The 144,179-nt window shown below is 45.6% G+C and overlaps 2 long non-coding RNA genes across 3 annotated transcripts; one reads left to right on the top strand and one right to left on the bottom strand.

The window, feature by feature from the left end:
* Window positions 1-6,127: 6,127 nt before the first annotated feature.
* Window positions 6,128-14,111, bottom strand: LOC119400751 (uncharacterized). Its single transcript, XR_005185201.1, has 3 exons — window positions 14,079-14,111; window positions 8,006-8,091; window positions 6,128-6,275 (listed from the first exon to the last, which is right to left on the bottom strand). It is a non-coding gene; the product is annotated as an uncharacterized LOC119400751 (long non-coding RNA).
* A 22,333-nt stretch (window positions 14,112-36,444) lies between these two features.
* Window positions 36,445-127,172, top strand: LOC119400750 (uncharacterized). Of its 2 annotated transcripts, none has more exons than XR_007416884.1 (3): window positions 36,445-36,478; window positions 38,577-38,674; window positions 126,997-127,172. It is a non-coding gene; the product is annotated as an uncharacterized LOC119400750 (long non-coding RNA). The 2 variants fall into 2 exon arrangements; XR_005185200.2 differs by lacking the exon at window positions 126,997-127,172 and adding an exon at window positions 48,408-48,417.
* Window positions 127,173-144,179: the final 17,007 nt, after the last annotated feature.

Below are 144,179 nucleotides of genomic sequence, written 5' to 3'. Positions count from 1 at the left end.
TGTCGCAAACTTGCCAAGAACTTCACTAGACATGACCAAGAGCGACAGAGGATCATTAGAGCTGACAAAACTGCTTCTGAGCCCACGTTCCTCCTTCGAGCGCTCGTATGGCTCTCGATCCATACCACTGCAACAAGCCTCTCTTCAAAACTACTGCCCAAATACGAAGGCCCCTACCGTGTCGTCGAACGCACATCTCCTGTAAACTACCTGATCGAACCCATCGATCCATCCTCGGACACGCGCCGTCGAAGGCGCGACATTGTCAACATGCAGCGCCTCAAAGCCTACCATGACCCTCTCATAATGGCAAGTTGTTAGGTCGCCAGGCGGCTCCCTTTTCCTACCAGGGGCAGTTGTAGGGAAGAGTTGGAAATGTACAGTGGGTCGTCCTCTCCAGCACCTTCTAGTGGGCCGCCCTTTTCGGATCCTTTCGGAGAGAACGCAGCTCGTGCAGAGAGTCGGTACCCGCCTTGACTGTCGCTGTCATCCATCGTCGCCGAGTGCTCGCCAATAAACGTCATTACAATTTATATATTTTACAACGTCATGCCCGTCACGCAAGTACGTGAGTGGAGCCGTGGTGGACGCTGGCACAAAGCACTTTCGCGTTAAAATAATAAATGCTCTACACAATGTTGCTATTAACATACACGAAAAAAACTGAAACGAGGTACTGTTTCATTGCTCACGCCATGTGGTGAATCATTTTCTGGTTTTCGTGAGACACAGATGCACTTTTTTTTACAAGAAAAGGCTGCTGGCGCTCCAAATAGATGAACGCCCGGGATATAAACAATGCCTATATCAATCAGAAGTCCATTTAACTTCGCCAGTTCATCTGGCGTCACCTCTTTCGGTTGGTGTTGTAGAATCTGCATCCAAGCATATTTGTGTTCTTGGAGCCATTTTGATCGCCACAGCCGTGAAGAAAAAAAGGAAAACGAAATCGCGCGCGGTCGTAAAGCGTCTCGCATCGCTCCCTAGTCCGGGGCACAGATGTGCTCCAGGCGGCCGTCCTGGCTCTGCAGCCGGCGCCAGAACACTGCGTCCGAGCGAGGTGTAAACTTTGCACGAAAACAGAGTAGCTATAAGGTTGTGCAGGAAGGTGAGCAGTTAGGCAACCGCGGCGGAGCAAACCACGTGACGCCCTAAACGAAACCAACACCTGAACGGCTGCGGATGTACTAAGCTTATGTAAAACATCGTCGCTCTCAGAGCTTGATGCTGAGGTGCCCTCGTCGTCGGACTCAAAGCTCATTTGCTCGTCACTCAATTTAGGTGTGGCGCATGTTTCTCGAGGCACAGGTACGCACCCATTCGCGCGTGACGACGACGCCATGTGAGCGAGTAGCTTAACCGCATGCAGCCCTCTGTCGGATTTAATAGGAGAAGCAGTGCTGAAGCTGCTGGGAACTGTCTGAAAAGGCCACCTCCACGCGTTATACATGCGGCGGATCCTTGTAATGCAGCTTCGGTAGTCTAAATAATCCCCGACTCCAAACAACAGCTCTGTAGTGAATATTTTGGTATTAATTTCGGGCAGTTATCAAGCTGACACCTTAATTTGGTATTTGACTAGCACGAGTTTGTTTGATTACGGAACCTTTATGCTAATAAAGCATAAACACGAGCGGCACGCATTTCTGTCAAGTGCGTTAGCCAAGCGTATTTTCCCAATCACACACGCACACTGGTTCGCGCAAAGGTCCCGTGAAAAATCACTATGTTAAAGAAGCGAGTAATTTCATACTTACCCTGAAAGCGCATTGGCTCGACTAAGCACTACGGGTGCTAGGTGCGCGAGAAAGAAATCCAACGTGCCGATATTGACGATTTAAAGCATCCATCACCAATGGTATATTTGAATACGTGTGGTAAGGAAAGAGTACAGACAGGCAGGCGTATGGAAAAGAAAATTCAGCATATGGATAGATTAGCGTCTAAACGATGGTGAGCATTTTCCCAGTCACTAGACCCCCACAAGCCCCTTTGTCAGATCTAGAGAACGGTGCGTGGTTTGGATTGCCTTCCTTAACAGTGATCGCGCTTTTTCAAAAGTGGCAAGACATTGATGCCTCAGAAGAGAGCGAGCTGATCAACGACCAAGCGGTTCATACAAATCATCTGCCCAGATGTGACCTTCCACATTCTCTTGATTGCCGAATTGACATTCCTTTTGCGATGGAGGAGCTTGACGCAACACTGCCTCTATTGAGGCATCCTTCATCTCCGGGGCAAGATGGCTCATCATACCGAGCCTTGTGCAATCTTGGTGGGGCTGCGTGGAGAGAACTTCTACAACTCTAGAAGAAATCCTGGCAAGAAGGTAACGTTCCTGAGGAATGGAAGACAACCCGATTGGTGCTACTCCTGAAGCAAGGCAAGTCGCCACTTGAACTTGCCTCGCATTCACCTATTGCATTGGTCAGCTGCGTGGGAAAGATAACGAAACGAATGATTTATTGACGCCTGAAGTAGTATCTTGAAAACTACTATGTATATCTGAATTCCATGGCCGGTTTCCGACTTAACTGCTCATGCATAGACAATGTTCTTGATCTCCTTACGTATGCTAAACAGCAGAGATCACACAAGCGACTATCTGCAGCATTGTACTTGGATGGGAAATGCGCAAATGATAACAATAAATGCCTGCATTTGGAAGTATCTTTATAGAGAATAAACCAGCTTTGAGGATCTTCGTAAGAAATTATTGTCAAGTGTATTCAATATAAAGGCTCTTGAGAGTTGGTCTCCAACTGGGATAGTGTCTTCACCAGGTAAGTCTTCCAAAAGGCTTTTGGATTTCTTCCTCCAAGCAAAACGATGTAACCTTTCTTCAGTTCCTGGTGGCGATTTCTCTTCCAATCTTTCATTATATACTCCTTATTTCTTTCTTGCATTCCGTGCTTCATCCTTCCCCCCACACTTAAGTAACTTTTTTGCGAAGTCTCTACATTTGTTTAAGGTTGTTGTCCGATTGTCCTTTTATGCCGGCTCCAATCCATCACTTCACGCCACTCCGATCGGCTGGAGTCGAATGAGCTGGCGCGTCACCAAATCGAAGAGCCGCAAGGGTGAGCCGTGTATTCATATGATCAGAACATGGCAGCATGATGATGATTGGTCTTCTTCCTCTTATTATTTTTCGTCTCTCCGTCTTTCCCTTCCTGTTTGTACTGGCAGAGAGGTTCTTCAGCAAAGAAGGCCTCAAAACATCCCAGGAAACATCCCAAGAATATGCGCTTTAGTAGCGTTCACCCGCAAGCCTATGACACAATATGTCATTTCTGTTGATGGGTACAAGATTGCTTATGCCAGAACACACCGAAGTTTTTGGGCATAATCAATTATAGATACTTCAATCGGAGCCCGCACGTGACATAGTTAAGACAGTGCCTGACGGCAACAGCTCACCTGTGCAAGTTCTTGGGTAAGAAAACCTGGTATATATCGGTAGATCCAATTTACATTTGTACTGAGCACTCTTTCTTGGATTTCGGAGATGTAGTGTTCCTGTACAAACTAACACTTGCAAGAAATATGTTCTCTCTATAGAGGCTGCACAGGCTGAGGCACTCAGAGTTTTGCCTTGGTTTGCCAAAATGCGTCATCACAGGCAACTGTTACCACCGCCAATGACCGACCTATACAAATGTACATTGTGGTGGCAACTTGAGAGCTCACATTGCACTTTATATTGGAGCTCATTGCCGCCACCTTGCAACAGTGCCTTCAGACAAACGGTAGGCGTCATAGTGCCACAGAATCTGGAGCTATTCCGCCATGTTCCCGCATCAAAACAATGGATTCCAGCTTACTGCTTGATTCTTCCTGCAGTGCACATCAGTGTACGTGGAATCAGGGAAAAATCCGAGTTGTTATCACCTGTCCTGAATCAAGCCTATGTGCTTCGACTGCTCGAGAAGTACGCCGGCCACATACACATTTACCCCGACGGCTCTACGACTAGGCGGCGTTCGCCCAGAGCAGGCCTTGTCCCAGCGAGTGATTTAACCATTAGCTTGAAGACAGACCACTGAAAAACACTGATCAGGGCGGAACTTTCAGATGTTTCCGCTGCACATTGTGTTGTCAATCGCGAGCAACCGCTGCGATGGTGGATCATTATTGACTCCAAGGCAGCCCTGCAATTTCTATTACCAGCCTTGCGGCATGTACCGTACGAACAATTATTCTAAATCGGACACCGCATTCATACGTATTTTGGGAATGGACACTCAGTGACGTTTCAGTGCTTTCCATGACACTGCGGTGTAATAGGCAGCGAACATGCCGGTAATCCTGCTCCGTCAGCTTTGCAAGTCTAGAAGGAAGAGTCTAAACAATTCATGGTCTGATGCTGCTGCCATTCTTCGAATGATCGCAAGGGGTAGTCGCACTCCATAATGAAATGAGAGGTACCCAAAAGAATCGGCAACACACCTGAACGCTTTACTACGGTTTGAAATATCAAATGGACTCCGCGGAAGAGAGGTCTACTCCGCTGCCCAGTTACGGCTAAGAGTAGTTTTCACAAAGTCAGTTTCGTTTCGTATAAAGATGGACGACAACGTTCCATGAGGCATCTGTGGTCTGGTGGGTACGTTACAACAGATCTTATGTGCGTTTGTGCGCACTCCTTTCTTTTTCTCGTTTTCTTTATTCTTTTTTCAATCTGGTCGATCTCTTTTCACTGTGCACAGTAGCATACCAGTTTTGCTAAAGCGGTTAACATCCCTGCCTTTCCTCTCTCTTCTGTTTCCTTCCTTGCCGCGAGATCGCATCCAGAAGGGTTAGCTGCTATACTTACTTCGTATACCATTGCACTTTCTTAGTATTGCATTCACTGCTTCGCCCTGCGGCGAAACTAATTTTTTGTCACGCCGCCAGCACCGTCAAGGAGAATGCGTTAGGGGCGGATATTGGGAAGAGCTTCGTTGGACGTGTCATGTCGCGAGTGACAGCCGCACATGAAGGCACCAATTCGGCTTGAGAGCAGTTTTGGCGCAAGATCGCGTTTTGGGGCAGCATGGCGCAGTGGAAGCGGGTTTACGAAGTGAGGCACAAATGGCGCAGCATTTCTAGCCCACACCTTGTCGCTTACATTTTCTTGAATTACTAAACATTTTTCAACAAGCATGTGTAGCACTTGTGCTCCTCATTTCTTCAGAAATAAGGGATTTTTTCTTCTTTTCTCCTTTCCTTGCGAGGAAATAGTTGTAGATGCGGACTGACAGTTGATGCAAATTGACACTTGACGCACAACGCTTTACAATTAAACGATGCATCCCAGCTGTACCACGAAGCGTATAAAAAAGCTTACATGGGGTTGTAGGCTGGAACAAAGGATGTCATACCTATGCCATCTGCAACAAATATTCCAAATAGAATAGTCATGATCAAAGTCTATGAAGGTACTTTTTTGGAGGGGGGGGGGGCTCCGCAAGCTACTATATTAGTTGTACATATATGGTAAAGTGTGATACATATTATTTGTAGGGCGAAGTTCATTATACATCTGATGACACCACACTTTTCCTCACATTGACATTCTTGACGTTGTAGGCATGTGTACTGATACACAACGAAAATTAGCAATGTTTTCAAAGTAAAATGGCATGAAAATAACGAGAGAAAAAGGAAACTACGATTTAGCGAAAAAGAACAATGAACTGGCCCCCTATGTATATATAGTCTTGAGCGTAGGAATGGTGGAGTGGTGTTTGCCGCAAATATGACCGGTGATGGTGACGTATATGCACTAATCTGAAAGATTGCTCGCGTAAGAAGGATAGCTGGCCGCCTCAGGCACCTACTCTTCATACAGGCTACATAACGTATATGTTCGTTACCACAATCTTGACAGGTATTTTCGTGAGAAAGAAAAGATGGCGCCTGGCCTACACATTTTTCTTTACCATCAAAGATATTTCGTAAAGAATATATCTTCAGTGGTTTCTGTGCTTGCCGTGTTTCAAAAGCCACTCTTCTGCCTGACAATGGCTGTCCATTCTTATAGGCTGGCATACTTCACTGAGTAGTATGGGCTATAAGTAAAGGCTAACCGCAAAAATATTAACACGCAGCGCATTCTCGTTTATTCAACAAGCATTGCGCTGGGACTCGGCTGGACTGGTGCCGCTGCTGAGATTTTCCTCAGAGGTGAGGATTGTGGGCAGCCTTGTCTTCGCGCCCGAGGATACTACACACTGTGTTCATGGTTTGTTTAGCAATGTCGCACGCATCTCCTTCGCCCGCCAGGAAGGTCACTGAAATAAAGAGTAAAGCGAAAGACGTATTCTCATATCTCGCAATTTTCGCATGAAGAAGAGTCGCAAGCTTCGCTGCCTTAGATATCCGGCCATAGACAACCTTCATGAATTGTAATCTTATTAACGTATAAATTCTGAACAGGTTTATGAGATCGATCCTTTGCCAACTGTAGTATTTGTCTACATTTCTATACGGTATAAATTAATACTGAAGTTCTTCTTTAGTAAGTCGGCGATGACGCAAAATGTGTCTAAACATTGTATATAAAAAGTATATAGGGTATGTAAAAAGGTATATAAAAGGTGAGATGCATCTCTGTCTAGAAGAATGAAGGAAACCGTTTGCTTATTTGAATATTTGAATGGCAGCCAGGGAAGGCTCGCCAACTAGATTCGCTTATCTGAGGCAAAATACATCGTTCATTGTAGGGCTTGAAAGTAATCATCGGGGTTTAAATATTGCAGATCCATTCATACGGCTCCATCCAGTAGGGTTCAATACTGGCCAGAAATAAAGAACTTGTTTTATTGGGCTCTCTGAAGAGTTCGCCGATTGTGTCAGACCGGTCCACATAACTAGACGGTACAGTAATATAGCTCACGTGTCAAAGCTTACAATAAACAGGTACAGTTTGTCTAAAATAAATTGATCCAGTACTTTAATAATGAAAGGTGCGTCTATATCGATTTCTATAAAACGCACAATAATGACACTGCCTTATTGATATTCGGGCTATTTTATATTTTTCTCTGAATTACCTTGAACATTGTGCCCAAAGACCGACCTTCTTAGTTAGGGGCTGTAGACTCAAAATATGAACGTAGTGTTTTAGAGCACCTTCTGCTACGAACGAGTGAATCGATTGTTGTAGGATACACAAGACATAGTGCTTTGACAACTCCCCCCCCCCCCTTGGAAGTTTTCTGCTCCCAACAGCTTTGCACAAGAGCAAGGATGGGCGGTGACGTTGCAAGCTTTCTGCGCCTGATCTAACCTTGTACTGGCTCCAGTATTGGTCCGCATTTGACCAACTGATGATGTTATCGAATGGCGTCATCAAAAGACGTCACGTTATCCTACATCATAGTGATGCCGCAGCAACAGTTTTTCATATATATTTAGCAATCTCTCTCAATTGTTTGGCGAACGTTCTATATTGAACAGCTTGTCACACAAGAGCTAACACTTACTTCAACGAACTGCACGTCATTTTTTTATCATTAAATGCGTTTGCAGATGTTGTCACAATGGGATATGCTAGCTACTCGTTCCTTAGGCTTTCGGGACATAATAAAGAGCAAAAGTACAGACAGGCAAGATATTCAACAGAAAATAGTTTCAGGTTTCAGAACCGCAGAAACCAATTTTAAAAACTCTAATGGGAGCCTTCTCTGCGGCGAGGGCTAAATTTGCTGTAGAGAAGATTATGCGCATTTCTGACTTAACGCAGACGCTTTGCACAGTGACATTATTTCGTGCAGACTTGATTGAATAAGATATAACACATGTGCCCACTGGTCGTTTAGAGAGTGGACTTTACCTATTCTAATATTTCCCCGTTACAATCGTGTCCCAGCCAAAGATAAAGATGATTTTATTGATCACCTCTTTTCGTACTGGATGCTTCACAATGTGTTGCGACGAGCTTACAAGTTACATATAAAGCATTGATTCTTACATACTCTACACTAGAAGTTATAAAATTGTTTAGCGCACGCTAGCTTACCGATAAGAAGCACGAAAGTGAAAAATCCATAGACGGGAGACATTTTTATATGGCCCACAAGGAGGTGGCACTACCGGGTAGAATATCTGGAACAATGGGTGAAAAGGAGGTCAAAAATGCCGGAAGATGTTTGATTATTCCGTGCAAAACAATTGTTTATACTGCTAGACCAAACGTTGCATTTTGAAAGTTATCGCCATGCAGTCGTTATATTTCTTGGCGCGAAACATCCGCATCAATAGCCAAAGAGCAGGAGAGGTCCTAACGACATTTGTTCCCGCGTAAACGTACCGGTATACTGGAACCCCCTTAGAATACTACAAATGGGCCCAAGGTAACATACCATAGTGATGTGTACATTTCTTACGAAAATTATAGGATTCGACAGGCTACACTTGTGCGGCGAGTCTTCGAAACCACAACGGGGCCTCTCACGAAAAGGAGCATTGAGTCATTGCCCGTCAATGTTCGCAGTCATTCTATCTACAATCTGAAAAATATAAAAAAATCGTGCAGATTCAACACAATGAATGGCTAGAGTATTTCGGACACAAATGAATTTTTCTTCACGTGGGAGCGTTCCGAATTTCGCACCGTGTCGTCCCAGTGATGTTTCGTAGAAAATTGATTATCATTGTATCAGTTTTTGTTTCAAAACCCGATTTGGCTTACATATTAGAGAGTTTAAGAATTGGAGACCCAAGACGCTGGGCCCCCAGGCTGCGGTGGGCAGCCTACGCTTGCGTTCGGATGATCAGCAGCGTTTGAGAATTGGGCCAACCAGGTTGCATTAGGTCAAGCGCACGGAGTGCCACGCGTGACGAGATGCTGGCCATGCTGCGCCGTGGCCCGCGCTGCATCTGTGTCTTCTCGCTGGTGGCCCAATACGCCTTGGGGACCCACGCTAGTTTTGAATTTTCGCGTCTCAAGTGAGCGCGAGCGCAAGAGCCCAAGAGTGGCTTGGGTTCTGCGCATGCGCCCTGGCGGCTCGCAAGATTCTTGGGTCCCCAAGCTCCTTGGGGCCCCAATTCTCAAACTCTAATAAGCAAAACTCTATAAGGTGTTTGAAGCTCAATATTACTGAAATATTTCTGTCACAAACGCCTTCATGAACTTCGCTAATTTTCTACATTTACCTGCTCTCGCATATGATGCGACGCTATGGAAAGCAGGAGCCATGTGACATAAAATTAAGGATTGTCTGTCATATGGCGATGTAATTGCTCAACTCCCACATGGTCAAAAACGTCAGCTTTCCTGAGCTATTATTAATGCCGGACGTTAGTGTCTAGAACTTGTAGATGAGGAACGATGAGATGTAACACCATATTCCAATAAGGTGGCCTTTCGCACATGAAGTTAGTGCGCTTTTGCAGTGACATGCTCCTTGTGATTATTAAACGCAATATGAATGATGTCACTGTCTACCACATCTACTGAAGCCTTCATGTTGAGTATTCCAGCACGTGCACGCAGTTGCGTGCACGTGCTGAACCCCCTTTAGTTTCATCGTAAAATTTGACCCCCGAACTCTGGGTTGGAATGGAGGTGATCATGTGCACCCAGACCTTGAAGCGTGGCTTACCACACAAGCGGCAATCCGAATACACAGAAGGGGCTTATCACACAAGACGTGGGTATACTGTGCAAGTTTCTAGACAGACGGCATACTACGCGTGGCGATTTAAAAAAAAATGTTTTCGAGACGGTCACTCGGCGTAAGAGTGTTATGATGTCTTTGAAGTATTTGGTTCACATTTAGTACTTAAGTAGAACGCGTCAATATTAGGTTAGTAGATGGCCACTGTTGAGCACGGTTGTTGGAGTTAAGAAACTCGCTCGTGCCTAATGCACTTGTGGGTTTAATGGTAGCATGAATTAGCTGACGCGGGTATTTTTGTTTTCAGAGCGCAGAACTAAGCTTGTCGCAATCATCTTGGAAGGTAAAAGATGTGAAGCATAATTTTCTAAAGCGGACCACCTGGCTGTATAGCATTATCGTCTTTTGCCTCACGTGGCAAATTTCAAAGTGAAGGTAGCGGTGTTTGGCAGTCGGATTTCGTGAAAGTTTCGTCGTTAGTCCACTACCTGACAAGCATACCATGACGTCAAAAAAGTTATGTTGACGGGCGAGAAAGAGATTGGTGAATGAAAGCAGCTAAGTTTCCCCATGGAAGACCGAAGTTTCCTCGTGTGTCATATGAGAAAGATTGTCTACGAAGCGCTTATTGTAAAATGATTTTAATGCGCACGTGGCTGAAAACTGGCTTCCAACATGCCCATCAATGTATTAGCATAATTTGGTCCTACATTATTGCCCATAGCTGTACCTTTCCTTTGTACTTAGTGGGTTCCATTAAATTCAAAGTTGCTCATTTGCAGCGCAAGCTTTAAAAGGGGGCCGCAGTCGAGTTCCCAATAGGTTTGTCTAATGAAGATTCGTCATGTGCATGTAGTATCGATTGAACGCCGTCGTCATGCGGAATATTCCTGCACATGGAAGCAATGGCAAGCAGTGCTTTGTCAGGGACGTCAAGATCGACAATGTCCCTAATGAAATGGTTAGTGTCCCTGAGAAACAAGAAAAAAGAGCATGAAATATTACGATAAGGAAGTCAACGTCGCTGGAAAGAGGTTCAGTAACAGTGCCAATAGCAGAAACCATTGCACGACTGGGGTTATTCAGTTCGTGTATAAAACCTTCCTGAAGGTGACTAAAATGCACATCAATTCCTTTGTCTTAGCACTGACGCAACCATTTTGAAAAAGTTCTCCGAGTGTATCGGCAACGATGCGTTTAAGGTCGGATCGTGGAGGGGCTGTTTATAGTATGCAGTGCCACTTAACTAACTTAAAACTTCGGTGATGTAGTCATATATGTTAATTAAGCACTATCTTACTCGTAGGGCTTAATAACAACCTCTAAGCTGTTCTGCAGTGTCTCAATGACTTCGCTTTCACTTGCGGTCATGTTTTGTTTGAAAGAATCATTCTGATTAGAAGCATCAAGAATATCGCGTTTGACAGTCGAAAGGTGTATATCAACTTATAAGGGTATCTGCTTGAGCCAGTTGGTATCTATTACCAGCTGTTCGTACCTTGGGCCAGTTGGTATCTATCACCAGTTGCTCGTACCAAGGGCCAGTTGGTACTGACCAACTCGGGCCTAATTAATCTCAATAGCGTCTAATTAGCTGCAACAACACTTAACTGGAAATATTAGGCGCAACACGGTCAGTGGTTATTAGTACTTTCGTCATCTTGGCCTCACCAGCTTCAATGGCAATTCGACTTGGATAATTTGAATGATATGGAATATTTAAACTGAAATATTATCAGAATATTTAGGTGATACCATTATGAACTATGCTTAACCAGATTTTTGGATACTTACGTTGACTGCTCTTAATTTGCATATTTAGGTGTAATTAGCATAATTATGCAGCATATCGGGTCTCTGTGCATCGTGTCGGTTTCGATCGAATATGTGGGTGCGTTTGGATCGATATTGGGCTACATGATTAGACCTAATTGATATTAGTCTGAATTAACCTTATATAGAGCTATCTGACCTTAAATAAAATTGACTTGGTCAGCAGTAATTAGTGTTTTCCTGAGCTTGGCTCCTCTAAGCTCATAGGAAATTCGACTTGAATAATTGGAAGTAATTAAGTTCGGTTTACTTCGACCTTATTACGCTCGGCTTGTTTTGGCGATACCATGCTCAGTTGTGCTTAATTAAACTTGGCTATACTTGCCTTGACTAAACTGGGCTCATCTAAGCAACTTGGCCTAACATGACAATAGCAAGCTGAAGGGCTAGGTATAATTAGGTCAGCTTAATTACTTTACTTATGTTTGTCTTTATTCAGTGATACCATGATTAAGTGAGCCTAATTATGTTCGGCTATAGCTACATTGGCTTAAAGCAGGCAAAAGCAAGCTGAGCTGTTTTCTGGAGATGCCGTGGGGCGTCAGCAGAAAACATATTTGATTATCCTCGGCGTTATTGCGTTGCACGATGCTAGCCATGCTTAGTTAGGCGAACTATGCTTAGTTAGGCTAATTGATCGGAGTAAAAAGTGATACCCGCCAGGCGCTCGAGCCGGTCCCGCCGAGGCCGCTACGTAACACACCGGCACATATGCGATGGAGCAAAGCAAGCGACACCCACTTGACGTTTTGTCTAGGAGCGCATAACCACATCCAAAAAAGTGACATGAAAGGCCACCTGATATGACAAGACGCGCATGCGCACCGCTCCGTCAGTGGTGTGCATGCGCGCTGTCTACCGACGGCAGGCACCGCGTCGGTCGATGCAATCTGCCACGCGATCTCATGGTCCGTATACACACGCTCACGCCTGTACAGTGAACTAAAATAGGCGTAGATGACTCACTGGCGTCGAACGCGTAATGCTGCCAATCTCTTCTTGTCCACTAAGCAATACACCAAGGCACGCGAATGGGAATGGATGTGTGCCATTACGAGAAACCTGATTCAAGCATTAGGGTCTCCCCTTAACATTTTTTTTACGGTGAAGCTTCCGATACTAGTCTGCACATCAGCGACGTACGAAGAAATCTCGTCGCAGGTATGTGCCAGAGCCCCTTCTACTCACCACAGCCCCTTCTACTCACCACTGGCCCACTAAAAATGAAGAAGTCCTTCGTGGGCCAATATATATGCGCCAGAGAAATTGCGCCAACCCCACTAGTGTCTATTGCTCCAATAAATTGAGAAATGTTTGAACGATTCGGCAGGATCAATCCAGTGATTAATACCGGAAAGCTAAGAGGGGCTCGGCGTAAAGGGTGTGCTGAATTCGATGCGCAAGTAAACGCTAACTAGAAATCTTTAACAAAATGAGCTTTCTGGATCGATCATTTTTACGGAGTGAAGGACCGATGACGTTTCGTTTTGTATTTCGTTGGCACTTGTATTAAACATAAAAACGCTTACACCTAACCGATGGGAAGGTACAAACATGTACTGATATTCGCATACAGTTCTACGACTTTTAATTCGAAGCTTTTTTTAATTAAATGGTTTCAGAAGTTTGTTAATAATTCTTCCTTATTTAGGCAATTAGGCATACCCCAGATGTGGCCGACTTATTCCATGAAACTGGCTGTAACATGAACTTGGTGCCATGGTCTTAAACTGCGTTGGCATATTTTTACTTCTTGCTAAATTTAGCGCTGACAATCACTATATGTGCGGCGGTAGAGTAGAATTTAGATACCAAATTATATTTCGCCCTTCACTTTGTTGTGCAGACTGTGTACAAGTACGACAAAAGATAATGTGCGTCGAATCACGAAATTTCTGCAGAAATGGTGGCTATAAGCTCGAATAGGGTTTGATATTTAAATTTGCTTGTGGATCGCACAAATAATACAGTCACATATGATTCGAACACACTTATCTTGATATGATGACCGAGCCAATTTTTGAATCTATAGTATGCCGTAACGTTGCTGCCCTCACGAACACCGGGCGCCTTGTGAAAACATAGGCTCCATCGACATTCTCGCTTTGGCACTTTCACATCATTTCAAGTCTGCTCTACCTAAAACATTCTTTCCTGTTTAAATCGGTACGATTTATATATAAATGTGTGCCATGTTCTATACGTGGTGCGATTGTGTTTATCGAAGTTGCGCGTGTTCTTAGGAGAATATTAAATAGGAAAATCGTTGCAAAAGAGAAAACGGTGATAAACATTAATGACTTGCATAAACAAGCTTAGCAATACCTCGCGGCTGGCAAAGTACAGATATTGGCTGCGAAAATTTCCTGAATATAACACAGGGTTGCAGGATGTTTCTTTCCTAGAAATATTTAGAATGAAACAAAATGGGAAATTGGTAAAATGGCGCGGAATGCAAAATTTCGAGAATAATGAAGCGAGAAGATATCAAATGGCTTCGGTATGCGCAATAATAGCAGATATTCTTTGCTATTAGCGTAATAGCGTTGACTAAAGTTAACAAAATGGTGCCTATTTTCCCGCTAGCAGAAGTCCTCAGAGTGGAAACTGATGGGCAAGATATGAAAAAAATATACCAACGTCCTCACGAAGGAACCTCTGCAGCCGCCCAGGCAATGTGCAGTTATCCCGCCATTATCCAACACGCGCTCTTATACTGTATGCGCCATGGCCACTGCATGAGCAAAGAAAGAAAACAAAGCCAGATGAATGTAAAGTGTTTGGTGTTATCTTTTGACGTTGCGCTAAAAACCCATATACAATTCAACAGGTTTCGTGCCAGTAAATTAAATCGACAAAAGAGAATATATAAAAAGAACCAACTCGCTTTGCAGCATGGCATGCAATTATAGCGAATGTCACCCAGTTATCTCTGACGTCGACTTGTTTTGAAACCTCCAGAGCCTTTTAGTTGGTGTTATAAAGGCAATGTTTAAAGTGATCAATTTGGATATACAAAAATGCCCGCCCTTCTGCAGCCTTATTTGACGTAACCGGATGGAATGCAATTATTGCGAATGCCACCCGGTTGTCTCTGACGTCGAGTTGTTTTGAAACCTTCGCAACCTCTTAGTTGGTATGATAAGGGCAATCTTTGTAGTGATCAACATGGATATACTAAAAATGCCCGCCCTTCTGCAGCCTTCCTTCGCGTAGCCGGATGACATGCAATTATGGCGAATGTCACCGAGTTAGCTGTGCCCTCGACTTGTTTTGCAACCTTCACATTCTTTTAGTTGGTATGATGAAGGCAATGTTTGAAGTGGTCAACCAAGGCATACTAAAATATACGTGCCCTTATGTAGTCGTCCTTGACGTAGACACTAACTTATGTTTGCCAAATTACAACAAAATGAACAAAACTTTACCAACATAATACCAAAAATATAACGAAACACTAATTAACGCTTTCAGTGTGTAAACATATATCTAGCTAATTTGCGAGGATACCTGTCTCTGCGTGCGCCAGCACAGGAAAAACTGTTATAAAATGGTAATGAATGAAACCATGAGAATATAAAAATGTAGTAAAAATTCAGTGGTTGTGGTATGCGAACCGTACCACACCACGCTCAAAATGCCGTTGTGGTTCTAATTGAGCTGAGCACCGTATCTATATTGTTTTCATAGGGTATATTAGATAAAAACATGGCGCTTGCAAGAATGTTTAATACACAAAGAGATATGGTATGACACTTCTTATCAAAAGGCGACAATGTCAAACACAGAAAGGATACTATTGTTCACAGAATTATGTTAATCGAGAGCAACGCTGCTAGTAAGGGACCTGTGTGAAGTAATATAGAAGTGTGGTAGGATAACTAGCTCATCAATAGAAAATCCCAGTCTGGCTTAATTTGCACTTACTCATTGATGTCGTATATATTGCTAAGAAATTTAATGAAATAGATGGATAGTAAAAATGCTGCCTCTGCGTTGCACTGCAACTCGCACATCTTTCTGAGGAATGTGTCATTCTTTCAAGGTAATTGAATATGCTTGCCGAACCAACTTATTCAAACAGTGGATTTTCCCGTGCCATCGATGAATGGAACGAACTGCCTGAAAATATACTTCAGATCCCAAACATATCATCGATCCTGCACGCTCTTGCTAATATATGACCTGAGATGTTTCCCACACCGTGTTTCACTTTCCGGATAATGTGCGATAATCTTCCGCAATGTTACTGAAGGAAACGAAGTCTGTGTGCATGTAATTAGATGTTTCAAACTACCCTGAAATGCCAAATGCAAGTAGAGTTGCGAAGTGCCGACTACGCTTAGAAAGGCAACACGCAAACCTACGCAGGTGCTCACTTTCTTGTTCCATTTGCTGCTGATGATGATTAACTTTGTGTTGACGCTTTGGAATGTGTAGGCCTTAAACACTCACTCGTTGACCAATTTACATGTTTTGACGCCTGGCACGAATCTACTCTTCTACCACACAAGCTTACTTCGTTAAAGGATACTCCTTGCAATTCATGACATTAGTATAGGTTTTCTAGGGGCGAAGCTCCTTAAGCCGTGGGCCTGTCCTTCCTTTGTGACCTGTTTGTAACCACTCGTCAACGTCATCTTCTACTGCATACCAGAACGCGCGCTTCTCACGAGCTAGTATGCAGTTCTGGTATGCAGGAGCAGAAGAAGACGACGTTGACGAGTGACTCTCGTGCGTGTTCGCCTGTGTGGCATTCTTGTTTACTGCGCATTCTGGTATGCAGTAGAAGGAGAAGACGACACTCTCGTGCGTGTTCGCCTGTGTGGTGTTTTTTTCTCCTTTACTACGTCATGGGTCTGTCCTTCCTCTGTGACCGCTTCGTAACCACCTAGTTGTATGACTCACTCAGCAGGTGGCGCTAGTGTGAGGGACGTCGTGATGACGTCACTCGCACGTGACTGACGCAATAAAAAGCAATCGATCTTGACTCGCTTCCTCTTTCGCAGCGAGTCACTGGATGGAGCAGGTGGCTGTAGACAGTAGACGAACAAAATGAAAGTTGATTTTTATATATGCACACAGTCTCACGAATTTCTTAATGATGTAATGGGCGAACTTTCCCGGGAGGGTTACGGTTTATCGATGACCTCCCCCTCTCGAGCTTCGCCCACTTATCATCATTCCTTCCGTGGACATGGCGTGATTTTTTTCTTTCAGATGTACTTTCAAGCAGTGGCATGGCTCGGTGGCAGAACACGTCCTTTCCACGCAGAAGGCTTTGGTTTGATTTTCATACGAGCGAAAGAATTTTATTATTTGCTTTATTTGCATCTTTCTCAATTTTTTTGCTCACAGACGACGCTGATTTTTCGCCCACAACCAATGAGACCGAAGCTGGCTCCCACACCGCTCTTTCTACGCAATGAGATCTTTAAGGCTATCGCGGTGATACACTAAAATTTACGGGGTCCCTAATGCATTCCCCTAGTATAACTCGAAGGCGAAAGAGTCCGGTACGCCATAATTCATTATTTTGCGAAGTAGCGCATCACCCACTGCGTGTCTGCAAAGAAATGTGTGCATCTGTGGTGCTGCTGCACGCCTGCCATTACTGTGACTTACTCTGATTATATATCGATGACCACTTTGGAATGAGTGGGCAGATTCAAATTGTGCGCCCGTATTGATATCCGCATCGTCTGGTGTGCTTGTAAGTTTCTGCCACGCAATATTACTCTTGTTACCGAGAGTCGTGGACAGCCATAACAGAAGTATAGGGTTCTTATTCCGAAGAAGTTTCTAGTGTTGGTGTGGCTTTTTGAATAGATGCATGACTGCCTCACGGTGGGCGCGGCCTAGATGCCGGCTCGAATCGTCATTCTTTTGCTTCATTTTGCGCCAGGTGACGTAGGCTTTTGAACCCTACACCATGTTTTTCAGCGACCAGCATCTGATGAGAAAGTTCAAGGCTGTCGCGGGTGTGTCCAGAAAGATCGAACACGAGGTTCCGGTCACCATTCCCGATTTTGATGAAATTTACTGTAGGTCTAAGCATTACACCCAGAACAATGGTTTCGCAGTTAGTGTTGCGAAAAAAATTTTGTTCGCCTGAAAAAAAAATATACAAATTTTGGCCCCAAAAACGCTTTTCCGCCAATTTCGCGATTTCTGAAATTTGAGCGCACCTAGGAAAAAACCGGTGCACTTCTTCGTCATATTATTTATTCCCCTTAAAGAACAAGTGAAATACAATCTTATGAGTCTATTATTTCTCTTGCTTGTCGAAGCACTTTTGACGAAAAAATCACAAACTTGACAAATTGCACAAAATACCTGTATTTCATGAATTTATTGCTGCAAGCAAGTTAAAGTGAGGATGATAAAAATCGGTACATAATAACTTTGATACTTTCGCTTTCTTGTAAAATAATTTGCGGGGTTTTATCGCGTTGCGTTTTACTCGATAAGTGGGCTGAAATGTAAGTGATTTACCAAAAACGCCGAAATTCGAAAATGATTTTCTCAAAAAGGCCATTCTTAATTTTTTAAAAAATCCCTCTGATTGAAGTCAAGGACGTCGTCTACCATTCTGCAGAAAAAAACGTTGCATTATTTTGGTTGCTAACAAGTTATAGTGCGTCAAATGTGACCATGCCAGCCTAGCGTCCGCGTCGTTCGTTATGTGCTGAAACTCGGATATAAATTGCTAAAAATACTTGTATGTGATATAATCACAAATCAGAAGCTCCACACCAACAAATGTGCAGCCAGGTGTCATGATTCAGCTAGCTTTGTTTTGCGATCAGCCGCTTGACAAACCCGCAGCAGCGGCCGCTCGATGCTGCGGGCACTCACATTACATGAGCGCTGCTTCGACTGCGGTTGAGCTCCGCTTGCGCGCCAAACTACGCTCAGAGGACAAACGAGAGAAGGAATGCACCACTGTGAAATTTTAAGGCCGTTAAGTGCCAACAAGTGTCATAATATGCAACGAAAACTCTGCCGGCAATTTCCCAGTGAGCGCCTTCAATACAGCACGCATGCATTTTTTCCCCCTGCTGTTATGCCCGAAGCCGCAAAATATCGTGATAAACGCTCGACTTGCGTTGAACATCCTATCTGCGGACGCACAACAATACAGTATTGTAAAAGCGGTTCTTTAATGAAGCAAAGGACTAGGACATACTTCTTTTACTGCCGGCTCACACAAGTGTTCTGGCACGAGATGAACAACTGCAATTTGAGTTGTTCGACCATCGGAAGCACGTATGACAGCTTTCTTTAGATGTCAATGTGTGTCATATGTTGTGTCATATGTTGCTCATAGAATGAACGTAATTATCTTTAGGCCATCAGAAGAGAGAAAGCAAAACATGAGCGCACTACTACAGGCGCTCACTAGGAAATTGCCGGCAGAGTTTTCGTTGCAGACTATGACATTTGTTAGCACTTAACAGCCTTTAACTTTCAACGTGATGCATTCCTTCTCTCGTTTGTCCTCTGAGCGTAGTTTGGCGCACAAGCGGGGCTCATCCGCAGTCGAAGCGGCACTCATGTAATGTGAGTGCCCGCAGCATCCAGCGGCCGCTGCTGCGGGTTTGTCAAGCGGCTGATCGCAAAACAAAGCTTGCTGAACCATGACACCTGGCTGCGCATTTGTTGGTGTGGAGCTTCTGATTTGTGATTATGTCACGTATAAGTATTTTCAGCAATTTATATCCGAGTTTCAGCACATAAAGAACGACGCGGACGCTAGGCTGGCATGGTCACTTTTGACGCACTATAACTTGTTAGCAACCAAAATAATGCAACTTTTTTTTTTCTGCAGAATGGTAGACGACGTCCTTGTCTTCAATCAGAGGGATTTTAAAAAAAAAATTAGAAATGGCCTTTTTGATAAAATTATTTTCAAAGTTCGGCTTTTTGGTAAGTCACATATATTTCCGCCCAGTTATGGAATAAAACGGAGCGCGATAAAACCAGCAAAATTATTTTAAAAGAGAGCAAAAGTACCAAAGTTATTATGTACCGATTTTTGTTATTCTCACTTTAATTTGCTTGCAGCAATAAATTCCTGAAATACAGGTATTTTGTGCAATTTGCCAAGTTTGTGATTTTTTTTCTTCAAAAATGCTTCGAGAAGCAAGGGACATAATAGACTCATAAGATTGTATTTCACTTGTTCTTTAAGGGGAATAAATATTATGACGAAGAAGTGCACCATTTTTTCCCTAGGTGCGCTAAAAATTCAGAAATCGCGAAATTGGCGGAAAAGCGTTTTTTGCGGCCAAAATTTCTATATTTTTTTTCAGGCGAACAAAATTTTTTTTCGCTAAACAAACTTCGAAACCATTGTTCTGGGTGCAATGCTTTAGGCCTACAGAAGATTTCATCAATATCGGGAATGGTGACCGGGACCTCGTGTTCGATCTTATCTGGACACACCCTCGCCATAAATGTATTGACTTAGGAAGTGGCTTTCTACATATGAAATATCGGGGGCAAAGCAGAATATGCTGCTGCATTGGAAACGCACGATGCATCTTCTGCTGAACTTTGACTCCACGGCATTCCAGCAGGAAAAACTGCATGGTTAGTGACTGGCTATATACTGGCGCCTATTACCTTTGATCCGGCTGTATTCCTTAGTACACAAATAGTACTTTGCAAAGAAGCCTTAATATACATTTTTGAAGCCGTTGCGCTGTCCCTGAAGCCGAGAGACTCACACACAGTTTCTCAAAAGACGGTGCGGCAACAATTTTTAACAGTGGAGTTATTTAAGCTCGGAGATGGTCGGTCGGCCGCGTACACAACTGTCATCATCAACAACCGTTTTGTGCTCTCTTCGTATTCAGCATGTTCATCGCTCCAGCAACACGTGTGCCGATTTGTCCGGTGTCTGATGCGATAACTCTGATGGGCGAGAGGGCGAGCGCAGAGCGAAAGACAGAAATAAAGCGAGAAAGAGATATAAAAAAGAGAAAGTGATTAATAGACAGTCAGAAAGGGAAGAAAGACAGAAAGGGAAGAAAGTCAGAAAGGGAAGAAAGGAATAAATAGACAAAGAGAAAAAGAGGCAGAAGACCCAGAGTGCAAGACAGAAAGAGAAGGAGATAGTCAAGTAGAGACAAACAAAGGAAGAGAGAGAACGATAGAGAAAGCAACGAGCAGCGAGAAATAGATGTAAAGAAAGGTAAGAAAGAGTAAGAAAGAAAGAGCGAGGAACAGAAAGAAATAGACAGATAGGGAAAGATAGCGAGACAAACAGAGACAAAAAAAGAGATGGAAAAGCAGAGACAAAGAAAAGAAAGAGAAGAAAAAAGAAAAATAAAGAAAAACAAGGATAAATGCCAAACTCCGCTATTCCTTCAAGATTGGCGCCACTACACTTTAAGACAAAATCGAGTATTTGGGGAGTATTTCTGCCACACAACAATAATCGTCATCTGGCTTGCTCGCGTTTCCTTTCTTGAAAACCCAGCTCTCGTCACTTTCCTGTCAAGAATGCTATGTCACGCTGATAACGCGCGCGCCGTTCGTGACCGGGAAGTGCCGCGACCGCGGTGATAACACGAGGAAAGCACGCGAGGTGGATGACGATTGTTGTTGTATGGCAGAAACACTCCCAAAGTACTCGATTTTGTCTTAGAGTGTAGTGCGGAGCTGCCTTATTAGATGCGAAGCATCTTTTGGCGGAATTTAAACCGGTGGTATGCGGCGTGACCACTCTTAATGCGCATGCGCTAACCCTCTCCACACGCCTCGTCTCCACTTCCCCTCTCCATTCCCTTACCCTCTCTCTCCCCTTCCGCCCTCTTTTCTACCTCTCTCCCCTCCTCCTCTCCACTTCGCCTCTCCACGCCCCCTCTCCACTTGGCCCCTTCTCTGCTCCTATCCCCCTCTCCACACCCCTTCCCCCACTACGCTTTCCCTCTCCCTTCCCCCTCTCCACTCCCCCTCTGAAACGCGGGCTCGACATGCCAAAATGCTGCTTCGCATTGCCTCATGATCCCCTTTAGAGGAGATGGCGTGATTTTTAAAGACGACAGTTTTTCTTGGGGAACTTAAACGCAGAAATTTTGGTCTGTCTTTCTGTTTGTCGGCACGTCACCCGATTCAGTCACCCGGCCAAAGTTGAACCACTTGCTTACCGCCCACCCATCTTGAACTGGTACGGCTGTTCATACTTGTGAACGTTGTCGAACAAAAAGCAAATATTACGCATATCTGAGGCGCAACATTATTAGTTTTGTATTAGGTGGTGTGTTCCTTTAATAGAAAATACATAGATACGCAATTTTAAATACCCTAGTTTCTTAAACTGCGCTGAAAATGCGACTGCGCTGAAACTTGTCTTCCTCCGTGCCCTCTGCACAAGCTCATGTTGTGTTTCGGTTTCGGTTCAGTATTGCATTGTACGAATGAGAGGGGGCACCGCTCTGGCATTCCTGCTTTACCCAGGCGACGTGTAAATAACAGAGGTTGTGGAGAGTACTCGTCGAGTGCGGACGTTTCTTCTCCTTCGGCGCATCGCGCCAAACAGCGTGTTCGGGCTGGCCGGCGTCCCCACCGGTCGCGCTCGCGTTGGTCACCGCCGGTCTTCCCCTGCCGCTGTGCCGGGACTACCAGCCCGCAACACAGCACTCATGTTTCCCTACGTATTGCCAGATGGCGTCCATATCTCACGCAGCGCCTCTTCTATCGTCTTCAGACGACATTTGCAGCGAAGCGCGCAGATACGCGGCCAATTTTTTTTGTAGCTTTTCGTGGCAGGTGCCGCCTGACGCTTCGCTATAAAGCCTTCCCTTGAGCGGTATTCCTTTCGGGTATTCCCTCAAACCAGCATTCCGTTGTCATACAGCCCCATTTTGCCTGTCGCTTTTTGACCGTCCCTGTGCCTAGCCGCAATACACTCGATATGGGATTATTAGGATCCATTTTCCAGTTCTATATTCTATCAGGAAACATAGCCATGTTTAATAGCACTGTACGTAAGTTTCGTGTGCATGCTGTATCATCGTCAGGAGATTATGAAAAGATTCTTTTACATTTGCAATTCAGAGAACGCCTTACTGAATACCGAATTTAAACTGATTTGTATTGGTGCAAACGTTATATGTCCAAATGTCATTGCTACTGGAGCCCGCACTTTTTAATTTATTTACTGGAATAAATTTTGCTGTCCTCTACGCGGCATGTCATAGTGACTTTAATATAACAAACAAAACTTCACGCCATCACAATCTTCAATAAAGCAAATAGGTTCGTGGGATATGAGCAAGAGGGAACAAGGTTTGCAAGCGCTTAAAAACTTTTCAGCTCTAGCTAAAGCCACAAAAGTAGGTGTCTCCTTTTTCATCTTTGTTTTATATAGTCAGCTGAATGACGTGTACCACTTTCGAAAAGATTGAGCAGTGTGAAGAAAGGAAGGAATGGATGGAAATAAGTTTTGAATAGTAGCTTGATAACATTGTCAGCCAGATAACAAGTACTACCTTTTGAAGATACACTTAGTGAAGAAAAGGATAAACCGATGCCGGGACCTCTTTTCAATTATCACTATAGCCCTGGCACAAAGCTCAATGCCTCGGGACGAATACCTCGTTACACCTTTATTTATCTGCACAAGAGCATGCAAAAGCAAAGTGATTTTGTCTAAAGTAATGTGTCTTGAATGTTGGCTAGAATTCTAACCTTATTCTATTGGGAAAAAGTCGTCTGTGGGATGTGGCTTCTGCACCCCGAAAATTAAAACAATATAGCTTAAATACTAGCGAAGTGCGATACTCAGAACATAATGCGCTATAACAATTTGATGTTCTCTTCTGGAAAATTATGTTTTCTAGCCGCTGGTCAGAAATTTCAATTAATTGTGCGTAGGAATTCTCACCCACTTCGTATCTATAAATCCTCTTTCTATGAGGCCAGAGTGCCACATTATTTACATGCAATGCTTAGCGCATGCCTAGCCTTCCCTTGTCACAGTACTTTTGCGACATCTGAAATGCAGGTAAGCTGGAGTGACGGATGCACAAGCGTGTGGGCCTTAGGAAAGGAAACCTCATCTTTAGATTCTTTTGTAGTCGAATCGCGGTGCCGGACAATTCCCAACCGGATTAATAAAAATCCGCGTGATGATGGAATTGTGTAAAAAGGCCTGGGGTGCAGCCTCACTGGCGATCACAGCCAGCAATGCACTCTCTCACCAGAGCAGGATTGGCCACCCTGGTGTAGTACTTGGCCACTACCTCCCACATGAATACACCAATTAACCCTCGGCCCTCAGTCTCCAGCGGCTGCGAAGCAACTGACCAAGGCGGCGGTCAGACCTGCGATGCAGCAGAGGGTGCTAAGAATCTCTGGGTCCGGACAGTCCGCCATTGGAATCTAAATTTCGCTACGTATAATGCTAGAACATTATCTAGTGAGGCGATTCTAGCTGTACTATTCGAGGAATTAGAGGGTGTTAAATGGGATATAATAGGGCTCAGTGAGGTTAGGAGGCGACATGAGGCTTATACAGTGCTGAAGAGCGGATACGTCCTATGCTATCGTGGCTTAGCTGACAGAAGAGAACTAGGAGTGGGGTTCCTTATTCATAAAAATATAGCTGGTAATACAGAAGAATACTATAGCATTATTGAGAGGGTGATATGTATCGTAATTAGATTTAATAAGATGTACAAGATGAAGGTGGCACAGGCCTACGCGCCTACATACAGCCATGATAATCAACTGGTTGAACGCTTCTACGAAGACGTAGAATCAACGATGAGGAAGGTAAAGACACAGTATACTGTACTGATGGGCGACTTTAATGCAAAGGTAGGCAAGAAGCAGGCTGGAGATCATGCAGTTGGGGAATATGGCATCGCTTCTATAAACGCCAGAGGGGAGTTACTAGTAGAGTTTGCAGAACACAATAATTTACGCATCTTGAATACCTTCTACAGAAAATGGGCCACTCGTAAGTGGACGTGGAGGAGTCCTAATGGACTCCTCCACATCCCTTCGCATTGTACAGGATGTAGAAGTAGTTAACAAGATCCGATGCAGTGACCCTAGAATGGTAAGATCTAGAATTCAACTAGACGGGCGGAAGGAACGGCAGAAACCGATACGCAGGAAGCCGATTAATGCTCTGAGAGGGAAAGTACAGGAATTCAGAGTTTCACTTCAGAATAGGTACGCGGCTTTAACCGAGAAAACCGACCTTAGCGTTGACGCTATAAATGATAATCTGACTAGTATGATTAAGGAGTGTGCAGTGGAAGTCGGGGGTACAGTCGTCAGACAGGACATTGGTAAGCTGTCCCAAGAGACGAAAAACCTCATTAAGAAACATCAAGCTATGAAAGCCTCAAATGCATTGGATAAAATAGAGCTGGCGGAGCTTTCGAAGTTAATCAATAGGAGTAAAGTAGCCGACATAAGAAAGTACAATATGGAGAGAATTGAGCATGCTCTAAAGAACGGAAGAAGCCTCACAGCTATGGAGACAAAACTGTGCATAGGCAAAAATCAGATGTATGCATTAAGGGACAAGGAAGGCAAGGTCACAAACAATATGGATAGAATAGTTAAGGTAGCGGAAATGTTCTACAGAGATCTGTACAGCAGCCGAGACAGTCGGTATGACAACGTAAGAAGCAGTAATAGCGCAGAGGAATCTGACATCCCACCAGTATTGACAGGAGAAGTAAAGAAAGCCCTAAAGGGAATGCAAAGAGGCAAAGCAGCTGGCGAGGATCAGGTAACATCACACCTGTTGATAGACGGTGGAGATATTATGTTAGAAAAACTGGCCACCCTGTATACGAAGTGTCTCTCGATGGGGAGGATACCAGAGTCTTGGAAGAATGCCAACATCATCTTGATCCATAAGAAAAGGGACGTCAAGGACCTGAAAAATTACAGGCCCATAAGCTTACTGTCCATTGTCTACAAGCTATTTACAAAAGTAATTGCTAACAGAATTATTATGACATTAGAGTTCAATCAAGCAAGGGACCAGGCAGGATTTCGTACAGGCTTCTCAACACCATATTCATACTATCAATCAGGTGATAGAGAAATGCGCGGAATACAACCCACCCCTATACATAGCCCTCATAGATTACGAGTAGCCATTTGATTCGGTGGAGACATCACCAGTCATGCAGGCACTGCGGAATCAGGGCATCGACGAAGCCTTTATAAACATAATGGAAGAAATCTACAGCATATCCACAGCCACTATAGTCCTCCATAAAGAAAGCGACAGAATCCCAATAAAGAAGGGCGTACGGCAGGGAGACACGATCTCTCCAATGTTATTCACCGCGTGTTTACAGGAGGTTTTCAGGGCCCTAGATTGGGAAGAATTAGGGATAAGAGTTAACGGAGAGTATCTCAGTAACCTGCGATTCGCTGATGACATTGCATTGATGAGTAACGCGGGAAACGAATTACAGCTCATGATTGCTGAACTGGATACGGAAAGTAGAAGAGTAGGTCTGAAAATTATATGGATAAAGCTAAAGTAATGTGGAACAATCTTGGCAGAGAACAGCGCTTTGGGATAGGTGGCGAGACACTGGAAGTTGTAAAGGAGTACATCTACTTAGGACAGGTAGTAACCGCTGAGCCGAACCATGAGAGTGAAATAACTAGAAGAATAAAGATGGGATGGGGCTCATTCGGCAAGCATTATCAAATCGTGAATGGTAATCTACCACTATCACTTAAGAGGAAGGTATATAACAGCTGCATGTTACCGGTACTTACCTACGGAGCAGAAACCTGGGGACTTACAAAGAGGGTTCAACTTAAATTGAGGACGACGCAGCGAGCGATGGAAAGGAAAATGATAGGTGTAACCTTAAGAGACAGGAAGAGAGCAGAGTGGGTCAGGGAACAAACGGGGGTTAAGGATATCATAGTTGAAATCAAGAAGAAGAAATGGATATGGGCCGGGCACGTAGCACGTCGGCTGGATAACCGGTAGTCATTAAGGGTAACTGACTGGACTCCAAGAGATGGCAAACTCGTGAGGGGGAGACAGAAAATTAGGTGGGTAGATGAGCTTAAGAAGTTTGTACGTATAACGTGGCAGCCGAAAGCACAGGACCGGGTTGATTGGCGGAACATGGGAGAGGCCTTTGCCCTGCAGTGGGCGTAGACAGGCTGATGATAATAATGATGGTAGTCGTAATGTGAGCAAAATACGTGCAGCATCATCGCTCTCATTTGATCGATTTCCTGTGCAGCATATCTGAAGCGAGTACTCCCAAGTAAAAAGCCACATTCGAGGCTATCTAATGTTTTATAAAGAGGCTGTATTCGTCGTGCTTTTCATATAACCCATCTATACATTGTAAAGAAATAAAAGAAGGAAAGTTCATTGCATCAACATACAAACTCAATCGGTTGTACGTAGTCATTAAACTTTATATGATGAATAGGGGATGCAGATAAACTGACTAATAACTAATAGGCTTGTAGAATTGGTTTATGCTTTCTTTAGTAGAAGGGAGATCTCATACATGCCTGCGAGTTCAAATCGAGTTGCCGTAGTCCTGATTTCATTTGTCGCAAGCAGCATAAGAAAACCATTTAAACTTTATGTTTTGTGTACGCTCGTAAACAGGGCGAACTGGTTGGGGTTATGGCCGCCCGCATAGACGCGAGCGTGGACGCGAGTGAGCGCGGAAAGGCGAACGCCGGTGTGCAATCAGCCCAAGAGCAAAGAAGCCCCCGGTACAGTGGTCTCAGAGAGACACCTGTATATTAATTAGGCTATGGGAGGATAACATGCACGCTTCTCGCCGCGTCTGCCTCGTTTTCCAGAGAGGGATGGCACGCTACAAGACTTGCAATTGTCACTTTTTCCTCCGTAGGATCATCCATGGCGAGGCAGAGAAGAGCGAGGCAGACGAGAACGCTAACAAGGAAAACAGACGCCAACTGTTGCCAGAATAATATATAAATACCGGCAGTTCTGCAAGCGCTTGTTAAGATACAACTGCGCGAACCTTTTTTTTTTCAACTGGAGTTGTTAAATTCATGTCAACAAACATGCCATACAATAAATTTGGACATCTTCTATCGAGATACATAATTTTCTTTTCGCTTGTTCTGTTTTGAAAGCAAGCGCCACTCTTTCGGTAGCGCATTCGGAAGGAACCTCTAAAAAGAGGTTCCTTCCGAAGAAACGCGACCGGCGGAGCGCCTTTGCTTGGCTTGGCACAAAAACAAATGACAAAAAAAATACCGTCATACCCCCTTGGAAATTCGCGTCAACTCATTTCCGACAAAAAATATGTAACTAGATACCCGTGTCCTGCATAGTATCGCGATACAAACGATACATCGTAAATGTATTTCACTACTGAGATACAAATACATTTTTCAAATGTATCTCGATACAGAAATACAGATACTCACAAGTATCTCTGAAATACTATCGCGATACTCTTGTATCGCGATACTGCCCAGCCCAGGCTCGGAGGTAGAAGTACTGGGCTCCAACGCAGAGGGCCGAGGTTCGAACCTCGTTCCATCCTATATATTTTGTCTTATTTCGCTTTTTTTTGCTTATTTCGCATGATAGTGGTTACGGGCACCGGCGCTGGCAGCGACGTAGGCGGCGGGTAACCACGGTGCCAAAAACGGCCGTTGTTGTGATTTCATAACAGCGATAACGATTCATATCACATGTCATGCCAGCAAGTTGGTTCAAGAAAACCGGAGATAACAATGACCGACGGGCACAGCCTTATGGGAAGCAATTAAAGAAAGTATCACGCAGTTATTTCGGACATCGAGTTGTTTTTCAACCTTCGCAGCCTTCTAGCTCACATGATGGACTGAAAGTTTCAAGTTTGCAGCCCGAGGACATTAATGAATGTCCTCCCGTTTGCGTTCATCTCTGATGGACAAGCAGGTCTTTATTGACCAATATTTTCAAAATATATAAACAAAATGGTAACGCGAGAATATGTATATGCTTTATTAACTAGGAGACATGTGCCTTCATGTGCCACGTGAGAAGTATTATTAAATAAATATTGCACAAAACAACAATAATACATTAAGCGTGAAATCTTTTGTGGTGGTGGTACTGGAATGTACCACCCCAGTTCTCAAGCATAATGTTTCACACACACTGCGCTGAACAGCCATACTTCTTTTTCTTTAGTAAGCTATATCCGAAAGATAAATCGGTCTTTCGGGTATCTGAATACACGCACAGCGCTCATGTATTTTTTCCTCGACAGACCGAAAGATAAAATATCGCCTAGGCGATATTTTATGGAGTATCCAGAGAGAGTGGGTGTGTATTCGTCGTTGATGGTAACGTGCCTTCTCCAGTAAGCAAAATGTAATTGTGCTAACGATAAACAACTTACCGCTATGAATTCCAATGTGAATGAATTCTCTTTTTTTTTTTCATATACACTGCATAAGTGGAGCGTCCATGGTAAAAATATGTTGTGCTGTTTGTACAGAAAGGAATAGCTTGGTGTTCACGTGACGGCGTCATTGTCCTGCCCCGTTACTTGTTTATTTGGCTGTTTCGATGCGGTCGAAGAAGCCGCACCCGTTTTGTGGCCGAATAGGTGAAGCAGTTGCATTGTATCTTTCACTGGTGGTAATGGCTGGCTGCAAGTGCGGGCTTGTAGATAGTGTTCAGTACCACGCCTGCTGAGGCCAGGTCTTGAGCTCCGAAAAACCAGCAGTCGCGGAACTCCGGGTCTGACTGGGCGTATTAGGATAATTTTCTTCACCCAAAGGCCTGTGCCAAAACCACTGCATTGCAGCAAGTTGGCGGCAGCTAAACCGCAGACTGTTACGACACTGCATTCTTTAAGCCGCGTTAAGATAACCAGCGCCCCGGAATGGCGGGTGCCTTTTACGCGCGTCTTTGAAATATAGACTTTAAAGATGATAGGGTGATACCCTTAAAATGTGATTAGAGTTCTTGACAGTGCATTTCCTTTTCTTCTTTTTTGTAATTGGGACAAGATCGGTAGCACGTTGGCTGTGCGTAAGTATAGTTCAGAGAGAAAGACGTGCCGTGACAGTTGTGCTACGCGTATCCTTGGCATGCTTATTTTGCACTTGTGGGTCAGCAACGGTCGTCTTGTGAGCTGTGGCTAGAAGTTAGAGATTCGATGCACCTACGCCGGTTTGGAAAATGATAGCTCACGACTACGCTTGCTCATCCAGTGTATGGTTATCAGCAGATATCTGAAGCAGATGGCACAGGTGTGGTATTTTGCTGGGATTGTTTTTATTTTGTCGTCGATTAATCATGCAATCTATATATCTTACGTTTTTGGAGTTTCAAAACTCTCAATAGTTCGATTTCAGACACGTTACTATGATTTGCTTCCCTAACTACAAATTGTGATTTTTTATATAACGAGTTGTTGAAAGAGTTGTCAGAATATTTCCAAACGGCACAAGCTCGTTTACACGGGGTACTGCACTTTATCTCTAATATCTGGTAGGAGGTCTCCAATTACCATATTGTTCGTTTTATAAACTGAAATAAGGGTATTCGCTCAAGCTTGCGGAACACAAACGAGAGATACGGTTCCAGGTAGTTTTTCGGTTTTAAACTGCTTAATGCTTCTGAACTGCACAAATATGTGTAAATAACGTGGAAAGGTTCAAATTTAACCGCATGTTTCGGGTGGCATTCCAGTAGCCGGCAAAATGCTTAGGTTCCCATGGTGCATTAGATTACTCTAGCGCCAATGGCGGCCAGCCACCACACATCCTAACTGTGGAACGCAGAAGCACTTAACGTGTAAGGTTTGCGGTGCCAGTCTTACATTCCTACCATAGCCTAGTATTCAAACGTAGGTGCGCTGAGCTTCAGTTGCACAATTTGACCAGCATGCCTAACTTGAAGCTCAGCGTGGCCGAATGCATTGGGCCCCACAGAGGGCACATGCACAAAGTTAAGACGAGCCGCCTATGAATTAAAAGTCACTGCAAATAATACATGAAAGGACAGTAGAGAAAGGCGACATGGGAGGAAAAGGCTAAAAAAGTGGGTTGCCAAGCCCGACCAGCGACTACAACAGGATTAGTCAGTATACGGGTGCCGCCGACGTCACGTGGGGTCAAAGAGGTGCGTTGCCTCTTTCGGAAAGCCTTACGAGTCCAAACTTCCGCCATCGTCTCAATTCAAGGATCACCTTTGCTAATAACACTGCTCCGCCACGTTCGGCTGCCCTTAGCGGGTTGTGAAATCGTCCTCGTTAGCTCGTGTCCATGAATTCAGTACACTCCAAGCGGCTGCAGACACAGGTGCCTCTGCGGGAGCCTTGAGAACTATTTCAATACGAATTGTTTACGCCGAATTAAATGAGAGGTCAGTGCAGCTGCAACGAACGTGAACCGGGCTAAAATATTGTAGGAAAGGTTGTTGCAACATCCAACATGTCTGTCACGGATTCGTAAACAGCCTGTAGTTTGCAATACTCTTCTATAACCGACGGTGACTGTTTTAATGTCAGAGAAACGAAAATTGGGTGAGTTGGTCACAATTCGTAGTGATGCTTCAGAGCGCGCACAATAGAACGGCAAAGACAGGTCACATAGAGTATCACAAGCCATGTCCCTGAGATCCGTCCTCCTAGAGCTCCTTCAAAAATATTATTACATTATATGCAATTTGCGGAGACTTCTAGAAAGCGCAGTTGAGTATATAGAGCGTTTCACTCAAATCTCCCTAAGCACAGGTTGCGTACAACACCACAGTCTGCCCGAATTTATTTAGCAGCTGAGCTGCTAAAGGCAGCGTGTGGGGACGGAACAAATATGACGAAAACGATATTTTTTAACAGAACAAGAAGTTCACCAAAACGTTACGCCATATTTCGTTTCGGATTGCAACCAATGTATTTTTATTGGTTTTCTTTTCAAGAGAAAATTTGGGAATCAGAACAACCGAGAACAACAAGGAATATCTCAGGCAGGGACTCCAAATTAAAAGTTGTGCAGCAAATTTGGAAAGAAGGACGAGAGCGGCAACCGCAGGTGTTATACTAAGACATGGGTTGCCTGGTGTGCAAGCCAGACAATCAGCGTGGAGAGGGCATTCACGGCGCTGTTCTATGCGAGCAGTGCATGGTCTCGCACATCACTCGGTGACGGTCTGCTTCTGAGATCTTAATCACTACCTGGAATCAAAAGATTCGTCCTACTCAGAAAATTTGGAATTCACTTAAAAGGAAAATTCGGCAGATCCCACTCATTCTGGGAGTCGATGCCATGCGAATGAGTAGGAGATTAATGGACTATGCTGATTATTCATGGCATTGAATCGACGTTCCGAGTCAGACAGACTTCCTTGTCCATTTTGAGTAGTTATGGCTATATCACGGGTCGGCCCATAGCGAGGAACTTTTTCGGGGTAGCAGGGGAGAGGGAGCATTTTCTGAAGGCCTTGAGTGAATTAGAAAAGCACCCATTTTGAGGAAAGTGTACATTTAAGGAAGCAACAATGTAGGGGGTTACTCCTAGGGACCTTCTCCCCTGACTACGGCATTGATTGTGCGCTTACCAGGCTCGTCCAGTACACTGACGGTCAAAGTGTAAGCTATGGTACGATGTAACATCGGTACTCACCTTAGAGCACATATGTCAGTTTTATTGGAACAAACTGATCGCTACGGTGGGATGGTGGGCGCATCATAAGAAGGGGTTTGTGCCATGTTCCTACGTTTTGATAATGTTTGACCGTAGGTTGGCGAGCCATATGAGTTAATATGTAATGGTTATTAATTGGTACTTACGCCGATAGTAAGCATTGCAAACACAGTTGACGTGGCCGCAATATGACGGCATTAAAAATATTTTTCGTAAACCGGTACAAGCACTGATATAGCTCTGTTGTTGATTACTTGACGGCCACGCAGAATGCCTCTGTTCGATTGCCTCTTTAACGGTGATTTTTAGTCTCTCGTCTGGTCTGATATTTCCCTCACCGACAACGCTGCTGACCCCTGCCCCGCATTTTCTGCGACACAGGCTCCATAATGCGATCAGGTAAACGTTTTCAATGCCTTTCCTCGCCGTTGCTGGGTTGATACAAACTTTTATTCACCTGTGGCTCTTACACGCATTCCAAGGGCCCTGAAAACGCGTATGTTCCACACATAACTGAAGGACAAAGTTTCATTATGTGCGTAACACACACTATTCATAAAATCACCTTGTCATTGTGTTCGTCATACACTTATGCCCTCCCATGCAAACTTTGGTATGCGCCAAGTTATAGAGACGACCACGAGAGCGCCCTGACCTAGGTGGATAGATAGATAGATAGATAGATAAATAGATAGATAGATAGATAGATAGATAGATAGATAGATAGATAGATAGATAGATAGATAGATAGATGGATAGCTAGATAGATAGATAGATAGATAGATAGATAGATAGATAGACAGATAGATAGATAGATAGATAGATAGATAGATAGATAGATAGATAGATAGATAGATAGATAGATAGATAGATAGATAGATAGATAGATAGATAGATAGATAGATAGAAACGGTCAAGGCCGTTTTGATTCGCTAAGAAAGGCTTCACATTTAAAATAAATACTCTGTTTTATTGTTCCACAATATTGAAATACTTGTATACAACAGAAAACCGTTACACATTCTTACAGATTTCTTTTTTGTTCCGGAACAGGAACGAAATGGATCTTTTTCTCGGCGCAATGAAACTAAAGCCAAATGAAAAACATTTCTTTGTGACAGCCTCTTTCTGGGGCTGGCAGGTGGGCGAGCTGGCTGTGCAGTCGGCTACAAATTTAGATGAAAAAAAAAATACATTGAGCCTGACCTTTACTTTGATCAAGCACTGGTCGAATGCGGACTGTATTAATCACTAGTGTAATACTGTTCCTTGAAATACGCGTCCCCGGCAGTGTGCATTAACCCGATTATCTTTGCATTTCCTATTGTGTCATCTTTACCTAGAGGCAATACCATTTTTTTTCCTCACTGAAGTTCAGCAGCTGCGGTGCCTAATGGTTACGGGGCGCACCTGCTCAGCCGAACCGCGCGCTTTCATGCCGGTCGCAGCGGTCGCATTTTCATTTGGCGCTAAAATGCTGGAGGCCCGGGTACTTAGCTTTAGGTGCATAATGAACATTGCCAAATGGTCGAAAGTTTCGGAGAACTCCACTACGGTATGCCTCGTAATTGTATCGTGGTTTTGGGAAGCAAAATACCAGAGGCTGTTGTTAATATTATCCATCATTCGGAGTCTTTGTAAGTGCCCTACATTATGGATTCTTGCAGCCACTCCAGCAATCTGTCCAGCGAGAAAGCACATGACCGAGAGAACGAGTATAAATTGCGACGTATAGTACTATGCCCGCCTGAACGCGATCACAGGCATAATATCCTACCACGCCAACTCAATCAGCCAAGAAAACTAAACTATAGGCTAGATCACGCAGAAATCGGGAGCCAGTGGGCAAAAGGAGGCAGTATGCACGCTGTTCGCTCCCGCTGGTCAGTTCCAGCCAACGTAAATGCAATGGCAACGTCGTTAGCCAAGGCAAGGTTGGTCGTTGTTGCCCTACATGTAAATAATTTCTTAAATACGCGATGTCCTCCAATTGTAATGCAGCGCTTTTGATAAATATTACTCATAGTACCACTGTAAAACTTTGGAGCTCTTGAAAGCGAGGGCTTTCTTGTAAACTCAATTGCGCAGTCAGTGGTGGAACGCCACGCCCGGTCAAGGAAACGCTGATTACGTTAGGCCTAACAGGCGTAAAAGCTACCGGGGTCAGCGGAAGGACGGCCTGCACGCACAGGCAACGGAAGACACATCGGACTACTGAGTGGCCCCAACATTTGCCAGGGCATCTCTGGCCGTGGCCAAAAAGAATGAACGGACGACATGAGCTTCAGGTTGGACTAAGCCGCCCTTTCGACTCGGCGTATTCAAGAGCGGCCGACAAATCAGTGCCTCTAGGGTAGCCATACTAAGAGTAGGAGAGTGTAGTTATTTATATGGTTGATAGTTGTAGCTTGTTTACAGTGACTGTCCTTCTTTACACATTTGTACATTGTTCGATTGCCTAGTGTTACTCTGATAAATGTTGTTTGCCACTACACCAGTCTTCTCTAAGTCGATCGCCTGCGACCACCCGCATACGTGAAAGGCCTGCATTCGATTTTAACGCGATAGCGTTAAAGAGCTCGTATCGCAGAAATACCGCCGTCGGCGTCGGCGCCGGCACCGTTGGTTGTGAGCGAAAAATCATCGTGTCCGTGACCGAAAAATCGAAAATGCTGCAAATAAAATAAATAATAAAAATGTTGGGTCCATGTGAGAATCGAACCCAGGCCGTCTGCGTGGCAAGCAGGTGTTCTGCCACACAGCCGCGCTTCTGCTTGGAGCTGCACTGAAAGTAACCTTCATGCTCCCCAAAAATACGCGTCCTGTATACAGGTGTCATAGTACGAGATGTAATATAGCAGTAATATAGCGTGGCACAAGCGTACATTGCCATCGGGCGTCACACCACGTGAATATCATAACGACTTGGTGGTTTAAAGACAGCCACCCATTACAAAAGGCACATACATTACTGCGCGTATTCCCTTAAGACCACGTAGTGGGTGCATCGCAGCTTCGAAAAAGGTTCTCGCGCATAATTGCTCCTGGTTTAAAGCATGCTACCCATTACATAAGGCACACACCTTAGTGCGCGCATTCTGTTAAACACTCGTAGTGTTCGAAGTGCGCACTAGGGGCAGGATATTGCTATCGCGTTCAACTCTTAAAGTCGAAGCTTAAGCGTGCCCCAATTTTTTTCTTTATATTGAAATAGGAAGCCTGTAGAAGACATGCCTGTCGTAAGGCATGTAGCAACGCTGAACCAATATTCTTCCAAACAATCAATTATAATAAAAGGATAAATAAATAAAAAATGTGGATGAGGATATGCCTATTCACACAGACTGGCAACACGTATATGATTTTGTAGTGGCAACACGTATATGATTAGCACAATTCCCTTCTTCATTGATAAAATCCAGTCACCCTTAATAGTGCACGCATATAAATATCCCTCTGCACTCTGTGATTATCTGTGTAGGTGACTCGGTTGGTATTCGAGCAAAAGATACATATCACCTCTGGGTGTGTACTTGATATACATGCAATTGCCATTTCTAATTGGAAGAAATGTTATGAAAGAAAAGTTATTGTGGAGGTGTTCCAGTGCATAAAACATCACATTTCTGAGAGCGCGGTAATACATTCAAATGCCACTACCAATTTAGTTTTATTAAGCCCAAAGCCTTTGATCATTCATCAAACGTGAAAAGTGAGCGTCTGCGTTGGCGCCAACGCGTGTCGAAAAAAATCACCACCATTTGATTGTCCCCATATGACGCCATCTTGACTTCGCTATCACGTGACATAAGGTGACGTCACGTGATGACGTCATCACCTGGCATCGCCGAACTCCTCCAGGGGGGGGATAAGAAAAACAAAGGGATTGCTTTCTCCTTCAAATCGTCATCGGGAAATGCACAATGAACATTGTGACATTTGGTTCAATCAAGTACACTTATTCATGTAACGAAAAGCTCAGTATCTCTCGTTTATATAATTATAATTTTCCAGTGAATAGGGACAAGAGAGACAAACACATAAACATAGGCGCTTTATTTCCATGTTTCGGAATTTAAAAAAAATGTTTTCATGATTTCATCAACTGGGTGATATTTGGTATAATTACTTGCCATCGGGCAATGCTAGCCCGTCATCGTTATCTTTTGTTTTCTCGCACCAACTCGCAGGCATGAAACGCATAGAATTTTTATATGCGTTTCTAGAGCAACAGCGAAGATAATGCCGCGCGCTTTGTATCACTCTGGAATGTGTTTTTGTCCTTGCCTCGTGAAATGACCATGATGCGTGCAATATAAAAGTGCGCGTCGACGACGACGAAATACGCAGTACCAGACGCCTGCTGCCCATCCTGAGTGAAAATATAGGTATTTTTTTCATATTTATTTCATTCTGTTCCATTTCCAACACTTATTGGTAAAGGACATTCGGCACTTCAACAGACTTTCATTCTCAGACCTTCGCAGAAAAAACATTTCCACCATTGCGTTTCAGACTGGACACCGCTGTCACAAAAAGAGTGTATATTATTAGGCCCTTTTCTCATCACTTCTCCTGTTCTTAGTTTGTGCATCTGTGTTCCATACTGAGCCTTTGAAAAGTTCTCGCCGTTTGCCGCTAGTTGTGGAGCGTCCGATGAACATTTGCAGAAGTGCGAACGCCTGTATGTCGCTAACCACAACCAAGCAACGTTATTCACGTTATTCTAGGCAACAAAACAAGTCCTGAAAATTAGCTTTTACGTGGAGCTGTCTGACCAGTGAAAAAAAAAATGAAAGCTCCACAATTCGGTTTCTCGCTGTTATGTGGCTCTTCCAATTAATTGCAATGAACAGCGAAAAGTATTCCTAGTGCAATCGCGCCCTCCTATACCCATTTATATCACATACAAACTTAGAAATATGATTTCGTTAGGTCAAGTTAGATATATGACGAGGGAAATAATTTTGGTCGAACCGCCGCACATATACATATAGCGAGGTTTTTGACCTGGCTAGTAGGCGTGGACCCACGATGTATTGCATCGCGATATAGCACAATGGACAGCGAGAGAGTGACTAAAGATGGCAAGCGATGCTTTCATTTGTCGCTGTGTGTTTTTTTTTTACTTTTTGTTCTCGTCCACTAAAATACATCATGACTCATAAGCAAGACGACCAGCTAAAATGTAACATAATATAAAATTAAGATGGCACACTCGCAGACAATAGACGATGTGCGTGTTGCGATATTTGCTATAATCGCATGCCCCCAGGCAATGACAGGCGGTAGTCGTTATCTTCTGCTTTCTCAAACTAACTGAAAGGCATCAAAGTAGAATTCTTTCTATGTTTTTAGTGCAACAGCATTGATAATGCCGCATGCCGCGTATTACTTTGGTATTTGTTTCCGTCATTGCCTAATGCAATGACCACGATGCGTGTTATAGGAAAGCGCTGGTTGACGCCGCCAAAATAAGTGCGCATTGCTAGAGGCCTGCTGTCCTTCCTTGCAGAAAATATAGGTATATTTTGTAGCGTTGGCTACACTTGCCTAGCCCGAGCCGATGTCGTTTTGATCATCATGAGCTGTGCTCCGCATGCGCGAGGATCAGTGATGTCACACAGCTGGCTCACCGCTCTCTGCGCTCTTCGCCACCGCGCTTTCTCCGCCATTGCGATCTCACGCGCTCTCCGTTAATGCGTCGCGCGGCTCGCCCCTAGTGTTCTGCGCGTTCGGGAGGAGTGGCATCGTAGCCGCGGCAGACACACTGGCGCCGGCGCGCGCGCCGACTCCGCCACCGCCGCGCGCGACTCGTCGCTGCTGGTCAGCGCATTCGAGAGGAGTGACGTCGAAGCCATGACAGAGACACTGGCTCCGGCGCACGCGCAGCTATTCGCCTTCGCTGTGCAGTCGGTGCATTCGCCGTCTCACACTGCGCTGGAGCCGCGTGATAGCACCTCTGACTGGTGTTCCTAGGTAGGTAACGCCATGGAAAAGGAAAGCGCAAATGCTGTTCAACGGCGCAGAAGAGGAAAGAAGCTTATCTCATCGGATCCCGAAGTAGTTGCCTGGCAATTAGCGGTTCAGCGTACGAAGAATGAACACAAGAAGGCTAATAATCCTAGACAATCTGGAAAGCTAACAATAACCAGCTGAACCTTTGCTAACGCTACGTATATCCTGACATAGCCTAGCTAAGCCACTGCAAATTTTTTTTTTCATATCTATCCCATTTCGTTCAATTCTCAACACTTCTGGCTAACAGATATTCGGCCCAACAACTACGTTCCATTCTCCGCACTACGCAGACAAACCATTTGCACCATTACGTCTCATACTTACGTTTCTTTAGTATTTATGTCTCAAGCGAACAAATGTAGGGATTTCAGCATGATCATTTTCAAAATGCGGTGGTTAGGCTAGCGGTATAAATTCTTGTTTTGTACTGAATAATGACGCAAGTTCCTTACCCACGCTTTTCAGTGATCCTTCCAGACATTTCTTTTGCAAAGCGCCACCTCTCGCAAGACACAGGAAAATGACTCCCGCGTATGGATATTTCGTTCTTGTGTTCCTTATAGGTAAGCTATCATACGCCATACTACTTTAAAATATATATCCCATAGGTCCAACAATCATTTCTTGGCATGCAACTGAAAGTTAAGTTCACACTATCCCAAATTTTCAGAAGAAGAAGCGGAAATATACTGCGTCGCCTTTGTTCACCTTTGACTAACATATTATCTTAATCGTTGAGGCTCACATATGTAAAATGTAGTTTTACAACACGTACAGAGAGGTATAGAAAGAATGAGTAAAAGAGAGATGAACGACAGAAAAAGATAGAAAGACAAAAAATCGGCAGATCCTTTGTACCGTGGGGATCGATGTTATGCGAAGCATGCGCGGGATGGTGACTGTGGCGTAATCTTTTATATTGAGCGAAACGTTACAGAATGACCCTAGAGAAATGTTGAAGTGGCATACGCATACTCATATGTTGAAGACTCGCATATGTATTATATAACCAGTTGTTTACACTCGCGTAACGCTGCCAACAGCAACATGGGTGTTACCAACACCAACATGGGTGTTACCAACACCAGACGCGGTAAGCTGATATGTAGTGCTTACATATTCTTCAATACTGGATAGCGCGAATCCGCACAGGACAAAGAAGGAGCAGAGATGCACAGGACCGGCGTTACTCGCAACTAAGTTTAATTTAGAAAGGGTTCCCTAGATATATGTCACGTTAAAGAATACCAGATGGTCAAAATTTCCGGAGCCCTTCGCTATGGTACCTCTCATTATCATATCGTGGTTTTGGGACATAAAACCCCAACAATTATTATTATTATCACTTTCCTTGCGTGTAAATGCGTGTGTTCGCCATTACTGTGTTCGTTGAGACTCTGTATCACCTGTGGCACATACTCGCATGACATGAACACTGTTATGCGGGTATGTGCCACACGTGATTGAGAGAAAGGATTTCATGACGTACGCGACAGGTATTTTGCGTTATTAATGTCATGATAAGTGAATCGGGCTCGTCATTCACTGACCCCTTGATATGCCAATTTTGGTATACTACAAGTTATGGGCACGACCAGGAGAGCACCGAGACGTAGGCGGCTATATAGATAGATAGATAGATAGATAGATAGATAGATAAATAGATAGATAGATAGATAGATAGATAGATAGATAGATAGATAGATAGATAGATAGATAGATAGATAGATAGATAGATAGATAGATAGATAGATAGATAGATAGATAGATAGATAGATAGATAGATAGATAGATAGAAACGGCCAAAGTGCTTGAGGTTCGCTAAGAAGTGCTTCGCAGTAATTATGTGGCAGATCCCACGCCTCGTGGGAATCGGTTTCATGCGCAGCAGTCGGCGAGTAATTAGCTCTGCTGTATTTTTCTTGCATTGAGCAAAGCGTTAGGAGGTGGATCGACGTGTTTTTGCAAGTGCAGTAGTTGTGTGCACATCATGGTCTTACCAGGAATGTCGACTACACTGGCTCAGTAAGGGTAACTTATGGTCTGATGTAATGTCAGCACACACGTTAGAGCACAGATATCACTATTAGCGAAAGGGGGTGCACTTTACGGTGCGATGATGTAAAAATCGTGCTTAACATTATCGTATTTTGCCAGGTTCGAACAACGCTTGAATATAGATTGCTTGAATCAGGGATACAAATGTAATATTTATCACGCTGCTATAAAAGAATAGCCAAAATTGGAACAACAATTGACGTTAGCCCGACATGACGCCTGAATCATAGGAGTACATATGTAATGTTTCCTGCGTTTGGTTTATAAAATTTGATAGTCAGCACTACAACCACAGTTGACGTTGCACCGATATTACTTCTGTATAGGCTGTTTTTCCATAGCAGCTTCAAGACCTGCCCTGGCTATGTGGTAGAATACCTGAGTGCCACGCAGAACACTTGGGTTCGATTCCTGTTGGGATCCTGAGTTTTATTCTTTGCGTTCGTCTTGGCGACGATGCCGATGTCCGCTTTTCTTAACGCTTTCGCATTTATATTAGCAATGTCTGTTCTCGCCGTTCCTGGGTAGGTAGAAACCGTCAACCACTTGAGGCGCATACCCATATACCACGGCCCATGGTATGCGGGTACGTGCCACACGGGCCTGGAGGGAAGTGTTCGACGACGTATGTGCCAGGATTTTCGGCAGGAGGACGTACGCGGCAGTCACATTCGTCAAACCAGCTTACCCTCCCGTACAAATTTTAGCCTGCACCAAGTTAAGGAAGCGGTGACGAGAGCACCGAGATGTAGGCGGCTAGATGGATAGATACGTAGATAGAAACCCTCAAAGTGCCTCAGGTTCGCTAAGAAATGCTTCGCATTTAAAACAAATAGACAAAGGCACCAATATATAGAAACAAACAGGGAAAAAAAGAGATAGAGGAAAGAGAGGGCAAGGGAGAAAGAGAGAGAAAGATGCAATGAAACAGAGAGAAAATATATGTATTGTGAGCCTAGGACTACCAGCGCTGCACAGCCAATGTCATCCACCCGAAACCATTCCTGCAGCCCACCATGCAATTTCGCAGCGTGTCCGAGTGTAAGAAAGAGATCGGGCGCGAGATCGGCTGGCGCAAAGGAGAGAACGACGAAGCTGGCAGAATAGAACAGCCGGGCTAGTGAACAGACGTTGTGTCTATTTCTCTGTCTCGTTCCTTTACAGTATATATATATATATATATATATATATATATATATATATATATATATATATATAGCAAGATAAAGCGAGAAATAGATAGAGGGAGCAAGAACAGAAAGAGCGGCGGAAAGACTGCAAAAGTGCAAAAGAGAGAGAAAGCGGAAATTAAAGAGAGACAAGCCAGGCGCCCAGTTACGCACTTCGTTCAGGCTTGGCGCCACTAGTGCGAAGCTGCCTTAATATATTTTTTATATTGCTTTGTGTGTTTTATTGACCCGGTAAATAACTGGTGCTCACTGTCTTTCAGGTTGCTTGTTTCCACTGCTGCTAGCTTAAGAGAGGAGGGGTAGCTGGCAGTACTTGCATTGCCCACCTGAACAAGCACGTCTATTTTAAAAAGAGGGCGCAGGTCGCTCAATTAACAGTTCGACCTAATGGGTTGGTGCATGCGTGGCAAGACCGAGCACTCTAGAACAAATATGCATTCAGAGATAAATATAGAGCCAGGGCTATATAGTAACTCACGAAAAGCCTTGCTGCGCCGTAGGTGCGTTTCTCTGCTATACACTATACTTTTCTGTCTTCGCAATTGCACTGGGAGTGCCCTGCTTACCACTGAGATGCTGCGCAACAACAGTACCTAAATGTTAGTGATTTCTGCTTTCATTTCGAAAATTCAAGTAGCTGTACGAATTAATCAGGTGCAAAGAGCACAGGGGCAGCCAATAGCGCGGTATGTGCAGTCGCGCGCATTACGATTTGAAAATGTTTTCCGTGCTCTCTTATTCCCTAAACCAATTTAGCATTTTCCATGGTAACTGTTCAGGCTTGGGACCTCTTCAGCCACGGGCACCATGTTGCTACTCATATTGAGCGCGATTGTACAACGCATCAATATTTTTCCCTGTAAGATGTAATGAAGTCACCGCAAGAGCCGATTGTGGCGGCGATGTTATCCGCCACCGCCGCCGCCATCCGTCGCAGCTATCGTGCACATTTACAATAATAACTAAATTTTCGAAGAAGGATGGAACGCAGGACTTCTGCTTGGCAGTCAGGTATTTCGTCACAGAGCCACGCTTACAGACGTGCGAGCTGCAGGTTGCAGACATAAAGGTGGTGAAGCGGATCGGAAGTGCGGGTGAGCGCACATGAGGAGCAGTGGCGCAGGTTATAGACGTCAGACTCTGCCCAGGCGGCGCTGCGAAAAACACCGCCACCAGCGCCCTCATCGTAGCCCTGGCACTAACTGGGTAGTGCAAAGAGAGCCGCCCGCAAGCGAATGTGCATATGCCGCAATATAACCTCCCTCTTTCGTTGGTGTCGAGGTGCGGTTTCCTGAAAATCGAGGACCTGGAAAGCTTCTTCCGCCAATCCACGCTTCAGAAACAAAGGAAGCTGATCAAAGCGAACTGCGAGTACAATGCAAAATAAGTTTTAGTTATTCCCGCGCGCTGCAACTCGCAAGTACAAGCGAGCATCACACGACACCGAGTTCGAGGCAAGCCCTCCGACATCCGTTCTCTAGAGCCTAAATGCGTTAAAATCGGGTATATACGTATGCCACAGCGATAAAGTACCTACATACACGATCAATTTACTTAGCTATGCATCTTACGATCAGTGGTACAAAACGTGGCTCATCAGGGGCGAATGGCTCCGGCGATTTTCGCCTTTTCAGTTGCATTCTCCCTTAATTCATCTCTCGCTTCCTGTGCATTGGAGTGTTTATTACGCATCCTCAAATGGTCTCTTGATGGTCGTCTTCCTTTGTATGTACTGCAAATGGGGATACGTGCGTGTCCACTTTCGCGGGGTACAACCAAAGGCAAAACCGTGGCCTCCGAGATAGCTACGGCAACCGCGGAGGACACGGGCGAAACAAACGTGAAGGGTATCACGACCAACATTCTGCGATTTACTTGTATGACACACGTGGTGTTAGCTAGTTAGAACCAGAACTCTGAGCCTTCAAAACGTACATACGTCCGCGATGCTGTGTTGTGACGACCAACTCGTCGCGGTGTGCGTATCACGCGTCTCCAGTCTGCCTCTAGCTGCTCACTTCGTGTTACACGACAAGCACCGCGGTCAGAGCCTCTGCTGAGTTTCATAGTCAAGGTTACCACGGTTTTGCATCAGGGCTACGCAAAACAACAGCAGAGCCACACATTCATGCTACCGGTTGTGGAGAACGCGGGTACTTCGCTTACCCAACACGCTCGCAACGGCCCGTATCCAACGCTCTCGCCTTTCTTCTTCCTACGACAACTATGGAAATCGGTAAAACTGAACGTTGTTATTCAGTCTTTTACGTCCGTGGCAATTCACAACGCAACAGTTCGTCTTTTGCGGAGTTTCTTCGTAGCGTGCGGAGGGCTCTCGTCTGCTGCTGTTTTCGCCGTCGTTCAAGCGAGTGATCCAGCAAGCACTTCACGACGGCTCGGTGGCGCGTCCGACTAGCGGAGAGCAATTCACAGCTCTCGTTCTGAGTGCTAAATGCGCAAACACACGCGATATTAAGCTCAATCGTTGTTTCGCACTCGCTAGTTGCACCTGGTCCCATAGCAAACTGTGCGAGAGAGTCGGTCTATGCACTACTCAATACTTCTCCGACAGGTGGCGCCACACATCTTGGAAACTCCAGAGTCTGACGTCTATAGGGCGGAGTCGGGCGCTGCTGAAGGCAATGTGCAGTCGCGCCGTGCTCACAGCTAGTTTTATGTCAGTATTGACGAGCTTGCATTCCATTACTTTGCACTGCATCACTGAGGCTTCACCTCAGCTCCGCTATCCCTTGATGTTTACGACGTTAAATCACTTAGTATCAAGAATGATGTTTCATATTCATCATCATAATAAGGTACCGCATCAACAAAGTGTCTAGCGTATTATTTTACAGGCACGTATTGGCTATAACATATAACATCTAGCCTAACATGGAACAAACATATTGAGTACATAACTAATCAAGGTAGCGTCTTCTTGGTAATTTGCGCCGTAACGTTTCTCGCGCTCAGTCGCCCTTAAAATTACTACTTTATAAAACATCGCTAAGGCCAAAGCTACAGCGTGCATTAGCTATATGGGACCCATATCACGACAACCTAACTCATTCCATCGAACTAATCCAAAATAACTCATGTCGTTTGATTCTTTGGAATTACAGCCGAATGGCAAGTGCATCCTGAATGAAATCACGTCTCGGTCTTGTGTCACTGGCTACACGCCGTAAAATTTCTCGTCTATCATTTTTTCATAAACTTTATCGCCATCCTACTCCACACCCGGAATTCATATCACGACCATATTACTTATCTCACCGCATTGATCATCAGCACAAGGTTAGAATTTGTGCTTGTAACACAACGTCCTTTTCAGAATCATTCATCCCTCGTACATTACGTGAATAGAATGACCTTTCGGCTGATATTGTATCTACTGCTAACAACGAGAAGTCTCGCAAAGCATTAGCTAACATTGTATAGTAACAATCACTTGTATGAACGAATGTTACCTGCCCGTTTATAGTTGGGACGTTAAACCCCAGATATTATTATTATTATTGCCCGTTTATATGGTGTATTATTATTGCTACATCTGTCAGTCTCATTATGCATTAAATTAAAAAAAGCCCCTACAGTCTTGTTTTCAACGTTGTATTTCACATGCCCAGCTAATACTGCATATTAAGCAAATAACACTCATTTTATTTCATTTTTTTTAATTTTATTTATTCCTTTTTCTTCATTTCCTCGTTGTACAGCATATTGACATACCCCGCTAGTGCTGTATGATTAACAAATATTGTATTAATCGCGGTTTACTGTTACCATTGTTATTAATTGCTCCTTTTCAAGTATTTCCCCTGTAACCCACTCCTCTCTGTAATGCCGTAAGGCTCTTAGGGTAAATAAATAAATAAATATCGCTACTTCGCAAAACGATGGATTACCGCGCAGTGGACACTTCGCAAATGTGCTTGCAGTAGGCGTCCTACGGGAATTTGAAAGAGGCTGTATGAAAGCCTCTTCTTCAGGCTTCACTGGCACTGTATTCCGTGTTCTACGCAGGCCTGGCGTTATTTTTTTTCAAGACATACCTCTGTTTTTATCTGTAATGTTTCCGTTACATCAAAACATTGGTGACTGCACACAAGGACACTGACAGCAGAACCACAATATAGAACGAAGAGAGGTTTCAGGTAGCTCGTCAGCCATTGACAGAAAAAAATGTCACAGTTTCGCCGCAAGGGCGAAGCAATGAATGCGATAGCACGAAAAGCGGCCCGTGATGGAGGCGCTGCAACTACCGTGCGTCCATCACTACCCGGCAGCTACTAGACAGTTTTAATTTCACGTACCTAGTGACTTCTCATACACAAACGTGAAAAGTACACGTACGTTAAGTGCACGACATCTGAAACGCTTTTAGCTACACGTACGCGACGCGCGGTGAGAGCTACCACGTAGATCAATCTGCTGAGAATCATGAACACTGCGGTAGCTTGTTCGAGCGCCCGCGCGAGCAGACAGCGGAAGGGCAAGGTTCTCCCTGCGGAAATATAAGAAGTGAGAGAGCTGGCCGACGCCTTTAAGTGCGCCCGCGCGCTCCTAGCGCCATCTCGCTGGTAATGAAGAAACGCTTAAAAGCGCCTCCGTCTCGGAGGGCTGCAAACAGTAAAGGGTGTGTATATAACGCTCGCCGTTAGGTACCTGAGCGATGTACGCTTTGTGGAGTAGTGCTTAGCGCACCGCGCTGCGACTTCACAGGTCGCTGTTTCGATTCAGCGCTTCGGAAGCATTCTTCTGATTTATTTTTCTTTGGGATATCGATGTATATATACATACTTATACATATACGCAGCATGAGGAAGGCGACGGCAAAAATCAGCCGAGACTGTCCATATAATTGCTATCGCAATAAAAGCTTTAGCGTTTTAATCTAAATTGACAGATATATTTTTATATTGTAATTATCACTCTTTTAGAACATTTACCAAACATTATTCACCCCATCAGATCTTATAAATGAAACTAGCGCCAATGGTAATAACTCAACGACAGATGGCGCAAATCAAAAGGGGATTAATGGGAGCGTAAAGAGCAGAATGAGCTGTGCAATGAACTAGGATAACTACACTATCTCTTAACTAAATTCAAGTACTATAAGAGCACTAAAAACAGAACACCTCGCATATTTAGATTAAAAAGTTTTCACAGCACATTCTGCTATCCGCAGGACGTATTTTTTCACCAAGACCGTGGGGTGGTTCTTGACCCTTTTAACACAACCACATTGCTCTATAGTAGGATCTTCTTTGGGCAAGAGCCTTAGATGCCTCTTCAAACGGGAAAATGCAGCGTCGGTAGGATTCGTCCCCACACGCCATGCGAAAAATCACCATCACGTGATGACATAACTATATGACGTCATCATGAGGTCGCAGATCGCAAAAGTGTGCGACGTAATAATGATACCAAACGGTGACGTCATCACATTACATCGTCGCTGGGTAAAAGGTGAGCCAATCCCGGAGGCATGCAAAACCAGGTCAGATGCAGAAAGGTTTCGGTGGTGGAGGGAGGGGGAGGACCATACATCGACTGTGAGGAGTATGGGTTTCGCCTTCGCGTCGTCTTAGGCGAATGCAATAGAGACCCTGTCACTTTTACCACACTCAAGAGCATCAGCCGTTAAAACAAACTGCTCAAATGATATAGCTTACTAAAACAAAGTGCCCACCTGTAGCGGAATTACTGAATTGGGGGCTTTCAGTTGCGGATTCGGATATGTTCGGACGTGGGACACATTTTTCACGAAAATGTTTTTTTGAAAGGCGGTGACATGCGCTAAGCAATCTCTGTAGGGAAGGGCGCTTGTCTTTACGATGAGCGAATGCAAAGCAGACGATAACGGTACAGACTACCGAGAACTGGCTACGCGGTTTTTTTTTTCGTCAATGACCACAATGGCTGTCATCTCCGTAGCAGAACGGAGAAAGCAAGTTAAACACCTTTATTTGGCATTCCTGAAAATATATTTTAGACAGCAGAAGGTTTCCGCAGGGTAATATATATGTATACTTGAGTTGGTGTAGGCTGATAGCCTACGCATGGTTGACTGCTATAGAGGCGCAACTGGGAATTCTGCAACCGCCAGAACACACGTTGCAGTCGGCGACCGGCCTTCTTCAGGGCACACATGCATATGACTGTGCATGTGAGCCCTGACGTCATATGCATGTGACAGCCATGTGCATGTGTGCCCTGACGAAGGCCGGTCCCCGGCCGCAGCGTTGGCAATAAAGCATCGTTTTTCGTTTGGTCGTCCACCTCACTTGAGCATCTGTAATTTTTCCGAATCCAGGAAGACCTTCTCTCTCTCTCTCTCTCTCTCTCTATATATATATATATATATATATATATATATGTGTGTGTGTGTGTGTGTGTGTGTGTGTGTGTGTGTGTGTGTGTGTGTGTGTGTGTGTGTTTGCGCGCCTGTATATACCCCGTCTATGCAAACCCGATACACCCTGTATTGTGCCGGAAATCTGGACTAATATGTAACTTTACAATGTACTGTGCCATTGCACAACCCCAATGGTCGAAGCCGTCTAAACCTATCTGCAATATTTAACGCACGGTTGTTACCCTCGAACGCCGCATTCCGCGACAAATGCGCCGAGTGAATCGACCCTGCCTCATTATCCTTGCCTGAATGCCCAACAGAAATACAAATCACACAATGCTTTTCTTATCTTTAGTAGAATGAGGCATATCACATCAGTTCCTTATATTTGAGAGGATTAAACAAGTTCAGAATTCAGCTGCGTACTCTCCGCCTAATTAAAACGACAAAGAAAGTATACTACGATTATATCGTATTTAAATATCGTCAAATGCTAGGGTTGTCAAATTACGGCTCTGTTCACGACCATTCAAAATATATTTTCAGCGATATGACGTCCCCTAAAGATTCGCTTTTATCGATCATCCATGGTCAACATCTACCCGAAACCCGCGAAATTCTTTCTTATGTACAAATTGCACGTTGTGACGACCATTTGCTCGACTGACTGTTTTTCTTTTCCAGTGACCATGTTCGCGGCAGAAGGAGAGGCGTGCGAACTTGCTAAAGAACTCGTGAACCAAGCCTGCAATATGATGGGGCGGGAGGAAGAAGCTGCCCTCAAGCAAGTTGAGTGAGCGACACCTCAACAGCGGTACCGGTCCGGTAGACTTCCGTATCCATGTGTGCTGAATAAATGATGGTGCGCTGAGTGTTATTAACTGTGGCATTTGTAAATATGGTTTTATAATGGCATACCGTTTGACGTGCCGCACTTCTCTGAGCCCTCACTACTGAGTGGAGTCGTGTAACCGGTGCATTCGGACCTCGACCAACAGTCAGTTGAATGGCTCTTAAATTTCAAATTGCACAGAAACTTGCGCGAATGGCAGTTTGCGCTAATATGGTATAGTATAAGAAAGTGAGAATGTGAGGGGTTCGAACTTTTTTCGCTGTCTCAAGATCCCTCGGAGTAATTGTGACATTCAGAGGCATGTAATGCGAGCCATATCCCGTATTTGAGGGTGCCGCTCAGTTATTGCGCAAAATTTATTGTTTCGAAGATACCTTGCTAAGCTCTTAAGTGGTGATCTGCGGATCCGCGTCCATTATGTATTGATTCTTCAATTCCTGGTGTCTTTTGAGCTTATTCAGTGGTCTCAAACGGCATGAGCTCTGTTACTATACAGCGTTACCGTGTGAATCAAAACTTTGCCATGCCTAGCTAGCCGTGCTCGCTGTGCAGCTGCTCGCTTTACCAGTCGCAGCGTCGGACATTTGAGCCTCATGTAGCCAAACTCCTACCAATGTTCGGTTTTGGAACGTTGGTTTTCTGAACGCTGAATTTGAATAATGTGTAAGGTTTCACTTACGAGAATTTAATATGATTTTGTGAAATGTAGTAGTGATGGTGTCCACTAATTCCGGGCCTCTAGCACTTTGCATTCATTGAAAAGGTGACTTCCGCGGCCGGGATTGAACACACGTCTTTGAGGACAGAATACTAAAACATTAGCGCAAAACGAGCACGGCGGACAAGTTGGAAGTTAGCGCCTGTCTTCGTCGTTTGTTTGTCCGCCGTGCTCGTTTTGCGCTAAAGTGTTAGTATTATAGAATACCAACTAGCCCGCTCTCATACCTTGTTTGAGGACAGAAGCTGAACACCGCAACTGCTGTACCTCAGCGACAGCTAAATAAAACGCTGACTTTCAGTCACGCTTCGTGGACGTTTCGTGGACGAATGTTCGCTATCCGCACTATCAATTTCTGAACATTCATTTCCCAACATTCTATGTTTAAACAACCTCTCAGAGATTCTCGGAGACTACATATTTTTGTGCACCTTTTATCTGGCACAGCTTTCTAGCTATCTTTTGAGCAGTGAGTTGAATATGCGCTCGGAAAACAAGGCCGCCTCGACCGTTTTGATCGATGGGTTCCACATATTTCATTAGAACAATTTCATTAGAACATATTTCATTGCTTCGCCACGAGGGCGAAGCAATGAATGCCGTAGCAAGAAATTGGAATCTCACACGAAGGACGACAAGCAGCTCGATACTTGCAGCGCGCCGCTGAAGTGCAAAGAAGGACGTGCGAAAAGAACGCACCGGTATACAGAGGCCAAGCGTGAACTAACAACTGTTGCCGCTGTTACGTCCTTGTGCTTGAGCAACGCGCTGCAGGTGCCGACAATGGAATATCAGGCGCTCTTAGATATTAAATGCGAATCATTTGGCAGAGAACCTTTCGAACTTTGAGCGCTTCTATCTATCTATCTATCTATCTATCTATCTATCTATCTATCTATCTATCTATCTATCTATCTATCTATCTATCTATCTATCTATCTATCTATCTACTATCTATCTATCTATCTACCTATCTATCTATCTATCTATCTATCTATCTATCTATCTATCTATCTATCTATCTATCTATCTATCTATCTATCTATCTATCTATCTATCTATCTATCTATCTATCTATCTATCTATCTATCTATCTATCTATCTATCTATCTATCTATCTAACGAGCCGCCTACATCTGGGTGCTCTCGCGATCGTCTCCGTAACTTGGTGCAGACGAAAATTAGCATGGAATGGTAACAGGGTCTGAAGATGTCTATCTTTGAAGACATGGAATACGTCGAAAATCCTGTAACGTACCTCGTCAAACCCTTTCCTCCAGAGAGGTATGGCACATAGCCGTTTACTATGGGCCATGGTATACGGGTATGCGCCACAGGTGCTTGGTTTTGTTGTGGGTGCGGAAGCCAGAGGGTCAAACCGCATGCCCCTATTGCATACCCAAGTAACCGGACAGCAGTCTGGCTGCCGGGGAACAACTAAAGGTCAGATACAGTGTGACTCGCACCTAGGTCGTTGCAGCGGCTTATGAACGCTTATGAGTGTTGACCCGACGAATGCAAGTGAACGAAAATCGGGATCGCAACAGGCATCGAACCCATCGAATTATGCGTGGCAGTAAGGTATTGTACAACACAGCCACGCCAGGTCTGCAAACTCCTTTGTAAAGCACCCTACGCAAGCGTAATGTTGATGCAAGGCCAATGGTGGCTGCTGGTGCTGGCTATGCAGTTTTATAACAAAGCAATAAGCGCTACATATCGTAGGAGTACAATATGTACTCCTACGATTCAGGCGTCATTCCAGGTTATTGTCTGTGGTTCCAGTGTTGGAACCGCTTTTATAGCAGTCTAATAAATATTACACTTTTTTCCTATGATTCAGCAAGCTATATTCCAAGCGTCGCTGCACCCCCAATAAATACGCTAACGAAGCTTATGCATGATATTCACATCATCGCGCCGTAAAGGGCACTTCTTTTCGATAAAACTGACGTATGTGCTTAATGTGAGTGCTGACGTTATGTCAGACCATAAGTTACCTATACACGCCAATGTCGTCGACATGCCTGGTAAGTTCACATCATCATCATCATCAGCCTGTCTACGCCCACTCCAGGGCAAAGGCCTCTCCCATGTTCCGCCAATCAACCCGGTCCTGTGCTTTCTGCTGCCACGTTATACCTACAAACTTCTTAATCTCATCTACCCACCTAATTTTCTGTGCAGACAACTACTACACACAGAAATATGTCGATCCACCACGTGCCACTTGATTCAAACAAAAAAAAATTCAACATTGAACTATTCGCTGACTGCTTCGCATTAAATCGATTCCCACAAGGTGGGGGATCTGCAATTTTTTTTTTCTTTTAAATTGCGGCGCGTGGAGAGATCCCTCTGAGTCTCGTGTCACATGGGGGCGTCTTGGGTAAGGTGTTGCCGGTGTTCTTTCTCTTTATTTGTTTCACATAACGAATGGATAGAAAGGGGCCACTTCGTCCTGCGCTTCTCAAGGGCACCTTTGAAGTCGAAAAATAATGTAGGAGCATTGCATGACAGAAAACACACTCGAACTCCTCCGATATCTGCGCACCACCAGCGGCGCGTGGTTGAGATACTGGAAGACAGTGCTGATTCTATGCCAGAGGAAGGCACAGGCTCGAGAACGCAAGAAAAAAAGCAGGTAGAAAAATTGGCCGCGTATCTGCGTGCTTCGCTGCAAATGTCGTCTAAAGACAAGAGAAGAGGCGCTGCGTGAGAAATGGACGCCATCTGGCAATACGTCGGGAAACATGAGGGCTGTTTTGCGGGCTGGTAGACCCGGCGCAGCAGCAGGCGAAGACCGGCGGTGACCAACGCGACCGGCGGGGATGCCAGCCAGCCCGAACACGCGGTATGGCGCTAAGCGCCGAAGCAGAAGAAACGTCCGCACTCAACGAGTACTCTCCACACACTCTTTTATTTACGCGTCGCCTGAGTAAAACAGGAATGCCAGATCGGCGCCCCATGGTATTTGTACAGTGCAATACTGAACAGAAACCGAAACACAACAATGAGCTTGTGCAGAGGGCACGGAGGAAGGCATGTTTCAGCGCAGTCGCATTTTCAGCTCAGCTTAAGAAACTAGGGTCTTTAGAATTACGTATGTATGCATTTTCTATTAAAGGAACACACGACCTAATACTTACCTAGTGATGTTGCGCCTCAGATAAGCGTAATGTTTGCTTTCTTATCAACAATGTACACAAGTATGAACCTAGTCAGCCGTTCAAGATGGCTGGCCAGTGGGCGAGTGGTTCAACTTTGGCCGGGTGGCTGAATCAAGTGACGCGCCGACAAACAGAAAGACAGAAAGACAGCCCGAAATTTCTGCGTTTAAGTTCCCCAAGAAAGACTATCGTCTTTAAAATTACACCGTCTCGCGCTCAAGCTAACCACCTCCCTGCTGCTTCGCATCCACACATGGTTCCCTTTAGAGAGAGGTGGTGTAATTTTTTCTTCTTCTTTATTTTTCTTCGTCCGTTATTATATATATATATATATATATATATATATATATATATATATATATATATATATATATATCCGGGACATGACGGCGATAGTGACGGGAAAACTCCGCCGAGAGTGTCCGTATAACTGATATCGCAATAAAAAATGAGCGCGACTAAATCACAAGACTGGTGGGCACCTAGCTGGTCCTGGTTTGGCTAGGCTGTTCTAAGTTTTGCTAATTGTGTTGCTAGGTCTCTTTATACGTGTATCCACACCCGTATAGTGTGCTAGAATAATTTCCTAGTGACGCGTCTGAGAAGGAGCGTGCATGCCCTTTTGTGTAGACGCCACGAGGGGCCGCCACTGCGCCTTTCGACCGGTCGCAAGCTCCACCGCTGCGTTTAACCTTGTCCTTCTCTGCGTTTGTAGGCCTTCCTTAAGTGCCGGGTTCTTTGACTTCTGCATGAAAAGTCCGCATTTACTAAAGTATAGTGTAAAGAAATGTTGCGAAAACCACATCAATATACTAGTTTCGACGACGTCGTCTGCTAGCGTAAATGCCGCAGACCGGTGGATTCATTGCAGTTCGGGACATCGCCTGCAGCAATATCTGTTCGCATTGTTTTATCATCCATTTGCACAAATCCAGCATACGAGCATCTCAGCCTATATTGCGTCTATTGCGCAATTAGTAGCCGAACATCACAAACTACACAAGTGCGCAGCGACGTATAGAAGGCGAACAATGAAAAACAATTGGCCGCGTATCTGCGTGCTTCGCTGGAAATGTCGTCGAAAGACGATAATCTTCTGCCGGCCGTACTACATGAATCCTCCTTCTCTATGTCAAATTGCCGCATCTCGCTCATGGCGTCGCATTTCCAGCGCAGCCCAGAAACACTAGCACTTCAAGCGCAGCCTAAGAAACACTAGGTTCTTTAGAATTAGGTATCTGTGTATTTTCTAGTAAAGGAACACACCACCTAAGGGTTACGTATTGATGTTGCACCTCAGAAATGCGTAACATTTGCTTTTTTAATCGACAATATTCACAAGTATGAACGGCGCTATCAGTTCGAAATGGCTGGGCGTTTAGCAGGTTGTTAAGCTTTGGCCAGGTGGCTGAATCGCGTGACAGAGAGACAAACAAAAAGAGAGGCATATAGACAGACAGACCAAATTTTCTGCGTTTAAGTCTTCCAAGAAAGACTATCGTCTTTAATAACAGCCTCGACGGAGGCATATTGATGGTGGTACACATTCTGTACTTTTTGTCGGTAACAGAAACGCAGCTAAACAAGACCATGCCGGCGTTCGCTTACCCCATTTCACGGCGTGCGATGAGACCACATGGAAGTATGCCACATGAAAGCGTCCGAGAAAAAAATCTCACCCCCATTTTTTTAACACGAAAGTGCTTTATGCCGCGGCCCACCAAGATTTCAGTGACGTATTTCCGTAACGGAAATGACGTTGGAAAAATTTACACGATCAGATGGCAAAGAAAAAAAGTTCCGCCAACGGATATCGAAGCCACGACCGCTCGGTCCGCAACAAGAGATTCCGGGCACGCTATCCACTACGCCACGGTCACAGACTCTAGAGGCTTTACGAACGCGCCTTTTATATCTACCATTCTACCGGTCGGCGGGGTGGTGTTGCCCTCTGGGAGCGGTAAAGTAAAGTAATTTGTCATTACTGTGGCCTTCGCGATTAAAACCTGCAACTCGTTGCACGCCCGTCCCATTCGGCGCGTTTTCAATAGAAGTTGAACCATGGCATCCGAGATTAGCCGGCGGTCATGGGTCGGAGGCCATGGTTCAACTTTGTCAATGCCTTAACACACCGTCAGGTGGCGATCTTGACCCAATCGTCGTAGGGAGCCTACATAAACGGCCGTTTTTAGGGTGGAGACATCTTAATAAGTACGTTCAAGAAACTCAGCCAAAACCAGCGAGCAATGGGGCACGCTGTTGCCAGCTTCCACGAAATTCAACATAGTTTTACGTGCGCCGCCATATTGGGACCAGCCGCCGCTCCCTCCAGCTACGCGAAGCACTCTTGCTCTCCACAAAGGTTGCCATGAATGGATTTACTCGTGATCTGCACGGTTAGCAGACTTGCTGTGTATTCAAAAGCCCTTTTTCAGGCGAAAGCCTTATTAGGCGAATGCCTTAGATGCATCCAACGCGAAATCTAACCGTCGTTGGCGTCCAGCGTCGGCGTCAGCACGAGCGATACATCAGTTAGCAATACCATGGTATGACACCAAAGTATGACGTCATCACGAGAATCACAATGACGTAACACGTATGATGATGTCGTCACACACTGTCGGTGGCGGTGTCAATACAAATGATTCAAGAAACCAGAATAAAGTTAGGCAGAGGTCACGTGCTGGATAGGTGAATGCGTGCGAGCCGACGGCGCATCGAAAGTCGCATGACCTGAACGTCAATCGATGTGATCAAGGAGCCGACCGTGTGACGTCGTCATGAAGTCAGAGAGCTCCGAAAATTGTGACGTGATCATAACGTTTCATGATGAGTTCATCACATGACCTCACATGATGACGTCATCACACGCTATCGTCGCTTGGTGAAACGTGTGCCCATCTCGGAGGTAATGCTTAACTACGAGAGTGGAAAATAAAAAGTTGCAATGCCTACGATCGCGGAGGCAATGCAAAAGCACGTTAGGTGCAGTAAGCTTCCGGGGTAAGGATCAATATATTCGACGGAATGAGAAGGCTTCCTGCTTCTTGTCATCTTAGGCAAAGGCATAAGGGGTCATATGCTGACATAATACTGAGGTTACGCTGACGCGAACTCGTGCAAGGGAGGCAACAGCTCAGACTAGCTACCGCGTCTCCGTACGGACGCGCGGACCCGTCCCGTTTGTACGCTTCCTACTCGCAATGCGTGGACACAGCAATGACAATTTCGTTATCTACGCAATCGTGAACACCGTGAAACACATATCACGTGTGCTGCAGCAAAAACTGAACGAATTTCGAGTACTCACAGAGCAAATACGAGACGCACTCTCCCAGCCGTCTCACATCACTTGAGCCAGCCAGAGTTGTCGTCGGCCAGGGCTCGCTGGGAAGCGGAACATTCGCACGCTCTTTCTGTTGTTATAGTGCCTAGAATATACTTACTAGTGTGCCGACCGCCGAGCTTTTCCAATGGGAGACGCTGGCATCGACGGTGATGCCTTTCGCCGGACGCCACGAAACGGCGACACTCTTATGGCTCATTCACACTGGGGAATCCGCCGGCCACAGCGACCGGAATTCGCGCGCCGCCGAAAGTCAACATTGTTCACACCGCTTAGCAACCGCACCGCCGAAACTAGGGCGTCTAGTTGTCATCGTCCCTTCGCGCGAAGGAACGCTGCCATCGACGCGCTCTGCGTTGTGTACGCGTTTCGTTATGGCGAAGCGCATAAACAGGAGCAGGGTCGTCGAACTGCTGGGCCTGCTGCAAAGCAACTTTCTGGCGATGTCTGACGAGGATAAACATGCATTCTCCGAACAAAAGAAACGACGCAAGCACTTGTGGTTGGTTCGTCCTGATTTGCAAGACGCGAGAAGCTTGGTCGAGCCGAGGTAATGCTACCTGTTTTGCGAGATCGCGATGATGTATTGCAAAGATGCTAATCGCGACAACACTTGGCAGCTGTCGAGAGCTACAGGATCATAGGAAAGACTTCGCTGTTGCTGCGGGCTTCGACGACTGCGATACCACAAGCGCGCCGCCATTTTTCGAATGTTCGACTCGCGTTCCGATTGGTTCGCAGTGAAGGAATCCGGCGGCAGCTGCCGCCGTTGTACGGCAAGACCTTGGACGCACGAACTATGCTCAGGCTGCCGTTATGCCCCCGACATTTCCACGCAGTACGCCACCAGCCGTGACGGAAGCAAGACCCCGTAAAAGCGATGTATGTTGCACAGCTGATCGGCGGCCCCTCTGCTACCACTGTGGCGAGGCAGGCCACCTTTATCGGGCATGACAGTATCGTCGGGTGGGACTACGTGACTTCCCAGTGAACGCACCTTGCCCTCGGAACGGTGAGCGCCCCTACGAAATTGAAGAATTCTTGACTTCGCGCTGTGCCTATCAGAATAGTCAGCAACGTTAATCACGGTTGACAGCACCAATGCGCAATCGGTCGCCGAGTCCGCGTCCTTCATCTGTGTTCCCGAGGCGTCGTTCACCAAACCCGCGACGGGAAAACTAGAACCCGCGACCTGCGGAGGCAAGGCAGCTAATTCTCAGAAAACTGAAGACCCTCCATCGCTAACCGGACCAGACGACGGCAGTGACGCAATAACGGATACGTGCAGTAATGGTGACGTTATCTCCGAACTGCAAGTCACCATCGACGACTACGAGGCTATTGCGTTAATCGACAACGGTGCAGACTGCTCAGTAATAGGTAGCCTGCTCGCAAAGAAGCTGAAGAAAGTGCTCATTCATTGGAGCGGACCTCAGATACGTACCGCCAGAGGGCACTTAGTCAACCCCGTAGGCCTGGGAGGAGCTGGCGAGGGTTCTGCTAGAGGACGGACGTGTTTTTCGTGGGCTCCGGAATGACAGCGTCAGATAAGTTTTTTTTTCATGATTCGAGCTTGTTTTTTTAGTTATATGAGTACATAAGCCACTAGATTGAAGCCTAATAGGGCTTACAATTTTGTACTGTTTCCTGTGTCACAGTCGCCTGTTTTTTTGTTATTTGTATGTTCGGCCACTACGTGGCTGAAAGGCACACATGTGCTTTGAAGTGTAGCATACTTGCGGAGTTTTGTGACACCATTTGACTTTAAGTGTATCTAATCCGCCGTGTGAACGATCTAGCCATGGTCAAAAAGACCGTAAAGTGTTCAGGGTGCGGAATGGGGTGGAAAATAGAGGTTTGTACGGATGAGAAGACAGAGGGAGCTGACGCCAAGTGTAAGCAATGCGAGTTAGAGGCGAAAATGGAAATAATGATGGCTGCCCAGAAGGAGCTCATGGTAAGAATCGCCGAGCTGGGGAATACGTTGGCGACAGAGCGGGAAAAAACGATGGCTATGGGGGAAAGGCTTAAGTCAGCCGAGGAGGGGTTAGCAAAGGTAGTCATGGTGAACAAGGAAGCAAGCGACTGCGGGGCATCGACCCCCACAGTGGTAGACGCAAAGGCGGAAACAGGTTTGGAAAAGACAGGTGCAAGGGTCACAGGACCCAGCTTCCGCGAAGTATTTTTGGGAAGGGGAGGGGACAAAACAGCTGTGGCACGCGCTAGTAACCGAGGCAGTGGCCAGGCGCGGGACAATCCAGCAGAAAATTCGGAGCACGTGATAATCGCCGGGGACTCGAATTTAGTTAGATGCGCAGAAGCAGTCAAGGGAAGGGTTAGAGGCGACAAACGAGTTTTAATAGGGAAGTTCCCGGGGCATGGGCTGGGATCAGTGATGAGACAAGCTAGCGCAAAACTCGCAAGTAAGGCTAATGGACGTAACCTCGTGATAATCGCGGGAGGTCTAAACGACGTCTTGAATGAAGAATCAGCCGAACTAGAGACCACATTGGCGAAAGGGGTCGATGACATGCGCGCCATTTCCCCTCAGGTGCAGACAGTGGTATGCACAATACCGGAAGTACCAGTGAGAAATATCAACTTGCAAAGAGCGGTTGTCGAGGCAAACAAAGAGATATGGCGAATTAGTCGAGAGAAGGGCTTCGAGGTTGTGGATATAAACAGGGAGGTGCACAGGTGGGGCGGTTTCCAAAGAGACAGAATTCACTTCGATAAGAGGCTTGGTCATGAGGTAGGCTTGTGACTGGCAGGACGCGCGGTAGCTTTTTAGGGGGGCACGCCGGCCCTTCGGTGCCCAGGGTAGCTTCTAATGAGGAAAACAACCAGGGGGACTCTTTGACAGGCAGTATAGCGAAAAACCAGAGAAAAGGTAAAAGAAGGGAGAAGGCGCGTGTTGAAATTAGTTACATAAACATGCAGGGTGGTAGAAAAAAGGCAAAATGGTTAGAGATTGAGGAGCAGTTAAACAAGGAACAAACAGGTGTTTATGCGGTTACAGAAACACACCTTAGAGACTTGGAAGAGCCACCACATATTGACAATTATATTTGGGAAGGATGTAACAGGATCACATCAGAAAGGAGAGGTGGGGGTGTTGGAATGCTAATGCATAGCAGAACAAAATTTGATAGAGTGAAACAAACGTGTTCAGAGCACATGTGGGTTTCGGGCACAGTAGGTGGAAGGAAAACGTGGCTAGGTGTAGCTTGCTTGCGGACGGGGAATAACGGCAGAGAAAAGAATCTGGAGATAGTGAAATGCATAAGCACCGATATTAAAGAATTTGGTCATGATGCCGAAATAATCCTTCTAGGGGACATGAACGCTCACATTCATGACCTTGACGGATATTCAGACAACAATGGCAAGTTATTGCTAGATCTCTGCGAGCAACATAGTCTTGAGATAGTTAACGTGGGGCCTAAGTGTGAGGGGCAGGTCACGTGGCAAGTCGGAAACAGGCAATCGAGCATTGATTATTGTCTCATGACAGAAGGAATATATGACAAACTTAGAGAGATGAGAATAGACGAGGAAGGCATTAACAGCTTGGGTAGTGATCATAAACGCATAATATTACAAATGGGATATAAAACTGAAAATAAGAACATAGAATCAAAGTTTGGCAGCTTGTATCTAAATGACAAACAAATAACAAATATAGCCGCAAGAGTCGAGGAAAAAGGCAAAATATAGCCACAAGAGTCGAGGAACTACCAGGCAAAGACTGGAAGTATAGTGAGCTGCTACGTGTAATCACGAAAGAAATGGAAAAAGAGAAGAAAACTATTTGTTGGAAAGAGAAAGCCAAAAAGTTGATGGAACAAAGAAATCCGGGAGGCGATCGAGAAGCGACGTGAGGCATCACCGGAGCACAGACAAGCAAAAAAGGAGAAGCGGCCACAGGACCAAGTCTACCATATATGGGAAATATATTTAGAGCAAAAATCTATTGTGCAGAAATTAGTCGAGGCAAAAATTAAAGGTGAAAGTGAACGCTGGATGACAGAGATTCGCTAAAAGAAGAAGCCCGCGCCTAGGATATTTTGGAGCCACCTAAAAGCGCTGGGTAGGAAGTCTGTCACAATGCAACAACATATGGTAGATGAAGGAGGAAATCAATTGGACGGGTATGAAGCGCTAGGTTACATCCGAAAAATAACAGCTGATTCGTTTAAAAAGTCGCCCAGGTGATTCCCCCGGTGAGTAAAAGTACGCAAAGGAGTGCAACCGACGAAGATGTAGTACTAGATAATTTCAATTGGAAGAAGGCCGAAGGAAAAATTCCTAAGCGCACTACTCCGGGCTTAGATGGGGTTCCCGTCAGCCTCATGAACGAACTCGGACATAACACTAAAGAAGCACTGCTGAAAGCCGTAGAAAAGTGCTTACAGGAGATGGAAACACCAGACAGTTGGCGAAAAAGTAGAATGAACTTGATATATAAAGGTAGGGGAGAAAAGGATAACATTCGCTCGTATAGACCGCTAACCATTACATCTGTGCTATACAGGTTGGCGATGCAGGCAGTAAAATTAAAAATAGAAGCGTGGGTAGAACAAAATGATACTTTGGGAGAACTTCAGAATGGATTTCGAATCGACAGGCGGCTAGACGATAATCTGTTTGTTCTTACCCAGTGTATAGAAATATCGAAAATAGAAAACAGGCCCTTATACGTAGCTTATCTAGATATTACCGGGGCGTATGACAACGTTAATCAGGAAATTTTGTGGGATATATTGAAAGAAGTGGGCATAGGTTACGACTGTATACAGCTTTTGAGGGAAATATACCAAGAAAATACCTTTGTATAGAATGGGAAGGAATAAGTAGCAAGGACAGCGTTGAAATTAGCAAGGGGCTGAGACAGGGATGTCCTTTGCCCCGCTGTTATTCATTCTATACATGGTGAGGATGGAAAAAGCGCTAGAAGGTAGCAACATTGGATTTAATTTGTCACAAAAACAGGTCGGCACGATGGTTGAGCAGAAGCTCCCAGGTCTATTTTATGCTGATGATATTGTCCTATTTGCGGACAGTCAAGATGATATGCAGTGACTGGCAGATATACGCGGAAGGGAATGTGAGGCTCTAGGACTGAGATTTAGTGCAACAAAATGTGGATTGATGGTATTCAATGATCACGAAGATCATGCGATCTTTATACAGGGCCAAAAAATACCGAGGGTAAGCGAGTACAAGTACCTCGGAGTATGGGTAAATGAGGGGGACAGATATATGGAGGTACAAGAGAAAGCATCGGTAGCAAAGGGAAAGAGGAATGCTGCAATTATGAAGCACAGAGCTTTATGGGGGTACAATAGGTACGAGGTGCTTCGAGGGCTGTGGAAGGGTGTGATGGTCCCGGGGCTTACATTTGGGAACTCAGTGGTGTGCATGAAGTCAGAGGTACAATCAGGAATGGATGTAAATCAAAGGACGGTGGGCCGCCTCGCGTTGGGTGCTCACGGGAAGACGACAAATGAGGCTGTAAAGGGTGATATGGGATGGACAGGCTTTGAAGTGAGGGAAGCTCAGAGCAAAATGAGATTCGTAGAGAGGCTGAGGAAAATGAAGAAGAGTAGATGGGCAAAGAAGGTTTTCAGGTATTTATATAGGAAAAGCGTTGACACGCAGAGGAGAAAAAGAACTAGGAGGCTCACCAGTAAATATACGGCTAGCAGTGCGGGCGATACGGCAACAAGGAGCATTAAGCGGAAGGTCAGAGAGGCGGAGAGGACTTCTGGGATGGCAGCGATGGAAAAGAAGCCGGCTCTGAGTAAATACCGAAAGGGAAAAAACGAAATAAGGAGGGAAATGTTTTATGACAATTCAAGGGGAAGCGCTTTACTGTTTGAAGCAAGGTCGGGCTGCCTAAGAACGCGTAGTTATAAAGCGAGATTCAGTAACGAAGAAGAACAATGTACATGCTGCGGGGGAACTAAGGAAACGATGGAACATGTGCTAATTGAATGTGGCGATATTCACCCAGGTATACGCGTGGGCACGAGTCTACATGAAGCCTTGGGTTTTAGGGACAACAATGGAAAGCTAAACACGTCCGCGATAGAAATATGTAAGAGGCGGTTAGAATATTGGTGGCAGAAAAGTAGAGATAAAGAACAAAAATAAATAGGTCATTCTGCCTTAGGAGGCAGAGAGATGGACAGTGAATTTATAATTTTTTTGATATAATAACATAATTTCATCAATGTAGATAAGCTATTAGGCCAACATGAAACAAGGAAGTTTTTTTTCTTCTTCGAGCCTGGTGGTAGACATGTCACCGCCCCGTTTTTAAGGGGACGCTCATAGCATCCATCCATCCATCCAGGATTGTGCACAGCGAGAATACGAATAAGGGGCCTCGTGTACGTCAGCAGCTTTATTGTTCTCCCCGAGTGTTCCCGCGAACTGATTCTAGGCATGGAGTTCTTGCAAGCAAACAGTGCAATCTTTGATTTTCAAAAATCTCAAATATCTTTTTCTACGGAGAATGCGGTCGCCATGTCTCCTACGAAGCAACCAATCGTTTCGCCTCTCCGTATTGTGGACGAAGGTGTGACCGTGCCGTCACGTAGCAGCGTGACAGTTGTTGTGGGAAGCGACGTTTTTCGTGACTATGCTGTACTAGCTGACGGCAATATCGGACTTCTACTCGAAAAAGGAATATGCGCAGCGACAGGTCTACTGAATCTGCGTGACGGATATACGGATGTGCTATTTACCAACTTTAGCAACGAGGTACAGCAAGTTGCAAGGGCAACAGCCACAGCATCCCTTGATGACTGCGAACAAGTCTCGGACGTTTGCACTATAGATAAAGCACCTCCAGCTTCCTGGACAGCACACCGTGTCCTTCAGTCAATAGACACTGACCAAGAGCTGTCATCCCCACAGAAAGCCCAGATTGTGGATTTAATCAAGGAATTCGCAGAGTGTTTTTCCACTTAGTCGAAAGTCAGACGTACTCCCGTCGCAAAGCACCGCATCGTATTCGAAGGACATGTTAGACCTGTATGTCAGCATCCATACCGAGTGGCTCCGAAAGAAAAGGAAGCGATAAATAAGCAAGTACAAGAGATGCTCGAGGACGACTCGATACATCCATCCAAAAGCCCGTGGGCTTTTGGATTGCTGTATCACGTCGTACTTGTCAAGAAAAAGGACAACACTGCGGTTCTGTGTTGATAACAGGAAACTGAACCTCGTCACGAAGCGGGATGTTTAACCACTTCCACGAGTCGACGATACCTTATATAAATTACGTAATGCTCACTCCTTTTCACCTTTGGATTTAAAAACCAGATACTAGCAAATCGCAGTGGACGAACGAGATCGTGCGAAGACGGCATTTGTGGCACCCGACGGACTCTACGAGTTCAAAGTACTTCCTTTTGGTCTGTGTTCTGCTCCCGCTACCTTTCAGAGGATGATGGACACTATGATGTCTGGACTCAAATGGCAGTCCTCCCTCGTCTATCTTGATGACGTAGTAGTTTTTTCAACTACCTTCGAGCAAAACTTCCCAAAGTCACGAGGCAAAAAAACATGAGACGCTTTCTGGTGCTTTGTGCTTACTACAGGCGCTTCGTTGAAAACTTCTCCAAGATCGCCGAACCACTGACACGGCTTACAAAGGAAGCAGCACCGTTAGTCTGGCAGAATGAGCAAGCAGATGCCTTCTCTGAGTTACGACGCCGTTTGCAGTCGCCTCCTGTACCTGCTCATTTTGATGAAGACGCCAAAACAAACATTGATACGGACGCCAGCAACGTTGGCCTCGGTGCTATTTTTATTCAGTGGCAGAACGGAAAAGAAAATGTTATCGTTTACGCAAGCCGCACTTTGTCGAAAGCTGAATCAATTTTTTCCGCTACAGAAAAAAAATGGCTCGCAGTTATATGGGCCATATGTAAGTTCCGGCCTTATTTATACGGAAGACCATTCCGAGCAATCAGCGACCATCATTCATTGTGTTTGCTGGCGAATCTGAAGGACCCTTCTGGAAGACTTGCTAGATGGAGCCTCCGTCTGCAGGAATATGACATAACCGCCCAGTCGAAAAATCCGACAAAGCGCCTTTGTTGGTCCGACAAAGATAGCTGTCGGCCCGACAATGGTAGAAGTCGGCCTGTCAAAGGTCACTGTCGGCCCGTCAAAGGTCACTGTTGGTCTGACAAAGGCACCGACAAAGGCACTTGTGGGTACAACAAGGGTCTCGTTTGCCGCCCTTCGAGACCGATAAGGCACCTGTCGGTACGACAAGGGTTATCTTTCCTGACCTCCGAGACCGACAAAGGTGCCTGTCGGTACAACAAGGGTATTGTTTCCCGACCTCCGACCCCGACACAGAGCTGTCGGTACGGATAAGATTCATGTCTGCGCACGACATACACCGATAACGTCGCTGTTTCGCGCCTAAAACATTCCACCAACACCTGACAACATGGCAAACGGCGACCGAGCGAGCGGTGTACAGTCGAGCGCGATTTGAAGCTTGTTATCGCACGAGCGTCGACCGGCCAAACGTTCCAGGGGCCTAGCGGCACATTGCGGAACAGTGAAATTTACATCAAGATTACACATTCTTCTCGCCATCTTTGGCTGTGCTACAACGCATATATATATATATATATATATATATATATATATATATATATATATATATATATATATATATATATATATATATATATATATATATATATATATATATATATATATATATATATATATATATATGCGTGTGTTGTGGCGGAACGAGCGTTTTCCTGCCTGCCAATGCATCTAGAAGAGTGAGTCTGTGCGGCAACTGCGCGCTCGATGCACCAAAACTGGCGTGCTGTGGTGGGTCTCCTTAGCCTAATTGTTCTGCAACGAAATCTACGGCGCAAATCCTAAATTCGTGTACACTAACCGAGTGGTTGCGGCCGTGGCACCCTGAAATTTCTGTGTACCGTGCAGCACACTCCCTCCCTGTTCGTGCACAGTCCCCCGCCCAGGCCTCCCTCGCAATCCGCTCTGCAGCGTTTTTTTTTTTCATTTTTTTGTTGTGTGTAGATTAGCGTGATTGATTGACAATAACACAAAATAAAGACATTTCCAATGACCTCTCCGCAAGTGGGGCAGTCTGTAAGAACAGGAGTGGACGGAAAGACCATCCTTCCATACCACTGTGAAGCCATGGCTTGTGGTCATCCAAAAAATTGTCGACTGATTTGAGATATCTGCTAGTCCTGGTGGAGACGTCATTAACACAGCTTTTTTAGAACATTATGCACTCATCCATCATTCATTCAATTTTTTTTATTCCCTACTACTGGAAGATCAGAAAGCGATTCCTGTCCACAAGTCCAGTGGCCAACCATTTACCACCCGGTCTCCCTAACTAGCACGTCATGTGAAATGCTCAAGTATAGATGTTATCTCAGCCAATAAAGTTTCTTGACTCCACCTCCGTTTCACCAGCCAGTATGATTTTTGTAAATTATTTTCTTGTGAAACTGAACTCCTTTCATTCACTCACGAATTGCACTTACATATTTTTCTTCAATGGTTGACTGCATTTTGTTCGTTTATTAGAAAGCATTTGATAAAGTATGTCACAAACGTCTTCTCTTAAAGGGATCTTGCAATGCTATTTCATATGTGCCTCCCTAGTCACCTAAGAGAGGGAGGGGTACAAAATCTGCTCCATACTTTGACTTCGTAGGGGGACAAGGGGCTGCGATGAACGGCAAAGGCGGGTTCTAATCACAGCGCACCTCTTACAGAGACGTACCGGGCGACTCTCCTCATGGTGGCCATTGTGCAGCGCACCTAGCGTCATTTTGCAATTGTTTTCAAGACTTCATATTTAGAAACGGAAATCCTTTTGTGTCTGAGGAATTATAAAGAGTGCTTTTATAATTTTCCCAGATAGGCCGAAACAATAGTGTGACCTATCTCGGTCTATGTGAATATATTATGTGCGGCTTGTCGCGTCAAACCAATCAAAACGCCCATCCCATGTCGTCACTCCCACGTGACGAAGCATCATTTCCGATCGCAAAAATAGTCGCTGTGTCACTCTAGTCGCAAACCAATGTGGTTTCTCCGTTGAAAAAAAAAATGTAAGAGCTTTGTTTTTGACGTTGCCACTTGTGCAACAATCTCGGTGCATTACACAGTTCGAGAAGAAGCGATGAAAACTACACAATTTACTTGTGTCGCAGGGCCTTTTTAAAACTCAGCAAATAAATATAGACACTCGTCTTTTCACCTTGCTTATTCAGTCTGTTGCATGCAATGGCATGACCTCTAGAAAGCCTGTTCATTCTGCTGCACCAGAAGTGTATGTTATAGGACCTTTGCTCCTCCTAATATACTACACTGGATTTTCAAATTGCGTTCTGGTATTCATCTCATTGCGGACAATTCACATTTCATGATATTAACAAAAATAATGATATTATGGCCTTAAAAATGACCTAGATGTTGTATCTGTTAGAACATGTGGCTGATAGAGCTAATTCCTAAGAAATGCAAAGCATTCGCTCAACTCGAACTGCCACTGCCCCTCCCTGTTATCTTTTCAATTGCATGTCATTTGAACCTGTCTACAGTTCACAATCTTGGCATTCACACTACCTCTGATCTTGACTTAACATTACACATAACTATTATTCTTAGCAATGCTAATCACATGCTAGGTTATCATCGCCGTAACATCTCTTCTGCCTCTTCCTCTCTCACGTTCATCATTTACAAAACTTGTCAGAAGTAAACTTGTATATGTGGCCGCTAAATGGCATCCAATATGCTTGCAAATTACTTAATTTAATGGAACTTGCTCCAAATAGTGCTGCCAGATTTATGACTAACAACTATAACCATGCAGCAAGTGTCATATCCATGAAAATTGTCTCGAATAACCATCAACTGCATCCCACCACAATATTTTCAGGCTATCATTGTTACATAAAATTTATTGCTGTATCCCACAGATCCAACATGATTTACTTTCCCCACCTTCGTTTACTCCTCCACACTTTGGTCATAATAATAAAGTTAGTATCGCCACATGCCGCAATAGAAGTATCTCCTGCTCATTGATCCCTCTGAGTTTGAAGGATTGGAACCACCTTCCTAGATCACTTGCATCTACACCAGGCATATTCAGTTTTTGTGAATCGACTAACATTGTGTAACTAAGAATCTGAAGTGTTGCTTTTTTGGTTCGCTTTAATACATTCCTATTCATGTCATATTTACTACACTATAGTTAAAAACAAGAAATAATGTCCCCTACGCTTTCGTTAGATTAATTACCTGTTGCTTTTATATCGTCCTGTCAAAGCAAGAAATGAGCCCCTAAAGCAATCACCCTTCTTTCATTAAAATGTTCAATTGTGTTTTTAACCACTCCCCTTTGAAATGCCCTCTGGTCTTGAGGGTATGAATAAATAAATAAATAATAAATAAATAAATAAATAAATAAATAAATAAATAAATAAATAAATAAATATGGATGCATAGATCTGAATGGGGCACACTTGATGGCGCTGCTTTGAAGACTGCACAAAATGCCACAGTGCAGCTAGATAACTGAAATCACAGTAGGCAGTCTGCTGCAGATGTCTATGTTGCAAGACCAAGAATCAACGCCTCTGTCACACGTGTGGAGCCCTAACTAGATATTGATTACAGCTGTACATATGCAAAAATGACCAGCTAAGATGGCTGTCTAAGAAGGCAAATGAATTTATGCAGTCGGGACTAACTCTTCAAGTGTGTAATCAGCAACAGAACCCTTTAGAGCGTTTTAACAAAGGTGATATATTTATTAAACGCATACTTGCTGTAGGCATAATGCTGTTTTGGCAGTAAAGTACTATATTTGTACGGCTACCTTGCTTACCTAAAATGAAACATATATCCCATTGAGCTAAATGCAAACCACTTGCTGAAGGCCTTGACTATTTGACAGAAAACGCCTAGTTTTTATTTATTTTCGGTAGAACAGCCCCCCTCACCAAAATTTCGGAAGAGGGTAGGAGGGCGGGACCCTGGGCACTGCCCTGGCTATGGGCCTGAGCATTGTGTGTGTTTCCTTTCTGTGTTTCCCTGTGGTTTTCTGCGCTGTTTTTTTAACAACAAAGGCATCATGAAACATTGTGTTAGAGGTAAACCAGTAAGTAACATCGGCGCATAACCAATGGAGAACAATTCTAGACTAGTGAAATCCTACTAGCAGAAAGACTGCAGAACAATGGTGAACTTTCACGCAGAGCTTCATGCTGCAGTACCTCACAGTAATTAATGCAGCGAGACCATCATGCAAGGCAGTTGCTGGCCTGGTGTTAGATAATGAGGATGAAGCAATTTTGGCACTTTAAGCTACAAACCAAGCTCAATCCACATACTTCTGAAAGCGAATGGAAAACAAATGCAGTTCCAAGTGGACATCATTGCAGCTATTGATGTCATCTGAGGTAGACATGCCAACATACAGCGAATATACAACTGTGCACAGCGGTCTGTGACCGACTGGTTATTCACTTCAAAAAATAAAAGCCCTCATATTGACAGGCTGGCTGCATCCTGCAGATAAGTGCCAAATGCCCCGAGACGTGCAAGTATACTTCACATAAAAAGATGAGCTCACAGTTGAGAACAACCTCATATTCACAAGATTGTGCCTAATTGTACAAATGTCGCTAAAAGGTGAAACTAATTTGAAGCAGCACTCATCGCATTTTGAAACTGAGAGCTATGATGAGCTTCCACACTAGAATGACACTGCAGCATTAGTGCTGCTACAAACCCAAATAGTCGATGCAAGGAAAGACAGGAAAATGAAGAGGCAAAACACAATGTTTCACCTATGATCAACAAGCGAATGATTTGCTGAGCCCAAGACACGACCACGGCGTGTCACAGTCAACCATCAAAATGAAGAGTATGGACAATAGGCACCATAAAAGAATTGGTGAGGTAATTGTAAGAAGTGTAAAGAGGAGAAAGCATCCTATTTGAACACTGAAGTAAATTACCTGACCAGCACAAGTGGGCTAAAGCAGACAGATACTGCTTTCAGATTTCAAAAAACGATACAGCTTCCATAGATGCTTGATAATTTCAACTGATATCGCTTGATAAGTTGAAGATTTATCTCCAAAGATGAAGGATTTTGCAAGGTGCAACCATGCTGTGGCCAGTTTCCGTCTCCTAAATCCTTTGCCTCCACTCTCTCTTGTACAACCCATCTCTTTATTTGTGAAGCTTGCTCGATCAATTAAGGTTGGTTGTATCTAGCTCCCTCAGGCTCATCGGGCTCCCAAACTTCTGAACACTCTACATTCTTACCTTCATATGGCACACCTATTCTTGTACATAAGCGCTTACATAGGCTCAGCTAGCCCCCATTAACAATACCCCAGGGTTATATTCCCACTAAATGCGACATAACAAAGTAGTTACCAAGTTTTCAGGATCAGAAGTCATATTAAACGGAGGCAAAAGTACAAATTGCCTTTAAGTTCTGCTATGCAGGCATATCAGCAGTCACCAGGGGGTGGAAATGATTCCAGCACCCCCAACTACAGCTTACTCACTGTGAAGAATCTGGTTAGTTACTTCCTCCCACTTTCTTCATTTAAAGCTTCCATATATGAAGTTGTTATATAAGGTAAAATCTGCCATTTTTTTCTTGTAAGAAATGTGCAGATGTTTCGCTCCATCTACATGCAACCACGGTGAGTATGTGCATGCTTGCTTTTGGCTGTGTATGAAACAAATATGCTTGAAGGAATTAAGCAAACATGACACGCGACAAGTGGCTGTGAAGGAGAAAGGGTTAGCCGTTTGCTTAGTTGAAATTGTGCACCGACTTGCCCAATTAGCTATTTCACTTCAGTTTACAAATCTGAATAGGGGTGTGCAGATAAAGAAGGGGTCCTAGTTTATTTAACCAATGACTCAAGCCAGGTTATGTTATCTGTGCTCTTTTTGTATATTTCATAGCTTTTTTGTAATAGAACTCGTCTGAAAGTCCCTGCTCATCCATGTCATTCTTTGTCCCTGTTAATTGTTACTTTTACATTGTACACCTTTGAAGCTGCGTCACTAACTAGCACTAACAGCCACCTTGTCTGGTTATGAATGTGATGACTGAACTGCTTGTGAACCTCAAGCAACATGCACATGTACATACCTGTCACACGGAAAATTTACACATACCCTGAAGCCTACACCTAAAAAATCTGAAACATGATACAGGCCAAGTCAATTAGAATGACTCTTGCGTAGCTACATCAGTGTAATTTTGAAATGGTACGTCTCAAAACAGCGTGCAACTTCAGAAAACAACACAGTGAAGGGTAAACATTTTGCAAAACCATCTAATGTAGGCTGCACTGATGAAACAAATCATGTAACCTAAAATAAAGGACAATAACACGAGGCTTCGCTTGCAGGTTTGGTACAAAAAGACATCCAAATTTGGTATCTATCATGAATACATTGTTCCTTTCCAAGTGAGAGAATAAGAAAAATAAATTTACCTTACAAAATGTAACAGAAAAAAAACATTGCAACTGCACACAAAGAATAATTATTTAATATAGACCAAATACTGCTTCACTCTCATTTACTTAGCATTCACCTCGGCCTCTCGAACTTTTCTGTAAGTGGCATATTGTACGTCAATTAAAGAAAAAGAAATATCTACAAACAACATTTTGTGGTACGTTTCACACTGCTGATTTTCTATGCTAGCATTGTTCAGGCTAGGACCACAAATATGGCACATGGTTAGGAAATTTATTCTAGGTGCCAGTGAACATGACGCAGTATGTAGGACTACATGCACTCGCCAGCAATTTTTATTATCTGCTTTTATAACCACCAGTTCTCGCAGCGCTAATTTCATCAGGGCCGTTCTCATGTACTGCGTGAGAACAGTCACCTCCACTTGACATAGCAATTGAAGCCCTAGCTTTCATGCTTATTGTGAACCCGTGCTTTGATTAGGTTCAGTTGCAAGGTAGACTGCATGCACTCCTACATGTAAAATGAATCAACACACTCTGCTTGAATTCCTGAGAATATTTTTGAAATTGAGGCTCTAATTCTTAAAAAAATGACAAGTAATTAATTCTTTATCAGCTTGTGGAACAGGCACATCTCTTTGATAGGGGAGACTGATGTTGCATAATGTCAGTGCATGGTGTGTGTCAAGACGTCTTCCTTTAATAAGGTCAGAATACTCCAAGTTATCATCAAAATAGGAGTGAAAGGCATGCAAGGAGAACCTTGGCACTTGCACCCAATAAATCATCATTATGGCTCATGAACCAGCAGACTGTCACTGAAGTCTGCAGCCAACTCGATGAATCGCCAGATCTTATTGCTGTGTAATCCTTATTTCTTATAGGCTTCTTCCCCAGAAAATCTGTCGATAAATTAACACCATGTTCTTCCTATAGGTACACACAGAAATCCACGGAACAAGTGTATACCTATGGCAAACCCACGCAACAAGAGTCCGTCGGAGGCTGCTCTCCTACAACTGTAGCAATATTTATTCGTAGGATACTTACGATACAGCATGCCCGTGCTCTCAAACATGAAAGCTAGTTGTGTGCGCACGCTAGAAAGCATCCAAGCTTAAGGTTTGCGCACATGATTGGGCCTGTCACACTGCGCACCAACCAATGGAACTATCGCCGAAGCTCGGGCTTGTCTTATAGATGTATATGGGCTCTGCGAGCCCCTTCGAGTCCATCTTCGCTTGCTGACCCGACACAGGCAACATCCCCTATCAGCACTCCCTGACACCCACCCAGACTGCTGTTATTCACGAGCTCTATCGCGGCACGAGAACATTATACCATCAAGATTCTCTCCAACATCTATTCCTTTGACACCTCCGTGGGTTGTGCCTAGACCGCTTGTTAGGCTTCAGATACCTGTGATTACGAAGTCCCTGGTACCATCTATCGGCCTAAAGCAACTTACCCTCCTGCACATTTATACAATGTATGGCGGTGCGGCACACGTCTACACTGATGGATCTACAACCTCACGTGCTTCCGCCGCAGCCTTTGTCATTCCGCAAATGACCGTCGCTTGAAGTTTCAAGTTGGATCACAAGACCACTTCAACTGCTGCGGAACTTGTTGCTATTCGGGAAGCAATACGATTCATTTCCGCAGAGCCCGCTCGAAGATGGACGATATTCTGTGATGCCAAAGCTGCTCTCCAAACCATCGATTGCATCATGACACAAGGCCCGTATCATACTTTATCGATAGAAATTGCTGAGCTTCTTGGCAATGCTATGAAAAATGGACATCATGCAGCATTCCAGTGGATACCTGCACACTGTTAGTCACCCGAATTGTGCCATTAAAAACCTATCACCCTGTTTTTCTTGCAGTAGATAACCGTGAGCCTGCGAAAAGTTCTGTATGATTTGCACCTTGATAGACAGTCCGTCATATTTCAAACCTGACAGGGATTTAAAAGAAGTTGCACGCGGAATCTCCTCTGAGGTTGGTAAAGTTATGCTTAAGCGTAGAATTATTTTTAAATTCTTGTATCTTCAGAATGCACACTACACTTCTTAGTCCTTCATACCCCTACGCCAACGGGTAGCCTTGGAGTTCGGAAAAAAGAGGCACTTGGTTACAGAGGCGCAGTGGTATCCACTAGTTTATCGATGGCACTCAGTAGCCATTGCTCGTATTCATTCGATACACCCGGGCCTGCTACCTGCATCTTACGTGCCGAGTGTCGTCAGCGGGAGCCTTGCTAACAAGCAAGCTCCCGCTGCCAGATGCGTTGCTAGATGCGCTACCAGGGGTGCATGCAGAGTGGCCTGAGTTTGGCGAAACTCGGCATCTTTCCAAGCTCTGGCGACACCCCCTTTTGAAGGAGCTAAAAATACATGAAGGTGAAAACCATCCCTCAGTGCGCGCTTCGTTCCATGGGTTACGATAGAATGCTGCGTCACGTCAAAGATGGTCGAGAAGACTGGGTGGTGGCCCCGCCACGGTGGTCTAGTGGTTATGGCGCTCGACTGCTGACCCGAAAGTCGCGGGATCGAATCCCGACCGCGGCGGCTGCTATTTCGATGGAGGCGAAAATGTTTGAGGCCTGTGTACTTAGCTTTAGGTGCACGTTAAAGAACCCCAGGTGGTCGAAATTTCCGGAGCCCTCCACTACGGCGTCTCTCATAATCATATCGTGGTTTTGGGACGTTAAACCCCAGATATTATTATTATTAGGACTGGGTGGTGTCTTCAAAAGAGAGGCACCTGCTTTCATTTGTTTTCGTTCAACTGAGTGCAGAAGGGCACCCATTCAAGAAAAGAGGTAGAAAATTATAAAGGGGTGAATCTAAAGTCCCTTAATATATAGAAAGTAGCGACCCTCTCCTCCATATCCTCTCAAAAGTGTCCAACCCTCCTCACCCAAGTGTCCAAACCTTATCTATATCCTCTCCCAAACGGCCACCGTGCGGGCGCCGGCCCTATAACCCGGCTCGCGCCATCTTCCTATCAAGAATGCTATGTCACGCTGATAATGCGCGCGTTTCCTGGGCGACGGCCCGTGAAGCGGGGAGGTGGAAGGCGGGAGAGGAGGTTTCTCGGCGTGGCGGCTCGGTTAAAAGAAAGACGGTACTTTCCCAAAAATATCTAGGGACTTTAGGGGAATCTGCATCTCAGCGCGCTCTGTGAAATGATGCGCTGCAGATAGCGAGAGTGCGTCGGCCAGGGTTGCCAATGGTGGCTACTTTTCGCCAAATTGGCGAATTTGAGAGGCCCGTGGCGACCTAAAATTATGGATGGCGACATGGCGAATTTTTGGCGATTTTCGCCTTAGGTCTCCACTGAGTTATGCATCCTAAGATGAGTGTCTTCCCAACGAATGAGCGGCAACATTCTCTGTATTTTTCTTTTGTGTAGACCCACGAGTAGTATGTGCATATTGCGCGTCATTCGGTATGTCCGTCATGTAACTCGTGTGTATCTCCTCAATTCATCTAGATGCAGGAGGTACTGGAAAGTCCCCCAGCGACATTCTAGCAAAATGTAAGTCATCGGACTGCCTAGCAAACCGCGATGGGGCAGTGTTTGACTATAAGCTATAATTTATATTTTTTTGTATAATAACATAGATTTAATCAATGTGGATAAGGTATTAGGCCAACATAAAACAAGGAAGGTTTTTTTTTTCTCGAGCCTGGTGGCAGACATGTCACCGCCCCGTTACAAAGGGGACGCTCATAGCATCCATCCATCCATCCATCCATTTATGGCTTTAGGTGCTTTAAGCTTCTCTAAAGTTTCGCTTCTGAAGGGGCTAGACGACGGGTTGGCCGCCTGTTCCGACCATTTGTTCCGCCAAAGCTCCAACTGTTTTGAATAGCTTGGTGACTTATTCATTGTTGCAGTACCCCCAATTCAGCTCGTAAAGCCTGTTTTGAAATAGAGGCGGATACGCGGCTATTCGTGCAATAAAAAGATATTTATTGAGGCATTTTCCACTGTTCTCGGTGAGCGTGTGCAATGAAAACAATTGCTATGTAACGTTTTACATTGTCTACCCGATCATTAATAACGCATCAGATTGACGGGTGTAGGTATAGCTCAGTTTAAGAAAGAGTCAGTGGCGTCCGGTATCATATTAGTTCACAATGAAAAGGTGTAATACTCACTAATGATCGGTTCCTGTAAGAATTCTGTCGTGTTACCTTCAATAAACCTTTTAATACTTCTAATTCATATAAGGGTACGTAAAGCTGTCTACAAACAACGCTTTCACGGTTTTCGCTCAAGGTTTACCACACTTTTACCTTTGAAACGAGCGGACAGGGATGGAAGGATATCATGAGCGTTTCATTCATTCACCCTTGCGCCACCACGCACATCTTGCGGCTAGTCGGCGAAGCAGCACTATGCACTCCCATGGTGAAGCGGGCGAAACGACTGGCATTTAGAAACGTCAACATAATTTCAGGGTCTTGGATGGTACTGTATTCTACGGGGCTATACGTGAGTGGAAACTTTTATTACTAGGTATACCGCACATATCTAGAATGGCGACTTCTCTGGCGACATTGGTAAAAAAATGGCGACTTTTGGCGACTTTTTGCTCTTCGTTTGGCGACATTTACTCGAAAGTCAGTGGCAACCCTGGCGTCGGCATATCCGGCTTACCCATCCCGATATTCTGATGCTCGCATTATTGCCGGTACGAGCGAAGCCGCGCTACTGCCATCACTAATCGCCAGGGGCAAAAGGGGTGGCATTCTTGGCCATGCAGAAAGCACATGCCTCCTAAGATTTCATCACGACGCGGGCAAACAAATGCATAAAGCATTGAAAGCGCCCTTGAGGAGCAGTGATGGTAGCAGCGCGGCGTCGCTCAAGCCGACGATAACGCGAGCATCAGACTATCGGGATGAGTAAGCCGGATATGCCGAAGCACCTTCGCTATCTTCACCGCATCTTGTGATAGAGCGCGGTGGTATGCAGTTTCGCCTCTTTAGGCCACAGCTCGCGTGCTCCGTTTTACTTTTGGGTCACCTGTACAGCGTGTATTGTTGTAGTTAGAGTTCTCATTTGCCGGCCACAAGTACGGCCAAATGAACAGTTTCATCTTGAAAACGCCGACTGCTTGCTTTGTGGACGTCACGACCACGTGACATCTGCTGAAGGTGCTGCTCGTTCATCTACCGGACGCCCCCGTGAAGCCGTGAACCCAGCCCACGTCGCGAAGAAGACACTGACACCGTCAGCGACAGTCGAGCCAGCCACAGTCTGAAAGGACTACCCCCCCCCCTCCCAATACTGACCCCTACCGGACAAGCCTAGAACCATGGCGACGAAGACAACAAGCACAATGACTGCCGCAGTTCCCCTGCAGCGAAAGTGATGCAGCCGCCCAGGGAGCCGCTGACATTCCTTGGTTCACCATGTGAAGACCCCGAGACCTGGCTGGAGTTATTTGAAAGGGTCTCGGCATTTAACAAATAAAGCTCTGACGACGACCTGCGCCACGTGTACTCTTACTTGGAAGACGCAGCAACAACCAGGTACGAGAATCGGGAGTCCACACTCCGTATCTGTGACCTCTTTCGCGGCAATCTTTGGCGACGTTCATGGGCGTTGTCCGAAAAGAAAGGGCCGCGGCCTTGTTGGAGACACGGGCGCAAAACCCGAACGAAAACGTGGCCATATTCACAGAAGAAATGAACCGACTTTTCAGCCACGCTGACCCCGACATGCTCGAAGAGAGGAAAGTCTGCTTTCCCATGCGAGAGGTCAAGCAAGAACTCTTCGCGCGGCAGATGCGTAACCCACCGAAGACCGTTCAAGATTTTTGACGGAAGCACAGCGATCGAGAAGACGCTGGAAATGCGTACGAGGCAGTACAACCGCCGCCCTTCCACGACGACCTACGTGGAGGTTCACGCGCTGCAATCTGATGACCTGCGGGACGCCATCAGAGCTATCGTGCGGGAGGAGCTGCTTAAATTATTGCCCTCCTCCGAGCCTCAAATGGACCCGATCGCCGACGTCGTACGCCAGGAAATCCAGCAACTTCTGGGAGAACCAGAACCAGCGCAGCCTGAGCCACAAGCAATGAGCTCCGCTGCTGCAGCCTGACGCAACGCCCCCACTACTCGTCCACGTCAAGACGCCGCGCCGCCGCAGCAGTTCCGCCGCCAGACGCCGCCACCACCACCGTTATGCCCCGCGCTAGGCGCCAAGGAATACCGACGTTTCGCGCGCCCCTGACAACCGGCTGCTCTGCTACCACTGCGGGGAGGCCGGCCACACGTACCGCTGCTGCCAGTGCCGACAGATGGGTCTACGCGGATTCGCCGTCAATGCGCCGCACCCGCAGTCAGGCGAACAGCCTCGCGACATCGACGACTATCTCAACGGAACAGAGTGGCAAGAACGACGACCTTCCCGCTCGCCGTCGCCCAACCGCTACATGTCACCGCACCGCCGGCAGCACACTGGCGCAAACCGGGACAGGTCGCCTAGCCCGTATCCGGTAAACTAAGGGCAGCAACCGAAGGAGGTGCGGTTGCTGTACGACGAAATGCGGAAGATCCTCCCAGGCCGCCGACGACGACAACGCCACGAGACCTGCAGAACACGAAGCGAAGCAGACGAAGCTATGCCGACGAAACCTCGTAAACCGAAGAAGACCTGACGACGCAGCATGGAAGCACCACAAGGAATCGACGCAGCCGTGATCCGACGCGACGACCGAACCGCGACGCAAGGCGACGGACTACCGACTTCGACGTTTTTATCGACGGCCACAATGTCACCGCCCTCGTCGACACTGGGCCGACTATTCCGTCGTCAGTGGGCCATTCGCCAGCAAGCTCAAGAAAGTAAAGACCGCTTGGAGTGGACACGAAATTCGGACAACTGGATGCCACCTGATAACGCCGATGGGTGTCTGCGCGGCGAGAATCACCATCAATAACCGGACTTATCCTGCGAGCTTTCAAATCCTACAAAACTGCTCCAGGGATGTGATTCTCGAAATGGACTTCCTAAGTGATCACGGCGCCGTCATCGACCTGAGGGCTGAGTTGATAACACTAACTTCAGGCAAAGCGCTCCCGCGCGTTGTCTGTAGAGCAGGTGACCGTCCCGCTGCGCTCCAGCGTCATTATTTCCGTCGGCACCGAAAAACCTGCGAACCTTGAAGGCGTCATCGAGGGCGATCAGCACCGACTCCTGAGCCGTAAAATTTGCGTCGCAAGAGGTATAGCCGAGCTGCGTGAAGGTAAAGCAAAGGTAGTGCTGACAAACTTAAGCCACGAATATAAGCACCTCAACATTGGTACGACGGTCGCCTACATCGACAAATGGTGGCTGCTAGCAATGCTTTCGCCCACTTCGATGCTGCCGAACCTGCTTCGACGAATCGAGGTCCCGAACAAGATGTCGACGTCAACCCGAGCCTTCTGAAGGTCAAGCAAGACCAGCTAAAACCCTGCTCCGGTAATAGGACTGCTTTTAATCGTCGTCATGACTTCGGCAGACACTGGTCGCAAGACATCGCATCATAATAGAAGAATGTACCAGGCCACTTCGTCAGAGCCCGTACAGAGTTTCGATGCGAGAACGTGAGGACATAAAGAAGCAAGTCGATGAAATGCTACTCGACGACATCATCCACGCTTCGAACAGTCCGTGGGCGTCGCCTGTGGTGTTAGGGAAGAAGAAGGATGGGAGCCTACGTTTCTGTGTTGGTTATGGTCGCCTTAACAAAATCACCAAAAAGGACGTGTACCCTCTCCCACGTTTAGACGACGCCCTAGATTGACTCCACAACGCGAAGTGTTTTTCTTCGATAGACCTCACGACCGGCCAACGAGTCATGTATACAGTATTAGCTGGCTTGGAGTGGCATTGTTTACTTGGACGACGTGGTGGAGGCCAACTATTCCTCAACAGAAAAGGAGTGCCTTGCCATCATCTGTTCTACGTCAAAGTTTCGCCCCTACCTCTACGGCAGGCCCTTCAAAGTTGTGAGCGACCATCCGCCTCGTGTTGGCTGGCTAACTTGAAGGACCATTCAGGTCACCTGGCACGGTGGAGCCTAAGACTTTAAGAATTCGACATAACCGTCGTTTTCAAGTCCGGAAGAAACACTCCGACGCTGACTGCCTGTCTCGCGCCCCCGTCAACCCACCATCGCAGGACGACCAGGAGGATGACTGTTTCTTGGGAACCATAAGTGCCGATGACATCGCCGAACAACGGCGAGCGGACCCAGAACTCAGGAGCCTCGTGGAATATATCAGGGGCAAGACCGCCGTTGTTCCGAAGGTATTCAAGCGAAGACTGGCGTCGTTTTTCTTGCGAAATGGTGTTCTCCTGAAGAAGAGCTTCTCACCACTTCTAGCCAACTACCTTCTCGTGGTGCCCTCAGCATTACGACCAGAAGTCCTCCAGGTCCTACACGACGATCCGACGGCTGGACACCTCGGTGTTTCCCGCACGCTCGCAAGAATACAAGAAATGTACCATTGGCCGCGCCTTGTCGCCGACATCGCTCGCTACGTAAGGACATGCCAAGACTGTCAGCGACGCAGTACACGACCGACAAGACCAGCAGGCTTTCTTCAGCCAATCGAACGTCCTCGCCGACCATTCCAGCTAATCGGTATGGACCTACTGGGGCATTTCCCTACGTCGACTTCCGGAAATAAATAGATCGTCGTGGCTACTGCTTTTTTTCTACAATCCCCCATCTGCATTTCACAGATGGCAAATAAACGTATTATTAATATTATTATTATTATTATTATTATTATTATTATTATTATTATTATTATTATTATTATTATTATTATTATTATTATTATTATACTGACTACCTCACGCGCTACGCCGAAACAAATGCTCTGCCCAAAGGCAGTGCCGTCGAGATAGCCAAGTTTTTTTGTTGAGAACATCGTCCTTCGTCATGGCGCCCCAGAGGTACTTATCACCGATAGAGGTACGGCGTTTACTGTTTACCTAACTAAGGTGATCCTGAGGTGCAGCCAGACAAGCCACCGCCGGACGACCGCCTACCACCCACAGACGAACGGCCTGACCGAGTGTCTAAACAAGACCATTGCTTGCACGCTGGCCATGTACGTCGACGTCGAACACAAGACGTGGTACACCATCCTTCCGTATGTGACCTTCGCGTGCAACACGGCCGTACAAGAAACAACGCAGAGGAAGCCATACAAGTTGGTCTACGGACGGAGTCCGGCGACGACGCTCGACGCCATGTTACCAAACGTGACCACCTACCTACAGCGCGCCGAAGAAGCACGACAGCTCGCCCGCCTACGGATCAAGAACCAGCAGACTGACAGCCATCGCTACAACCTTCGACGACGCCTCATGGAATACCAACCCGGGAACCGTGTATGGGTATGGACGCCAATACGCCGAAGGGGACATAGTGAGAAGCAGGGGCGTAGCCAGAAATTTTTTTCGGGGGGGTTCAACCATACTTTACGTATGTTCGTGCGTGCGTTTGTATGTGTGCGTGTCTATATACGCAAGCAAAACTGAAAAATTTCGGGGGGGGTTTGAACCCCCCAACCCCCCCTTGGCTACGCCCCTGGGAGAAGCTTCTTCGAAGATAGTTCGGACCGTGCAGTGTACATCGACGCCTCGGCGCACTCGACTACGAGGTTGTCCCTGACGGCATTGCGAGCACTCAGCAGCGCCGTGCGCGACCTGAAGTCGTCCATATCGTACGTCTTAAGCCATTATACGCGCGATAGTGAATCTGAAGACTGTACTTTTGCTTTATTACTGTACTTTCTTGCTTGTGCTTCGTTTCCCATCCGCGCTCTCAAGACGCGATGCAACTTTAGTGTGCCGCACGTGGTTGGGCGTGGCATTTACAAATGCGTATTCGTGTCTCAATGGAATGGCCAGCAGTGCCGTTGGCGTCTGCGAGGAGACGCTTGAACACATTCTGTGCAACTTCCCATCATATCAAGCTCAACGACGTAGTATGGAAGTCAAGCTCCGTCACCTGGACTCAAGACCACTGACAAAAAAGAAGATCTTGGGACCATGGCCTACGGTCTCGCATATGCGCAAGGCTACGAAAGCCCTCCTGTGCTTTTTGAGGACCACCGGACGTCACGAGCGCCTGTGAACTAACAGCGCGAATTCATGTTGTGTAGTTTCACGCTGTTCATCCATCTCTTCCTTACTCATCTTGTTTCCTCTCTGCCCTTTCCTTTCTATTATTGCCCCTCTCCCCCAGCCCAAGTTTAGGGTAGCCAACCTAGCCAAAGCTTGGTTACCCTCCCTCCCTTTCCTCTTCGTTTTTCTCTCTCTCTCTCCTTGATTACTCTTGTTATATATTGTTGCGTGCATGCCCCCCCCCCCCCCACCCCGTGTTCTGTTTTAAGCATCGGGTCGATAATTATTCAGAGGGAGCATTTTCACGTGCGTTTCTTTATCACTTTTGCTGTATTCGGCTTTCGCCCAGAAAGATTGTCAGCAACGCTCCGCGCAAACCGCGCCTCATTGTTTCAGTAGCTTTCCGATTACTATAGATCGTTTTGTTAAGATAGCGAGCAAACATGAAGACTCCAGCTTATTCTAGAACTTGCGCGAAAACGAGCGATAACGCTGGAATATTCGACGGCATATGTATAAATGACGACGCGCTTCACCACTTGTCACTTTTTCGACGGACGACGCCCTGTTCGCCGCTATCAGCGTACAGCGTGTATTGCTGTAGTTCGAGTTCTCATTTCCCGGCCACAAGTTTGGCCAAATAAACAGTTTCATCTTGAAAACGCCGAATGATGTCTTCTTCGACGTCACGACCATCTGACAGTATTATGGTGCTTCTATGATCATCGTTATTAATATATTTACATGCAGTAATGCACAATTGCATTTCCTCAAAGTCTTTAATAATGCGTCTTGCGCCAGCTAATGCCGCCATTTGCCTACAACTGCTTTGACTGCACTTTTCGGTTGAACTGCTAAAAGGTTCACTTTAAATGGAAAGCAGTTCTCAGCGAACATCCGCAAACTTGAACGTATCTAAGTGGATATCAATTCGGCTCTCATGGCAGTTTCGCTGACACGTATACCAAATTTGGTACGGCATGACAGTGACGATACAAAAAACGTAAATGGCAAGTCGTACCAGAAAATTATGATATGCATGTCGCGAGCGACATGACTTAGATGCCACGGCCTTTGTGCTCTCGCGACTATATCATTAACTGTGTATATCAAGATTCGTATGGAGATTCGACTGGTCGTAACGCGCATATTATGACATCAATGTCATGCGCGGCCCGATTTAGATAACCTGGTGTTGGGACACTCGGGGCCGTATTGATAAAGCAATATACACAAAAATTGATACGGTGTGCCATGAGTGTATGCACACGTAAATGACAGGTCCTAACATACAAATTATGATACACATGTCGTGTATGCCATGACTTATGTGCCAGCGCTCGAGGCCGCTTCGCTTGCTCGATAGATATCAAAATTGTAAAGGCGTGACACGAGTGTATGACCAACACAAATGACTCCAGCACGCATTGCATCATACCGAATTATACACATTGAAATACTCTTTTCAAAAAATATAACCTGGAGAGCAAGAAAATTTATATGTAATGCAAAACAACTTGAAAATATGTATTTTTTTGTTTTCAGCTGAGAGACACAGAAAACACTATATGGTCGCAAATGGCACCAGCAAGCCTTTCCTGGTGACGACCTCATCCACCAATGCAATTACAGCGGCGACAGCCGCCAGTGGCAACTAGTAGTACCCCGCAGTCTGCGTTCTGACATATGCGAGTTGTTCCACTCATATCTGCAGTGTGCGCACTCTGGGGTATCGAAAACATACCACCGCATTCGCCAACGGTACTTTTGGCCAGGGATGTACCGCTACGTGCAGAAGTTCGTTCATTCCTACGTCGATTTTCAGCTCCTCAAAACTTCTACGCACCTGTCGCAGGCAGGTCAGGGGTTTCTACCTTGCCCTGACCGGCCATTCCGGCGCATTGGCATCGATTTGTATTGCCCACTTCGTCTGACGTCCGCTGGCAACCGCTGGGCCGTGGTCGCTGTAGACCACCTCACGCGACACGCCGAAACTGTCGCCCTACCAGCGGCTACAGCACGCGATGTGGCCTTCTTCCTGCTCTACCGATTCACGGCCCACCGATTCACGGCCTACGTCACGGCCCACCTCAGGAGGTCCTCAGTGATTGAGCCGTGTCTTCTTGTCGGAAGTCGTCGAAGCCATTCTCAAAGAGTGCAACGTTCTTCACAGCAAAACTACTGCTTACCATCCGCAGACGAATGGCCTCGCCGAACGCTCTAACCGTACGCTCGGCGACATGCTCTCCATGTACGTCGCCGCCGATCACACCAATTGGGATGCCATTCTGCCCTTCACCACCTGCGCCTACAATACTGCCCCTCAGAGCACTACTGGTTTTTCCCCTTTTTCTTATTGTATGGCAGGCACCACTCGCACACAATCGACGCAATCCTTCCAGAGAAGCCGTATCGATCTGAGTGGGCACCTGTTTATGCCACAGCGAGACTTGCTGAAGTGTCGCAATCTTGCCAAGACCTTCACTACACATGGCCAAGAGCGACAGATGAGCATTAGAGCTGACAAATCTACTTCTGAGCCCATGTTCCTCCTTCGAGCGCTCGTGTGGCTCTCGATCCCTACCACTGCAACAAGCCTCTCTTCAAAGCTACTGCCCAAAATACGAAGACTCCTACCGTGTCGAATAACGCACATCCCCTGTAATCTACCTGATCGAACCCATCGATTCTTCATCGGACATGCGCCGTTGAGGGTGCGACATTGTCAACGTGCAACGCCTCAAGCCCTCCCATGACCCGCTCATTGTGACAAGTTGTTAGGCCGCCAGCCGGCTCCCTTTTCCTACCCGAGGTAATTGTAGGGAAGCCTTGGAAATGCGCAGTGGGTCGTCCTCTCCAGCACCTTCTAGTGGGTCGCCCTATTCGGATCCTTTCGGAGAGAACGCAGCTCGTGCAGAGGGTCGGTCCCCGCCTTGAGTGTCGCTGTCATCCATCGTCGCCGAGTGCCCACCAATAAACGTCTTTGCAATTTATGTATTTTACAACGTCATGCCCGTCATGCAAGTACGTGAGTGGAGCCGTGGTGGACGTCGGCACAAAACACTTTCGCGTTAAAATAATACACGCTCTACACAATGTTGCTATTAGCATAGAGAAAAAAAACTGAAACGAGGTTCTGCTTCATTGCTCGTGCCATGTGGTGAATCATTTCTTCGTTTTTGTGAGACACAGATTAACGCGTGCGATTTTCGCACAACTTTATTTTATTTTTACAAGAAAAGCCTGCTGGCGCTCCAAATAGATGAATGCTCGGGATGTAAACAATACCTGTATCAATCAGAAGTCCATTTAACTTCGCCAGTTCATCTGGCGTCACCTCTTTCCATGACTCCCCTCTGTCCGCTTTGGTTGGTGTTCTAGAATCTGCATCCAAGAATATTTTTTTGTGTTTTTGAAGCCATTTTGATCACCACCGCCGTGAAGAAAAAAAAAGGAAAACGAAATCACGCGCGGTCGTAAAACGTCTCGCATCGTTCCCTAGTCCGGGGCCCAGATGTGCTCCAGGCGGCCTTCTTGGCTCTGCAGCCGGCGCCAGAACACTGCGTCCGAGCAAGGTGTAGACGTTGCACGAAACCAGAGTAGCTATAAGATTGTGCACGAAGGTGAGGAGTTGCTGAAACGCGGCGGAGCAAACCACGTGACGCCCTAAACGAAACCAACCCGTGAACGGCTGCGAATGTCCTAAGCTTATGTAAAACATCGTCGCTCTCAGAGCTTGATGCTGAGGTGCTGTCGTCGTCGGACTCAAAGGTCGTTTGCTCGTCACTCAAAGTAGGTGTGGTTGAAAGATAGTTTCTAGCGGCGCGTGTTTCTCGACGACGCCATGTGAGCGAGTTGCTTAACCGCAGGCGGCCCTCTGTCGGAGTTAATAGGAGAAACAGTGCTCAAGCTGCTGGGAACTGTCTGAAAAGGCCACCTCCACGCAATATATATGCGGCGGATCTTTGTAAATCAGTTTCGGTAGTCAAAATAATCCCTGACTCCAAACAACAGCTCTCTAGGGAATACTTTGCATTAACTTCGGGCAGTTATTAAGCTGTCACCTTAATTTGGTATTTGACTAGCAAAAGGTCAATTGATTACGGAACTTTCATGGTAAAAAAGCATAACCACGAGCGGCAAGAATTTCTCTGTGCGTGTGTGATTTTCCCAATCACACACGCACATTGGTTCGCGCAAAGGTCCGTGAAAAATCGCTATTTTGAAGAAGCGGGTAATTTCAAACTGACCCTGAAAGCGAATTGGCTGGACTAACCACTACGAGGTGCTAGGTGCGCCAGAAACAAATCCAACGTGCTTATATTGACGATTTAAAGCATTCATCACCAGTGAGATATTTGAATATGTGTGGTAAGGAAAGAGTAAAGACAGCCAGTCGTATGGAAAAGAAAATGCAGTGTATGGATTTGTTAGCATCTAAACGATGGTCAGCATTTTCCCAGACAACAGACCCCCACAAGCCCCTTTCTCAGATCTAGAGAAGGGTGCGTGGTTTGGATTGCCTTCCTTGACAGTGATCGCGCTCTTTCAAAAGTGGCAAAACATTGATGGCTCAGAAGACAGCGAGCTGATAACCGGCCAAGCGGTTCATACACATCATCTGGCCAGACGTGACCTTCCTCATTCTCGTGATTGCCGAATGGACATTCTTTTTACGATGGAGGAGCTTGAGGCAACACTGCCTCTATGCAGGCATCCTTCATCTCCGGGGCCAGATGACACATCATACCGAGCCTTGTGCAATCTTGGTGGGGCTGCGCGGAGAGAACTTCTACGACTCTACAAGAAATCCTGACAAGAAGGTAACGTTCCTGACGAATGGAAGAGAAGCCCATTGGTGCTACTCCTGAAGCAACGCAAGTCTCCACTTGAACTTGCCTCGTATTCCCCTATTGCATTGGCCAGCTGCGTGGGAAAGATAACGAAACGTATGATTTACGGCAGCCTGAAGTAGTATCTTGAAAACTACAATGTGTATCCGTATTCCATGGCCGGTTTCCAACGTGACTGCTCATGCATAGACAGTGTTCTTGATCTCCTTAAGTATGGCAAACAGCAGAGATCACGCAAGCGACTATCTGCAGCATTGTACTTGGGTGTGAAAGGCGCAAATGATAACGATAAATGCCTGCATTTGGGAGTATCTTTATAGTGAATAAACCAGCTTTGAGGATCCTCGCAGGAAATTATTGTCAAGTGTATTCAATATAAAGGCTCTTGAGAGTTGGTCTCCAAGTAGGAAAGTGTCCATCACCAGGCAATTCTTCCAAAAGGCTCTTGGATGTCTTTCTCCTAGCAAAACGATGTAACATTTATTTAGTTCCTGATGGCCATTTCTCTTCCCAATTTTAAATAATATACTCCTTATGTCTTGTATTCCGAGTTCTATCCTTCCCACCATAATTTAGTAACTTCTTCGCGAAGTCTACATTTGTTAAATCTTGTCCGATTTTCCTTTTATGCCGGATGCAATCCATCGCTTTCCGCCACTCAGATCTGCTGGAGTCAAATGAGCTTGCTCGTCACCAAACCGAAGAGCCGCAAGGATTAGAGCTGTTTATTCATATGATCAGAACATGGCAGCATGATGATGATTGGTCTTCTTCCTCTTATTATTTTTTGTCTTCTCCGTCTTTCCCTTCCTGTTTGTACTGGCAGAGAGGCTCGTTAGCAAAGAAGGCCTCAAAACATCCCAGGAAACATCCCAGGAAAATGCGCATTACTAGCGTTAATCCGCGAACCTATGGCACAGTATGTAATTTCTGTTGATGGGTACAAGATTTCTTATGCCAGAATACAGACATTTTTGGGCATAATCATTGATAGATACTTCAATCGGTGCCCGCACGTGACATACTTAAAACAGTGCCTGACGGCATACCTCACCTGTGCAAATTCCTGGGTGAGAAATTGGGGTATATATCGGTATATGCAATTAAAATTTGTACCGAAGACTCTTTATTGGGTTTCGGAGATATAGTCTTCCTGTACACATTTACCCCGACGGCGCTACGACTATGCGGCGTTCGCCCAGAGTAGGGCTTGTCCCAGCGACAGATTTATCCATTAGCTTGAAGACAGACCACCCAAAAACATTGACGGGGGCGGAACTTGCAGATCTTTCCGCTGCACATTTTGTTGTCAGTCGCGAGCAACCGCTGCGACACTAGATCATGATCGACTCCAAGGTAGGTCTACAATTTCTATTATCAGCCTTGCGGCATGTACCGTACGAACAAGTACTCTATATCAGACACCGCATTCATACATCTTTTGGGTATGGACACTAAGTGACGTTTCAGTGCTTTCCAAGACACTGCGGCGTAATAGGCAACGAACATGCCGGTAATCCTGCTTCGTCAGCTTTGCAAGGCTAGAAGGAAGAGTCTAAAAATTTCATGGTCTGATGCTGCTGCCATGCTTCGAATGATCGCAACGGGTAGTCGAACTCCACACTGAAACGATGAGGTGCCCAAAACAATTGGCGACACGACCTGAACGGTTTCCTACGGTTTGAAATATCAAATGGACTCCGCGGAAGAGAGGTCCACTCCGCTGCCCGCTTACGGCTAAGAGTAGCTTTCACAAATTCAGTTTCGTTTCGTATAAGGATGGCCGACAACGTTCCTTGAGGCGTGTGCGGTATGGTGGATACCTTACAAAAGACCTTGTGTGCGTTTGTCTGCACTCCCCTCTTTTCTCGCTTTCTTTATTCGTTTTTCAATCTGACCGATCCCTTTCCACTATGCACGGTAGCATACCTATTTTGCTAAAGCGGTTAACATCCCTGCCTTTCCTCCCTCTTCTGTTTCCTTCCTTGCCACGAGATCGCATCCAGAAGAGTTAGCTGCTATACTTACTTCGTTTACCACTGCACTTTCTAAGTATTGCATTCATTGCTTCGCCCTACGGGGAAACTAATTTTTGTCACGCCGCCAGCACCGTCAAGGAGAATGCGTTAGGGGCTGATAGTGAGAAGAGCTTCGTTGGGCGTGTCATGTCTCGGGTGACAGCCGCACATGAAGGCACCAATTCCGCTTGAGAGCAGTTTTGGCGCAAAATAGCGTTTTGGGGCAGCATGGTGCAGCGGAAGCGAATTGGCACCGCACTTCTAGCCCAGACTTTGTCGCTTACACTTTCCTGAATTACTAAACGTTTTTCAACAAGCATGTGTAGAACTTGTGCTCCTCATTCGTTCAAAAATAGGGGATGTTTTCTTCTTTTCTCCTTTCCTTGCGAGGAAATACTTGTAGATGCGGACAGACAGTTGATGCAGATTGACACTTGATGCACAACGCTTTACAATTAAAGGATGCATCCCAGCTATACCACGAAGCGTATTAAAAAGGTTATACGGGTTTCTAGGCTGGAACAAATGATGCCATACCTATGCCATCTGCAACAAATCTTCGAAATGGAAAAGTCATGATGAAACGCTATGAAGGTACTTTTTTTTGTGGGGGGGGGGGGGGCGCTCGGCAAGCATCTATATTAGTTGTACATATATGATAATGTGTGATACATATTATGTGTAGGGCAAAGTTCATTATACATCCGATGACACCACTCTTTTCCTCACATTGACATTCGTGACGTTGTAGGCATCTGTACTGATACACAACAAAAATTAGCAATATTTTCAGTGTAAAATGGCATGAAAATAACGAGAGAAAAAGGGAACTATAATTTAGCATAAAAGAACAATGAACTGCACCCCCCATCTATATATAGTCTTGAGCGGTTGCAGCATTGCACTTATTTATAATCAAATAGCCTAGGACTGGTGTTTGCAGCAAATATGACCGGTGATGGTTATGTGTATGCACTAATCTGAACGATTACTCGCATAAGAAAGATAGCTGGCCGCCTCAGGCACCTACTCTTCACACAGGCGAAATAACGTATATGTTCGTTACCAAAGTATTGACAGGTATTTTTATCAGAAAGAAAAGATTGCGCCTGGCCTACACATTTTCCTTATCTCAACTATATTTCGTAAAGAATATATCTTCAATGGTTTCTGTGCTAGCCATGTTTTAAAAGCCACTCTACTGCCTGACAATGGCTGTGCATTCTTATAGGCTGGCAAGTTTCTCTCAGTAGTATGGGATATATGTAAAGGCTAACCGCAAAAATATTTACACGCTGCGCATTCTCGTTTATTCAACAAGCATTGCGCCGGGACTCGGCTGGACTGGTGCCGCTACTGAAATTTTCCTCAGAGGTAAGGAATGTGGGCAGCCTTGTCCTCGCGCCCGAGGATACTACACACTGTGTTCATGGTTTGTTTAGCAATGTCGCACGCCTCTCCTTCGGCCGCCAGGAAGGTCACTGAAATAAAGAGTAAAGCGAAAGAACGATTGCCATATCTCGCAATTTGTGCATGAAGAAGAGTTGCAAGCTTCGCTGCCTTAGATATCCGGCAATAGACAACCTTCATGAATTGTAATCTTATTAATGTATAAATTCTGAACAGGTTTATGAGATCGATCATTTGGCAACTGTAGTATTTGTCTACATTTCTATACGGCAACCATTAAGGATAGTGAAGTTCTTGTTTAGTAAGTCGGTGAGGACGCAAAAGGCAAAAGGTGTCTAAACAGTGTATATAAAAAGGTATATAAAAGGTGAGATGCATCTCTGCCTAGTAGAATGAAGGAAGCCGTTTGCTTATTTGAATATTTGAATGGCAGCGAGGGAAGCCTCGCCAACTAGAACCGCTTAACTGAGGCAAAATACATCGCTCATTGTGGGGCGTAAAAGTAAATATCGGGCTTTGAATAGTGCAGATGCATTCATACGGCTCCGTCCGGCAGGGTTCAGTAGTGGCTTGAAATAAAGTACTTATTTTATACTAGGCTCTCTGAAGAGTTAGCAGATTGTGTAAGACCGGTCCACATAACTAGACGGTGCAGTAATATAGCTCACGTGTCAAAGCTTACAATAAACACGTACAGCTTGTCTAAAATAAATTGAGCCAAGACTTTAAGAATGAAAGGTGTGCCTATATCGATTTCTATAGAACGCACAATAATGACACTGTCCTATAGATATTCAGGCTATATTCTTTTTTTCTCTGAATTACCTTGATCATTGTGCCTAATGACCCATATTTTTAGTTAGTGGCTGTAGACACAAAGTATGAACGCAATCTTTTAGAGCACCTTCTGCTACGAGCGAGTGAATCGATTGACGTAGGACACCCAAGACGTAGTGCTTTGACACCCCCCCCCCCCACTGAAGGTTTTCTGCACCCAACAGCTTTGTACAAGAGCAAGGATGGGCGGTGACGTTGCAAGCTTGCTGCACCTGATGTAACCTTCTACTGGCTGCAGTATTGGTACGCATTTGACCAAGTGATAATTTTATCGGCTGGCGTCATCAGAAGACGTCACGTTATCCTACCTCATAGTGACGCCGCAGCAACAGTTTTTCAAATATATCTAGCAGTCTCTCTCAATAGTATGGCGAACATTCCATATTGAACAGCTTGTCACACAAGAACCAACACTTACTTCAACAACTTGCACATCATTTTTTATTATTAAATGTGTTTGTAGATGTTGTCACAATGGGACATGCTAGCTACTCGTTCCTTAGGCTTTCGGGACATAATAAAGAGCAAAAAAACAGACAGGGAAGATATTCAACAGAAAAGAGTTTCAGGGTTCAGAACCGCACAAACCAATTTTAAAAACTCCAATGGGTTCCTACTCTGCGGCGAAGTCTAAATTTGCTGTAGAGAAGAATACGTGCATTTCTAACTTAAAGGACCCCTGACACCAAAATTGAAACCTCGAGATCTTTGCGTTGTTTGACTTTCCTGTATACGGGGGCACATTTGACCGATTATTAGTGACGAACGTTGCCTTTAAGATATCTTCATTTGGTTTTAAAGTAAGCGTGAGTGCTCACTTGTGTTGGCTGCACCTTGCGACATCCTGGTATGACGTAGATAGAGGCCCCGTGTGACGTTCCACGAGTAAAGCAAGTATTGTGGACGTCACAGAAGGTTTGCGGGGCGCACGTGCACAATACGACGACTGTCACCCGGCGAGGCCTATTGTTCCGCACACCTCTGGCTCTGTTGTCGGGCTGCTGCCGAGGTAGTTATCGTGAGGGGACACGCGCTTCACAGGTTTAACCCATACCGAGGCACGCACATACTTTCAATCTCTACCGCGCGCGGGGCCCCAATTTGAAAACCGCGCTGTCAACGTCACCACAGCTTGAGTGCACGTGGTCTTTGACGCTCCCCCGCATGGGGCGCCAGTGTCTTGTGGTTTTTAGGCGGGCGTTTTGAATGATGCTAAAATGGTCACAATTAACTACGCTAGAATTAGTTGTACGATACGCTAGAGCATTTACGATTTAATTTAGAGATTACCAGACGCAAAGCTACAAATTACAGCAAAAAAGTCACCAACAAAAATTTCGCTGTCAGGGGTCCTTTAACACAGTAGCGTTGCACAGTGAGATTATTTCGTGCAGACTTGATTGAATAAGATAGACCACATGTGCCCACTGGTCGTTTGGAGAGTGGACTTTACCTATTCTAACATTTCCCCGTTATAATCGCATCCCAGCCAAAGACAAACCAATGTGATTTTGTTGATCACCTCTTTTGCTACTGGATGCGTCACAATGTCTGACGACGAGCTTACGAGCTATATATAAAGCATAGATTCTTACAAACTCTGTACTAGAAGTTATAAAATTGCTTAGCGCACGCTAGCTTACCGATAAGAAGCACGAAAGTGGAAAATCCATAGACGGGAGACATTTTTGTATGGCCCACAAGGAGGTGACACTACCCGGAAGAATATCTGGAACAATGGGTGAAAAGCAGGTCAAAAATGCCGAAAGATGTTTGATTATTCCATGCGAAACAATTGTTTATAGTGCTAGACCGAACGTTGCATTTTGAAAGTTATCGTCATGCAATCGTTATATTTCTTGGTCCGAGACATCCGCGTCAATAGCCAAAGTGCAGTAGAGGTCCTAACGACGTTTCTTCCCGCGTAAACATACTGGTATAGTGGAACCATCTTTGAATACTACAAATGGGCCCCAGGTAACATACCATAGTGATGTGTACATTTCTTGCAAAAATTACAGGATTGGACAGGCTAAACTCGTGCGCCGAGTCCTCGAAACCACAACGGGGCTTCTCACGAAAAGGAGCATTGAGTCATTCCCCGTCAATGTTCACAGTCATTCTATCAACAATCTCAAAAATATTAAAACTCGTGCAGATTTTTTCTGTTTTCAACACAGTTGATAGCTAGAATATTTCGGTGGCAAATGAATGTTTCTTCACGTGGAAGCTTTCCGAATTTCGCACCGTGTCATCTCAGTGATGTTTCTTAGAAAATTTATTCTCATTGTATCAGTTCTCGTTTCAAAAGCAGATTTGGCTTACATATTAGACAGTTTGAGAATTGGAGACTCAAGACGCTGGGCCCCCAAGCTGCGGTGGGCAGCCTGCTCTTGCGTTCGGAAGATTAGCAGAGTTTGAGAATTGGGCCACCGCAGGTTGCATTTGGTCAAGCGCGCGGAGCGCCACGCGTGACGAGACGCGGGCCATGCTGCGGCGATATTTGCCTGCTTTCGCATATGATGCGACGCTATGGAAAGCAGGAGCCATGGGACATAAAATTGAGCATTGTCTGGGATATGGCGATGTAATTGCTCAACTCCTACATGGGCGAAAACATCAGCTTTCCTGAGCTCTTATTTATACCGGACGAGAGTGTCTAGAACTTGTAGATGAGGAACGATGAGATGTAACACCATATTCCAATAAGGTGGCTGTTAGGACATGGAGTTAGTGCCCTTTGTAGTGACATGCTCCTTCTGATTATTAAAACGCAATATGAATGATGTCACTGTCTACCACGTCTACTGAAGCCTTTGTATTGAGTAGTCCAGCAGGTGCACGCATTTGATTGTATCGCTGTCAGAAACCTCTTTAAATTTAATCGTAATATTTGACACCGATGGCTCGGTGGAATGGTTGTGATCATGTGCACGCAGACCTTGCAGCGTGGCTTGCCACACGAGTGGCAATCCGAATAGACAGAAGGAAGGGGCTTATCACACAAGACGTGGCTATACTATGCAAGTTTCTCGACCGACGGTATACTACCCGTGGTGATTTAAAAATGTTTTAGAGACAGTCACTCGGCGTAATAGTGTTATGAGGTCTTTGAAGTATTTGTTTAACGTTTGGTACTGAAGTTGAATGCGTTAATATCAGGTTAGTAGATGGCCTCTGTTCAGCACGCTTGTTGCAGTTAAGAAACTCGCTCCTGCCTAATGCACTTGTGGGTTTAATGGTATCATGAATTAGCTGACGAGGGTACTTTTTTTTCAGAGCGCAGAACTGAGCTTGTCGGAATTATCTTGGAAGCTAAAAGATGTGAAGCATAATTTTCAAAGGCGGACCGCCTGGCTGTATGGCATCATACTCTTGTGCCTCACGTGGCAAATTTCGAAGGTAGCGGTGTTTGGCAGTCGATTTTTGTGAAAGTTTCGTCATTAGTCCATTACCTGACAAGCATACCATGACGTCAAAAAAGGTATGTTGACTGGCGAGAAGGAGATTGGTGAATGAAAGTAGTTAAGTTTCGCCATGGAAGACCGAAGTTTGCACATGATGTCATATGAGAGAGATTGTCTACGAAGCGGTTATTGTAAAATGGTTTGAATGTGCACGTGGCACAAAATTGTCTTCCAACATACCCATCAATGTATTAAAATAATTTGGTCCTACCTTATTGCCCATAGCTGTACCTTTCCTCTGTACTTAGTGGTTTCCATTAAATTCAAAGTTGTTCATTTGCAGCGCAAGCTTTAAAAAGGAGGCCGTAGTCGAGTTCCCAGTAGGTTTGTCTAATGAAGCTTCGTCATGTGCATGTAGTATCGATTGAACGCCGTAGTCATGCGGAATATTCCTGTACACGGAAGCAATAAGAGGCAGTGCTTTGTCAGGGACGTCAAGATCGACAATGTCCCTAAAGAAATGGTTGGTGTCCCCGAGAAACAAGAAAGAAGAGCATGAAATACTACGATAAGGATGCCAACGTGGCTGGAAAGAGGTTCAGGAACAGTGCCAATAGCAGAAAGTATTGGACGACTGGGATTATTCAGTTCGTGTATAAAACCTTCTTGAACATGACTAAAATGCACATGAATTCCTTTACCTTTGCACTGACGCAAATATTTTGAAAAAGTTCTCCGAGTGTACCGGCAACGATGCGTTTAAGGTCGGGTCGTGGAGGGGCTGTTTATAGTACGCAGTGCAACTTAACTATCTTAAAACTTCGGTGATGTAGTCATATGTATTAATTACCATCGCAGTGCTCTCTTACTCGAAGGGCTTAATAACAATCTCTAAGCTGTTCTGCAGTGTCTCAAATACTACTTTCACTTGCGGACATGTTTTGAAGGAATCATTCTGATTAGAAGCATCAAGAATGTCGCGTTTGACAGTCGAAATGTGTATATCAACTTATAAGGGTATCTGCTTGGGCTAGTTGGTATCTATTACCAGCTGTTCGTATCTTGGGCCAGTTGGTATCTATCGCCAGTTGTTCGTACGTTGGGCCAGTTGGTACTGACCAACTCGAGCCTAATTAATCTCACTTACGTCTAATTACCTCCAACAAAACTTAACTGGGATTATTAGGCGCAGCTCGGTGAGTGATAATTAGTATTTTTGTCACATTGACCTCAACAGCTTCAATGAGAATTCGAGTTGGATAGTTTGAATGAATTGGTATTAACTAGGTCTACAATATTTACATCGAATTATTATCAGAATAATTAGGCGATAACATTCTGAACTATGCTTAATCAGATTTGTGGATGCTTACGTTGACTCCTTTATTTGCTTATTTAAGTGTAATTAGCATAAATATGCAGCATGTCGGGTCTATGCATCGTGTTGGTTTTGATCGAATATGTGGGTGGGTTTGGATTGATTTTACGCTACGTGATTAGGACTATATGATATAAAACTTAATTAGCCTTAATTAGCGATGTCTAACCTCAAGTACAATTGACTTGGTCAGCCGTAATTAGCGCCTTCCTGAGCTTGGCTCCTCTGTGCTCATGGGAAATTCGACTTGGACTAATTGGAAGCAATTAAGTTCGGTTTAGTTCGACCTTACTCCGCTCGGCTTATATGGGCGATACCATGCTCAGTTGTGCTTAATTAAACTTGGCTATACTTACCTTCACTCAACTGGGATCATCTAAGCAATTTGGCCTAACATGACAATAGCAAGCTGTCGAGGCTTTGCAATTATTAGGTTAGCTTAATTACTTTAATTTTTCTCATCTTTATTCGGTGATGCCATGATTAAGTGAGCTTAATTAGGTTCGTCTATAGCTACCTTGGCTTAACGCAGAATAAAGCGAGCTGGGCTGTTTTCTGGCAAGCCGTGGGGTGTCAGCACAAAACATAATTAATTATCCTTGGCGTTATTGCGTTACACGATGCTAGCTATGATTAGTTACGCGAACTATGCTTAGTTAGGCTAATTGATCGGAGTAGAAAGGGATGCCCGCCAGGTTCTCGAGCCGGTCCCGCCGAAGCAGCTACGTAACACAGCGGCACATATGCGATGGAGCAAAGCAAGCGACACCCAGTTGACGTTTTGTTTAGAAGTGCATAACCACATCAGAAAAAGTGACATGAAAGCTCGCCTGATATGACAAGACGCGCATGCGCACCGCTGCGTCAGTGCTGCTCTCGACGGCAGGCGTCGCGTCGGTAGACGGCGCGTCGATGCAATCTGTCACGCGATCCCATGGTCCGTATACTTACGCTCACGCCTGTAGAGTGAACTAAAAGAGGCGTAGAGGACTCACTGGCGTCGAACGCGTAACGCTGCCAATCTCTTCTTGGCCACTAAGCAATACACCAAGGCACGCGAATACCAGTGGGTGTGTGCCAATAGAACAAACCTGATTCAAGCAATAGGGTCACCCCCCAAACTTTTTAGATGCAAAGTATCTTATGGCGGAGTTCAATCCGGTGGTGGTGGTGGTGCGCGGCGTGACCACCCTTACTGCGCATGCGCATACCCTCTCCACACACCTCCTCTCCACTCCCCCTCACCATGCCTCCTGTACTCTTCCCCTCTCCCATTTCCCCTCTTCACTCCCCCTCTACCCCTCTCCTCCCTCTCTCCACTTCCCCTCCCCTCTCCACTCTTTCTCTGAAACGCGGGCTATACATGCCGAAGTTCTCTCCTGCACAACGCCGCGATGATCACCAGAGCATGCGCATCCCCTCCCCCTCTCTCTCCTCTCCTACGCTGCCCCCTCTCGCACGCATGTCGACCGCATTCCCCGATCGCCGTGTGACAATTAACGGCCAGGCTAGAGGGAAGACAAGACGCGCGTAGCGTTCCTCTGCGTTCTACGACGCGAGCTCGGTAGCATGCCCAACAAACGCCAACGGAACGCGCTCGTGCAAGTGCACCGGCTTTGCATCGCCTCATGGTCCCCTTTAGCGGGAAATGGTGTAATTTTTCTATAGTGTAGCTACAGATAGCATGCCTGGACATCAGCGATGTATGAAGAAAGCTGGTCTAAGGTATGTGCCACCGACCTTGGGCAACCTCTTCTACTCACGACTGGCCCGATAAAACTGAAGAAGTCGTTCGTGCGCCAAGATATAGGCGCCACAGCAATTGCGCTAACCGAATTACTCGCAACTGATAAAACAAATTGAAGAATATTTGAACAATCCATCTGGATTAACCCGGTGATAAATACCGGGAAGCTAAGCGGGGCTCGGCGTAAAAGTGCGCTGTATTCGAAGCACTAGTAAACGTTTACTAAAAGCGTTTAACAAAATGAGCTTCCCGGATCGACCATTTTTTATGGAGCGAACGGTCGATGGCGTTTTGTTTTGTATTTCGCTGGCATTTGTATTCAACATAAAAACGCTTACACCTAAACAATGGCAAGGTACAAACATGTACTGTGATTTCAGCATACAGTTCTAGGACTTTTAATTCGAAGCTTTTTTGAATAAGTGGTGTCAGACGTTTGTTAATATTTCTTCCTTATTTAGGCAATTAGGCATATTCCAGGTGTGGCCCACTTATTCCATGAAACTGGCTGTAACATGCACTTGGTGCCATGGTCTTAGACTGCGTTGGCATATTTTTACTTCTCTGGTAAATTTAGCGCTGACATTCACTATATGTGCGGCGGTAGAGTAGAAATCAGATACGAAATTTTATTTCGCCCTTCAGTTTGTTGCGCACACTGCGTACAAGTACGACAAAAGATAATGTGCGTCGAATCACGAAATTTCTGCAGAAATGGTGGCCTAAGCTTGAATAGGGTTCGATATTTAAATTTGCTTGTAGGTCGCACAAACAACACACTCACATATGATTCGAACACACTTATCTTGATATGATGCCCGAGCCAATTTTTGAATCTATAGTATGCTGTAGGGTTGCTGCCCTCACGAACACAGGGCGCCTTGTGAAAACATAGGCTCCATCGACATTCTCGGTTTGGCAATTTCACACCATTTCAAGCCTGCTCTACCTAAGAAATCCTGTCATGTTTAAATCGGTACGATTTTTATATAAATGTGTGCCATGTTCTATAGGTTGTGGTTTCGTGTTTATCGAAGTTATGCGCGTTCTTAGGGGAATAATAAATGGGGAAACCGTTGCAAACGAGAAAACGGTGATAAACACTAGTGACTTGCATAAACAAGCTTAGCAATACTTAGCGAGGTGCAGGGCATTTCCTGACTATAACACCGGGTTGCAGCATGTTTCTTTGCTAGAAATATTTAGAATGAAACAAAATGGGGAAATTGGTAAAATGGCGCGGAATGCAAAAATTCGAGAATAATAAAGCAAGGAGATATCAGATGGTTTTGGTATGCTCAATAATAGCAGATATTCTTTGCTGGCTCAAGCGCTCACTGAAGTTAACAAAATGGTGCCTATTTTCCCGCTAGCAGAAGTCATCAGAATGGAATCTGATGGGCAAGATATGAAAATATATACCAACGTTCCCACGAAGGAAGCTCTGCAGCCGTCCAGGTAATGTGCAGTTATCCCGGCATTATCCAACACGCGCTCTTATACTGTATACGCCATGGTCACTGCATGAGGAAAGAAAGAAAACAAAGCCAGATGAATGTAAAGTGTTTGGTGTTATCTTTTGACGTTGCGCTAAAAACCCATATAAAATTCAACACGTTTTGTGCCAGTAAATTAAATCGAAAAAAGAGAATATATTAAAAGAGCCGACTCGCTTTGCGGCAGGGCATGCAATTATAGCGAAAATCACCCAGTTATCTCTGACCTCGACTTGTTTTGAAACGTCCGAAACGTTTTAGTTGATATGATAAAGACAATGTTTGGAGTGACCAGCATGGATACGCTAAAAATACCCGCCGTTCTGCAGCCTTCCTTGACGTGGACGGATGGCATGGAATTATAGAGAATGTCAACCAGTCATCTCTGACCTCGACTTATTTTGAGCCCTTCGCAACCTTTTAGTTGGTATGACAAAGGCAATGTTTGTAGTGGTCAACATGGATATACTAAAAATGCCCGCCCTTCTGCAGCCTTCCTTGGCGTAGCCGGATGGCATGCAATTATAGCGAATGTCACCTACTTAGCTCTGTCCTCGACTTGTTTTGAGACCTTCACATTCTTTTAGTTGGTATGATGAAGGCAATGTTTGAAGTGGTCGACCAAGCTATACTAAAAAATACGTGCCCTTATGCAGTCGTCCTTGACGTAGACACATATTTATGTTTGCCAAATTACCACAAAATTAACAAAACTTTGCCAGCATAATACCAAAAGTGTAACGAAACACTAGTTAACGCTTTCAGTGCGTAAACATTTATCTAGCTAATTAGCGAGGGTACCTGTCTCTGCGTGCGCCAGCGCAGAAAAACTGTTATAAAATGGTAATGAATGAAACCATGAGAACATATAAAATGTACCACAAAAATTGAGTGGTTGTTGTATTCGAACCGTACCACACCACGCTCAAAATGCCGTTGTGGTTCTAACTGAGCTGAGCACCCGCATCTTTATTGCTTTCATAGGGTATATTAGATAAAAACATGGCGCTTGCAAGAATGTTTAATACACAAAGAGATATAGTATGATCCGTCTTATCAAATGGCGGCAATGTGCAACATAGAAAGGATATTATTCACAGAAATATGTTAATCGAGCGCAACTCTGTTAGTAAGGGCCCTGTGTGAAGTAATATAGAAGTGTGGTAGGACAACTAGCTCATCAATAGAAAATCCCAGTCTTCTTTAATTTGCACTTACTCATAGATGTCTTATATATTGCTAAGAAATTTAATGAAATGGATTGATAGTAAAAATGTTGGCTCTGCATTGCACTGCAACTCGCACATCTTTCAGAAGAATGTGTCATTCTTTCAAGTTAACTGAATATTCTTTCCGAACCAACCTATTCAAACAGTGAATTTTCTCGTGTCATCGATGAATAGAAGGAACTGCCTCAAAATATACTTCAGATCCCAACCATATCGTCGAACCTGCACTCTCTCGCTAATATATGACCTGAGATGTTTCCCACACCGTCTTTCGCTTTCCGGATAATGTGCGATAATCTTCCGCAATGTTCCTCAAGGAAACGAAGTCTGTATGCGTATCTATTAGATGTATTAAACTACCTTGAAATGCCAAATGTAAGTAGTGTTGCGAAGTGCCGACTACGGCATAACTCTTCCTTTTGCGAATCAGCGAAGAGCCCACTACGCTCTACTAAGGCAACACGCAAACCTACGCAGGTGCCCACTTTCTTGCTGCATTTGTTGATGATGATGATTAAGTTTGTCTTGACGGTTTGGAATGTATAGGCCTTAAACACTCACTCGTTGACCAATTTACATGTTTTGACGCCTGGCATGAATCTACACTTCTACCACACAAGCTTACTATGTTAAAGGATACTCCTTGTAATTCATGACATTATAGGTTTTTTTTTTCAGATGTACTTTCAAGCAGTGGCATGGCTCGGTGGCAGAACACGTCCTTTCCACGCAGAAGGCTTTGGTTTGATTCTCATGCGAGCGAAATAATTTTAATATTAGTTTTATTTGCATCTGTCTCAATTTTCTTGCTAACAGACGACGCTGATTTTTCGCCCACAACCAACGATACCGAAGCTGGCTCCCACACCGCTCTTTCTACGCAATGAGCTCTTTAAGGCTATCGCGGTAATACACTAAAATTTACGGGGTTCCTAATGCATTCCCCTAGTATAACTCGTAGGCGAAAGAGTCCGGTACACCATAATTCATTATTTTGCGAAGTAGCGCATCACCCACTGCGTGTCTGCAAATAAATGTGTGCATCTGTGGTGCTGCATCACGCCTGCCATTACTGTGACTTACGCTGATTATATATCGATGACCACTTTGCAATTAGTGGGCAGGTTCAAATTGCGCGCCGGTATCGATATCCGCATCGTCTGGTGTGTTTATAAGTTTCTGCCGCGCAATAATACTCTTGTTACCGAGAGTCGTGGACAGACATAACAGAAGTATAGGGTTCTTATTCCGAAGAAGTTTCTAGTGTTGGTGTGGCTTTTTGAATAGATGCATGACTGCCACGCGGTGGGCGCGGCCTAGATGCCGGCTCGAATCGTCATTCTTTTGCTTCATTTTGCGCCAGGTGACGTAGGCTTTTGAACCCTACACCATGTTTTTCACGACCAGCATCTGATAAGGAAGTCCAAGGCTGCCGTCATAAACGTATTCACTTATCAAGTGGCTTTCTACATATGAAACGTCGGGGGCAAAGCAGAATATGTTGCTACATTGGAAACGCCTATTACCTTTGATCCGGCTGTATTCCTTAGTACACGAATAGTACTTTGCAATGAAGCCTTAATATATATTTTTGAAGCCGTTGTACTGTCCCTGAAGCCGAGAGACTCACACACAGTCTCTCAAAAGACGGTGCGGCAACAATTTTTAACAACGGAGTTAGTTAAGCTCGGAGATGGTCGGTCGGCCGCGTGCACAAACTGTCATCATCAAGAACCGGATCGTGCTCTCTTCGTATTCATCGTGTTCATCGCTCCAGCAACACGTGTGCCGGTTTATCCGCCGTGTGATGCAATAACTCTGATGGACGACAGCGAGTGTAGAGCGAAACATAGAAATAAAGCGAGAAAGAGATATAAAAAAGAGAAAGTGATTAATAGACAGTCAGAAAGGGAAGAAAGACATAAGACCGAAAGTCAGAGGAATCAATACACAAAGAGAAAAAGAGGCAGAAGACCCTGAGTGAAAGACAGAGAGGAGAGAGGCAAGTAGAGACAAACAAAGGTAGAGAGAGAACGATAGAGAAAGCAACGAGAAATATATATAAATAAAGAAAGGTAAGAAAGAGTAAGAAAAAAAGAGCGAGGAAGAGAAAGAAATAGACAGATAGGGAAAGATAGAGAGTAACAGAGACAAAGACGAAGAAAACAAGAAAAAGAAAATTAAGATAGAAAAGGATAGATGACAAACTCCGCTATTCCTTCAAGATTGGAGCCACTGCGAAGCTGCCTTATTAGATGCGAAGCATCTTGTGACGGAGTTCAAACCGGTGGTGTGCGGCGTGACCACTCTTAATGCGCATGTGCAAACCCTCTCCACACACCTCGTCTCCACCTCCCCTCTTCATTCCCTTTCCCCCTCTCTCCCTTCCGACCTCTCTTCTTCCCCTCTCCCCTCCTCCAGGCTATATAGTGGCGCCTATTTCCTTTGATCCGGCTGTATTCCTTAGTACACGAATAGTACTTTGCAATGAAGCCTTAATATATATTTTTGAAGCCGTTGCGCTGATCCTGAAGCCGAGAGACTCACACACAGTCTCTCAAAAGACGGCGCGGCAACAATATTTAGCAGTGGAGTTATTTGGGCTCTGAGATGGTCGGTCGGTCGCGTACACAAACTGTTATCATCAAGAACCGGTACCTGCTCTCTTCGTATTCATCGCGTTATCACTCCAGCAACACGTGTGCCGATTTGTCCGGTGTGTGATGCAATAACTCTGATGGACGAGAGCGAGTGCAGAGCGAAAGATAGAAATAAAGCGAGAAAGAGATATAAAAAAGAGAAAGTGATTATTGGCAGTCAGAAAGGGAAGAAAGACATAAGACTGAAAGTCAGAGGAATAAATAGACAAAGAGAAAAAGAGGCAGAAGACACAGAGTGCAAGACAGAAAGAGAAGGAGAGAGTCTAGTAGAGACAAACAAAGGAAGAGAGAGAACGATAGAGAAAGGAACAAGGAACGAGAAATAGAGATAAATAAAGAAAGGTAAGAAAGAGTAAAAAAGAAAGCTCGAGGAAGAGAAAGAAATATACGGATAGGGAAAGATAGAGAGAGAAACAGAGACAAAAAAGAGATGGAAAAACAGAGACAAAGATAAAGAAAGAGAAGAAAAAACAAAAAATAAAGAGAAAGAAGGATAAATGCCAAACTCCGCTATTCCTTCAAGATTGGCGCCACTAGTGCGGAGCTGCCTTATTAGATGCGACTCATCTTATGGCGGATGGCGGAGTTCAAACCGGTGGTGTGCGGCGTGACCACTCCTAATGCGCATGCGCAAACCTTATCCACACACTTCGTCTCCACTTCCCCTCTGCATTCCCTTTCCCCCTCTCTCCGCTTCCGCCCTCTTTTCTTCCCCTCTCACCTCCTTCTCTCCACTCCCCTCTCCACGCCCCTTGTCCGCTTGGCCCCTCCCCTGCTCCTCTCCCCCTCTCCACACCCCTTTCACCCACTACGCTTCCCCTTTTCCTTCCCCCTCTCCACTCCCCCGCTGAAACGCTGGCTCGACATGCCGAAATGCTGCTTCGCATCCCCTCATGGTCCCCTTTAGAGGAAGATGGCGTGATTTTTTATAGCTTTTCATGGCACGTGCTTTCTCACGCTTCGCTATGAAGCCTTCCCTTGTGCGGTATTCCTTGCAGGTGTTCCCTCAAACCAGTATTCCGTTTTCATGCAGCCCCCTTTTGTCTGTCGCTTTTTGACCGCCTTTGTGCCTAGCAGCAATACACTCCATATGGGATTATTAGGATCGTAAGACGTGTTACGGACTACGACTACTACTACTAGTACTACTACGACGACGACGACTACGAGGGACGAACGGGTGCCGCCTTAAGGAGCTTCGCCCCTAATATACACTTAGTGAAGAAATGGGTAAACAGATGCCAGACCTGTTTCCAATTCTCAGCATAGCACTCGCAGAAAGCTCAATGCTACGGGACGAATGCCTCGTTACACCTTTATTTACCTGCACAAGAGCATGCAAAAGGAAAGTGATTTTGTCCTAAGTAATGTGTCTTGAATGTTGGCTATAATTATAACCTCATTCTATTGGGGATAAAATCGTCTGTGGGATGTTGCTTCTGCAACCCGAAAATAAAAAAAATATAGCTTAAATACTAGCGAAGTGCAATGCTCACAACATAATGCGCTATAACAATTTGATGTTCTCTTCTGGAAAATCAATGTTTTCTAGCCGCGGGTCAGTAATTTCAAATAATGGCGCGTAGGAATTCTCGCCCACTTCGTGTCTATAAATCCTTTTTCTATGAGGCCAGAGTGCCACATTATCTAACATGCAATGCTTAGCGCATGCCCAGCCTTCCCTTGTCATAGTACTTTTGCGACATTTGAAATGCAGGTAAGCTGGAGTGACGGATGCACAAGCGTGTGGGTCTTAGGAAAGGTAACCTCACCTTTAGATTATTTTGTAGTCGTAATGTGAGCAAAATACGTGCAGCATCATCGCTCTCATTAGATCGATTTCCTGTGGAGCATATCAAAAGCGAGCATTCCCAAGTAGAAAGCCACATTCGAGGTTATCTTATGTTCTATAAAGAGGCTGTATTCGTCGTGCTTTTCGTATAACCTATATATGCATTGTAAAGAAATAAAATGACAGTTCATTGCATCATCATACAAACTCAATCGGTTGTACGTAGTCGTTAAATTTATCTGATGAATAGTTGATGCAGATAAACTGACTAATAACTAATAAGCTTGCAGAATTCGATTTGTGCTTCATTTAAGAGAAGGGAGATCACATACATGCCTGTGAGTTCAAATCGTGTTGCCGTAGTCCTAATTTCATTTGTCGTAAGCAGCTTAAGAAAACCATTTAAACTTTATTTTTTGTGCAGTCTCGTAGACACGGTGAACGGTTTGGGGTTATGGCCGCCCGCGTAGACGCGAGCATGGACGCGAGTGAGTGAGGAAAGGCGAACGCCGGTGTGAAATCAGCCCAAGAAAAATTCGGCAGATCCCACGTACCGTGGAGTCGATGTTATGCGAAGCATGTGGCGGGTAGGTGACTGTGGCGTAACTTTTTTTGACTGAGCGACACGTTACAAAATGACGCTAAAGATTTGTATATATTTTATACGCACACATATATACGTTGAAGTGCCGCATATCTGTTATATAACCAGTTGTTTACGGTTGGGTAACGCTGCCAATGGCAACGTGGGTATTACCTAAACCAGAAGCGGTAAGCTGATATGTAGTGCTTATACGTGTCCCGAGAACGAACGCACGTTTCACGAAACCGTGTGCATGTGTGCAAGAAGTTCTTGACAGTTCTTGAACAAAGGCATCATCACCATGATCAGTGAGCACCAGCAGCTGGTCATGACCTGTTATAGGATCCGGTCGTGATCGTGGTGACGAGGGGTCCATGTGTAGTGAAGTATGTCGTATAGTACAGCTGTTGGAATTCTAGGATGCCTCGGTCATTTCGTCGACAAATTATCTGTCGACAGAGCCGGCGACATGTGCGAACCTGAAGCCACCCTTCGTGTTGGTGAGGCATAGGCCGTCGAGGCTGGTAGGTCTGGATAGTGCTACGTAGACCAACTTCAGTGGATGGTGTTTGTCGTATTCGTAGACTACCTGGGCGTATGTGGCCTACGTCGCCTAGTCTACAAAGCGGCTGTCAATTAATGTGGCATCATCCTCGGTCAGCATGAGGCCGTCGCCCAGCCTCGTAAGAAATGAAAAGGACACTGCGTCGTTCTGGTGGACGAAGTGCACTTTACGGTGCGGTGATGTGGATATCATATGTAACATTCGTTAATGTTACATATGATATGGGGCCGAGCAATGCTTCAATATAGCTTCCCGAATCATAGGAATACAAATGTAATGTTTATTAGACTGCTATAAAAGAGGAGCCAACACAGGAACTCCAGACGTTCATCTGATATGACGCCTGTATTGTATGAGTACACATCGTAGGAGTATCATGTAGTGTTTATTGCCTGTCTTGTAAAATTAGATAGCCAGCACCACAACCACAATTGACGTTGCACCGATAGTACGCATGCGTAGGCTGTTTTTCCAAGCCAGTTTATAGACCTGGCGTGGCTCAGTGGTAGAATACCTGATTTCCACGCAGAATGCTTGGGTTCTATTCCTGCTGGGATCCTAATTTTTATTATTTCCATTCGTTGAGTCAACGCTGCCGATGTTGGTTTTCCTTAACGCTCTAGCATTTAGGTTACCAACGTCTGTTCTCGCCGTTCCTGCGTAGATATAAACTGTCAATCACCTGTGGCACATACCGTACACCGCGGCCCGTGGTAAACGGGTATGTGCCACACGTGTCTATTGGAAAGGGTTTGACGACGTACGCGACAGGATTTTAACGTTATTCATATCATGACTCGGCAGTCATATTCGTCAAATCCTCTTATCCTCCCATGTAAATTTTGGTCTACACCAAGTTAAGGAGGCGATCATGAGAGCACCCAGACGTAGACGGCTAGATAGATAGATAGACAGATAGATAGATAGATACGTAGATAGAAACGCTCAAAGTGCCAGAGGTTCGCTAAGAAATGCTTCGCATTTAAAAAATTGACCGCGTATCTGCGTGCTTCGCTGCAAATGTCGTCTAAAGACGATAGAAGAGGCGCTGCGTGAGATATGGACGCCATCTGGCAATACGTCGGGAAACATGAGTGATGTGTTGCGGGCTGGTAGTCCCGGCGCAGCAGCAGGCGAAGACCGGCGGTGACCAACGTGACCGGCGGGGACACCAGCCAGCCCGAACAAGCGGTTTGGCGCGAAGCGCTGAAGCAGAAGAAACGTCCGCACTCAACGAGAACTCTCCACACACTCTTTTATTTACACGTCGCCTGGGTAAAACAGGAATGCTAGAGCGGCGTCCCATGGTATTCATACAGTGCAATACAGAACCGAAACCGAAACACAACAATGAGCTCGTGCAGATGGCACGGAGGAAGGCAAGTTTCAGCGCAGTCGCATTTTCAGCGCAGCTTAAGAAACTAGTGTCGTTAGAATTACGTATGTATGCATTTTCTATTAATGTAACACATCACCTAATACTTACCTAGTGATGTTGCGCCTCAGATACGCGTAATGTTTCTTTTTTGATCGACAATGTACACAAAGTATGAACCTAGTCAGCCGTTCAAGATGGCTGGCCCTTGGGCAAGTGGTTCAACTTTAGCCGAGTGGCTGAATCGAGTGACGTGCCAACAAACAGAAAGACAGACAGAAAGACAGACCAAAATTTCTCCGTTTAAGTATCCCAAGAAAGACTATCGTCTTTAAAAGAAGCCCCAGGTACAGTGGTCTGAGGGGGACACTTGGACATTGATTAGGCTATGGGAGGACAACATGCACGCGTCTCGCCGCGTCTGCCTCGTTTTCCTGAGAGAAATAGCACGCTACAAGACTTGCAATTGTCACATTTTCCTCCGTACGATCATCCATGGCTAGCCAGACAAGAGCGAGGCAGACGAGAGCGCTAACAAGGAAAAGAGACGCCCACTGTTACTAGAACAATATATAAAGGTCGCCAGTTGTGCAAACGCGTGTTAAGATACAACTGCGCGAACTTTTTTTTTTCAACTGGAGTTGTTAAATTAATGTGACCAAACACGCCATACAATAAATTTGTACATCTTCTATCGAGGTACACAATTTTCTTTTCGCTGGTTCTGTATTGAAAGCGAGCGCCACTCTTTCGGTAGCGCATTCGGAAGGAACCTCTAAAAAAGAGATCGTCGGTGCCGTGTGACTGCAAGGGAACGCCTCTTCATAAAAAGGTTTTCAACATAGTAAAAACCGCTTACGTAATGGCTTCTGGCGCGCCTGTGTGGCACGGGTATTAGACAGGAATATTTGCCACTCTCGCTGAGTATATGGATGTAGTGTTATTCGTAAGAAAGTTCATGCTCTTGGCAGCGTACGAAAAAATGAAATATTTTGAAGAATGGCAATAGAGTTTATGCGGATTTCTCGTTAAGCAAAGTGCTCCGCCTGAAATATAAATGCGTGTCATATCCGTTGGCAATGCGTGACGCGCATTGCTCTGCGTAATAACCAGTTATTAACAAGCGGTCAGATTCGAAGAAATATTTTCCTGAAGCTCAAAAACTGAAGTACCACAACTTCTACGAATGCTTCAAATACTTAGAAAGGAATGTAGATGTACAAACCATCTTGCCAGCGGAAGTGCTAAACATTGAACCTAATAATGCAGACCATTTTATGACAGTCTAGTGTTCAGTATGAAACAAAGGCCGAAATATTACTAGTGCAGAAATAGGAAGGATAGAACAGAGTTGAAGTGCACAATACTTTGCAAGAATTCCAAAAATTGATAGTAATGGACAAAATTCGAAAAATATATCCACATTTTTATGAACACAGGTAATAAACCTTTATAGAGAATGTGCAGTAATTCCTGCACCGTCGCGCACTCTTCTTTCTCGTCTACCCCGGGCTCACTTTCTGGCGCAGGAAGAAAAAGCAATATCCACATCAATACGATATATGCAGATTTACCATCGCTAGTTCCGCTGAAAATTTATGCAAAAAAACGCCAGGCCTGCACGGAAAGCGCCACACATTAACAACGAAAGTTGGAAGCGTGGCATTCTAGATATACTCTCCTGGTGCTAGTAATAAAATTACACTAGCAAGGTACGCACCACACCAAAAACATGCTTTTTGTGAACTTGTGAGGCACCCACCATGATATTTTTCGTCATTCTGCGGAGTACCGTGATACCCACCACACACCTGAAAGTCCTTATGTGCACTTTGTTGATGCTGTGCCTGATTAAGAAGAAGAGTTATGGCAGATTATCTTGCAATGGGTTGGAAGCATTCAACTACCCACTCGTTGCGCAGTTCGCATCGTGTGATGCGTGCTTAGAGAATGCGCGTAGTGTGACGCCTGGTTGTGATTTTGCTCTTCTATCAAGCTAATTGACATATGGTAGTGTGCTTCCTTGCCTAAATGAAGCCTGTATAGGGATTTTTGCAAAACAGTTTGATGTACAGGCATGGTTCTGAGGCAGAAGAACTGGGCTCCAAAGCAGGGGGCCCAGGTTCGAACCTCGTTCCATCCTGGCTATTTTGTCCTATTTCGTTTTAGTGTGCTTATTTCGCAGGATAACGGTTACGGGCACCGGCGCTGGCGGCGACGTCGACGGTGGACAACCACGGCGCCAAAAACGGCCGTTGTTATTTTATAACAGCGATCGCCGTACAAAATTCACCGCATGTCATGCCAGCAAGTTGGTTCAAGAAAACAGGAGATAACAATGACCGACGGGCGCAGCCTGATGGGAATAAATTAAAGAAAGCCTCACGCAGTTATCATGGACCTCGTGTTCTTTGTAAACCTTCGCAGCCTTCTAGCTCACATGATGGAATGAAAGTTTCAAGTCTGCAACCTGAGGATATTAAAGAATGTCATCTCCTTTGCGTTCATCTCTGATGGATAAGCAAGTCTTTATTGACCAATATTTCCAAAATATATAAACAAAATGGTAACGCGAGAATATTTATGTGCTTTATAAACAAGGAGACACGCGCATTCATGTGCCACGTGAGAAGTATTATTAAATAAATATTGCACAAAACAACAATAATACATTAAGCGTGAAATCTTTTCTGGTGATGGTACTGGAATTACCACCCCAGCTCTCAAGCATGATGTTTCACACACACTGGGCTGAAGAGCCATACTTTTTTTTCTTTAGTAAGCTATATCCGAAACGTAAATCGCACTTTCAGGTATCTGAAATACACGCACAGCGCTCATATATTTTTTCATCGAAAGACAACACGGTCGCCTACGCGATATTTTATAGAGTATCCAGAGAGAGTAGGTGTGTATGCGTCGTTGATGGTAACGTGCCTTCGCGAGTAAGCAATCTAACTGTGCCAATGATAAACAACTTACCCCTATGAATGCCAGTGTGAATGAATTCCTTTTTTTATATATACACAGAGACACATACACAAACACACACACACACATATATATTGGTAAAAAATACGACACCGAAGCACCTTTCTTCAACAATGAGCGCTTTCGGAGCGCATTTGTGAAGAAATTTTCGAAGGTCTTTGACATTTCTGAGACCGCTAATGTTCCACTGCCAAAGTGGAGCGTCCATGGTAAAAATTTATTGTGCTCTTTGTACAGAAAGGAATAGCTAGGTGTTCACGTGACGGCGCCATTGTCCTGCGCCGTAACGTGTTTATTTGGGTGTTTCGATGCGGTCGAGAACGCCGCACCTCTTTTGTGGCCGAATAGGTGCAGCAGTTGCATAGTATCTTTCATTGGTGGTAGTGGCTGGCTGCAAGTGCGGGCTTGTAGATCGTGTTCAGTACCACGCCTGCTGAGGCCAGGTCTTGAGCTCCGAGAACCCAGCAGTCGCAGAACTCCGGGTCTGATTGGGCTTATTGGGATAACTTTCTTTACCCAAAGGCCGGTGCCAGAACCACTGGCTTGCAGCAAGTTGGCGGCAGGTAAACCGCAGACTGTTACGACACTGCATTCTTTAAGCCGCGTTAAGGTAAGCAGCGCCACGGAATGGCGGGTGCCTTTTACGCGCGTCTTTGAAATATAGACTTTAAAGATGTTAGGGTGATACCCTTAAAATGTGTTTAGAGTTCCTGACCGTGCATTTCTTTTCTTCTTTTTTTGTAATTGGGGCAAGATCGGTAGCACGTCGGCTGTGCATAAGCATAGTTCAGAGAGCAAGACGTGCCGTTACAGTTGTGCTACGCGTAGCCTTGGAATCGAAGTTCGAGATTAGATGCACCTACGCCGGTTTTGAAAATAATAGCTGACGACTATGCTTGCCCATCCAGTGTATGGATATCAGCAGATCTTTGAAGCAGAAGGCACACGTGTGGTGTTTTGCTGGGAATGTTTTTATTTTGTCATCGATGAATGATGCACTCTATATATCTTAGGTTAATGGAGTTTCAAAACTCTCACTAGATCGATTTCAGGCACATTAGTACGATTTGCTTCTCTAACTACAAATTGTGATTTTTTTATATAACGATTAGTGGAAAGAGTTTTCGGAATATTTCCAAACGGCACAAGCTCATTTACACAGGGTACTGCACTTTATCGGTAATATCTGGTAGGAGGTCTCCAATTACCATATAGTTTGTTTTATCACCTGAAATAAAGGTATTCCCTCAACCTTGCGGAACAGAAAAGAGACAAACAGTTCCAGGTGGTTTTTCGGTTTTAAACTGCTTAATGCTTCTGAATTGCACAAATATGTGCAAATAACGTGCACAGGTTCAAATTTAACCGCACTTTTTGGGTGGCAATACGGTAGCAAAATGCTTGGGTTCCCATGGTGCATTAGATTGCTCTAACGCCAATCGCGGCCAGCCGCCACAGATCCCAACTGTGAGACGCAGAAGCACGTAACGTGTAAGGTTGGCGGTGCCAGTCTTACATTGCCACCATAGCCTAGTGTTCAAACGTAGCTGCGCTGAGCTTCAGTTGCACAGTTTGACGAACTTGCCTAACTTGAAGCTCAGCGTGACCGAATACATTGGGCCCCAGAGTGGGCACATGCACAAAGTTAACATCAGGCACCTATGAATTAGAAGTCACTGCAAATAATACATCAGGGGACAGTACAGGAAGGCGACATGGGAGCGAAAGGCTAAAAAAGTGGGTTGCCATGCCCGACTGGCAACTACAACAGGATCAGTCAGCCTGCGGGTGCCGCCGTCGTCACGTGGTGTCAAAGTGGCGCGTTGCCTCTTTCGGAAAGCCTTACGAGTCCGAACTCTCGCCATCATCTCAATTCAAGTATCGCCTTTGCTGCACACGCGGCTCCGCCACGTTCGGCTGCCGATAGCGTGGTCTCAAATCCCCTCGTTAGCTTGGGTCCGTGAAGCCGGTACGCACCAAGCGGCTGCAGGCGCAGACGGCTTTGTGGGAGCATTGAGAGCTATTTCAATACGAATTAATTACGCTTAATAACTGAGAGGTCAGTGCAGCTGCAAAGAACGTGAACCGGGCTTAAATATTGTGGGAAAGTTTGTTGCAACATCCACCATGTCTGTCACGGATTGCTAAACAGCCTGTAGTTTGCAATACTCTTCTATAACTGACGGTGGCTGTTTTAATGTCGTAGAACTAAAAATTGGGTGAGTTGGTCACAATTCATAGTGATGCTTCAGAGCGCGCACAATACAACGACAAAGACAGGTCACATAGAGTATCACAAGCCATGTCCCTGAGATCCGTCCTCCTATAGCTTCTTCAAAAATATTTTTACATTATATGCAATGTGCGGATACTTCAAGAAAGTGCAGTTGAGTATATAAGCGTTTCACTCAAATCTCCCTAAGCACAGGATGCGTACAACACTACGGCCTGCCCGCATTTATTTAGCTGCGGAGCTGCTAAACGCAGTGTGTCAGACCGGAACAAATACGATGAAAACGATATTTTTTAACAGAGCAAGAAGTTCACCAAAACGTGTCGCCATATTTCGTTTCGGATTGCAACCAATATAATTTTATTGGTTTTCTTTTGAAGAGAAAATCTGGGAATCCGAACATCCGAGAGCAATAATGAATATCTCAGGCAAGGACTCCAAATTGAAAATTGTGCTGCAAATTTGGGAAGGAGGACGAGAGCGGCAACCGCTGGTGTATATACTAAGACATAGGGTGCCTGGTGTGCAAGCCAGACAATCGGCGTGGAGAGGGCATTCACGGCTCTGAGGTTCGTTCTATGCGAGCAGTGCATGGTCTCACACATCACTCGGTGGCGTTCTGCTTCTGAGATCTTAATCACTAAATGGAAGCGAAAGATTCGTCCTACTCGGAAAATTTGGAATTCACCTAAAGGAAAATTCGGCAGATCCCACTCATTCCGAGGAGGAGGAGGAGAGGTTGAGGAAAGGAAAAGGCGCAACTTCTACAACCCTTATTGGGAGCACGGCTCAGCGCCTGTAGGGGAAAGGGGGAAAGGGAGATAAAGATGAGAAGAGGGAGGAGAAGGAGAGGAGGAATGCTGTCCATGACCGAGGACGCGGCGAGCGGCTACTATAGCCGGTTGGCCGGTCCAGTGTCCTCAAGGAAGCGAAGAACCGCCTTGAAAACCTGGGTGTGGTGCTGTGCAGGGAATAGGAGGTCCCTCTGTGTAGCCGCAGAAATACCCTGGCGACGCACACATTCCGGGAGTTGATGTCATGCGAATGAGTAGGATATTAGTGGCCTATGCTGATTATTTGTTGCATTTAATCGAGCTTTCCGAGTCAGACAGACTTCCTTGACCATTTTGAGTAGTCATGGCTATATCGGGGATCGACCCGTAGCGAGGAACTTTTTCGGGGTAGCATGGGAGAGGGAGCGTTTGGTGAAGGCCTTGACAAAATTAGAAAAGCACCCATTTTGAGGAAAGTGCACATTTGAGGAAGCAACAATGTGGGAGGTTACTACTAGGGACCCCCTCTCTGACTACGGGATTGATTGTGCGCTTACCAGGCTCGTCCAGTACACTGACGGTCAAAGTGTAAGCTATGGGACGATGTAACATCGGCACCCACCTTAGAGCACATATGTCAGTTTTCATGAAATAAACTGATTGCTACGGTGCGATGATGTGCGCATCATAAGAAGCGGTTTGTGCCGTATTCCTGCGTTTTGAGTAATGTATGACCATAGGTTGGCGAGCCATGGGAGTTGATATGTAATGATTATTAATTGTTACTTACGCCGATAGTGAGCATTGCAAACACAGATGACGTTGCCGCGATATGACGCCATTATAAGTCTTCTTCGTAAATAGGTACAAGCACTGGTGTAGCTCTGTTGTTGATCACTTGACGGCCACGCAGAATGCCTAGGTTCGATTGCGGCTTTAACGGTCATTTTCAGCCTCTCCTCCAGTCTGACATTTCCCTCACCGACAATGCTGCTGACGCCTGCCCCGCATTTTCTGCGACACAGGCTCCATACTGCCATCAGGTAAACGTTTTCAAAGCATTTCCTCGCCGTTTCTGGGTTGATACACACTTTTATGCACCTGTGACTCTTACACGCATTCCACGGGCCCTGAAGTGCGCGTATGTTCCACACATGACTGAAGGACAAAGTTTCATTATATGCGTAACAAGTATCTCACACTATTCATACAATGACCTGTTCGTCGTGTTCGTCATACACTTATTCCCTCTCATGCAAACCTTGGTATGCGCCAAGTTATAGAGACGACCACGAGAGCGCCCTGACCTAGGCGGATAGATAGATAGATAGATAGATAGATAGATAGATAGATAGATAGATAGATAGATAGATAGATAGATAGATAGATAGATAGATAGATAGATAGATAGATAGATAGATAGAAACGGTCAAGGCCGTTTTGGTTCGATAAGAAAGGCTTCACATTTAAAAAAAATACTGTGTTTTATTGTTACGCTATATTGAAATATTTGTATGCAACAAAAACCGTTACATACTCTTACGGATTTCTTTTGTGTTCCGGAACAGAAACGCAATGTATCGTTTTCGCGGCGGAATGAAACTAAAGTCAAAAGAAAAACATTTCTTTGCGACAGCCTCTTTCTAGGGCTGGCAGGTGGGCTGGCTGGCTGTGCAGTCGGCTACAAATTTAGATGAAAAAAATACATTGACCCTGACTTTTACCTTTATCAAGCACTGGTCGAATGCGAACTGTATTAATTCCTAATGTAATCCTATTCCTTGAAAAACGCGTCCCCGGCAGTGTACATTAGTGCGATTATCTTTTGATTTCCTATTGTGTCATCTTTATCTAGAGGCAATACCATGTTTTTCCTCACTGAAGTTCAGCAGCTGCGGTGCCTAATGGTTATGGGGCCCACCTGCTCAACCGAACCGCGTGGTTTGATGCCGGCCGCAGCGGTCGCATTTTCAATTGGAGCTAAAATGCTGGAGGTCCGGGTACATAGCTTTAGGTCCATAATAAACATTGCCAAATGGTCGAAAGTTTCGGAGCACTCCACTACGGCATGCCTCGTAATTCCATCGTGGTTTTGGGACGCAAAACACCAGATGTTGTTGTTAATATTATTCATCATTCGGAGTCTTTGTAAGTGCCCTACATTATGGATTCTTGCAGCCATCCAGCAATCTGTTCCTGTGGAAAAGCGCATGACCGAGAGAACGAAGATAAATAAAAGCCTGCACGCACAGGCGACGGAGGACACATCGGACTACTGAGTGGCCCCAACATTTGCCAGGGCATCTTTAGCAGTGGCCAAAAAGAATAAACGGACGACATGAGCTTCAGGTTGGAATAAGCCGCCGTTTCGACTCGGTGTATACAAGAGCGGCCCGACAAATCAGTGCCTCTAGAGTAGGCATACTAAGAGTAGGACCGTGTAGTTATTTAGATGGTGGATAGTTGCAGCTTGTTTACAGTGACTGTCCTTCTGAACCAATATTCTTCTAAACAATCAATTTTATTAAAAGGATTAGTAAATCAAAAATGTGGATGAGCGCCTGCATCTTCACGTAGACTGGTATTTTGTAGTGGCAACACGTATATGAATAGCACAATTCTCTTCTTGATTAATAAAATCCACTCACCCTTAATAGCGCACGCATATAAATATATCTGTGCATTCTGTGGTTATCTGTATAGGTGAGTCGGTTGGTATTCGAGGAGAAGATACATATCACCTCCAGGTGTGTACTTGATATACATTCTATTGCCGTTTATATTTGGAAGATATCTTTTCAAAGAAAAGTTATTGTGGGCGTGTTCCAGTGCATGAAACATCAGATTTCTGAGAGCGCGGTGGTACATTCAAATGCCACTACCAATTTAGTTTTATTAAGCCCAAAGCCTTTGATCATTCATCAAACGTCAAAAGTGAGCGTCTACGTTGGCGCCAACACGAGTGATAAAAATTCATCCTTTGATTGTCACCATATGACACCATCATGACTTCACTATCGCGTGACATAAGGTGACGTCACGTGACGACGTCATCACATGGCATCGTCGAAATCCCCCAGGGGGGGGATAAGAAAAACAAAGGGATTGCTTCTCCTTCAAATCGTCTTCGGCAAGTCCACAAGAGACACTGTGACTTTTTGTTCAATCAGGTACACTTATTCATGCAATGAAAAACTCAATGTCTCTCGTTTATATAATTCTAATTTTCCAGTGAATAGTGACAAGAGAAACGAACACATAAACAAAGGTACTTTATTTTCATGTTTCGGAATTCAAAAAATTGTTTTCATGATTTTATCTAAAAGGCCGCCAAGGATTCAAAACAATGTGAGAGGTAACTGGGCGACATTTGGTATAATTACTTGCCATCAGGCTGTGCTAGTCCGTCATCGTTATCTTTTGTTTTCTCGCGCTATCTCGCAGGCATGAAGCGCATAGAATTTTTATATGCGTTTCTAGAGCAACAGCGAAGGTATTCCCGTGCGCTTTGTATTACTCTGGAATGTGCTTTCGTCCTTGCCTCGTGAAATGACCATGATGCGTGAAATATAAAAGCGCGCGTCGACGACGACGACATACGCAGTACCAGACGCCTGCTGTCCATCCTGAGGGAAAATAGAGGTATTTTTTCATATATATTTTATTCTGTTCCATTTTCAATACATATTGGTACAGGCCATTTGGCACTTCAACAGTGTTTGATTCTCAGACCTTCGCAGAGAAAACATTTCCACCATTGCGTTTCAGACTGGACACCGCTGTCATAAAAAGAGTCTATATTACTAGGTCCTTTTCTGATCACTTCTGCTGTTCATAGTTTGTGCCGCTGTGTTCGATACTGAGACTTCGAAGAGTTCTCGCCGTTTGCCGCTAGTTTTGGAGCGTCTGATGAACATTTCCAGAAGTGCGAACGCCTGTACGTCGCTAACCACAACCAAGCAACCTTATTCACGTTATTCTAGGCAACAAAACAAGTCCGGAAAATTAGCTTTGACGTGGAGCTGTCTGACCAGCGAAAAAAAAAATGAAAGCTGCACAATTCGGTTTCTCGCTGTTATGTGGCTCTTCAAATTATTTGCAATGAACAGCGAAAAGTGCTCCTAGTGCAATCATGTAGTCCTATGCCCATTTTGCGCATATACCAAGTTAGAACTATGAGTTCGTTATGTCAATTTACAAATATGATGAGGGAAATAATTCTGGTCGAAGCGCCGCACGTATACATATAGCGAGGTTTTTTACCGGGCTACTAGGCGTGGATCCTTGATGTATTACATCGCGATATAGCACAATTGACAACGAGAGAGCGGCTAAAGATGGGAAGCGATGTTTTCATTTGTCGCTGTCTGTTTTTTTTTACTTTTTGTTCTCGCGCACTAAAATACATCATGACTCATAAGCAAGACGTCCAGCTAAAATGTAACATAATATAAAATTAAGATGGCGCACTCGAAGACAATAGACGATGTGCGTGTTGCGATATTTGCTATAATCCCATGCCATCAGGCAATGACAGGCGGTAGTCGTCACCTTCTGATTTCTCGAACTGACAGGCATCAAACGTGATGAATTCTTTCTATATTATTAGTGCAACAGCATTGATAATGCCGCATGCCTTGTATTACTTTGGTATTTGTTTTCGTCATTGCCAAATGCAATGACCACGATGCGTGTTATACGAAAGCGCTGGTTGACGCCGTCAAAATAAGTGCGCATTGCAAGAAGCCTGCTGTCCTTCCTTCGAGAAAATGTAGGTATATTTTGTAACGTTAGCTACACTTGCCTAGCCGGAGCCGATTCAGCGTGGATCCTCATGAGCCGTGCTGCGCATGCGCGAGGATCAGTGATGTCACACAGCTGGCTCACCGCTCTCTGCGCTCTCCGCCACCACGCTCTCTCCACCACTGCCTCGCGCGACTCGCCGCTGCTGGTCTGCGCGTTCGGGAGGAGTGGCGTCGTAGCCGCGGCACACAAACTGGCGCCGGTGCGCGCGTAGACTCCGCCACCGCTGCTCACGACTCGCCGCTGCTGGTCTGCGCATTCGAGAGGAGTGACGTCGTAGCCATGACAGACACACTGGCGCCGGCGCGCGCGCTGCTATTCGCCTTCGCTGTACAGTCGGTGCAGTCGCCGTCTAACAGTGCGCTGAAGCCGCGTGATAGCACCCCTGACTGGAGTTTCCAGGTGGGTAACGCCATGGAGAAGGAGAGCGCAAATGCTGCTCAACGGCGCAGAAGAGGCGCGAAGCTGATCTCATCGGATCCCGAAGTACTTGCCTGGCAATTAGCGCTTCAGCGTACGAAGAATGAACAGAAGAAGGCTAATAATCCTAGACAATATGGAAAGCTAGGAATAATCAGCTGAACCTTTGCAAACGCTACGTATGTCCTGGCATAGCCGAGCTAAGCCACTGCAATTTTTTTCATATGTATCCCCTTTCCTTCAATTCTCCACGCTTCTGGCTAACACATATTCGGCACGACAACTACGTTCCATTCTCCGCACTACGCAGACAAATCATTTGCACCATTACGTCTCATACTGAACACTTCTGTCATAAAAAGAGTTTACATTATTAGGTTCAATTCTGAAACTTCTGCGTATAATATAATTTGCGCATCTGTGACAGAGTGCAAGTCATCATTTTGAGGGCATGGACCTCCACTGTAGCAGGGGGAAGTTTTGTTGAAATAATGCACTCCATTTTTTTCACGTCTTCTAATCTTTATGCGCAATGCGACAAGACGTGCTCAATGAAAGAGTATGTTTGAAACTTTTCACTGGGAATAAAATCAGTTGAGATGCCTGTGCTCCTTGCTTTTTAGTATTTATGTCTCAAGCGAACAAATGTAGGGATTTCAGCATGATCATTTTCAAAATGCGGTCGGTTAGGCTAGCAGTATAAATTCTTGATTTGTTCTGAATAATGACACACGTTTCTGTCGCATGCTTTTACTGATCCTTCCAGACATTTCTTTTGGAAAGCGCCACCTCTTGCAAGACACAGGAAAATGTCTCCCGCGTATGGATATTTCATTCTTGTGTTCCTTATAGGTAAGCTATCATACGCCATACTACTTTAAAATATACATCCCACAGTGTACAACAATACTTTCTTGGTTGCTTAAGTTCTTCTTAAATTCTAATTTCTTTCTTAAGCTTAAGTTCTCACTATCCCAATTTTTCAGAAGAAAAAGCGGAAATGTACTTCGTGGCCTTTGTTCACCTTTGACTAACATATGATCTTAATGGTTGAGGCTCAGATATGTAAAATGTAGTTTCCGAGCGAAGAGCGACATTTCGTATACTTCCTATTCTTTAAACTCTGCGTGAATTACTGTCTATATCTGACAATGGCGTATATTGTTGTCCACCGGGAAATCAAGCCTCATAAAAGCAGAACTTGTTGCTGGCCTAAATGGTACATAACTCCGAGAAAAAGCTAAGCGCCTGAGCACCACCAGCAGAAAGAAGAAGCCCAAGAGCGTCTCTTCTTGTGCTTCTTTTTTCTGCTGGTGGTGCTCAGGTGTCTACCTTTTTCTAAATAATCCTCGCTTGCCAGGCAGAACCCATTTGGTTTTAACAGCAGCGTTGTTCAAGCCGACCGTTAGTTTGTGTAGGGCAAACAGAAAACTATCATCATCATCAATCGGTACGCGCTGTCTTTGTCCTCTTGTTCATCTTCTTAGCTCCCACGACACATGCGCCGATTTTTCCGTGGTGGGGTGCAATAACTTTGGTGGGTAAAGAACAAGTACAGCGAGGTATAGAAAGAAAGAGTAAAATAGAGATAGAAAGAACGACAGAAAAGGATAGAAAGACAAAAAAATAGGCAGATCCCTCGTACCTTGGGAATCGATGTTATGCGAAGCATGCGCGGGATGGTGACTGTGGCGTAATCTTTCATATTGAGCGAAACGTTACGGAATTACCCTAGAGAAATGTGGAAGTGGTATACGCATACTCATGTGTTGAGTCGCATATGTATTATATAACCGGTTGTTTACATTCACGTAACGCTGCCAACAGCAACATGGGTGTTACCAACACCAGACGCGGTAAGCTGATATGTAGTGCTTATATATTCTTCAATACTGCATAGCGCGAATCCGAACATACAAGGTCATCATCACCGTGATCAGTGAGCACCAGCAGCTGGACCGGACTTGTTGTATCCGTTCGTGATCGCGGCGACGAGGGGTCTAAGTGTAGTGATGTCCGAGATATAGTGTAGCTGGTGGAAATCCTGGATACCTCTTACGATGAAATGATCTATGATGCCTCCTGTCCTGGACTTGGTAGCGAGGTCTTTTGGTGTCCTGTCCACATCCAAGCCGTCTTTCACGCACCATAAGGACGAGGCGTTGTTGGGCCTTCATAAGTCGATGTTGAAGTCACTGGTAATGATGAGGGCACTGGTTCTCTCGGCAGATTTATTGTAGGAAGCTATCACCGCAGTTTTTATTTTTTTTGTAGTCCACTTTGCGGACCACGTGGATGCGGGGATGATAGTTGAGCGTCTTCCAGAGGTGTTCTATCTTCAGCTTCCTCACTATCCTTGCGTCGACCGGGGTGGTGTAGTGGTTATGGTGCTCGGCTGCTGACCAAAAGGTCGCGGGTTCGATCCTGGCCGCGGCGGTACCATTTCGATGGAGGCAAAATGCTAGATGCCCGTGTACAGTGCGATCTCGGTGCAAATTGAAGAATACCAGATGGTCAAAATTTCCGGAGCCCTTCCCTATGGCATCTCTCATAATCATATCGTGGTTTTGGGACATAAAACTCCAACTATTATTATTATTATCACTTTCCTTGCGTGTCAATGTCTGTGTTCGCCGTTACTGTGTTGGCTGAAGACTCTGTCATTTATTATACGGCAGATTCCACGCCTTGTGGGAATCGGTTTCATGCGCAGCAGTCGGCGAGTAATTGCCTCTGCTGTATTTTTCTTTGCATTGAGCCAAGTGTTACGAGGTTTATCGACGTGTTTATGCAAGTGCAGTAGTTGTGTGCACGTCATTGTCGAACCAGGAATGTCACCACAACTGGCAGAGTAATGGTAACTTATGTTCTGATGTAACGTCAGCACTCACGTTAGAGCACACGCATCACTATTATCCAAAGCGAGTGCACTTTACGGTGCGATGATGTTAAAATCGTGTGTAACTTTATCGTATTGCCGGGTTCGAGCAACGCTTGTATATAGCTTCCTTGAATCAGGAATACAAATGTAATATTTATCAGACTGCTGTAAAAGCATAGCCAACATTGGAACAACAGTTCACGTTAGCCCGAAATGACGCCTCAATCATAGGGGCCAAACAACGAAATGTTCCTTTCCTTCGACCGCGTCCTGACCTTACGTGAGGCCTCCTTCCAGCCAAGTATCGACGGAGGAAGCAAGCGTACTCTGAAAGCTCCCTTCACCCGTCCTCGCCGAAGAAATGGTTTCCGAAACCGTAGCGCATCTCTTCCTTTCCTGCTCCGCCCTCTCCACCCACCGCGAAGCGCTCGCTCGTGCCTTCAGGCAGTTGGGACTTTCGTCTGCCACGGTGGATGACATTCTGCACCCGGTAGGATCAGCCCATCGCGTGCGCCCTGCCCTGCGCGCGGTCCTCAACTACATCGAGGCCGCGCAACTGGCCGACCGTCTTCTCTGAACCTCGCCGACCAAGCCCCCAACAAACGGAACTTCCGTGTTGTTTTTCGTTTTTTTCAGTCATGTGTTTAACTCGTGTTTCCTTTTTCTTTTTTTCCCCTCTCCCCCCAGTCATGCGTTTAACTCCCCCAGGTCTCCTCCTCCACTCTAACTCTAACTTCTTCTATACTTTACTTCCCTTTCCCCCCAGCTGTTTCGGTTGTGGTGTGCTCGCCTGAGAGACAGTTACTGCGTCACTACCCCCACTCTACACCTAATTTTCCCAAATAATAAAGAGTCTCTATTCGCTCCTGCGTTCGAGATTATCGAATATATGCTTTGCTCACAAGCGTTTATTCTGTAAAAAAAAGTTGGGTCACCACATCACTTTCCAATTTGAAGTGTTAGTATAGAGACGCGTGTACGCTTTCTTCCAACTGCGATTACTAAATGTGAAAAGCCACCGTAGTCGAGCGCAAAACGTGGTGCGTTCTAGCAACACTCAAACGCCCGCCTATTTAAACGCTGTCAGTCTAAACGCGCTTCACCGTGCACGCACGCTCGCGTCTGCCCGCAAAGGTAGGGTGGGAGGGTTTCCTCGGAAACAAGCATCCCGTGGGCTAGCTCGTCACAGCTGTGAGGTGAAGCTCTCGTTCAGGGCCAAAAGCGGACCTAAGGGCGCACGAAGGTAGCCCCAAAGCAACCTTAAGCTGAGAAAGCGCCAAGGAAGCCTTCGTCGACGGCTCCTCAGTGAGGAAGCTTTCAGAGTGACATAAGGCGTCCTCACCAAAATGAAGGCTTCCTTACTGAGGAAAGCAAAGTTTCGTTGTTTGGCCCAGGAGTACATATATAATGTTTCCTGCGTTGTGTTTATAAAATTAGATAGCCAGCACTATACCCGCAGTTGACGTTGCACCAATATTACTTCTGTATAGGCTCTTTTTCCAAAGCAGCTTCAACAACTGCCGTGGCCATGTGGTAGAATACCTGAGTGGCACGCAGAACACTTGGGTTCGATTCCTGCTGCGATCCTGGTTTATATACTTTGCCTTCGTCTGGGCAACGCTGCCGATGTCCGTTTTTCTTAGCGCTTTTGCATTTATATCAGCAATGTCTGTTCTCGCCGTTCCAGGGTAGGTAGAAACCGTCAACCACTTGTGGCGCATACCCATATGCCACGGCCTATGGTATACGGGTACGTGCCCCACGGGCCTGGAGGAAAGTGTTCGACGACGTATGTGGGAGGATTTTCGGCAGGAGGGCGTACGCGGCAGTCACATTCGTCAAACAATCTTACCCTCCCATACAAATGTTAATCTAGACCAAGTTAAGGCGGTGGTGACGAGAGCACCTTGACGTAGGCGGCTGGATGGATAGATACGTAGAGAGAAACCCTCAAAGTGCCTTAGGCTCGCTAAGAAATGCTTCGCATTTAAAACAAATAGACAAAGGCACAAAGATATAGAAAGAAACAGGGAAAAAAGAGAGAGAGAAAAGAGAGGGCAAGGCAGAAAGAGAGAGAAAAATGGAATGAAACAGAGAGAAAAAAATATATATTGTGAGCCTGCGACTACCAGCGCCGAACAGCCAATGTCGTCCACCCGAAACCATTTGTGCAGCTCGCCATGAAATTTCACAGCGTGGCCGAGTGTAAGGAAGACAGCGGCGCTCGGGCACGGGCGCGAGATCGGCTGGCACCAAGAACAGAACGACGAAGCTGGCAGAATAGAACGGCCGGCCTAGTGAACAGGCGCTGTGTCTATTTCTGTCTCGTTCCTCTACAATATATATATATATATATATATATATATATATATAGCGAGAAATAGAGAAGAGAGAGGGGTCAAGAACACAAAGAGCGGCGGAAAGACTGTAAAAGTGCAAAAGAGAGAGAAAACGGAAATTAAAGAGAGGCAAGCCAGGCGCCCACTTACGCACTTCGTTCGGGCTCGGCGCCACTAGTGCAAAGCTGCCTTCATATCTTTTTTATATTGCTTGTGTGTTTTATTGACGCCGTAAATAACTGGTGCTCGCTGTCTTTCAGGTTGTTTGTCTCCACTTTACTTCGGGCTGCTAGCTTAAGAGAGGAGGGGTAGCTGGCAGTACCCGCTTTGCCCACATGAACAAGCACATCTATTTTAAAAAGAGGGCGCAGGTCGCTCAATTAACAGTTCGACTTAATGGGTTAGTGTATGCGTGGCAGGCCGAGCACTCTAGAACAGATATGATGCAGAGATAAATATAGAGCGAGGGCAATATAGAAACTCACGAAACGCCTTGCTGTGCCGTAGGTGCGTTTCTCCGCTATACACTATACTTTCTTGTCTTCGCATTTGCACTGGGAGTGCCCTGCTTACCACTAAGATGCTGCGCAACAACAGTGCCTAAATGTTAAGTGATTTCTGCTTTCATTTCGAAAATTCAAGTATCTGCACGATTTAATCAGGTGCAAAGAGCACAACGTAAGCCAAAAAGGCCGGTATGTGCAGTCGCGCGCAATATGATTTGCAAAATGTTGTACGTGCTCTGGTATTCCGTAAACCAATTTAGCATTTTCCAGGGTAACTGTTCAGGCTTGGGACCTCTGCAGCTACGGGCACCATGTTGCTACTCATATTGAGCGCGATTGTACAACGCGTCAATATTTTTTTTCCTGTAAGATGTCATGAAGTCACCACGAGAGCCGATGAAGTCACCACGAGAGCCGCCGCCATCCGTCGCAGTTATCGTGCACATTTGCAATGATGACTAAATTTTCGAAGAAGGATAGAACGCAGGAATTCTGCTTGGCAGTCAGGTATTTCGTCACAGAGCCGCACTTACAGACATGCAAGCTGCAGGTTCCAGACATAAAGATGGTGAAGCGGATCGGAAGTGCGGGTGAGCTTACATGAGGAGCTGTGGCGCATGTAATAAGGCGGAGTCGGGCGTTGCGGAAGGAAATGTGCGGTCGCGCTGAGCTCAGAGCTACTTTGATGTCAGTATTGATGAGCTGGCTTTCCATTACGTTGCACTGCATCGCTGAGGCTTCACTTCAGCTCCGCTGTCCCTTGATATTTACGACGTTAAATCACTTACAATCAAGCATAATGTTTCATATTCATCATCATCATAAGGCACCGCATCAACAAAGTGTCTAGCGTATTATTTTACAGGCACGTATTGGCTATAACATATAACATCTAACCTAACATGGAACAAACATTTAGAGTACATAACTAATCAAGGTACCACTACATTGGTTATTTGCGCCGTAACTTTTCTCGCGCTCCATCGCCATTAAAATTACTACTTTATAAAACATCGCTAAGGCCAAAGCAACAGTGTGCATTAGCTATATGGGACCCATATCACGACAACCTAACTCATTCCATCGAACTAATCCAAAATAACTCATGTTGTTTGATTCTTTGGAATTACAGCCGAATGGCAAGTACATCCTGAATGAAATCACGTCTCGGTCTTGAGCCACTGGCTACACGCCGTAAAATTTCTCGTTTACCATTTTTTCATAAATTTATCACCATTCTACTCCACACCCGGAATTCATGTCACGACCATATTACTTATCTCACCGCATTGATCATCAGCACAAAGTTAGAATTTGTGTTGTAACACAACGTCCTTTTCAGAATCATTCATCCCTCGTACATTACGTGAATAGAATGACCTTTTGGCTGATATTGTATCTACTCTTAACAACGAGAAGTCTCGCAAAGCATTAGCCAACATTGTATGTAATAATCACGTGTATCAACTAATGTTACCTGCCCGTTTATATGGTGTATTATTATTGCTATATCTGTCAGTCTCATTATGCAATAAATAAAAAAAGCACCTACAGTCTTGTTTTCACCGCTGTATTTTACATGCCCAGCTAGTATTGTATAATAAGCAAATAACACTCATGTTATTTCATTTTCTTTTCATTTTTTTATTCCCTTTTCTTCAATTCCTCGTTGTACAGCATCTTGACATACTCCGCTAGTATTGTATGATTAACAAATATTGTATTAATCGCGGTTTACTGTTACCATTGTTATTAATTGCTCCTTTTCAAGTATTTCCCCTGTAACCCATTCCCCTCTCTAATGCCGAAAGGCCCTGACGGTAAATAAATAAATAATCATCGCTACTTCGCCAAACGACGGATTACTGCGCAGTGGATACTTTGCAAATGTGCTTGCAGTAGGCGTCCTACGGGAATTTGAAAGAGGCTCTATGAAAGCCTCTTCTCAAGGCTTTACTGGCACTGTATTCCGTGTTGTACGCAGGCCTGGCGTTATTTTTTTTCACGACCTACCTCTGTTTTTATCTGTAATTATTCATTTACATCAAAACAGTGGTGACTGCATGCAAGGACAGTCACAGCAGCACCACAATATAGAACGAAGAGAGGTTTCAGGTAGCTCGTCAGTCATTGACAAAAAGCTTTAGCGTTTTAATCGAAATTTACAGTTATATTTTTGTATTGTAATTATTACTATTTTAGAACATTGAACAAACATTATTCACCCCGTAAAATTTTATAAACGAAACTAGCGCCAATGGTAATAACTCAAGGACAGATGGCGCAAATCAAAAGGGGCCTAATAGGATCGTAAAGAGCAGAATGAGCTGTGCAGTGAACCAGGATAACTACGCTATCTTTTAACTAAATTCAAGTACTATAAAAACACTAAGAACAGAGCACCTCGCATATTTAGTTTTAAAAGATTTCACAGCACATTCTGCTATGCGCAGGATGTATTTTTTCACCAAGACCGTGGAGTGGTTCTTGACCCTTTTAACACAACCACATATCTCTATAGTAGAATCTTTTTTGGGCAAGATCCTTAGATGCCTCATTAAACGGGAAAATGCACCGGCGGTAGGATGCGTCCCCGCACGCGATGCGAAAAATCACCATCACGTGATGACATAACCATATGACGTCATCATGACGTCACAGATCGCAGAAGTGTGCGAGTCGCATGCCAATGATGCCAAACAGCGACGTCATCACCATACATCGTCGCTGGGTAAAAGGTGGGCCAATCCCGGAGGCATGCAAAACCATTTCAGGTGCAGAAAGCTTTCGGTGGGGAAGGGAGGGGGCAGGATCATACATCGAGTGTGAGGAGTATGGCTTTGGCCTTCGCGCCATCTTAGGCGAATGCACTAGAGACCCTGTCAATTTTACCACACTAAAGAGCATCAGACATTAAAACAAACTGCTCAGATGATGTAGCTCACTGAAACAAAGTGTCCACCTGCAGCGGAATATGTTCGGACGTGGGACACATTTTTCACGTAAAAGTATTTTTGAAAGGCGGTGACATGCCCTAAGCGATCTCTGTAGGGAAGAGTGCTTGTCTTTACGATGAGCGAATGCAAAGCAGACGATAACGGTACAGACTACCGAAAACTGCCTTCGCGTGTTTTTTTTTTCGTCAATGACCACAATGGCTGTCATCTCCGTAGCAGAACGAAGAAAGCAAATTAAACACCTTTATTTTGCATTCCTGAAAATATATTGTGCACAGCAGAAGATTTCCGCATGGTAATATATATGTATACTTGAGTTGGGGTAGGCTGATAGCCTACGCATGGTTGGCTGCTATAGAGGCGCAACCGAGAATTCTGCAACCGCCTGAACGCACATAATATATATATATATATATATATATATATATATATATATATATATCTGTGTGTGTGTGTGTCTGTGTCTGTGCGTGTGTGTGCGTGCTTGTATATATATATACCGGTTTTCTCGAACGCCTTTCATGCTGGACCCCACGTACTATATGCAAGCAAGGGACGAAGACAGTGACGAAGGCTTGTCCACCACCTGTAAACGTGTATGTGCGTGTGTATGTTTGCGCGCGCGTATGTACCCCGTCTACGCATACCACCCGATACACCCTGTATTGTGCTGGAAATCTGGACTAATATGTAACTTTACAATGTGTTGGGCCATTGCACAACCCCAATGGTCCAAGCCGTCTAAACCTATCTCCAATATTTAACGCACGGTTGATACCCTCGAACGCCACAATCCGCGACAAATGCGCCGAGTGAATCGACCCTACCTCATTATCGTTGCCCGAATGCCCAACAGAAATACAAATCACACAACGCTTTTCTTATCTTCAGTAGAATGAGGCATATCACATCATTTCCTTATATTTGAGAGGATTAAAAAAGCTGAGAATTCGGCTGCGTACTCTCCGCCTAATTAAAACGACAAATAAAGTATAGTACAATTATATCATATCTAAATGTCGTCAAATGCTAGGGTTGTTAAATTACGGCTCTGTTCACGACCATTAAAAATATATTTTCAGCGATATGACGTCCCCTAAAGATTCGCTTTTATCGATCATCCATGGTCAACATCTACCCGAAACCCGCGAAATTCTTTCTTATGTACAAATTGCACGTTGTGACGACCATTTGCTCGACTGACTGTTTTTCTTTTCCAGTGACCATGTTCGCGGCAGAAGGAGAGGCGTGCGAACTTGCTAAACAACTCGTGAACCAAGCCTGCAATATGATGGGGCGGGAGGAAGAAGCTGCCCTCAAGCAAGTTGAGTGAGCGACACCTCAACAGCGGTACCGGTCCGGTAGACTTCCGTATCCATGTGTGCTGAATAAATGATGGTGCGCTGAGTGTTATTAACTGTGGCATTTGTAAATGTGGTTTTATAATGGCATACCGTCTGACGTTCCGCACTTCTTTGAGCCCTTACTACTGAGTGGAGTCGTGTAACCGGGGCATTCGGACCACGCCCAACAGTCAGTTGAATGGCTCTTGAATTTCAAATTGCACAGAAACTTGCGCGAATGGCAGTTTGCGCTAATATGGTAGAGTATAAGAAAGTGAAAATGTGAGGGGTTCGAACTTTTTTCGCTGTCTCAAGATCCCTCGGAGTACTTGTGACATTCAGAGACATGTAATGCGAGCCATATCCCGTATTTGAGGGTGCCGCTCAGTCATTGCGCAAAATTAAGTGTTTCGAAGATACCTTGCTAAGCTCTTAAGTGGTGATCTGCGGATCCGTGTCAATTATCTATCGATTCTTCAATTCCTTGCGTCTTTTGAGCTTATTGAGTGGTCTCCAACGGCATGAGCTCGGTTACTATACAGCGCTATACCGTGCGAATCAGAACTTTCGCATGACGCAGCTAGCCGTGCTCGCTGTGCAGCTGCTCGCTTTACCAGTCGCATCGTCGGACATTTGAGCCTCATGTAGTCAAACTCCCACCAATGTTCGGTTTTGGAATGTTGGTTTTCTGAACGCTGAATTTGAATAATGTGTAAGGTTTCAGTTACGATAATTTAATATGATTTTGTGAAATGTAGTAGTGATGGTGTCCACTAATTCCGGGCCTCTAGCACTTTACTTTCATTGAAACGGTGACTTCCGCGGCCGGGACTGAACACACGTCTTTGAGGACAGAAGCTGAACACCGCAACTGCTGTACCACAGCGACAGCTAAATAAAACGCTGACTTTTCGTAATCTTGTTTTCGGAAATTTAACCTTTCGGACGCTTCGTAGGCGAATGTTCGCTATCCGCACTATCAATTTCTGAACACTCATTTTCCAACGTTCTATCTTTAAACAACCTCTCAGAGATTGTCGAAGACTACGTATTTTTGTGCGCCTTTTATCTGGCACATCTTTCTAACTATCTTTTGAGCAGTGAGTTGAATATGCTCTCGGAAAACAAGGCCGCCTCGATCGTTTTGACCGATGGGTTCCACATATTTCATTAGAACAATTTCATTAGAACATATTTCATTGCTTCGCCACGAGGGCGAAGCAGTGAATGCGGTAGCAAGAAATTGGAATGTCACACGAAGGACGACAAGCAGCTCGATACTTGCAGCGCGCCGCTGAAGTGCAAAGAAGGACGTGCGAAAAGAACGCACCGGTATACAGTGGCCAAGCGTGAACTAACAACTGTTGCAGCTGTTACGTCCTTGTGCTTGAGCAACGCGCTGCAGGTGTCGACAATGGAATATCAGGCGCTCTTAGATATTAAATGCGAATCATTTGGCAGAGAACCTATCAAACTTTGAGCGTTTCTATCTATCTATCTATCTATCTATCTATCTATCTATCTATCTATCTATCTATCTATCTATCTATCTATCTATCTATCTATCTATCTATCTATCTATCTATCTATCTATCTATCTATCTATCTATCTATCTATCTAGTCGCCTACGTCTGGGTGCTCTCGTGGTCGCCTCCGTAACTTGGTGTAGACCAAAATTAGTATGGGAGGATAACAGGGTCTGACGATTATCTGCTGAAGACATGGAATACGTGAAAATCCTGTAGCGTACCTCGTCAAATCCTTTCCTACAGACAGGTGTGGCACATCGCCGTTTACCATGGGCCGTGGTATACGGGTATGCGCCACAGGTGATTGGTTGTGTTGTGGGTGAGGAAGCCATAGGGTCAAACCGCATGTCCCTATTGCATACCCAAGTAACCGGACAGCAGTCTGGCTGCCGGGGAACAACTAAAGTTCATATACAGAGTGACTCGCACCTAGGCCGTTGCAGCGGTTTATAAACGCTTATGAGTGTTGACCCGACGAATACAAGGAACGAAAATCAGGATCCCAACAGGCATCGAAACCACGAATTATGCGTGGCAGTAAGGTATTCTACCACAGAGCCACGCCAGATCTGGAAATTCCTTTGTAATACCACCCTACGCAATCGTAATGTTGATGCAAAGCCAATTGTGGTAGTGGCGCTGGCTATGCAGTTTTATAACAAAGCAATAAGCGCTACATATGTACTCCTATGAATCAGGCGTCATTGCAGGTTAATGTCTGTGGTTCCAGTGTTGGCACCGCTTTTATAGCAGTCTAATAAACATTACACTTGTATTCCTATGATTCAGCATGCTATATTCAAGCGTCGCTGCACCTCCAATGAATACGCTAACGAAACTTCAGGATGATATTCACATCATCGCGCCATGAAGTGCACTTCCTTTCGGTAAAACTGACGTTTGTGCTTAATGTGAGCGATGACGTTATGTCAGGCCATATGCTACCTATAAACGCCAATGTCGTCGACATGCCTGGTAAGTCCACGATGTGCAGATATCTACTACACACAGAACTACGTGGATTTACCTCGTGCCACTTGATCAACATAGAAATCAACATAGAACTACCCGCTGACTGCGTCGCATGAAACCGATTCCCACAAGGTGTGAGATCTGCTAATTTTTTTCTTTTTCTTTTAAACTGCGGCGCGTGGGGTGATCCCTCTGCGTCTCGTGTCACACGGGGGCGTTTTGCGTTAGGTGTTGCCGGTGTTCTTTCTGTTTTTTGTTTCACATAACGAGTGGATACAGAAAGGGGCCACTTCGTCCTGCGCTTCTCAAGAGCACCTTTAAAATCGAAAAAACAAATGTGGGAGCATTGCGTGACAGAAAACACGCTCGAACTCCTTCGACATCTGCTTACCACCAGCGGCGCGTGGTTGAGATACTGGAAGACAGTGCTGATTCTACGCCAGAGGAAGGCACAGACTCGAGAACGCAAGAAAAAAAATTACACCGTCTCGCGCTCCAGCTAATCATCTCCCCGCTGCTTCGCATCCACAAATGGTGGAAAGGCAGTTTCTTAGCGCTGTTGTAGACGAGGACACAAAGGAAGAGACACTAGACACATGGGCGCTAAGTGTCTCTTCCTTTGTGTCCTCGTCTACAACAGCGCTAAGAAACTGCCTTTCCATTATGCACCAACAAGCCCACATCGCTACGCTCGTAGACCACAAATGGTTATCTTTAGTGGGAGATGGTGTAATTTTCTTTCTTGTTCTTTATTTTTCTTCGTCCCTTTTTATGTAGATACGTACATAGAAATATCCGGGACATGAAGGCGATGGCGACGGAAAAACTCCGCCGAGAGTGTCCGTAAATTGCTTTGGCAATAACAAATGAGCGCGACTAAGTCACAAGACTGGTGGGCACCCAGCTGATCTTGGTTTGGCCAGGCTTTTCTAAGATTTGTAAATTGTGTTGCTAGCAGGGTGTCGGAACAAAATGTTATTCATTTCAGTTGTAGTTTCGTTCCACCGCAAAAAGTTCCGTTACGTTTCTGTTCCAGAGCGAAAAAAAAATGTTCCGTAACGGTTCGTAACGGTTTTTTTATTCAAAAATTTAAAGTTAAGGTGATCATAAAAAACATTGGATTTGTGATGTAGTTACTTGCCCTGCTCTTTGACAACTGTGACACGGGTAAAACACGTTCATCCCACGTTCTTCAGAGGAGCGGAAGTAACTCTACCACGAATTCCTACCAACTAGTGCAAACCAGTATGCCCTTCAAAGTCATAGTATTTATTTTCTCAAAAGTTAAATAAAATCTTTTTTTGGCGGGCTCAGTGCTTTGTGTCAAGGGAGCGAGCACGATCTCAGAAGCAGCACGTCATGGAGCGTCCCATCTGACGTGCGAGACCTCAGTTTTGATGAAAAAATCGCCAGGCCTGCGCGTAACACGAAGCACAGTCACAGCTAAAGCTGGCTGCAAGAGCGGCCTTTCTAGAGCCCGTTGTAGACTCTCTTGGGGCTGCTAATACAAGTACACATGCAAGGTACCCACTACGCGATAAATTATGGTAATCTTTCTGAAGTAGCGAAGCATCCACTATGCCATTTTATTAAAGCGGCACCCGTTCGTCCCCGTCCTAGTGCGTAACCAGTCTTAACGCTAGTACCAGATCTTGACCTCCAAGTGGTGCCGGTGGGAGATTTCTCCTGTGCGTTGTTGAACAATAAAAAATTCGCAGCGTGCGCGTTAACTAAAAGCCGAATTCTTCTGTCTCTCATTCCCCATTAGCAGCCATTGGCATGTTCCAGTAGGAAACGTTAGTAGAAGTAAAAGTGTAAGTGTTAGCTAAAAGCCTACTTCTTCTGTCTCTCATTCCCATTAGCAGCTATTGTTTACCTCCGAGCTAGTGCCTGGTGAGATTTCTCCTGTGCGTGATTAACAATAACAATTTTGTTCAAAACGCCGTTGATTGATGAAATAAACCAAAGAAAGACGCCAGATGTTTTCTAAAAGCAAAACGAAAAGACGCCAGCTACTTAACCAAAGACGCCAGATGTTTTCTAAAGCAATGGTTTTCTAAACAATGAAAATTCACAGTGTACATGTAAATTAAAGTGAGCTGCAAGTCGTCATAACTCTCATCGAACCTTTAGTATAAACGCGCCCGATCTCACGTTGGTGATGATGTACTGGGCAGAATTCACGGAAGATTTACGGTTTACCGATGAACCTCCGCAGCGTCGCCCACTCATCATCATTCACTCCGTGGATATGCTGTGATTTTTTTCGTCATTCTTCGGAGGATCGCGGTACTCGCTACACATCTGTAAGGCATTATGTGCACTTTGTGCTCTGGCTGATGACGACGAAGAATTATGGCTGAGTCCTTTGTAACGGGTTGGAAGCATTCAATGACCGACGCGTTGCGCTATTCGGATCGTGCGACGCTAGGTTGTTATTTTACTCTTCTGCCACGCTATATTACATATGTTAGCACGATTCTTTGCTCGACATGACGCCTGTATAGAGTATTTTTGCAAAGGAGATACAAGCACCAGCGTGGCGCTGTGGTGGAATACTCGACTGCCACGCAGAGGGCGCGGATTAAAATCCCATTCCATCCTCGAAATTTGATTCCCATTTCATTTTTTTCTTTTTTTATTTTATGCGATACGCACAACGGCGGCGGCGGACAACAATGGCGCTAAAAGCAGCTGTTGCGATCTCACAACAGCTTTCACTGCAACAAACTTCAGCGCCGGCAATTCTCTGTCCACGCTGCCCTGCATGACCGGCGCGCAAAGGTCCACTTGCGTTAATATAAATTTCTCCGACTGCCACTGTTTTTGTTTTTCGCACAATTTCAACATATCTTTGCTTTGGAATGCCTTCCTGAGGTACGCGCTAATACTGTACCCTGAGATATGCACAATAGCTCATGTTCGTGACCTCAGTTGTTCAGCATTGCCAAGTTTTCTCGGGAACCAAAAAAATACGATTTTAAAAATTTCTGTTTCACTCCGGAACAAAATAATAGATAATGTTTTGGTTACGTTTTCGTTCCGGTCACAAATATCGCTTTTTCGTTTTTCGTTTTTGGTTTTCGTTCCGTTCCCACACACTGGTACGAGTTCATAATTATCAACATAAAGTTATACGCGTTCAACACAGAAATAAATACAACAAAACTGAATGCTTGTCCACCACTCCAATCGTGTCATAAATTGTACCTGCATAGATTTAAACGCGTACTTTCGAGAAGTTTCTTGAAAAGAACCTTGTTTTTTTGTCCTATGTCGCTCACGCGGGCCGAATCAAGTTTTGTTGAAGCATAATATTTTGCTAATGTAGTTGCAGGTATCGGGTGGTTGCTGCTGCCACAAATACAGCACAATATATACGTGAAACAGATTTACTTGCGGCATAAAGGAGATAGAGAATACCAGAGTATCTTCCACAAGAAAGGCATATTGATTGAGCACACGTCCTCTGCATGTCTCCATGCATGCTTCTGAGAAAGGTCCTCCAGAACAGCCTTTACTCTTCTTGGTGCACCCTGCGCTGGCACTGAACTCATGTAGTTATGGAAGAAAGCTGCCGCATGAAATAAGGCAATTCATTATTACGCTAAAATTTCCTTTATCATGTAGAGCTTCTCGATTAACATGAAATGAAAGCATCACGATATAGCTTGCACTTTTAAACAGCCCAACAAGCTAATTAGGTGTGTCTTCAGCATACCAAATTCTGTGGTTACTAAAATGCTATTAATGTCAGACACAACATGTTAATCTGATCTTAAATCCATAACTCATAAGAATAAAGAGTACGAATTTGCCATTTGAGACCTTAAGCATACTTTTTCACGCATATGCAGAGTAGCACCTACTACATCTAGAAGACTTATCATATGAGCTGTGTGAGCAAACCAGGCTGCGCTATCTTTCAGTAGTCATGAACAATGTAATGGAGCAAACACAAATGTATTATTAGTCACAATGTCCAGTTTAGAAGTCAATGACGGCATTTACTAACAATCTCTCAATCAATCAATCAATTGTATTTCGCATTCATTAAGGAAGATAATGAACACGAACACAAGAACAAAGAGCTGTTATCTAGCAGCTTGACAAATGTCCTCGCCCCAATTGTTGACAGCCAAAACATAACGTACCATATATCTAAACATCTCTGGTGCTACATTTCTACCAAACAATTTTGGTTCGCATATCTAGCAGAGCAGTCAACAAAAGTAAACTTGTGCAGCGGAATTAATTCATGACAATTATGAAGTGCACTGTTTGTTTGAACAAACAAAAGGTGTTAAAAATAAAAAAATTGTGCATCACGAAAGCGGAAATAATGTACAATAATGAAAATGCACAGAATATTTCACACAATGAGACATACCAAATTTGTATACGCTATAAGGACTACTATGCATTCATATATAAACATCATAACTACGCTTATGGGAAAATAAAGCATGTGTATAATTCAACTTAAAAAAGAACGGAAAAGTTTAGAACAGAATATGCGACAGGCAAATCGTTTTATGGAGATAACGTAACGTGCACTACTGCTTTGAAGACAATTAAGTGTTCAACCAAATATCGCTGTACTGCATTTCTTGGAGAGTTTTCTATGCGAATGCCATTTCTTTCAAATTCGTTGAGGAAGCATGGTACACGGTATGACAAGCTGCTCATTCCATATTTCGTGCACGAACAAGGTATGAGCCACTTGTCTCTCTCCGTTATGCTATATGAGATAGCTTTGGGCATAGTCAGGTTGCATAAAGACAAAAAACTGGTTGTTGCATCGGAAGTATTTTTGGCATTTTAGAACGAGGTTTGATCATAGAAATTCTCAAGCGGGCAGATCATAAGGGTGGATAATAGCTCTCCAGCATGGGCGTCATACTGAGCATGTGGTGAACTGCTTTTTTCTGAAGCACACTCAACCTATGTAAATTGACTTTTGTGTTGTGACCCCATGCTAAGTGACAATATGTTAAATGAGGGGAAAATAGGGTGTTATAAATCATGCGTATAACGCTACGCGGCGATGTATAGCGCAGCCTACAGAGCACCCCGCACGCTTTCGATAAACGTGTGGCGATATGAACAGCACGATCATTTCAAGTAAGATGATTATTAAAAACAACTCCCAAGGTTTTGACGTTGGATGCACGTTCTATGCAATCAGGTCCGATCTCGAATCTGAAATCTTTAAATTCTTGTGGTTGCGGCGGGGTGAAAAGGACCGCCTTAGTTTTTCGCTGTATTCAGTTTTAGTGAAATAACGGAGCTCCATTAGGCCAAGTATTTTAGCGCAGTATTAGAAATGACCGAGAGAGTATTTATATCGCTTCATCTCAAGAAAATGCTGGTATGATCTGAATAAAGTTGGCGTCATTAAAGATGTTTCTTCTATCATTGATGCAGATGTTGAATAGTATGGGCCCCAGTATGCTACCTTGCGGTACTCCTTGAGTTATCTCTGTCAGTGTAGATTGGTCTGACATGACGGCAACGTATGGTGTTATCAAATATTGTAACAACGGCTGTCGGTCATTAGCGGGGATTGGTGCACAGAGGGGTGAGTTGTCTGGTTTCTTCGGCGCGCTTAAGGTGGACCGCGATGTCAAAGTTTTTTCCGTCAGCGATGTCGGATACCATAACGTCGAGGCGTTGTTCCAGGGCTTCTTCCGTAAACCTTGCAAGATGCCATGTGTGTGCCTTCTTGTATTCCCGTATTGTCGTCGAGAGCTACATACAGTAGCATAGCGTCACAATTCTTTTATTCTTGGTCGGCGTGCATTGTCAACATATTGACAACGCTTTTATTCAGATGCTCGGTGAGACCATTCGTCTTCGGGTGGTAGGCAGTTGTATTTCGGAGAGCTGTGCATCTCTGTTTCAATATAGGTTGTGTTAGGTCGACTGTTAACGTAGTAAATGTCAGCAATAAGGACTTTTGAGCTGCCCTGGTGCAGTAGGATGTTTCCGACGACGAACATCGCTACACCGGTGACACTTCCTTTCAGCAGTACCCAGGTTTGGCGTAGCAGGTGAGGTAGTCCGTGGCCACGACGATCTGCTTGCTAGCGGACATCGACGTCGGAAATGGCCCGAGCAAGTACATTCCGATGTGCTGGAACGGTCGACGAGCTTCATGGATTGGCTGAAGAAAACGCGCTGACTTTGTCGGTGCCGTCTTGCGTCACTGAGAGACTTGGCATGCCCTCGCATAACGAACGACATCGGCGGTAGAGCATGGCCAGCACTTCCTTTCTTGTATCCTCGCGAGCGTGCGGGAAAAACCAACGTGACCAGCCGTGGGTCATTGTGTAGAGCCTGCAGAACATCTAGCAGTAGTGCCGTGTGGTGGTTCTTGGGCCCTCAGATGCAGGGAAACCAAGGCACGAACAAGAAACACATTTATCGACTTGACACTCGCACAATTACACACACACAATTACACATGCTTTGTCTCACTGAACAATACAAATATCCTTTAAAGTCCTAAATCTCAGAGTTTTAACCTACACGCGAGAGGATCGGCGCGTCCTGACGTCTAGGCCCGTCGAACGTCACTCACAGTACCGCAGTCAGGTAGCGACGATGCCAGCACGAAGCGGACAGGTGAGTGATGAAGTCGTGCGAAGGTGCACGAGCAGACGACGACCCGCTCGTCGCGGTACTCCCAGGCCCACGCTGACGACGGCGAACTCGGACGTGGCACCGAGGCCACGATCTCGGCTCCGGAAAAGGCTCAGCTCTGGTTGCGCCGGAACCGCTTGGACGTGGCGCCGAAGCCACGATCTCGGCTCCGGAACGGGGTCGCTCGGCTTGTGCCGGAACCGCTTGGACGTGGCGCCGAAGCTGCCGTAAAGCTGTCATAAGCTGTCATAAGCTGCCGTAAAGCTGTTCCATAAAGCTGTCAGCGGTCTCACACATTGCACTTAGTGACTGGCACTGTCTTTCCTTCAGAAAAATTCTGAGTGCTGGGGAACAACCTTTCATGAACTGTTCACATATGATCAGTTCCCTTAAGCCAGAATAGCTTCTCTCTGTCTTGCTCATTTCCATCCAATGGTCAAAATATCCCGAGAGTCTTGCAGCATACTGCAGGCCGGACTCATTATCCGCGGGTTTCGCTTTGCGGAATTTCTCCCGATAGCCTTCTGCAGTGTACCGAAACCGCTGCAGTAGCGCCGCTCTTAATTGGTCATAATCTAATGCAGCTGTCGGATCCAATCGGCCTATCACAGTCAGAGCCTCTCCAGTCATGCATAAGCTCAATGGCAAAGCCCATTTCTCACGTGGCCACCCTTGACAAGTCGCGACCCGCTCAAACCGCTGTAGGTAGGCGTCGAGATCGTCCCGCGTTTCGTCAAAGGGCGGTATCAGTTTATGCGGGCTATATACTTCCGGTGCACGTGTAGTGCTCGTGGTGACGCTCGAGGTAGCTCCCCCTGGTTCATTAGCCTCAGCTGACTGTCGTCCCGCGCTTTCCTGAAGTTTAAGCTTCAGCTCCAAAATCTTGAGCACTTGTTCCTGAAGTTGTCGCTGTCGTTCGGCGCTTTCCTTCGCTTCTTCTCTTTCCCGTGCGCGTTCATCGCGAGCTAGGGCGCACTCTTTCTCTACCCATTCTCTAAGCTCAGCCTTCTCGAGCCCTAGTTCTCGGCCAAGTGCAATAAACTTTTCCCTGTCCATGGCCTAGCCCCGCATCTGAGTAATGGCTGTAATATTAATGTGCCATCCTGGCAGGCTCGCCAAATGTGGTGGTTCTTGGGTCCTCAGATGCAGGGAAACCAAGGCACGAACAAGAAACACATTTATCGACTTGACACTCGCACAATTACACACACACAATTACGCATGCTTTGTCTCACTGAACAATACAAATATCCTTTAAAGTCCTAAATCGCAGAGTTTTAACCTACACGCGAGAGGATCGGCGCGTCCTGACGTCTAGGCCCGTCGAACGTCACTCACAGTACCGCAGTCAGGTAGCGACGATGCCAGCACGAAGCGGACAGGTGCGTGATGAAGTCGGGCGAAGGTGCACGAGCAGACGACGACCCGCTCGTCGCGGTACTCACAGGCCCACGCTGACGACGGCGAACTCGGACGTCGCACCACGGCCACGATCTCGGCTCCAGAACGGAGTCAGCCTGACGTGGCACCGAGGCCACGATCTCGGCTCCGGAAAAGGCTCAGCTCTGGTTGCGCCGGAACCGCTTGGACGTGGCGCCGAAGCCACGATCTCGGCTCCGGAACGGGGTCGCTCGGGTTTGCCGGAACCGCTTGGATGTGGCGCCGAAGCCACGATCTCGGCTCCGGAACGGGGTCGCTCGGGTTGTGCCGGAACCGTCTGTACGTGGCACCGAGGCCACGATCCTAGCTCCTGGCCCGCACGCTTGCTCGTTCCCAGGACACACCAAGCTCGTCCCGGCTGGCCTGGTCGCACCAGCTCGGTCCCTTTTTCTCTCGGCCCAACGACCGGCGCTCTGGCTGCCTGGCCGCGTTCCTTCAGCCCGGCGACGTTCTGCCGCTCTCGAGCTTCGCGAGCGTCTCGCTCGCGCACACCGTCGTCGTCGTCTCTGGTTCGGCGTACCCTCTTGTGGGCCATAGTCTCTTACCACACATATAGACTCTTACTACATGCCGAAAGTACAACAAAATGGTTGGCTCGGTCCGGCGAAAAGTTTTCCTATAGGAGGACGTCGTTTTTCAAGCAAAATGACGCTAATCCTTGCCTAAATACCTTAGGGACAACAGCGTTCTTACCCTCCAAATAGCCAACCCCGTCTCTCAATTCAAAATCGGCCCGCTGCTGCTCTACGAAGTCATATGAGCTCAGAGTACCGAGGAAGGTTCGACATCGGGGAAGGAAGGTTCGGCAGCGGGTTGACGAGGTACCGTGACAAGCAGTCGGTCTCAGTGCCTTTTCGTGCGAACCATATGATATCAAATTTTCGTGCGACCAGATGATATCAAATGTTCGCAGTCTGAGACCTAGCGGTCACGGCAGACGCACGGCAGAAGTCCCTTGGGTTTGTCAGCTAACAAAAGGGGTTATGTTCACTCACCAATTTAAATTGTCTACCGTACTGGTTAGATCGAAACGTTGACATGACCTCAATGATGGCAAGGCATTCCTTTTCGCTCGTTGAAAAGCTGACTGCTGCTTTGATAGTGATCGGCTGGCATAGGCAATTACCCTTTTCAGACGGCACCTCTTTGTAAAAGCAGGGCGCCGAAACCTATACTGTTTGCACCGGTGCGAATTTCGGTTTCGGCATTTTGGTTCAAGTGGGCCAGGGCGGGTGGCAACAGTGTTATTTCAGTTTTAGGAGCTGGCTCGCCAGGATCTTAAGCTTGGGCACAGTCCCGCGCCCTAAGCATAACCTTAGTTCTAGAGGCGGCCGCTACAGGCACATCTCACGCGAAAGAGAAGTCTTCTTCCTCTTGTTCTTCGAGCGCATTAATGACAATAACAACACAGGCAAAACCACATGTAGCATAGCCAACTGTAGCATGCGGCGCTCCCTCCACTCCGGTAGTGCGCTTCATACCAATAACATAATCGAAGAAGACAAGGCGGCGGAGCGGAGGGCTCGCAAGGCAGCAGTAGCGTGGGATCGCCGCCAAGACCCTGCGGTGAGAGCTCACGAGGCCGCAGAGACGTCAGCGTCATGCGGACCCCGAGACACGAGCCCGCGGAAGCGGCGGCAAGTGAACCTCGAAGAGATACGGGCGCGGGATGCAGCGGCGAAGGGCCGCAAGGGATCGCTACCTGAGGTTGGTGGCGCTGACGCGCGCTTCAAGCGCGATATTTTCGAGCACACGCTCGTTGAAAGCTGCAATGTCTGCGACCTCTCGTGGTTCGACAACAACCGGGCTACCATCGCTACTATAACAACGTATGACGTCTTTATATGACAGTAGAGGAATTGCACGGAGCATTCACGGTTTACCCGATTATCTCCGAGCCAGCTCCTCAATCATCGTTCACTTGACGGATATGGGGTGATTTTTAGATGCGAAGCATCTCTTCTTCGGGGTATGTCCCTCGGCGTCGGCCTGGTAGTCCGCACTCACACTACGCGTGCGCAACTCTCCTCCTTCCCTCTCTCCAACAGCTGCGCGTTACTCTCTGCACTTCTCTACCAGCACCTACTTGCGCTTCTCCAGCGTTCTCACTTCTGCTCTCGCGGCGCATGCGCAACTCTCCTCCTCTAGTCACCTCTCCTTCAAGTGGTAGAGCTCTGCGCGAGTTCAGTCCAGCGCTTGCTTCGGTTGACTCCTCCGAAATACGGGCTCGACATGCAGAAATACTCTCCTGCGCAGGGCCGCGATGAGCACCAGTGCATGCGCGTCCCCTTCCCTTCTCTCTCCTCTCCTACGATGCTCGCCCCGCCACGGTGGTCTACTGGTTATGGCGCTCGACTGCTGACCCGAAGGTCGCGGGATCGAATCCCGGCCGCGGCAGCTGCATTTTCGATGGAGGCGAAAATATTTGGGGCCCATGTACGTAGATTTAGGTGCACGTTAAAGAACCCCAGGTGGTCGAAATTTCCTGAGCCCTCCACTACGGCGTCTCTCATAATCATATCGTGGTTTAAGACGTTAAACCCCACATATTATTATTATTATTATAATCCTACAATGTTCCCCTCTCACGCACCTGTCGACCACGTTCCCCGCTCGCCCTGTGTCACTTGACTCCTCTAAAATGCGGGCTCGATATGCCGAAATTCTCTCCTGCGCAGCACCCTAGCGAGCATCAGCACATGCGCGTCCCCTCGCCCTCTCTGTCCTCTCCTATGCTGTCCCCCCTCTCGCGCGCCTGTCGACCGCGTTCCCCGCTCGCCCTGTGAGCATTAACGGCTAGGCTAGAGAAAAGACACGACGCGCGTAGTGTTCCTCTTCGCGTTCCACGAAGCGAGGTCGGTAGCATGCCCAACCAAAGCCAACGGAACGCGATCGTGCAAGTGCTCCGCCATCGCATCGCCTCATGGTCCCCTTTAGCGGGAGATGGCATGATTTTTTGGAAAGCTTTGACCTCAGGCGTTTCCCACATAGAATCGATGTCCGACTGGGAGAGATAATTCAGTGACTCAACGATGCTCGAAAAACCCATGATAAACTGCCTGTAATAAGCGTAAAGACCAAGGAATCTGCGCACTGCCTTCTTGTTGGTAGGCTGCGGTAGGTTGATGGCCGCCATCTATTGTGGATCACGATAAACACCCGATTTACTGAGAGCATGGCCAAGGAACAGGAGTTCTTCTTACGTGAAGAGGCACTTTTCAGGCTTGAGGGTTATACCTGATGACTAGATTGCTTGTAGTACCTCTTCAAGTAGCCGAAGGTGTTGACCAAATTTCCTGCGAGGACGACATGTCCCGCATCAAACTGAACTAGCGCTTGCATCAGTAAGCGCTAGTTCGGATCAGCAAGCGCTAGTCAGCAAGCCAAGCTTCAAATTGAAGCGTGCGGCTTCGAGTGCAATAGTCGACCAGTAAACACGGCTGCGCAATATTACAATCGTTCGCTTCACCCTCGTGTCAATGAAGCCTACCTGGATGCACAACATGGGTAAGCTGAAAGACGCAGAGCCTGGCATACTCATTTAGCACAATCCAACCCGACATACCAGGCACGTTTTGACAAGAACGACTGATTCTGCACGAGAAAACTCATGGAATTTTTCCGGTTAGGCGCGTGGAAAAGTGTTACTTCTGATAGAATATGCAGCACGATCAAATCATGCGAAACCTTTCCGTGACAATATCTATTCGCAACTGACCTAAGCAGCATGTCGCCTTATATTCCAGTAAGAATTGGGTTCGAAGAGGATGCGAATGAGTGTCGCATGCCGAATGACGTGAGCAGAGTTGTGTCTGGTCTAGCTCTTATGTACTGACATGAATTATTTGAACGCTTCGCCGAAAAAAAATCATTTGTTCTGACGTTAAAGGGATACTGAAGTGGTTTTACAATTGGGTAAAACTTTGTTGTTAACAAGGACCAACATTATTGTCGACGATGGCGTAATTTTTTTCTCTGTTGTGGCAGCAGGAGCTTTTAAATACGCGAAAGAAAAGTTCATCTTGCTCCGCCCACGCGAACGCGCCGAAAGTGTGGGCGTGACTGGAACTACGTCATCGTCGGTAGTTTTGGCCACGGTGGTAGAATAACAGGTGGCCCGACGCGGCGCTCCGCCAATGCGCCGCGCGTGTCACGGAGGTGCTCGAGTTGCCGCCGCTTTTCCGCAAGGTGGCAGAAGGTATACTCTGGGCCGATATCTCCGCTCCGGCGCATTTGAAAGCATGTGACCAGTGTGCGTCGCGAGCATTTAAACTGCAATTTACATCTTTAACTTTTGAGAAAGAGATCCGCGGTGTATTTATTACACCAGAGAGGCCTACAGCAACACTGAAGAGTTGCCGTCGCTTAGAACGGACGCGCCACTAATGAAAGCATGCAACGCAACCAGCGTTGCAGCCGCGTCTCTTCCTTTCTGCTTGGTCATCTTCGATAAATGCGGAGGCGTCCGTGGATGCAAGCGTCCGAAGAGCAAGAGCGTCCCTATGTGACGCAACCAGCGTCGCAAAGTCGCAATCAGCCTTCGAGTCATGATCACGGCCAGATCACTGTGGTCGTGAGGTGATCCCATGGCTTGAGATCCGCTCTGATGGCTCATTCACACTGGGGAATCCGCCGGCCACAGCGACCGGAATTCACGCGCCGCCGAAAGTCCACATTGTTCACACCGCTTAGCAACCGCACCGCCGAAACTAGGGCGTCTAGTTGTCATCGTCCCTTCGCGCGAAGGAACGCTGGCATCGACGCGCTCGGCGTTGTGTACGGGTTTCGTTATGGTGAAGCGCATAAACAGGAGCAGGGTCGTCGAACTGCTGGGCCTGCTGCAAAGCAACTTTCTGACGATGTCTGACGAGGATAAACATGCATTCGCCGAACAAAAGAAACGACGCAAGCACTTGTGGTTGGTTCGTCCTGATTTGCAAGACGCGAGAAGCTTGGTCGAGCCGAGGTAATGCTACCCGTTTTGCAAGATCGCGATGATGTATTGCAAAGATGCTAATCGCGACAACACTTGGCAGTTGTCGAGAGCTACAGGATCATTAGGAAAGACTTCGCTGTTGCTGCGGGCTTCAACGACTGCGGTATCACAAGCGCGCCGCCATTTTTCGAATGTTCGACTCGCGTTCCGATTGGTTCCCGGTGAAGGAATCCGGCGGCAGCTGCCGCAAAAATCGGTCCAGGACCGATCGACGCGGAATGGGCTTTTCCGGCGGATCTCGCTGCCGCCCAAGCGGATTCCGCGCGCTCTGGCCGCCGAATGTCTCAGTGTGAACGCGCCTTGATGCGTCGCGTTTGTTGCGCTCTCTCAAACCAACGCGCGCGACCGCATCGGTGTTTCCGCTCTCTTTGTAAGCTGGAACCACGGCTGAAACCACGGTGGCTCGATCTGTGCCGCTGACGCGGCGGCCACCATGGGACGAAAATGCTTCCCTCGAAATTGCAAATCTGGCTACAAAACGTGCAAAGGAAAGCTGTGTCTTCTCTCCGCGCCGAAAGACGAAAAGCGACTGCAGTTGTGGAGAAATGCAATTCCACGGAAATACCGCAAGCTACTGTTTTCTGACATACATACCATAGCGTGAAAACCAAATGCTATGCTTTTTTTTTACTCTATGCACTCGCCTGTAGAATTTTGCACGCTTTCGAAAAAAAAAAAAAATACGCGCGCGTCTCTTGCAATCGGCACCCTGTGACAGTCATATCGGGACCACCCGCGCCGATTAAAAAATTTTAAGCTTCATAAAGCCTGGCGCTCTCACTTTTGCGGTCGAAGCTGGCAGACAGCCACTACAAGCTAGTAAAAGCACAAACAACCGCTTAAAGCCACAAAATTAGCTAGAGAAACCGGTTTTTACAGCCCAGCGAGAGCTTGCAATGCGCGTCTTTCGGCCCAAAAACTCGTCGCTAACCTAGCGGCGGCCGCGAGCAACTCGAGCAGTAGGGCGACGCGCTCGCGGCGCTCGATGGGCCACCTGTTTTAATCTACCACCGTGGTTTTGGCGGAGCCGTGGCCTCCGTGACTACTTCTGTCTGCGCGCGTTGGTGGAACTGATCGCGAAGGCCATGCTTTTACAGAGCTGATGGCGCCGATGACGCGGCATACCGAAGTTGACGTCACCGCCTTCACTCAGCAGTTCAAAAAGCCCTGCGGCTGCAGCCGCTCTTTTTTCGCCAAGAAATGCCATTTGCGTTCACTTCTGTGAACTCTTACATTGGTTTTCGTATTCAGCAAGGATCAAACTATGATTACACATTCCAAAGTCATTTTTTTTAAAAAGTGCTTCAGTGTCCCTTTAAGGATTCTCTGGTGGTAAATGTTTGTTCCAATTTTCTTACATAATTTTTAAAAGAGCGCGGGGCACTTGGTTTAATATAGTTTTTCAAATGATGGACCAGCAATCATAGCATCATAATTCGGACAAATATCATGGAGCCGGAGCTACCAGCATCGTGTA

This window comes from Rhipicephalus sanguineus, chromosome 7, assembly GCF_013339695.2.
Source record: "Rhipicephalus sanguineus isolate Rsan-2018 chromosome 7, BIME_Rsan_1.4, whole genome shotgun sequence".
Lineage (NCBI taxonomy): Eukaryota > Metazoa > Arthropoda > Arachnida > Ixodida > Ixodidae > Rhipicephalus > Rhipicephalus sanguineus.
The sequence above is the reverse complement of the archived record's forward strand: the minus strand, read 5'-3'. Positions and strand labels throughout refer to the sequence as shown.